We start from the raw sequence: 139,350 nt of genomic DNA, 5'->3' as shown, positions 1-139,350 counted from the left end.
AAATTGACTTTGTTCTGCGAGAGCGAAAGGCAAGGAGAGCATCAGTGTGCAGCTGCGAGGCACACAGCTCCCCGGGGCCTCCAGGCCTGGAAACCCTCCCCCTGCACTGCCAGGAGTGAGAGGGGAGCCCCCAGCCCTCCTGCCTGGCCCAGGCAGCCCCTTCCGATGCTGTGCCGGGGAGCGGGTCTGGGACCGGGCGCCTGTTGGCAACGGCACAGATGCAATTTGCGCATCAGGTCCAGCCTTCAGCCCTGCCAGGCGCTGGCTCACCTCTCTGGGCCCCGAGCTCCAGGCTGCGACTCAAATCTGCCTTTTTCTGTTTCACAGGAACCTCCCCAGGCAGGGACTGTCTCACACTTTGTGCTGGTGCTAAAAGCTGGACCATGGGGGACCTTGGCTGCTTCTCTAAGTGGCAAAGCACACGAGCAGCAAGCCTGCGAGGAGCCACCTGGCAAGGGAACACTCCTCAACCCAAGCCCTGTGGTAAGGGCTGAGCTGCCCCTGCTCCGGAGCGGACACGGGCGTTGCACGGGACTGCCAAGCCCAGCAAGGCACAGCACGAAGGATGTCAGGAGCACCTTTCGCAATTGGATTCCGCCCAACCACAACAGGTAAGCAATTCCAGAGCGAGGGTATCCCGTGTCTGAGCTCACCTGCAATAGCTGCTGTGTATTAAATAAAATAGGATGGACTGAAGGGCAGATAATCTCACAGGTATTCACCATAGAGGCAGGATGGAAGCACAGAACTTCACCAAGGGCAGAAGGGCAGCTTTTTCAGGAAGTTTAACACAGGGTGAAATAAGAACCATGATTTCTTTGTCATTATTAATTAAATGAAATTAAGTTCTTTCAGGAAAAGCCAGCTCTGATCTAAATTGGCTTTTATGCACACCGAACTAGTAGTTGTCCTTCCTCTTTTGTTGCAATCCTACGTGAATGCTTTCTACGTGGTGCCTCAATTAGCACTTCCAGCTTCTCCTTTGCAGAAGGGTGCTTTTCAGCTAATAGATGTCCCTGCTCAAATACCAATGCGGGCCAAAAAGGACACGTCCCAGGGCTGGCTGGCTTTCTCAAGGGGAGCATCTGTTCCGTGCCAGCTGACAAGCAGCCACCACTACCGATATCCCTGGAGATGGAGGTAAAGAGAGGCATGAGAGCTGCAGGGGCAGCATCAGAGGAGGGGGGAGAGGAGCAGGTACTCGTCATGCCCCGGCAGCAATGAGCCTGCTCACAGACGGTGCCAGCCGAGAAGCCCTGCTTATTTCTCCTGCAAGGGGATAAATCTGGGCACTGGACCTCCTTCACTCCTCCTGCTCTGCCAACAACCCTCTTCACACCGTTACAGACCAGAGATGTGACCTTCTCTGCTGCCACCTCCCCAGGAGCGCGTGGGCCAGGGAAGGCTGCTGCCCTGCCCGGCATGGCCTTGCTGCCAGTAGCGAACTGCCTGATGGGCTGAGGAGAAGGGAAACAGAGACGGGGCCTGCCCCAGCACACAGAAAGGCTCTGCAGGCAGAGGTGCCAGAGCATGGCACGGACAGCCAAGAGTCCTGGGTTGTCTTTCTAGCTCTGCAGAACAGGCTGATGCGTGTTGTTATTCAGAACGGGGGAAGGATGATTAATCAGAGAAGAAGTGTGAGACAGCAGGATAAGCAAGAGAGAGGACAGCACAAGACAGGGAAGCAGATGCCTGGAGCAGAGGGAGCTAGTGGAAGAGGTCAGCTCTGCTCTCCTCCCAGATGGAAGAGAAAGGGTAAAGCTAAAAGTGGGGGCCATGCACTGAGAAGTGTTGGAAAAGGCACCCCTGGAGCAGCAGAGGAGGGAGAGCCCATGGCAGGAGCTCAAGCAGAAGTCCTTGCAGGGAGCAGTGCAGCGAGCCGGGCTGCTCCACACAACTTGGGGCAGGGGACAACAGGCAGAGGAGAACTTGGCCACCCTGACACTCTCCTCCAGGGGAAGACTGAACAGCCTGTGAAACACCGCAGGCAGAAGGAAGCTTGGAGGCTGCCTTACACGCCAGCGTGAACAGGAGCGCTGGTGGGAGGCCGCAGGCACACCGAGAGCAGAGCCAGCACGAGTATGGGAGCAGCACTGCCCCACCACCACCGCCAGACCTTCCCGCAGACCTGCAGAGCCCTTGACTTGCCACAAACAGTGTCAGAACACAGCAGTGATTTAGTTTTAAGGGGATTTTCAGGAGGTGGCCAACGCTGGCTTAGCAAGCTGAACGGGCTCAGCCAAGGCTCCAACTGAGAGCTGTGCTGGATGGGGCAAGGCAGACCCCCCCTTCTTGGCAGCAGCAACCTGCTAATTCCACTTGGCCATCTCTCATAATTCATCCTTCAGGCCTGATTCCACTGGCTGTAACAGATGTTCCCTGCCTATGAAAGAGGCTGTTCGCTTGCTTAAAAGAGGGGGATAAGCAGAATCAGGGTGTCTCTGCTCTGAAGACACCCGTGTCTGTCAGGATGAACACCTAGCAATTAAAAAAATCCATAACCCCAAACCAGGATCATTCTCAACAGCTTCCCTCCCGAGCCAAACATCTCTGCGGTCCCCAGTCTGTGCAGCTGAGGCACAGGCATGGACACGCTCCTCGGCCCAGGCAGAAAAAGCCTTGTCTGTACGTCAAAATGGGACTGCAACTCCCTTTCCATCTGGTCCAGAAGAGCTGGAGGCATCCCCCAGAAGGAGGGCAGAGAAAGAGCAGCATTCACAGGAGCATCTTATGCCACTCAGGGAAAAAAATGGGGCCATCAAGAGCCGTGTTTGAGACTGGAACCCAATAGATTGAGCCAGATACTTCACAGTGGGAGGGGAGGGTGCTAGCGTGGCCTCCTGAGACCCTCACCTGGAGGCAGGGTGCAGCCAAACCTCAGCTGGCCTTCCCAAAACAGGGGTGAGCCATTTGCAGCCGCAGCTCTGCATTCACAAACACCAAAACCAAGAACGCCAAGGCCCAGCTCACGGTTCTTGAACACTTGCGGTTGCTGGCAACTCCTGCCAATCCCCTGAGCCTCTGCCTGCTGCATCCCCAGCTTTCCTGCACCCACACAGGCTGCAGCTGCTGCCCACAGACAGCGGTGCCACCAGCAAACCTGGACACACTCTTTCCCAGCCTTCCCCGCCCTTGGACAGGGAAGGAGCTGTACTGACCAGCTAAGAACGTCCCCTTCAACCCAGATGTTCTCTCTCACCGATTTAAAAGATCACTAGGTTTCAGAGTTAACACTCAGACTTCCCCTTGGACCAGAAGTGAACTGTATGGGTGGCCTTCACCCCAGAGATTATCTTGCACGGGCTTAAAATGTCACATTTCAGTGTTAACAACCAGCATCCAGCTGTTGCAGGTGAAGATCTTCTCTGGGACCCAAGATCCAGAAGGCAGCTTGCCTGTGCCAAGCTGTGCCCTGGGCCCACGGGGGAGGCAGGAAGGGGGCCCCCTCCAAGCAAAGCCAGGAGCAAGACTAGTTTAGCAAGCACTCACCTCCCGGCAGAAGGTCACGATGTTTTCCCACAGGGCTTTGGCCTCTCCCTCGTCCGTCTGCCGCCTCTTCTCCACGTGCATGCTCTCCCGCCTCTTCAGGGGCTTGAGGCCCTTGCGCTGGGCCACGTACTGCTGTGGGGTATGGCAGGCCACGCAGTGCTTGGCCTTCAGCTCGTTGAGCAAGGTGCAAGCGGGACAAGCCCACTGGCCTGGCCTCTCCTGCCCAGTGGGAAGCTGGGATGGGAAGAGGCGGGCAACCTTGCGGGCGGAGGGGGCCCTGCCGCTGCAGGAGGAGCAGCCGCCCTTGTCGCAAGCCCCGCAGTCGGGGCAGCGGGGGGACAGCTCGCCCTGCGTCCCGTGCTCCTGGAAGCCATGCAGCTTGGAGGAGCCACAGGCTTTGCACTTCTGGGCCAGGGTGGGATTCTTGAGGGTACACTTGGAACAGGACCAGGTGGTGAAGTCAGGGCTGGAGGGGCTGCACGGGGTGAATCTCACCGAGTCCCCCACCAGATTGATGGTGTCGCTGCCTTTCTGGGTGCTGCAAGCCTCGCATTTGCTGGCCCCAGCAGAGTTAAGCAGGGAGCAGGAGCTGCACTTCCAGTGGGACGGGCTGACCTCCATCTCCTCCTCCAGCACGCTCAGCCGCTTGTTGGACAGCAGCTCCTGGAAGCGGGCGGCTGGGGCAGCCCTGGCCTGACCCTGCGGAGAGCCCTTCTGCCCCGCTGCGCTCTGAGCCATGGGCTGGGAGGCTTCAGGGCCCGGCACCTGCAACTGGGGAGGCACCTCCCGACGGCTTCGGGGCACAGGGTTGTTTTGGAGTCCTGGAGAGAAGGGGCTGAAGGCTGGTATCTTCTGTGCCTCTTGTTCCATAGCCACTGGGCCCTGAGTGGCCACCGCGTCACCATCAGAGATCTCTGCAGAGACTAAAGGCTGCGGGGTAGAGGGGGCCATGTGAAATCCAGCAGGGGTGATGACTTCAGGGACGACCAGCGCCTCTGGCGGGATCTTGGGCAGGGAGAGCTTGCGTGGGCCACCACAGGCAGAGCAGGAGTTGGCCACCGGCGTGTTGTGCAGCGTGCAGCGCTGGCAAGCCCAGCCACTCTCCAGCTCCGCTTCATCGGGGCTCTTCCCCTCCGAGTCCTCGCTGCTGCTTTCTGCCTTGGTGGCCTCCTCCTTGGACGTGCCCTTGGGCTCCACAAGCACAGCCGGCTTGGGCAAGATGCCATTGATGACAGGCAAGGGGGAGCCGCTGGGCCCTGGCTCTGGGGTGAAGCCACATACCTCACAGGTTTCCTTGCCCAGAAAATTCCTGAAGGTGCAGCGGGCACAAGCCCATTTCTGTTCCTCCACGCTGAGCCGCAGGATGTGGTTGAGGTCAGGCTTCTGGCGAGGGGCTTCGCATATGGAGCACTGCCGCTGGCCAACGGGGTTCAGAAAGGTGCAGCGGGTGCAGGACCACTCGCGGACAGCAGCCATGGAGCCAGGAGAGTGGGAGTGGCTGGAAGAAAGAAGACAACAGTGTGAGGCTAAGGCCACCCGTATCACGCATTTCCTGGGCTGGCACAGTCAGGACCTTGCTTCCAGGAAGGGGACAACCATCAGTCCAGTCATTGCTCTCCAGTCACTTGTTCCTCTGGCACTGACAAAACATTTCTCCAAGTGCATGGCAATGCACTGGCTTCCACTCGAAATGCTTCAGGAAGGGCACAAGGAACAGCCCTGCAACCCTGCCGACCCCTCTCTCGTGGCAGGGATGAGCCCCAATGAGCAAGCACACCGTCTCTGCACCCAGCCTTAACAATTTTGTACATCTGCAGCTTGTTTGTAACTCTGGAGGAGCTGACACCCGGCTCTGCCTTCTGGCTGTTCCCGGGGTCAATTCTTTCCTCCCTCGCTGTCACTCCAGCTCACTTCTGTTTCACTTTCTGTTCCTGTCTCTCTCCTCTCCTTCTGGCTCACCACCATGGGCACACCACTTATCCACACTGGGATAACTGGGTTATCCCACACCAGACCCCACCAAGCATAGAAAAGCAGGTTGTGGTGTACAGTGGTGCTTTTACCTGGCTATAGCCTTCAGGGCCAGAAGCCCGGCCTGCCCAGCCTGCTAGCAGTAGCTCCGTGCCAGAGCCGAGGTGGGTTGTGGCGAGCTGGTGCTGGGACAGCTCACCAGCAGCTTCTGAGCTCAGCAGCAGCTCTTGACTCTCCCCAACCTCTGGCAGAGGCAAGGCATTTCTGATCAGCAGGCTTTGGGGGACACCGTGTGCCAGCTCCAGCTTCTGCCCCGCTTACCTGGGAAGTGGAGAGGCCACAGAGCTCTGCCGTCAGCACCAGCCCTCGGCCTCAACCTCCAGTGCTGCCTGGGACCACCCGAAACCCTGATGGGGGAATGGGTCCAACACACACCAGAGCTACCTCGTTCCAGGGCAGAAAGGCGTAGTAACGTTTTCTAGGCAGGTTCAATTTTCAGAAAGCGAAGCTCAGCAGCAGCACCACCTCTATGGGCCACGGCAACCTCTGGGCTTGCAGGGAGCAGCTTTCCCTCACCGCAGCCCTCCTGGTGCTTTCAGGAAGGCGATGCCACGCTTGCACGCATGCTGACAAACGGCAGAAGGAATCCCAGCCCTGCATGGTGGCCTTTGTCCCCTGCTTGGGGTCATTTCCTGGAGCTTCAAGCAAAGGTGGGGCCAAAACAGAGCTTTCTGCTTCCTCCTCCTCCTTCACACAAGGACAAACCAGTTCTCTTTCAGGTAAATGTGCAGAACGAGTCCAGAGCCCTGCCTCTGTGCACCCCTGCTCTCAGCTAATGTGGCCAAGTCTAAAGTCCCAACCTTGAACCAAGCTCCAGGTCAGCTGCACCTCTCTCCAGCTGAGCTGGTGCCCTTCCAACCCCTCCCACCCTGCCCTGCTTGCCTGAGACCCCAGGTAGGGCCAGCTCTGGTGGAGAAGCCTCTGAGTTCACCCCATGCCCTCAGCTCTTCCTGGGAACAGCAAATTCCAGGGAATGAGCAGCCTAAATCATGGAAGTTGCACCCCAGTGGGCTCACCACTGGCTCCCTCTCTAGTGTCCCTTCAGCAACCAAGTTCAACCACAACACTGTCTGGAATGAAGAGGGGAAATACGATGTTTTATGCCATAGAGGGCAGGCGCAGAAGCTATGAGATGCCAGGGCAGTCCACGGAGGGAATCAGGTCCTGGCTGGTCTCCAGCATCCCAAGCAGCAGCACCTGCACCACCAGCTTCCCAAGGTGGCTGAGCAGACTGCATTGCAGCAGCAGGGTCTTGAGGAGACAGAGAATGCAGCAAGAACCACCCTGGCGAGGAGAAGAGTGACCCTCCATTTGGCTGGTACATGAGAAACTCTCCTGGGAATACTCCAGCAGCAGCAATCCAACCACATTTACAGACCATGCTCCACAGCCATTGAAAGAGCAGCTCGCCCCTCACAAAGAGATCAGATACGTTCTTCAACTCCCTTCTTAAATCAAATGTTTCTCTAAATAAAGCCCAAACTCAAGAGAGCGCTTGAAAATTCATTTTGGTTCATATACCATGCCTTCACAGTTTGAACTTCACAAGGTATTTATTTACCAGAGTTATTTAAGGAGCATTTCTCAGCTAAGAGAAATATAAACATTGATTTTTTTCTGCCTGAAGTCCACAAGCTGCGAGCCACTGTCTAGTCCTCTCCCCCATGGCAGCACCATGCCCACAGCCGTCTGAAAGGGAGATCATTCCTCAAACAGAGAAAGGGAAGGACCATGTGCCTGGCTCCAGCAGAGGCAGGGAAGCAAACAGGGCCATGAAGGGCACCGTGATCCTGTCACATCCATTCCTCTTACTGGATGAGGTTCACCAAACCACAGGCATCGGCAACCTGTGCCATCCACGTGCATCCTCCTGCAGCATCCCATGCTGTCACCCACTGTACACCATGCTGGAGAGCACTGGCTCCAAAAAATCCACCTCTAAATGCAGATGCCACACTGCTTACTGCAGATCAGGACCCTCCAGCCACCAACCTTCCTGCTGCACACATCACTCTCGCACCCATGGTCCTACCCAGCAGGCAAAGGCTTTTAGCCATGCGACCACGGGACCAGGGAAAGAAACCACCTTGTCCCTTCCCATGCCAATCGAGAGAAGGGAAAAACCAGGACAACCTCCAAGACAAGTACCACACGAGGGGACAGTGGGATGAGCTGCATCACCAGACCTGCTTTGATGCAGCATCAGCAACAAGCTGTGGGCTCGGGGAATTAAGCATTGTTTCACTTGCCCAGGAGATCCAAGCTCCAGGCAGCAAGAAGGGAGGTGGAAGCCAGGACACTGCAGTGCTCTCCTCCAAGCTCCAATACTGGCTGGCCCTGGGGAGCTGTGATGCCCCCTGGCCACACTGTCCCCCTCCTGATCACCTTCTCTCCCGCATGCCACAGGAGTTGGGCCCCAAAACTGTCCGTTCCAGGGACACCACCCTGCTTTCTGCTGGGATTTCCACCTACTCGACTTCCTCCACTGACAGCACTCAGGAAAACCAAAGAGCCTCCCAGAAAGGCCATCAGCTCTTCCCTCAAAGGTCTGTGACTCCCCTTGCAGTGGCAGGGACACCAGTGTGGCAAGCTCTGGCAGGAGACTCCCCTGCCTGCTTCTCCCCACGACAGCTTGTGGTGCCCAGCAGCCACACAGCGTTCCCTGAAAGCTAGTGGGAGATGCACAGAAATAGGAGAGGACATGGGACACGGATCTTCAGCCGCTCCCCACAAGCCACCGGTTCCCCAGTCTTGACAACTGGCAGTGTGCTAGACTGCAGCCTGCTCCCACCAGACTCCTGCCAAGGACTGACGGACAATTCAAGTCCCTGCTTGGAGCACCAGCCTTAAATTAAGGGGCCAAAGATCACAGAGGGCACAAGGCTGGAAGGGCAGCACTGAACGCTGGTCCTTGGTCCATCCTTACACGGTACAAGCCCTATCAGGACATGGTGGGTCGTAGCAGCACCCTCTGTCCCACACCAACACCCACCTCTCCAAAATGAACTGGCTGAAGGAGAAACCCAACCACAGCCAGTCCAAGCTCTGCACTTCTCCCTACAAAGCCTGGCTGGCTCCTTTCCCAGCAGGCAACAAGCCTGCGTGAGGAAATACAGTTGTCTCCACCATCTATTCACCAGGCCCATCTGCTGCATGATAACACACATGCTCTACAGCCCCATAAAACGCAACTGAGATAAACATCGCCTGCCACCTTCCCAGGCGCCTGTGCAGGAGAGGAGCTCCTCTCAAAAGCAGCCGCTCCACAGCAACCTAGCAAAGTCATCCGCCCACAGAAGGGCTCTTCCTGGGAAGGGGCCACTTTGCAGGGAGCACGATGATGCAAGATCTCAGCAGCCCGTTGGGCTGGCAGCAGGGATCTGCTGGAGGCTCTTGTTGGGTGCACACAGCAAGGAGAGGGCAACAGCCACACAGCCCCGCACCTCCAGCAGCACCGACGGGGCTGGCCCCACATGGCCGTGCTTCCCACCACAGCAGTTATACCCAGCCAAGACAGGGTGCACGTCAGCTGGCAGGAGACATCACCATGTTGGCAGGACTGTACCTACCTTGGCAATCGCAGCGGTGTAATTAGATACTTAAAAAATAATATAGAAGGTCGTCAACCGGCTTTCAGCTGCTGGTCAGGTCCCAGGGAACCTCGATGCTCGCTCTGCCTTGCGGAGTTCGGAGTGCCAAAGACAGCCCACCGCCAAGGTGACAGCCTCTAGAGAGGGATGCTGGCTGGGATGCCTAGGCAGCCTTCGCAGGCAGGACCTGGCAGCAAAGCTGCCTGAAGGATGTGTGGCTGATTCCCTCTGGACACCGCTTCTGAGACCACAGAGCTGGTGGGGGAAGGCTGTCATCAGGAGGGAAGGAAGAGTCACTACAGGGACGTCACTTGCCCTTTGCTTCCCTCTGATGTGCACGAACTTCCCTCTCACTGAAGCTGGGCAGAATTGTCAGGACAAGACAGGGAAGGGATTAAGAAGGAACCAGCTGGTCACCTTCCAAACCCACCTTGAGATAGCGATGCCTCCCTCCTAGGGCTCTGCTGAGCCGTGAGTTTAGGAGTCTCTGCTGAGCTTGCGTGTCCTGTTGCTACAGAACCCTGGCTCCTACTCAGCCACCGAACAAGCCAGGGGTCTCCACCACCTTTGGCTGCCATCTGGGACCAAAGGCTTTTCTGGAGCATCCCCAGAGCAGGGCAAGAAAGGAAGGAACAGGGCAGGGTACGAGACCGGGAAGTGCCCAAAACCCTGCAATTTGTGTTTTTCCTGCCGGCAAGGAGCTGGTGGTGTGCCAAGCCTGTCTGATGTGCAGCTGAGCTCCAGGGCAAGAGATGGCAACCAGCCCTGGACAGAAGCACCTTGGACTGCCAGAGCAAATGGCTCGAGGTGACCTGGGCACTGGAGCGAGAGATCTCAGGGCTCCACTGCAGAGCCCACCCTGGCAACAGGATTATACAAGCTTGTACCAATTGCACACGGCAACAGAATCAGGCTGTTTCTCTAAATAAAACTCCTCTAGAACAACTAATGCCTTAAAACTTACTCTTCAGTTCTCTCCCACAGTAAATAAACAAATAAATAAAAATCAATTGTTCTAGTCAGTAACATACAAACCCCAAGTTCTCTGAAACAGAACACGCTGTAGCAAAAGCCTCTTGTTTGACAAACACAAGAAAAAGCACTAGAACTTTGTGGAAGAAAAATGACAAAAAACCCCCAAACAAAATCCTGCCTCAGTTTTCTGTGAGCTGCAAATCACTTCCCTTCCTCCCCATCCAGCTTTTTTCAATTTAACCTCTGCTTTCCACAGCACAGCGGGCTCTGACCTAAGAGAGGACACTGAGCCGTCTCCCGCGCAGACCTACCACATCTCCAGAGCCAGCCAGAGCAGGAGACACCTGTGCCTGGGCAAGGCGGCGGGGCAGGAGGTCAGGGACCATGCAGCATCGCTCTGGCAGTTCGAAGGGCACGTGGGTTGGGATCATGGCCCGCACGTCCTGAAGCCCAGGCAAGGAGATGCTGTTGTCTGAGCTGACTCACTCTTGCAGAGCCAGGTAGGCTGGACCAGGGGAAGGCTGCAGCAGATATACTGGCAGAGCAACACAGAAACACTACGAACCGGGACTTTCCATTTTTTACAAATTTCTGTAGGAGCATCAGTGGAGAAAAAGTCTCTGATTCACACTTCTAAACCCCCGAGGCCACAGAAGTAAGTGGCACCAGCTCTGTGCTAGCATCATACAAACAGGGCAGGTTGCATAAGTATTTTCAAATCCTGCCTCCCCCACTCCTCCTAAGTGAGACAAGAAAATGAAACAGGCTTCAATACCAGTGACCTTCACCCCATCTCCGAGAGGCACAGGCAAAAATAAAGCACCAGAACGGACCTGTCCCTTTGCCCTCTTCTCGCACTTTGCCCCAGCACAGTTATTCTACTGAGCAAGGGCAGAGACAGCTAAGAAAACCTCCCCTACACACACCCATGCTCTCTTGGAGGATCGCATCGAAGCCACCAAGTCAGGCAGTGCCAGGCAGGCCCACTGCCATGGCACAAATGTGCCCACAAAACAGGGGCCCTTGCCTTTTCTCTCTACGTGTGAGAGAAAGCAGCACCCCACTTGCACAAGAGCAAGCACAGAGGATCTCAGGATAACTCAGGTCAGAAGAGTTCTTGGGGGGTCTCCAGTCCAAACTCCTGCTCCAAGCTGTTGTTTCCTGTCCTCCCATCACACACTGCTGTGAAAAGCCCGGCTCTGTCTTCTGAGTGATGTCCCTGTAGGTATTGGTAGACCTCCTTGGAAGTCTCCTCTTCTCCAGCCTGAACAAGCTCAGCTCCCTCATCCCCTCCTTGCAGAACACACGCTCCAGCACCCTGGCCATCTCAGTGCACCTCCGCTGAACCAGTAGTAGCCATCTCACTACTACACCTTTCTGGGCTGCACTCCTGCTCCCCTCGCACAGTGCTGGGGAAGTGTTTGGTACTGCACGGGTCTGAGCAACCCTGCAGGACGGGGCTGGTGGCTTGCATCCTCCCCAGGGGAGCTGAGAAAGTGCTAAGGGAGCTCTGGTTGGAAAGCTGCTACAAAACACAGCTTCACCGTAGCAGCAACCTGCCAACTTCAGAAGCACCAACAGTTCAGCCTTCTGGTGACTACAAAGGGCCAAAACTGTATTTTTAAGAAACTCTTGCTAGAACACCTTGACTTTGCCACCACGTCTGACACCTCGTGTGGTCCCTGGCATCACCACCGCAAGCAGCTGTCCAGCCCAGGACAGAGGTTGGCCTCCCAGCAGACCTGGTCTGTAGCATCCAGGACCTGCAGCCCCTTGTATGAAGCAGCACTGGGATCTAATAAGCACACCAACACCAGAAGAGGAAAGAAAAAACAACTCCAAAAAGGACACCACCACCTTCATGCAGCCTCCATCTCATACCAGCTCCTTCAACCAGGACTTGGTCTTAGCTCCTGGCTGCACTTTTCCCTTTGTTCCTTCAGTCTGGTGGAAGGGAACCACAATGGCTACAACTACACAAATTCCTCCTTTCCTTGAAGCAGCTGATGAAATAAAGACTTCTTGATCCTGAAATATTAATTTGTCAGTGCTCCAGAGCTTTATCACATATTTATATCTGCTCTCCCTCTTTAGAGTCAATCCAGGACAAACTGTCAACTGGTTCCCAGAAAGACAGCTTAGATAGGGGAAGGAAAAACAGCTGAGGGACCAGCCTGTTCCACTCTCTTCTGGCCAGGACACCCCTTCTTTCTGGAGGTTACCTCCCCCCAGCCCAGCACAGTATCAGTGCTTCTGACCATTCACTGGGGCTGGACTACAGTTATGCAGAAAATGCCTAATTTGCCCCTCTACTCCACTCTCTGGAGTTGCATTTTCCACTGGTAATAACTTGCAATGAATTGAAGCAGGACAACTGCATTCGTTCTGTTTAATAAAGGAACAGTGGCAGAGCAGAATCATTCATCAAAGCAGAAGGGAGGGAAACAAATAAATCTAATTCTGCAGCAGGAGACCCTGCAAGGCTGAGCTCGAGGGTGAATGGGGCCATTAAAGACCCATCAACACCATGGACACACCCCAGAAGGTGCCAAGAAGCTTGATTAGACAGGAAGAGTTTTCCAAGCTGATGACACACTCCAGTTCCTGGGAATTTCTTGGTCCCGTTGCAGCAAACCTCAGGAGGGTTCTTGCACAGTTTCTATTTATCTCCTACTTTCCCACACTGGACGTAGCTCACAAAGTGCTCTGCCAGCTCAGATGTGCTCCGCCGGCCAGGGAGAAAAGAGGCTGTGAGCTTTAATGAGAAGTTCCCAGGGGAAAACTGAACTCTGCTAATGAGAAGTCTGAGAGAAAAAACACTGGCCCCATATGTATGGAGTTCATTCAGCAGTATATTTTTGTGGCAGCCAACAAAACCACAGAACATGTTCTCAAACTACAGCTTTCCCTGCAATTTACTTTGTTGTGACCTCCCCGAAAACAGGGCTTGCCTGACTTAAGAAAGACAGATGTCAAGGGTAAGAGGGGACATTTTGCTGTAGGGCAGGGAAGAAAGGACTTCCAAGGCAATGCCCTGTAAGTACAACTGCTTGCAAAGGATGCAAGTGGGACACAGAACATGCTCCTCTACCCTTTGCTGGCCATGAAGAGGCCCCAAGGAACCTGTCAAGAGTGGGGTGGGAAATGGGAGGAGGGCAGAGACATAGCTGGGACAGGAGCACCCTGAAAGCTCCTGTAACATGCATCAAAGTCTAGCTTTGATGAAAGAAGGAAGTTGAGGAGACCATCATCACTTGGAGAGTCCTCTTCATGGCTGAAATCCCTGGCTGGGTTTGGCCCAGGAAAGAGAGAAGGAGCAGAGTCTTCGAAGGGTTCTGCCCATCTGAATATGTGGTCACTGGAGATGCAGGCCCAATGCCACTGCAAGGATGCAAAGTGACAGACGTCTGGAAGGAGCAGGCCTCACACTAGCTTTTGTCCAAGGCTAAGGATATACAGGCAGCGTTATCCTAAACTGAGGGACTGAAGACAAGAGACTTTTATCATTCTCCATGTAGTCATCAAAGCAGAATCAGAATCTGGAAGGCTTGCCTTGGGAGAAAAAAAGGACGTGCATCGTTAGCCTTTAAGATACCTTAATTGCTTCGGTGTTGTAAGATACTAGTTTTCAGAAGAAAACCAGTTTGGCTGGCAGAGCGCTGTGCAGTATAGGCACGCTGAGACAAGACCGTTCTCAAGGGCTCCTTTGCTAATGAACAGGTTACCCAAATCTTTGCCAGGACAACAAGAATAATCCCTGGGGATACAAAAGGAAGAGGCAGACTTGAGTATTTTAACAAGCCCAGCAAAGTCCAAGTTCTAGCTTTGCTCATTTGCTCAAATGTCATGAGGTTTTGCAAGCTCTGGATTCCAGCTTTTGATGAGGGACCAGGTCTCACCCTACAGAAGCACCTCTGTGCCTGTCCAAGGTTGTTGGGATGCAGGGCCCAGATGAGATGGCCAACAGCAATGTGAACACTTCAACACTCAGGATGGAGGCACGGAGAATGTGCTACACTGGCCCTCAGTCACCCAGAATCATCACAGGACAGGCTTTGCTGCAGCAAGGCTGGTAGGAGAACAACCTGGGAAGGTCTCTCTGGAGCCCCAGCCCTGGGGACAGCCACCAGCACAGCCTCAGCTCCTCTCAAGATACCCTGTTTCTCATTAAGATCAATTCCAGCCTGTTGTTATAATTAATAACCTCATCTTGCCTCCCTGCATGCCAGCATGGGAAATTTCTGCAGTTGCAATCACAGTTCACTTCAAAGAAACCAATTTAGCACAGCGCTACTGCTGCCATCATTCCTGAACTCAACCACTCCATTTACCTTTTCTGTACCTAATTCCCCACGTCTTTTGGGTATCTGGGGAAATTAAGAGCAAACAGTATCAAGCTCCAATTGCACCCAAGTATTATACTAAGTGAGGAAAGTCTGTGTCATTAACTCAGGCCAGCACCATACTATGTATACACTGAAATAGGTTTGATAATGTCTTAATACATTGATTTGGCTCAAGGTGGTGATGAACTGAACAGCCTCAACCTATATCTTGCCTTACTTCGACTACACAACACTGACTTTGACTAAAATCCACACACAGTGGATATTTGAATACATTTAAGAACAAATACATGAAGGAGGTACGCCAGTTTTATAGGGTTTTGTCACAGTTGCATGAAATTGGTATAATTTGGGTGTTGAAAGTGCAAAGGATCGCTGCAGATATCGTGGTTCTGCTAAAACATTCGGGAGTGGCTCAGTGTGCCTGCAGCTTCCACAAAAGCTGCATTTTCAGGGGGAAAAGGCCCACTGTCCTCCAGCAAACACAACACAAAAATTCAAGAATTTAATTGGTTTTGTTAAAAAAACCAACAGACCAGAAAGGCCTGAACCCCTAGAAGACTCACAGACACAGGTTATTTTCGATACTCGTAGCTTAGGCTTCTTGCACACTTGGAGCAAGAAGGCATTTAGAGAACAGTGGATTTGTTCTTTAGAAAGCCTGGTAAAAATTGGTTCAGCTATCTTGCATGTTTTTTATTATTACATTCCACCTCTGTTTGAGCAGTGTCCCAGAAAGTTTCCCACGTAAAATAAAGTTGTCCAGCAAAATTCACGAGCACCTGAAATGGAGGAAGATTCAGATCCCATTGGAATCAATCCCACAGACCAGGATAATGCACCTTACAGACATGCCACTGAATAACACAATTACCTGTTTGCAAGGTGGCCTGTATAGAAAGGCTCAGAAAACCTCAGACTTTCACACCCGGCCATCAAACAGTGGCCTCCACGCTGAAAAACTGCAAGACTTGATCCACAACCCAAACAGGATGAGGGTCTTGCCAACGTTATGGGGACACAAGGATTATGAGAGCTACCGTAACTCAGCTTTTGGCCCTTCGGACTCATCTTTTAAGCAACACCAGGGAAAAGTTCTTCTGGAAGCAGCAAAAGGGAATTTGGGAATTACATTTTCCTGTGAAGTTTTCATGAGAACGACTTGCTGCAGATCCAAGTCCCAGAGCGATCTCCAGCCAGAATCCAGCAATGCCCATGAACACCAAACAAACCTCCTGGACCTTTGACTCTCCACACCGAGGTGATAAGACAAAAACTCAACATTAGCCACCGAGGAAGAGGGCTGATCCCACACCCCGGCAGTCAGGGACAAGACTCAAAATGCCGGTGCCAGGGGTGCTCCTTGCTGTGCACGCACATCGGCAGGAGCCCCGGAGCCCCACTCGTTCACTGATGTTGAGAACAGGTTTATACAACTGTGCATTGTGGTTTCACTTCAACGGCCCCAGCAGGAGGGATTTCACCATTACTCACATGTGGAGAAGCCTGAACGCTTCTGCAGAAAAGAACAAAAAAAATTCCAACCCTGAAATGATCCCCTTGGTTAGGAAGGAAGACTTTGAAGGAAGGGCAAGGGCTCCAAAAACTTACTTAATCATTCCCTGACTGCCCCATAAATCCTTCCCTGCCTTGAGGCAGCTTGGAAAACTTCTCAAGAGTCTATGAAGGGTCAATCCTGGCAGATATCTTCCCTGGTCAGTAAAACAGATGAACTGGAAAAAGGTGAATCAGGGTGAGGAGAGAGTAGTTCAACTGCCAGGCAGCAAGACAGGCCTCGGTCAAAGGCCAAAGAGGTTCAGATCTGGCAGAAGAGAAGTGATGCCTGCTGACCTAGCTGCAGCGTTCAGCCTCGACTCTCAGCCCAAAAAACACTGGCCCTTTGAACACGGCAGAGGAGATTATGAAAGAGCAAACACGGCCCTGGCGACATCAGGACATCGAGGACTGATGGAATACCAGCGATCCTATCACTCACCCAGCAGGGACCCATGAGACACCAAATCCTCTGGGGTGAGCTGCAGCACAATCCCTCCATGAAGCAATGTCCTTGAAACCCCAAGGTGTGCCAGGAAGAGGGTGGGCAGTACCAGGAGGACCCAATGGCTTCCTGTGCCCGCAAGAACCCGAGGACAAACACACCTAGAGCAATATGAAGCCAAATCACACCCCAGAGGCAGCCTCTCCTTTTGCAGTCAGGAGGGCTCCCTGCTGAGCTGGACAAACTGGTGAGCAGTTTAACACTGACATGTGAGCAGGACACATCACATAGGTGCCACTCCCACCAGGAGCACACACCTCCAAACCTCCGCTGAAGTTAGGCTAGCACAAGATGTATAGAAATCAGGGGCTATCAAGAACAACAGGGAGAGGATTTATGACCAATATGCCAGAGGACCTGGAAGATACTGGGGAGGAACAGATGGGAAGATGATGCTCTTTACTACTACTATTACACCAATTCATTTCAAATCATGGCAGGTTTTAATTTAAAAAGCCAACAGAAATTATGCCCTTTAAAAAGGACACAAAAGTAGGTAACAGCAACGAACAAGGAGAAGATCCCAGGGAAGAGCAGCATAGGATTATTGCTTCTCTCAGAACATTAACAGGAGCCAATAACTGGCATCCAGGAGGCCATGGAACACCCCCTTCACCATGGCTTTTGCCCAGAGAGGAAGAACTTTGTTGTCTTCAATGTATCACTGAGACCTAAATGAGGCTGACATACCAAACAGAGATGTCCTTTTTTTTTTTTTGCTCCATCAAGGATGTGTTCCACTCCCTCAGATCCAATGGTCGAGGGGTCTTCCTCTGAGCTCCCTCCTCTCTTACTGCCTCTTAACCGTCTCCATTGCAGAACTGCTGGGACAGCTCTGCCCCAGGCCCTGTCATCAACCCTCCTCACCAAGCCCAGGGGGTACATGTGCTAGCCCAGGGGGTACATGTGCTATCCACACACCTGTGGACTGACCACTGGAATGTCTGCCTGCCCGCGTAGTGCCTGCCCAGAGACAATGGGATGGGGACAGCTTCGTATCACTGATTACCTATGATGGTTGGGTCAGGAAAAGTGGGAGGGATGGCCAGAAGAGCTCAAAGTGGAAGGATTTCAGATGAAATGAGGTAGGGAATGGACTAGAGGACATCTCTTAGGATGTCTCCTGTCTGGACAGCATGGCACGGGACAGGATTGAGGAGCTGCAGGTGATGCTCCGTGAGCAACTCCACACCCCCACCTCACTCTCACAGCCAGCACCACCAGCTCAGTGCCAAAACACCACTCTGTACTTTCAGAGAGTAAATTAAATCCCTTCTTCCCAGGATGAAAAGGAAATTCAAAGCTATCTGCTGCCTTTGAGGCCTGAAAGGCAAAGTACTGCTGTGGGAGGATGCCACGCAAGCATAGAGAGGGCTGTGTGGCCCTGCGGGGGTTGCGGGGTGGCAGGGGCTATTGCAATGCAGGCACAACCACGGGGAAGAAGGTGGGAGGACTCTGCTGAGTCCCTCTCTGCTTTTGTTTCGCCAGTTCCCAGCCCTGCCTGTAATCATCTGCATGGGGCAGGCCGCTATTTGCTTGAAAGACAAGCCTCTTTTTCCCTAAATTCTCTCTGAAAAAATAAATTAAGGCATAGCTCCAAGGTGCAATTAAGAAAAAAACAAGGGTAATGAAGAGCTTGGTACTATTTGGGATGGAAGGAGAGAGAGACTCGTGTTTCCTGAGGTCTGAGACTAAGGAAAGCAGGGCTGTAGCCTGGCACAGGGGGGAAGCAGAGCCCCCAGCCACCTCCCCCTCTTCTGGGCCTTTAACTTGGCCACCATCCTACCTCCTGGCAGAACTGCTGCCGGGCGCTCTTCCTGCGAACGAGGAAACTTCTCAGGGCCCAAGCCCAGGCTGCCAAGCCCTGCAGCGGCACTGTCCCACGCCAGACCATGCAGAGCCCTTCCTGCAGCTGCCAGCCATGCTCAGGGAACCACAGCAGGACCTCCCACCTCCCGGCGAGGCAGAAGGCAGCAGGGCACTGTGGTCCATCGCCAGCGGCTGTCAGGCTCTCTTCAGGATGATTAACAGGCCTTAATAAAAAACTAAGCCAGTCCTGTGCCTCAGGAAAGCAGCTCACGCTTAATAACCCAGCCAACAAGCTTTGCACTGATCTGCAGAAAGAAAGAAAGATTGCCAAGGGATAGAGGAAGAGAGAGGAACTCTGGCAGCTCCCGACATCCCTGGGGTTCAGCCTATGGTCAGACCAGGGCACGCTAATCAAGCCACTGCAGCTACACTACAAATGTCATCTGGCAGCGAGGGGAAAGGCAAGGATGGAGGTTCCTCCCAGAGCCAACGCCACCAACTAGCAAGCCCTGCTGTCTCTCGACATGCTTGAGCAGCTCCGTTGGTGACAGGAGGTCAGAAGGCAGAGGGCAAACCTGAATGTCCTCTCTTCTACTTCAGGAACCTCATCTGCCACCCCCTCCAAAGAACACCGCTCCCAGAGGAGGATCTCAATGCACAGAGCAGAAACCCAGGGCAATGTCCTAGATGAACTGGGTATTGGAGTTTGCACACATGCACACACTCGCTCTTTCCACAGAGTCCTTGGCTCCACGCACAACTTTCAAGCGCATTCGTGTTCACTGCCAGGTGCTGGAAAAAACATGCACAAAGGCTTGGTGCAGCCTGCTGCACTGGAGCCACGTCCATCCACGCTTTACTGACCTGGAGCGAAGCAGGGCCGAGGGCTTGCTTGGTCAGCTTGGCTGGCTGGGCCAACGTGGAGAGCAGAGGCTTTGAAGAGCAGTAAACCCCACCACCCTCACAGATGGCTCCAGCCTTTCCTGCTCCTGGATCATCCGCACCTTCTCCAGCTCTGTTCCCCTTCCCAGGTTATGTCAGGTCAAGCAGATGAAGGCAAGACTGCACTACATGGGTTGCTGCATCAGCTGTGGTTTTGGGAGCCTGTTGCCATGCTGCAGCCAGCAGGCTCTGCTCTCCTTGCAGGCGCGGGGGGAGCAAGAACAAGGGGGGGAGAAGCCGCCTCAGGTGCTGCTCAGACTCAGGGCAAATGAACCAGCATCTCCTCCACGCAATAGGAGGAAGAAGCAATTTATTCTGACAAACGGTGAAAGCCTGCAGCAGGGTTGGCCTTTTCTGTCAAAGCTGGTGTACCACACAGAGGCTTACGTGCCGGAGCAGAGAGGGGAGGGTACCGGCAGTCAAGTGATATATGCATCACTCACGGAGGGAGATGATCAGCAACTCAGAAGAACCAGGCTGCAAAAGATATCTGCCGACCCACCTGGGATCCCGGTGGCAAGGCAAGCGCCATGTGTGCTAGCCAGCCATCGCTGCTTGTCCTCCACACCCAGGGCAGCCAGCCAGCAGCAGGGACTCAACACGGCACCTCACACACACCGCAGCACCTCTCAGCATACCCCTCTCTAGAGGGTTCATGTCTCAACCCTTCAGCCTCGAAAGGGGTTGAACGTTTGGGCACAAACGCCTGTGGGATGAGATGCAGTGTTAAGGAGCATCCCGCAATGTGGCACAGGTGGGATGTCCGTATCTGCATCTTGAGCTTGGAAGTGAAGTTCAAGTTGGCTGTAGAGTGTTAACAGTCCAGCAGGCCAGGAAATAAAAGCTCTTAACTTGTAGGAACAAGAAGGATCTGGGATGCTACATGTCTGGATTAGCCAAGAGAGAACAGGCAGCAGCACAGAAGCCCCCTCTTGAAGCAATGTAATTCTCATGTCCCTTCGGTCTCCAGTGAATGCACAGATAGGGCTGTGTCCTCCTTAGCTTGCAACGCCTGCCTGGCTGCCAGAGTCCCTCCTTCCACAAAGCAGCTGGAGAGGTTCTGGACAGAACTGGGAATGACTTTCCCACTACAGCCTACGAAACACCATCAGCACCTCAAAAAACTAAGACTTCACAGCTGTACACACTTCTACACATGTATCTGTGCAGCCCTGTGCCTGCAGCAGACAGCGGTGCTTTGGACAGCCTTGGATCTCCTTCCATGGGACCTGTTATCAAGACAGCAACCCAGGCACCAACAGACCACACGTCCTGCCCAACCACTAAGTCTACGAGTCCAGAAACCAAACATTAATTTCTCAAGTCTTGGCAATGCTCCTTCACCGTCCTCTGAATTATTCCTACTCACTAGCACAATGATTTCCAAACCCTTGGGTCAATCCAGACCTGCTCTGTGCAAGCAGTAATAACCAAGTGTGGGAGCACACACTTGCCTGCATCCCAGAATAGAAAGCAGCTGGAGTCACATCTGAATGCTGCCAATGGGAAGATGAAAGACTTTCAGACACTCCTCTTTTTCCGCTGACACTGTCTTTATGGGCTCTTCTCCCCACTCTCCACTACATACACAGCTCCTTTAACGGCCGATTTTCCACAGGTGGTGAAGTTCCAGATGCTCCTGGGAGGCTTTTCCAACTTTATTTATTCTATGTAAATAACAGGGGCATATGGTTTGTTACAGCTATTAAAGGGCTTGTGTGTGTATGTGGGGGGAATCTTAAGAGAAAAAAACATGCATTCGAGCCTGGGATTCAGAGAGCTACCAGGATCTCTGAGCACACAGACACCAGTGCCTGGCCACAGAGGAGCAGAGAACCACCTCTGTCTGCAAACATCAGACCAAGGGCTGCAAATGAGTATTTAGCTCCTCACCTACATCACACTAGGCCCTTCAGTGCTAGTGAGGATATTCTCACTAGCCTAGGAGATCACGGGAACTCCTGTTCCCTCTGCAGAACAGCTGCCATCCCCTGAAGAGGATGAAGGTCCAATCTCCAGGATGAGGCCAGAGCCAAAGATCAGGTTAAACAGGACCGAACCAGGAGCTGAAGCAGCTACGCACAGCCCTTTGAAGCGGCGTATTCGTGCTGAATCAAGCTGTCCCTACCCCTCTACAACCAGGGGTGCCCTGGCTAAGGACAGATTCAACATGCCTGGCACTGCCTGCATGCAAGGACAGAGGCAGGCAGGCAGCGAGCTCCATGCCCCCTGCTACCGGGCAAGCCCCTCAGGGGTATGTGCTACAGGGCTTACAGAGAGGGTCTCCATCACCCCAGTTTCCCTAACATGTCACAGCAGGCTCTGTGCACGAGTTGGGTTAGCCCAGCTGAAAAAAGATTGTCTGCAACACAGCAGCCCAGCTTCTCTTGGGGAAGGAAAGGATCCCAACAGCGAAAGCTGTCCCAGAAACCTGCCGATGTGTCCTTCATCCCAGCTGCAGAAGCAGCGGCCATGGTACCACTGGAGGAGCTGAGACACCTGGGCATGGCGATCCTTCGAATAAGCCTTGATCACCTCTCTCCAGGTCCCGTTTGAAACGGGCTCTGGAGAAGCAGAGCACGGGCTGCTCTTTGACAGAAGGTGTAAGTGCAGGGGCACAGAAAGATAAGGAGCCCTTCAGCGCAACAAATCTGAGAAAGTGGGAAGGGAAGCAAGCACCAACGGGGCTGATTTCTACAGTGACGTTTTACAATGAAGACTTACCTGCTCTCAGCAGGGAGGGGAGGAGGCAAGGAAAGGAGCAAGAAACTGAACTCATTAATCTGAGGAGCTGGGACAGCTTCAGCAAGGAGGAGGACTCTCGGGACCAGAGGACATTTGATTCCCCCATTTAGCTACCCACACCGGAGGTATGTTTGTACAGTCACTTCAAAAGCAACCCCTGCAGAGGAAAGCAAGCTGGATGAAGAGGAAGCTCTACCTGTTGTTTTCATTTCTCTGTCTTTAAGCCAATTAAGGAACTTCTTTGTAAGCGAGGGTCTGTGGTCTACCTCAAAAGAGCCTGCGGTCCCTGGAGAACAGAGCAGGCCAAGGGCGAGGTGGCCATCTGGAGTCAGAGCCCTGCACCTAGACACCGCAGGGACTGCTGGCCCTGTGCTTCTCCTCTACAAACATCCCAGCTACTCCAAACCCTCAGAATCTCACTGCTGCCTCACACACTTCTGCAGCAGATGCCTTCCCCTTTTGCACCTTGGTGTTCTCACGGTACAGCACAGAAAAAGCAAGTCCTGTTGACATCAGGCAGACCTATCCTTGCGCCTTTCAATGCTTGCCCTGTGTTTTAAAAACCCAACACGGAAAATGCCTTTGAAGCTTCACAGACAGCCAAGAGGCGGCTAAGACAAAGGCATGGTCTGTACTTTCATTCTTGTCTCATAATACCCAACCTCAAGGCCAGGTGGTCAAGCTCAAGCATGGTGGGGAGTAGGGTACAACCACAGGGGGAGCACACATCCAAGGAGACAGGACAGGCATCTGGTTAACATGTCTGCCAGGACAAAAGGCTCCTGGTGTGGGACTGTGTAGACAGATCCCTTGCATGAACTACATGGCCAAGGTTTTGCCCTTCGTGCACCACACAGTGCTATTTTCTGCCATTCTTCCCCGCACAGCCTGTGGAGGATACATGCATTTTGCATCAGAAAACAAAAGCACCTGCGTGTGCAGGGCAGTTTTGAAGCACAGGTCCACTTGCCCAGATGAAGACCACCTTCTACTATCTTTCAGAACAAGGAACAACTTCAGATGTCACACACCTGAACAACGGCATTTACAACTTATGCCAGCATCCCTCCCATCCCAGGTTTGAGGCCGATCCACACCACCTTCCACCACACGAGGTCTTAGCGCTGGAGGCTAGAGTGGAAGAAGAATTTTCCTGTTTCCTAGGACTAGAGAGATGTGGGACTAAGGCTAAACATGCTATGGGCCCGTCACAGGAAAGAACCAAGAAAACCTGATGGGACTGTAAACCAGGCACACTCAGGACTCAGCCCCTTACTCCCAGTGCAACTTCCTTCTCATATGGGGAGGCCGGAAGAGGAGATTTACTGGTGGCCACCAACCTGAATCGCTGCTCAGCTAAGATTTATGCTGCAATTTGTAGTGCTGTTAAAATAAAATTGGAAGAGTGGTAAGGGAAGAGAAAAAGAGAACGAAAGAGTGGGGAGGGGAAAATGGATCAGGAGCTGCAATGCAGCTCCAAAGCTGTCTGCTCCCATCTCTCATCTCCATCGAATAAATCACCCTGCATTTCCAGCTGCTGTGCTCCAGCCTTCAGTCCTTGCAATGCTAATACCTGGGCTCACTTCACAGTGGGGCACACACAGGGTATGGTTAATAGAAATCTGTCCATCCCCACAGCAGCTGAAGCGTCAGGTTCAATAAATACAGAAAGCAGAGGATGGCATGAACGGTCCAGGGCATCTGCAGGCTGGTGGCTGCTTGCAGGACTTGCACACTGCACCCACCAAGGCTCCAGAGGACTGGAGAAGGGACATCCCCACCCCAAATTTCACCCCTTGCCTTCTACCTTCTCACTCCAGCACTGGTTAATACCATTCCGACCTCAGCAGGTATGAGGCGAGCTAAATGACCCCCTACACCTCCAGGAGCTTGCCAGCTCTGCACACCAGACCTGCAGGAAAAAGGCTGAAGTCATGGATCAATATCCTTGCACGTGCAAAGAGCTTCATGATTCCCCCACTGAGACTCCCACTGACCCCTCCTCTGAGAAGAAGCCAAGGAAATGTCAGAGCGCCTTGCAGCGCTCAAGGAATCCTGGCTCTGCTCTGCAAGGCTGGATGCTGACACATGACCTTCAGAAAAACCAAACTGAAAACTTCTTCAGTGAACTTTAACAGAACAGTTTCCTCTCGACATCAGGGAAACTCACCCCGCCCTGAGCCAGATGCTCTGTTCCGTACTGCTGAAACCATGGAGGAAATTCACAATGACATCCAAGGAGACTTTGGCCTTTCACCACCTGAGCATCCCTGCTCTCTACAGAAAGAGCCAGGCCAGCCTCATGGATTCACACCTCATTACACCACAGGGCAATTTAACGAGAGGCCAAAATGTCAGTCCAACACTGATCATACAGGCTTCGGTGAGCCCTCAAGCTTTGCTGCACAAATACCTTCTTGTGGTGTTCCAGCCAGCAACCGAGTCCAGTTCCTTCTTGCAAGGGAGACGGGAGAAGATGGGATCCTGTGCACAGGCTGCCCACCAGCAGCAATGGATCTGTTTGTGCATTGGCAGCTGACCTATAAAGGTCACTTTCTCATGTGCCTGAACTTCAGAGAGGACAATTATCAACAGTTTCCAAGAAGCTCAGTGGGATAAAACACGCTGATCTTACTGTGGTTCAGCTGTGAATGCCTCCTCTTGCACAGTCTACTTGCTGTTATCATTTCCTTGCACTGATGACTTCTAGGAAAGCCCTGGGCCAGTCTTCAGTACCAGAGTGCTGAATCCCCCTGGACGTGCAGAGCAGACCTGGACCTGTGCCCTCTGTGGCACAGCATCCAGTGCAAACGGCAGGATGGGTTACTCCAGCATGTTGTGTTCCCCACCAGCCTAAAACCCTCCCCTGCACCTTCCTGCTCCACTGGCACCAAGTGAAATGTGGCAGTCAACAGTGCTTCAAGGCCACCCAGGGCGGCTGCCGTGTCACAGGAGACCACCCACCAGGACACCACTGGCAAACCAAGGAGCTCCAGGAGGACACAAGAGCATTGCACCACGTCAGAAGCCCACCACGTTCCCACCACGCCATCAAAGGTTCAACGCAGGAACCCACGCTTGGCTTCAGATTCAGTTTGGCATCGCTGTGCACTTAGGAAACAGTGGCTCTTGGGTTTCTCTGGCTTCTCGAAGACAGTGAGGAGGATTGGGTGGGTTATGTGGAGTTGGAAGGGCCAGGAGCAGAGCAGAACAACGCTGTGCTGGGGCAGGCTGAGCGACACGATCACCCAGCACCCCAGCCTGCTCTTTCCATTCATGCCCCATGGTCTAGAGCTACTGCCTGAGCCAGCAGATCTGGCCGACTCCTCGCACAGGTAGTAATTACCAGGGAAGCCCCTGCAAGTTATACTGTACCCTGGAGGCCTCTGGACTCGGTAATTCAGACCGTAGCACTCTTTACTGTCTCGTAAAGATGACATATACTTAAGTTAGTGCTTTGACAGCTGGAATCTAGAGGATACTCCTAGCCTGAACATGTATAATTAACCCTCACGTGTCCACGTGCCACAAAGAAGCACCCTGCCATCGCAGGAATCCAGCAAGGGCCATGCCGGGGCTCCTCTAACAGCTCAACATCCCTTCCCTGCAGCAGGGCACAGAGCTTCCTACCAAGGAGGGCAGCCCCTGCTCTCATTTCAAGCTCCTGAACCCCTTCAAGTCACACACACTCTCACAAACAGCTCTTGGGTAACCTCAGCACACACACTCCTCAAGGACAACCTGAAGGGCATCACTGTCAACCTACAGACATGGGACAGAGAGGAGAGGAAGAGCGTGCGTGCCCTGCCTGCAGCAGACTTAAACGCTGCCCAAGACAGATGGGCCTTGTCAGCAGCTGTGCCCTCCCCACCACGTCACCGCAGCCCTCCAACAGCCACTCACACGCACACCGAGCGAGGCAGGGGCTGCAGCGCCCACACCAGCATGCCCAGAAGACTCAAGATATCTAAATGCTTGCTGCAGGAAAACATAACCCAAGGAAAATAGGCCAGCATGCCAAGCTCTGCTAAGAGATTCTCCAGGGGGTGTGTAAAGCAATGACGTGCCCAACGCACGTCACTGCACGTGCCAGGGAGGCCGCTGGGCAAGACAGCAGCAGCACCCATGATCAGTCCGTTCTCTGCCACGGGCCACATCCTTGCAGCTCCTGCAAAAAAAGTCTTTTCCACATTTCAGAAGCATCGAGTGTTTCCACATTTGTCCCTCCCCGCAGATACACACACAGCTGTGGGGGAAGGCAGCAGGAGAAGCCTCAGCTCCTCAGTAGGGAAGGTTAAAGAGGATCCATTTGCTATAGCTGGTGGCACAGGTCTGATGGGAAGCCCCAGTGCTGCATGGGGCATGTGCCAGCCAACACCAGGGCTCTGAACAAAAGGTGTCTGTTCCTTGGTGTCCCAAGGAATCAGAAGGAAAAATACCTATACATACATGCACACACACATCTATCCACCTACCTATCTATAGTTTCACTTTTCCAAGGTCTGCAGGTTGAAATCAGGTTTTCAGAAAGACAGAAGGTCCTGCTGGTGTCCACCCTCTCCCCAGTCCACAGCTGGGGAATGCTGCTGAAGGCCAGGGGGTGCAGACACTCTGTCCTTTCCCCGATAAAAGGTGGCAAGAACCAGCCTCCCAACATTACCTTTCGCTCTAGTGAATCTGCCATGCTCTAAACGCCAGAGCCCAGCTCTAAGTAACTACGAGCCCCAGCACGCAATACCACTGAGCACTGGGAGCAGCAGGGCTTGAACCCGTGGGTCTGGAGACAAAGCTGAGCTCTGTACTGCTCCGGGCAAGGGCAGGCGAGGCCCCTCCAGCTCCCAGCAAGCTGCCGACTTGGCAGCCTTTAAGCACCTGCAGCCCAAATTCTGATCCTCACCCCATGCGCTACCCCGACTCTCCTGCTGATTGTCCCACCGCCATCCAGAAGGGCTGCGGGCTGCATTCACACTTCACTTCCAGTTTCCTTCTGGTCTGAATGTCCTGCTGCAGCCTTGTAAGTGCCATCTGTAACAGGAGCAGCTTCCTTCTCTTCAGATCAGTTCACACCTCCTCACGGTGACCTTCAGCACCTACCCCTCGCAGGGATTCAGTGATGCTTGTGGGCACGGATGCTGCGAGACGCACTGGCTGGCACGGGCTGCTGGCTGCAATACCAGTGCCTTGCCAGCACTAGGCAGAGCGGGAAGGCTGGCAGGCGCAGCAGGGTGAGGAGCACGGGAAGGTGCCCGATCCAAATAAAAACCCAGGGCAGTGTGTTGAGGAGAGCAGCTGATAAGGCACGGATCCCTGGGCGGGTTGTGGATCCCTGGGCGGGTACAGACAGATGCAGCCCCAGCTTGTCAAAAGCAAACGGCATCCAACCGCAGCTTATCTTTCCTCGCTGTGTCCCTCGAACAACTGCCCTTCTGTTCACGGTAGCCCTGCACCGGGGGGGGATGTTTCATCCGAGGGAACAAAGGCCTGCAGAGGGTTCGTTTCGTTCACGCTTCCCTCCATCTCCTCCCCGCACGGGCAGGAGGCTCCAGATGAGATGGGATCAACGCGGCCTTTCAGAGCCACGGCCAGCTCGAGGCCAGGCGCTTGCAGCAGGCGGTGGAGGCGGGCGAAGGGAGGCCGCAGCTCCGCGTGTCTTCCCCTCTCCATTTCTGAATTGGAGATCTGAGCCCAGAGCCACCAGTGTCAAACCAGACTAAGGCACCGGTCAGAGAAATCCAGCACATGCCTTTTGCAGCAACCGGTACCTGATAATTTCGGAGGAAAGCAACAAGCTCCAGAATGAACCCAGGAAACGGCTGGCCACTTGGCAGCGCTGAACAGCTCGGAGGGGAAGGGAGCTCCCTGCCTGACTCATGGGCAGAGAGCAGGAGGCTGTTCTTGCCTTCACCCCCCCTCACAAGCCCACAACAGCAGGAGCATGAGGTTCATGCAGGCCCATCTCTCTCCAGGACAGAGGCTGCACCGTGTTAGGTGGATGGGCTTGTGGTTTCCACCCTAGCTCTTTCGCATGACCCTGGGAGAAGAAATAACCCCCCACACACTTCCCTACATTTTTTCCTTCCTTACAGCAGCTCAGCCAGGCTCCTGAGCCTCCTGCTGTCATCACAGTCATCCATCAGCTCCTTCTGGACGACCGAGACCGCTGCACAGCTCCAGGCTACACGCGTGACACCTCTTAGCGGGGCAAGTGATTGCCAGTAAACACTAGACCAAGCTCCTGCCTCTGCAGCCAAAAAAATGAAGGGAGCAATGCAGAAGGGCTACTCTGGGGGAAAAAAACAAAATAAAACAAACCACACTCCACCCTACTCTGGTCCTCTTACTATTCCCTGCTCTTCAAAAATTAAAAAAAACAAAACAAAACCAAAAAAACCAAAACACACCTCAAAAAATTCACCATCTACCAATCCCTCTTCCACCCTGTCCCCAGCATACCTGCATCTCAAAACACGCCTGCTCCACACAGAGCACCGAGAGGCTCTGCCAGGCTCTCTGACCACATGTTGCTGCAGCACAGAATACAAGAGGCCGGCTTCCTTCACAGCAAAATCACATCTCCAGGATCTCTTCCCAAAAGAGATGAAGAGGACGAGACCATGGATCTACGTGGAGCCAAAGCCGGGCGCTAACCTCCTTCGTGCAGTGTGGCATCCCAAAGCAGAATTACCCAACACCTGCACTTGGAGAAGGACCTGAACCTCCTTCCCTGAAGCGAGAGTGCTCAGCTACCACAGTCAGGAACACCCCAAAACCAGGTAAAGGTGTTGCTTTCCCTTCCTAACATTGGCACGACTGAAGCGACAGGCCTGCTGTGCTCTCCACGCTGTGACAGTGACACTCCGGACAAAGGGTTCAGGCACTTCTGCTCAGATTTCAGCCAAGCCCGCTGCACAAGACACGGCCATGTGCTCCAGTTGACTCTCTGCCCTGGCTTCTGCCCTCTCTTTCCTCCAAAGCGGGCAGGAGAGCTCTCTTACGTGCACATGTGGGAAATGGAGATGGGGAAGGTTGGGGGGCAAACAGGGAGCAAAGGGAGAGTTTGTTCGGGTGCCTATTGAGAACTTCGGTCTCCGCTACTCTGCGCCATCCTCCGAGTTCTTCTCGGCTCCAGAGCTACAAATAGCCACAATTTAAACAACTATGAGGCTTTGTGAGCGAGGGGCTGGAGCAGCCAGCAGGGAAAGCGGATGGGCAGGACTGGAAGCCGATGAACCAGCACACCACGCCTGCCAGCTCCCTGGCACTGCACACTCCTGTGACACCATTCCAGCTGCCGCGTGCTTTGGTGAGAACTGGCAAGCAAACAGTTACGAGCCCAATGTTCCTGTCGAGTAGGTATCCACGACAACCTGCAGCATCATTACTCTATCAAATCCCAGCTGAACTTCGATGCCACAACATCTTCCAGAGGGAGCACAACCCGCACAGGGACTCATCCACCTCACTGCAGCACCTGGGGAACACAAGCTCCACTCCGGTGTGATGAACAGGCATGTCCTGAATATCAGAGCTGCTGTTAGTACCCTGGTGGTTTGGAAGAGTGGTTTCTTTTTCCCTCCTCATCCCTCCTCTGTGGATATAGAGTCAGAGCAGATTTTGGTTATCCCCAGCTTTTCCACAGCCACACATGTCTCTGTTCTTTGCATGGACACTTGGGAGGGGAGTCGGACCAGCTGGACCCCAGAGGTCCCTTCCAACCTCAACCAGTCTGTGATTCTCACAAGGTGCAAAACCAACTCTCTGAGCACACCCAAATCCAAGCAGGTTGCTGACAAAAACCAGGGAACCATGCCTGCCCCAACCCCAGCTCTATCAGGGTAACTGTACTCCAGAGAGCACAGATGCTGGACCCCCGAGGCTGCCAGACCTCCTGAGGCTGACAACAGAAAACAGAAGCAGGAAAACCCTGCAGAGTCACCTGGTGCTTTACCAGCAGCTTTTCTTCCCAGACACCTCACTTCTCCTCTGGGCCTTGGTTTCCCCAAGAAGAAACATATCCTCCAGACACCAGGAGGTGACGTGCCACAACACAAAAGTGTGGGAAGGAGCTGCACACAACCGCATTCCCCCTCCATAGGGCTCCCTACCACTTACTGGTATGCCAGTGTCCCGTTATTAACATCTCCACCAGCCTCAAGACGGCTCAGATCCCCTGAGATGGGACTGTGTGATGCCGCCCAGCAGTTTTGACTTGCTGCTTTTCATGCATTTAAGCCATGGGGTTCACAAACACCAAGGTCACGGATGCCTCGCTCTGAGTTTGTCTCCAGAAGTAAAGTGGTGCTTCTGGGGAGCAGGGGGGGGTGGTACAGCAAGTGCCCTCCCACCAGCCACCACCACCAAAAGCAAGTTTACTCATTTCCCTGTAAAAGCAGAGTGATTTATATATTTTTAGCACGCAAAAAAAAATAAAATAAAAGAGTCTGTTCCTCCCTCCACAGTCATTGAGGCCCAGAGGTATTTCATTCTGAAGAGGCTTTTATAGAAAAATACAAAGCCTTTGCAGAATGCTGCAGGAAAGCCCAGAAAATGCATATTCTCTGGAAAAGGAAGGAACTCGGAGCTTCAGCCAAACCGAGCGGTGGGCAGAGACACTTAGGTTCAGCTGCACAGATCTTGCCACACTTTCCTCAAAACGTCTCTCCTGAGCAGAGTGAACTTGAGCAGTTCTCAGTTCTCAACAGGACCCTGTTGTCCCTCTTTATGAATCCCAGGGACTGACAACTAGGTGAAGAGAAACACTCCCTTAAATCTCATCTGGGAGACAGTTCCGTGCCCTAATTCCCTCCTAACACCTCACAGATGTGGAAGGATGCACACTGGAGAGGTGCCGCCACCGCTCCCAGCAGCAGCAGGACGAAAAGCCACCACGAGCCCACGGCTCCCAGGCTGCAGGAGCTGCAGCAACGGAGCTGTATCCTACTGCCAGCACCCAGACTTGTGGCACTGCACCTTGCTGCTCTCAGCTTCAGGAAGGGTTTGGCACGTCAGGAAGCTCAGCCACGATGTGTCTGCAGGCTCAGCTGAACTCTCTCACCCAGGCCAAACACTTTTAAGGGTATGAACAAGAAGGAGCCCAAAGGGACTTGTAACTCAGCCAGAATTTGTCTGGCTACACACAGCTACCAGGGATGCATTTGAAAACATCTTTGCCCTAAGCAGAGATTTCACCAATAAGATTCCACTAACACGCATAGAACACTTGGTACCTCTAGTCTTTAAGTTGCTATGTCCTCCTGGACGCTGGGGAAGACAGGGACATGCTCCTGTTTAAAAGGTGCCGACACATAGAAAGAGAATGCAGCCTGGTCCAGAAGAGACCAAGGACTCAAATCCGGATGGCGTAAGTCTGCTGCTTCCACCATTAAGGCCCTTTTTCTTCCCCCTCCTGTCCACCCGTCTGGAACTCCAGACCACCAGCCTCACCCAGGTACCAGGGGACACTGCAGCCTCCTCCCACCTTCTAACATCTTGAAAGCCAAACAGCACTGACTTCTTCCCTTATTCCCACCCCGTCATGAGGGAAGCCTCCCCTAACTCCCCCACCAGAGTCACTCGGGAAGTACTTGTGTGCCTGGTTTCCTGCCAGGGAAGGTCTGGGTCATCCCCGAGACAGACCAGAGCAGGCTTGGCCCTGTGCCGCTCTACAGTGGCCAAAGCATTATCTGCTCTGAAGGCAGCTGCAGGCAGGGACAGGAAACCAGCAGGAAAGGCAAAGTGTATCCCAGAACTCCTGTCCAGCCTCAAATTGACTTCCCAATACTCTACTTCCTTCCTGCGCTACAGGACTCGAGGGACGAGGACGTCCAGAGGCAGGGCTACCTACCTTGACTTGTTCTATTGACTTACTTAATTTTTTAAAGGAGTATATTTATCTGTTCCTCTCTGGAAACCAATCATCTGCTGCTTCTTCACCCTGTTGTCTCACCCGCCTCACCACGGGAACCGCGGGTCCTTTGATGCCTGACAGCCTGGCTGATCTCAGCAGGTCTTTTGAACCCGCTTCCATAATCACCGCCTAAAGCGAGTTCTTCCCACGCAATTCACCGCTCGGTGAATCACGGCCAGTGATTTTCCTGTCTCCAGGAACCATGCAGCACTTAGCTGGGACGAGTTCTCTTCTCCCTTTAGCAGGGGAAATACATAATTATCAGAAAAAGCACTCCTGTCCTAACAGGACACTGGCTTTATCTGCACCGAGACCAGCAGTTCCTGTTCTTGCCCCAACATCCGCTCCACCACGAAGGCTGGTTGTTCAGGAAATTTATTTCCATGTGTCAAGATTTCACTTAGTTTCTCAAGCTCACCCAAGCGACAGACTTTGAATCACTGCAGTCTCAGCTGGCATACACAAGGCTGCAGAGACACCTTTTCAGTGTCCAGTGCCAGCTCTGCACTGGAAGCTCCTAAACCTCAGTACTGGCTGTGCACGGGCGTACCAGGGTATTCATCAGTGAGCTGCTGACACCTTCCCTAGCTCTTCAAGGTAACCGAGGGAAAAACAGGAGTCTGGAAGGAATAATCCTGCAGGAAGGACCCACCTCTGTTTGCAGGACCTCTCTAAACCGGAGGCGACAAACCTACGCAGCACAGATCACCGACCAGAACCACGGGCTAGACGCAGAGGTTGGTACACACAGCAATTGCTGTTGGGAACTGCACAAAATAGCCTTTTTAGAGGCCTCTTGGGCATTGCTGGGAGCTCAAGCCCATGACAGAGAGCAAAGACAACAGCTAATTGGTTTCACACCATTACCGGTTCAACAAGGAAACCCAAGACAGGGCTACAAAGGAGCAAAGCGTGACGTCGCTTGCCTCAGTCCCACGGAGTCATGCACCTGACCCCTTGAAGCACATTCCAGGACTCGCAGCAGCAGAAAGGCAAGAAAACGAGGACTACACGGCAGATACTACAAGACCATAACATCAAACGCCTCCAGTGGAAAGCCACAACAGCTCAGGGACACTCAGAAGCAAGCAGCTATTCCTAAAAAACTGGCAGCTCCAAACAGACTCAAGCAAGTACAAACACCCAACCAGGCTGGAATCTACACAAAGCAGGCATTAGGCAAAGGCTCAAATATTATTAGCACAAAACACGGCAGCCTCTGTAGCCAAGCCCCCGGGCAGAGGATTTTTAGATGCTTTTGACATACCTCTCAACCTGTCAGAGACTGAATGCAGGACACCAGCCCTCCAACATGAAGAAAAATTCCTCACTTCAAGTGGCTGATGGGGAAGGGGCAGAGGCAATGACTCACAGACACATCTGAGGTGCTGATTTCATCAAGGAAAGACAGAAATTGCGGGTTGGAAACACCGAGCTCTTTTTCAGAGTAATTCTGGTTTGGTGTGTTTCGTTCCCCTGGATCTGGTATTCAAAAGCATTTCACTGCTTTTGCATGAAAACAGCTTCTCCTGCTCTTTTGAGATCAGAAGCTCTTGCTACTTATCGCCACCCAATCTGGAGTCACAATCCTCCATCTGTGATGCCTACAGTGCAGTTGGGAGGTCAGAAAGAGGAGGAGCCACAAGAACATGGCAAACTCATGAAAGGAACTGAAATCCCATTCCCAGGCAGCCACCTTTACAATTTCGGTGAGTGAGGAAGAGCTGGGACGAGTCCTGCAGCCTATTCTGCAGGAGACATCAGCAGCCCTGTAAAAAGGTCATGGCTTGGCATCACTCAAACTGGTGAAAATTTGGCTCTAGCTATCACCAGGAATTGAACTAAGCCTCTCAGTGAAAGGACCCAGCACCCAACAGGATGCAAAGCAACTTCTGTCCAAACGCACAGCCCCGGACTCAAGCTGAGAGGTAAGCAGGTAAGCAGCTCCTTCCCCTCCTCCTTACCTTCGCACCCGGTGGTGTAAATGCTGATGCTGCCGTGTTATAAGGGCACTTTCCCAAACGGGGCCACTGTGACTACTCCTATACCAGCTCACGGCTGGGTGCCCTGGGTAGGGTGTGCTACTGAAGCCATGGTCCGACTCCGTCTCTGCGGCCAGCGATGAGGCAGAGCTCCCCATGGTTCCCCCCTACCCAGGCCACGCTGAGATTTAGCCTAGGTTAGGTCCAAGACAGTGGCACGGGCAGTTCGGGTGGAATAGGCGAGGCGCTGCGGCATGGGCTGCTGTAAAGATCCCAACACACTGGAGAAAGGAGGGTCGGTTCTGATCAGGAGTTGAAAAAAAAAAAAAAGAAACAAAACACAACAAAAGAGAAAGGGGAAAAAAAGGAAAGAAAAAGAGAGAAAGATAAGGTATGATTTAAGCAACAACCCTCCAGTCTTAGAAGCCTATTAATGCATGCTTTCACTGGGATCCCCATCCCAGCACTCACTGGGATGCGAAGGGCCATGTCACTGAATCCAGCTTTTGCTGCCTGGAGATGGGGACTATGGGGGCTCTCCCCAGGTAAGCACCAGGAGTTCCCAGGCACAGGCAAGCAGCCCGACTAGCAGAGGAAAGCACACCGGAGCCCAGCAGAAGGCCCTTGCCACCATGGCAAAGCAGCAGCAAAGGGGGGAAGCAAGCCTCACTGAGAGTCCAAACCAGCAGCCCTTGGGAATCACACGCACAAAAAGGTGATTCTGAAAGCTCTGGGCTCCAACTGGCACGTCAGGTTAGTAGTTACTTCGGCCACGAGCACAACTTGATGGCTTGTATGCAGTGAGGAGATTTTATTTTTCTTGTACATAAAATAAACCATCCCTTCTTTCTGGTTCCCCACTAACACACAGTAAGGCTGAAAACAGACAGACTGGGTAGCTGCACCAACATGTTTTCTGTGACTGACAAAGTGCAATGAAATACTTGCAGCTCAAGCCAATTTTTAGCCGATACTGAGCATGCCCCTGCCCATAGAAACAGGTTTCGGGCTTTGACTGTTCTTCCTTTTCTCCCTCTCTTTTTCCTACTTTTGAGAATTTATCCTTTGAGCATCCTCACAGTTAAACTACAGAAACATTTCACGTCCTCTAGTATTCAAAGAAGTTAAAACATACACATGTGTCTCCTTAAAGGAAAAAGGCACGGCAATCTGGATGCATGTCAGGAGGAATGGATCAAGGGAACATTTAACAGAGCAAAAAAGAAGAAACAAGGAAGGAGAAAAAATTAGCACAGCTGAGCTTATTCAATTACCCACCAGGATTTACAGAGATGAATGAACTACAGAAAGACCTTTGCGAAGAAACTACTTTGTACCATAGAAAAGCTGAAACGAAGACTCCTAAAATACAGTTTTTCAAATCCCAGGATTGATCTAAGGGATCAAGAAAGGCCTTGATAGATAACAGACTCTTGAATACAGCAGCTCAAGGAGCAGGTGCCGTTTCGGTACAAGCTTAATACTGGAATGCGCCTGCATTAGGCCATTAACTGGAGGATGTTAACTGCTCTGTCATGGTCTCTGTCACCTGCAAAGCCTGGACTAACAAAATAAAACTGAAAAAAAGCCCAAGATTACAATTTTCCCTACCTCGATTTCCTCCTTTTAATTGGTCTGCCTAACTGCTGTGCATCAGCCAACACATCTCCACACTTTGCTTCCCGCTACCTGCCCAACAGCAAGATTTCACTGATTTTTGCAGATCCAGCCAAGTGGAACCCTGGCGCTTCCCCTCTCATTTCCTGCTATTCAAGCAGTTAATTTGTAACAAATCTGATTTTCTGGCTAAATGAAAGCCATGTGATGTGAGGGGAAGAGCATTTCCAAGTATCATCAGCTCAAGTGTAACTGGAGGCACCAGTTGTCCTACACCTGCGGCGTCTCTGGCTTTCCTGCCGCAGCCCTCGACGGGTGCCCCATCCCCAGCGCTGCCCGTGCTCCAGCAGCCGTGCTGCATGGCAGGTGCCACTAAGAGACCTGCTAGAAGAACAAACTCAGTCTCTCGCCTCAAGACTCGGGTTCTACCACGATAAAGTACATAGATAAAGGCACGATGGGACGAAACACAGCCCCATACAGTTCCCTGCAGGCTGAGCGAAACAGAAGGCAGGATGCTCAGCCAGTTAATGGCCTTTCCCCCTCCTCAAGCAGAGCTAAACTGCTAAACACAGCAATTCCACCGCCTGGTTCGAGCCCACTTCCTCAGCTGCCTCTCCAAGCTGGAGAAGCAGAACCCTTTGCTTCCTCCTCCCCCACCCAGAAACGCCAGTTTTAGCTCACCACCACAGGCGAGAGACATGCCTGCTGCCTGCATGCCTGCTGGCCCCCAGCGTGTTGCTTGTGCCTCGGCCCGTCCTCCCCCGCCAGGGCTGCACCAGGGAGCTCGAGCAGGCAGCTCACCACAAGCGCTCTGCCGGGAGAGGAGAGGCTGGGAGTCCTGCTTTAAAGTGGTGCGGTAAAACTCCACGGTGGGTGGAGCTGGGGAGAGGAAGGGATCTATAAATAGGTGGAGGATAACCTAGCTAAGTCGTAGTGATCTTCAAGACTGTCTGGTCTAACTGGGCTGCTTGGCTGCGAGTGCTGGCTGAAATCGGATTTCTCCAGGCAAAGCGGCAAATCCTTTTCTTCAGGGTCACCCCTCGTGCCAAGTGAGAGCAGCCAATGATCAGGATTTAGGGGGGAACGCTGGCCCAAGGAGGGGAGAGGGTGAACCAGTTCGTAAACAGGAGGAGTGGCAGCATCATGCAAAGCGTGTGCACACTCGCCATGCTGAGCCCGAAAACGCCTTCGGCCAACACTAAGCAAATGAAGAGCCTGCGAGAAGTAAAGGTGAGAGTGAAAACAAAACTACACTCTGGCAAGGGAAGGGGTCAGTTAGGGAAGCCTACAAAGTAGAAAGCTTTCCTGGAAGCACTCAGCCGTATTTTGGGGGGAGCTTCTCCCACTGGGCAGGGAGATGCCCCAGCAGATGCCCTGCAAGCACATCGCCGCGCCAAACAGAGGAGGCTTCGGCCACGGAAGGGGAACAAACTGCCAAGAGCTCCTCTGCCTTGGTAGAAGGGAGCAGGATTTTCCTCCTAATTAATAAAGCACTGCTTCCACCTATCTAATCAGGAGAGGAAGCAACAATGTGAACAGATTGAAGTGCCTTGAGAAGGGTGGATCTCACTCATGGAAATTAACAGTTAAGCACCTTAGCAAGATGCTGAGTTTGGATTTTGGTTTTCTGCCCCTTGCAGCTGCAATAATTACCGGGTTTCAACTGACACTGTTTAACTGCTCCCAAAATAAAACCAGATTTGATCTTTCCGCCTTCAAACCACTCATACCCACTTACCCTGATCCGTTGTATGCGAGGCAGACCCTTCCTCAAACTGCCCCACCAGCACCCTGAGCAGCAGGCTCTTACAGCGAGTTCAGGACGGCAAAGCTTTCCCATGGAGGTTCCTCCTGCTGCCGGGACAGCAGAGCAGTTGCCTAGATGCTTCCAGAGAAACCCTGTTCCTCACACCAGCCAGCACGGCTGACCCTTTGGGCCCCAGCGTTTCTGTCACACCACCCTAAACGAAGCAGGCAGGAAGGGTGGGTCTGCCCAACCCCTTTTCCTTCCCTCAGGCTTCAAAGTAGGTTTTAGCTCTGAAGAGAGCAAAAAAAGAAAAAAGGGGAATAGCTCACATGTTTCAGCATACCTAGGAAGTTGCAGGTTCAACTTTTCCTAGGATCCTCCTAGGATCAGCCCCAAGCTCTTCCCTTTGGCACACAGCAGGAAGAGACAGAGGTCCCTGGAGCTGCTCCAGCCCACCGAGGAAACCAGTGAGGCAGACTCGCCCCAGCTGGTTCCATGTGCAGAAGCCCCCTCCTTGTGATGGGATGTCCCCCACACCACTTTCCTTATTAATTTACTTGTCCATGCAGCACAAGCCTGCATAGCTCCTGCCTGAGTTTTCCAGCCTCTCTCAGTTCTCAGCCTCCCAGACTCAGGGACAAGACTTTGCCGCTTCACTAATCCCTCCACTCCCCCAACCCATAAAGTCAGTCACCTCTGAGCTACTCCCTTGCTCCAGAGCAGATCCCGTAATGAAAACGCAGCCAACCCATGCACCAGACAGCTCTTGATCCAGATGCTGGGCCAGCAGCTGGCCCAGGAGAAGGCACACCATGTACCTGGGGAAAACACACCCCTCAAAGCTGTGCCCAGAGGAAGCCACATACAGGAGGCTTTCTTCTAGGACTGGAGCCGCAAGTACCAGCCCTTCTCTTCTCTCTGCTGTGTGAAGTTCCCTGCCTGGAGGCTGGCTAAGATGGGCTGGGACCTGGTACTACCCTCAACAGAAAAGGAGGAACTCTCTACTCTCACTCACATGCAGGGAGAAATAAAGGTTCCTGAAGAGCTTTGAACGTCCAGTCCCCACACACAGCCCTGGCAGGAGCAGCCTCCTCTCTGGGGACTGCAGGACGTAATCCACACCTCCTAAACACAAACTAGTTCAGGGGCAGATGAGGGCAGCTGGAAGAGCTGGGGTTGGCTTGGGGCATCAAGCTGGAGGAGACCACTTCATATATCATGAAGACATGGCCAATCCACACCTTCTACCAACCCTGACACCATGCACAGGGGAGATCTCCTCACCTACCGCCGGAGGCGGCACATGCTCACGGTATCTGGGGTAAGTAGGGAGCGGTGTGCCGGGATGGGTGAGGCACACAGCACGATGTGTCAGTGTCGGAAGGTTATACGGTCACAGAGGAGGTCAGGCATGGGATAACTGAAGAAGGATGCAGAGTGGAGGCCTGATGGCGTGTCATGCCAACCGAGCAAGAAAAAGCAGCTCAAGCGTTTGTGTCCACAGCAAGTGACACACAGTCAGGCTCCCAGCTCCACAAGGCAGGGTGGCAGAACCTGAGGACGTGCAAAGCCAGGTACTGGCACCAAGCAGAGCGCGACTTGTATTCACCAGGCCGAGGTGACCCTGATAAAAGAGGTAACCCCAGGGGAGGGAGGGTGAACAACCTCCCTTTTTCCACAAGGCAGGGGAGAAAGAGCAGATGAGCAGCAAGACATGCGCCTCGGACAGATGCAGGACAGACTGAAATCCAAGATGCTAAACACTGACCCAGTGAGAGCTCCACAGCTCAAGTGCAGCAAGAGCTCCTGTGATCGCCCATGGGACAAGCAAACTGCAATGCTCCAGGCTGAGCAGGTGTCTTGCACAAAGCTGGTGTCTTGGCGATGAGAAACAAAGTTTTGCTGCTCTTTCTTCCCGCCCTCACCCACCAAGCCAGCACTACAAGGCAGCCCGAGTGCTGCAGCCTTGGCAGGAAACGAAGGTGTCGGCAAGTTCCAGTCCCTTGCAAAACTTCTGGCAGGGAGGGGCGGGAAGGTACCTCCAAGGACAGACTGGAGGCATAAGTTTAACAGGAAGGAGTGGCCAGCAGTTGGCACACTCAGCTGGGACGTGGGAGGCTTTTTCAGCCCTCGTGCTGTACCACAGAACTTCCCGTGTGACTCGGGGCATAGTCCTGTGACTCAGGAGGTGCTGCCGTACCGCCCAGGGCCAAGAAGTCTTCAGGCTGGTGAGGCACAAAGATGACAGGCAGCGCGCAAGCACCGCAGATGGGAGGACAGGGAAAATGGAGAGCAGGGTAAGGCCTACCCACCCAGACGTTTGGAGTGGGGCAGCAGGGCTGAGAGAAGAGAGGCGAGTCAGATGTTCTGGCCTTTGAGGAGTCTAGGGGACTGGAAGCGGCCAAGGAGCTGTTTTCCAAATCATGGTGAGACACAAGACTGGTACGCTACTTGCAGAGATATCATTAGATGACATTAGCTGCCTGGAAACAGATTTCCAGATGGGCTATTAATGAGTTAACAAGATAATTTAACCTAGATTCCTGGACCAGCACAGAATGGGACCTCACGCTTCACGCTGCGCTTTAGCAAAGTCCAGAACAGCAGCACATCTTTCTAGCCACGGACATTAACATGCAAAGGCAAGCTTGAGGATCTTTACCTTCTTTCAGCTGCCTTGAAACTGGTTCTGGCCCAACTTTAACACAGAAGAAACTCATACACAGCAGCTGAGCTGGGCTGAGCTGCATTTAATGGCCAGCACTGACTCTTCATTATTATGCAGGCAGAAGAAGAGGTGTCCAAAGCCTGAAGCAAAAGATTGATAGGAAAAGTAGATTTATTGTAGAGCCAGCTTAGCCACAAAGCACCTGGCGTCAAAGTCTGAAAAAAGTTTCCTCTTCTCCCTTGCACAGGACACTGTAAACCAGTGACAGATTATCCAGTGAGCTACTGAAAATCTATCATGGTCACTTTGAGAGAGGGGATTATACAGATTCAAAAGAGCAATCAACATCTTAATTACAAGCTACAGAGAAAATAAAAGGAGAAGCAGTGGACAGAAAGGTTTCTTCAAAACAAGGGTTAACACCAAACCCCATCTCCATTCACAACCGAAGAGCAGAAAGGTCCTTTTCTGAATAAGCATGAAAATGGTGAAGGCACTGCTGAAGAAGGGTCTGAAAGTACACACATTAAAAAAAAAACAAACCCAAAACCTAAAAAAACCCTCACAACTAAATCTCTGAAACCCTAGTGCTCTATTAAGTCAATTAACACTGCTTCAATGAAGTGCAGCGAGCCGCTTGTATCCTCCAGTTTACTGGCCAATTGTGGCTGACTTTTGAGTGCAGTGTTAACAAAAGTGTGGGTGGGCTGGCACGGATCGTCTCATTAGCAACATCGCGGTAATGCCACAGAAAGACAGACAAGGGGAAGAAACAAAACAAGACAAGCCACAGCATCCAATCTCGGGAAGCTTTACCAGCAGATTAATTTCCAGATCTTTTCCTCTCCGTATTTATAATCCTTGTAGCAGAGTTCTGTCATCCTACTCAGCCCACGGACTGACCCAGCTACAAAACATGCCAGGCTGAAAAATCACCTCGACAGACTGCCTGCTGGGACCAGTTGCAGGATAAAAACAGGAAGCTTTTACTTGCCTGCTACCAATATGCTATAGGTTTAATGGGAAGTAGCATAAGCAGGGATGCTTTGCGAGAAGAACACACAGGAACTCTTGCCAGGAAAAATGCATCTCGAGTAACACATGTGCTCTTAGTTTCCTCTTTTTTTCAGAAAGGTTTAACTACACTCTGGGTTACCCAGCAGCAATAAAACATTTTTCCCCCCTTTCTCACTTACAGCAGAGTGTTGATTGGTAAACAGCAGATCTTCCTGTCTGAGGCTGTGCCAGCCTGTGCAGAACAGAACTGTTGTTATTGCACATTCGCAGCTAGAGATAAACATGAATAAGAGCCACGAGTAAGAGCCAGGCACTGGCTCTTCAATGCATTGCTTTATCACGTTCACCTTGGTTCAACTGTTTCTGACATCTCTCCCTCCTGAAGGGGCAAGGTGGCACAAGCAGCAAGGACAAACGTTAAAAAAAGAAGGCAGTAGTGACAGTAGCGCAAAAAGTGCTCTTCTGTACTCACTAACGTTCACAAACTGCGCAGCTCAGAACTCCACTGGCACTTAAAACTCAAAAGCACAACACGGAAATAAATGGGCCCAGCAAAACCAACTTCCCAAAAAGAAGCAATGGAAAAACAAAGCAGCTTTCAACACATTTCTCAGGACAAACCTGCATCGAGGGCCATGACTGGTGCAGGACATAAAGGTTACAGCGAACCAGGGAAGGAAAAAAATTTGCAAGTCATCTCTCATCTGCAAGATGACACTCTGCAATGGCACAAGTACAATCAGCCAGCCCAGGAAAACTGGATACTGGAAGTCAGAGGAGGGATTCTAACCTTTCAAAGAGCAGATCTCTGGACCAGCTGCTCCAGAAGCACTGGGGAAAAAAAGCACAGAGTTAGTTCCAACAGTTAGTTCCTGGACAAGTTCATGACCTGCACAAGATGACTGTCTTCAGCAGCAGGGAACCGGACTTGATCCGTGAAGTTCCTCCCAGTCACTCAGCAAGCTGAATTCATAGAGAGCCATAGGTGCCCAGGCACAGCACAAGCACGAGGACGTACCCAAAAGGACATCAGGGATTGTATCTTCAGATCATGCTAAGCTGACAGATAAGCAGATGAAGAGCTGGCCACTGCAGAAGGGAGGGGAAGAGAGTTGCAGCAAGAAGCAGTTTCACAGCCAGCGAAAACCCAGGGCATGGACTTGGAAAGCAAAGTCTCAGAGACAGGAGGTGGAGGAGCTGTGCCCTGAACACACTGTCCCCGGACATTCCACCCACAGCTTTAATTCTAACACAGATTAGACAGACGGTAAATATGTAATTTGTCCAAGCCACATCCAGCTGCATGCCTTACAGCTCCCAGTCCTCACTGCACTGCCCTGTCCAGAGCCACACTGGCTCTTCACACAGGGGCAGCAGTACCCAGATGTCTCCTTCTGCCATTTTTATGCTATTTGGCCTTTCCTGGCTTTAATCAGGCACCATGTCCCAGTTTCCAACCAACTGGCCTAGATTTAAACCACCATGTCTCTGGCTGTGCCTCAGGCAAGCGCAGAGTAGGATAAGCCTGACAGACAACAGTGGCATTTGGCATTCCCAGCACAAACAACCTGGAGATAAAAGCGTAAGAATCGCTGTAAACCACACGAGAGGCTGCTGCCCTCCCTGGGAGCACCAGGAACCAGGAGCACACAGGGGAGGTGGGACAGGGCGAGTGAAAACCAGGGGTGGCAAGAAGACAGCTCCTCTCCTCGTGCAGCTCAGTGCCATAACCTAATGGAGAAGCATCACATCACTGCCCGCCCCTCTCCACCTCCAGATTATACCCGTACTCTGTCCTGGGCCATCCTGAAAAACACACAAATCCTTCTGCACACTGATGTGGTAGCTGTGCCATCACTTCTGCGAGGAGCTGATATTGTAATCGAAACTGTGTGACTGGAGTAACACCTGGTACCACTGAAGTGATACAGCTAGAACAGTGCCTGGCACCACCGCGATGCTGCCCTTTCCTCACCAGGGTAGCTGTACTGGCTTACTGTCTCCGTCACAAGCGGCTCCTCTTCAGCTACACCAATACAGCTGAAACTGTAGGATGTGTTCAATTACACAATGCCTTAAGCAATATTTGCCCATGAGAGCACTTATTTGAACAAACACAATGATCACATGAGGAAAACGCTGTACTCTAAGATGAGAGGGCTGAAATAGAATGCAGATGCTTTGAGTATGAAGCTGCCTTTGCTACAGCAAAGCCAGCCCTAACAGGCCATCCGACCTACCTCCCCACACAGCGATGGAGCTGGCCTCGTAACCAAGACCAGCTGGCTGCATCCTGAACCCACGCTAACCCAACCAGGCAGACGGAGAGGAGATCACGTTACAGGAGTCACTCAAACGCCTTGCAAGACAGATCCAGCTGCCTTAGCCTCACATGGTGCTACAGACCCCCACCCTTCCCTCCACCAGGCTCTGCTTGTGAAACCACTCTGCATGGCAAGGTCAGGCAACGGGAACAACGGCTTTGCACACCTGCAGCAGCGTTCACAAGACACTCCAAGGCTGCAGCAAAACTGATCCGATAGCAGGAACATTACTTCATCCGTCCCACAGTGGAGAACCAGCCGTGGTGCAGATCTCAGCCGACACCTGCCTAGTGACAGTCATCACTCAAAGGCCAGAGTGCTCACGGCCTGGCTTCATTGACCCCGAGATTGTACGAGATTCCTGCAGACCTTCTGCTGAGGTTGGACACCAAAGTCACGCGGAGACTCCAGCCAGCCCATAAGCATTCAGGCAGACCAGATTGGCCAACACACAGCACACCAGTGTCCATTCAACTAATCCAGAGCCCTGGCCTGGAGAAGGCCACATCAGCCTGGCTCATTAGAACACAAGAACACCACCATCAGATGCTCTCCTGCAGCAGACACCGCAAGCGTATCCCGAAGGCACAAGCTCAGACAGGCTTCCCATCACCTCATCCTGCCTCTGCAGAGCAGGCTCTGAATTGCGAGGCTGAAAGCAGCCCGGCCACAGAAGGTACAGCAGAGTCAGCTCCCTGTCCCAGTCCTGGGCTGGGAACTGCCACAGCACTGTGGTTATCACAGGTAAAGCAACGCAGAGTTTGTTAGATCCATTTATTTCCCTGCCCTTGCACTGCCTCAAACACACCCTGGGACAGTCATGCAGTTTCCACAGCTTAAGATTGCGAGGTCCTGGAAGACCCCACATTTTCTCTCCCGCTCTTACAGTTTCTTCTTTGACATAAGAAAACCAGGGAACACCAGTATCCACACCCCTAAGAGCACGTGGCCTTCACACAGATAGCGAGGAGAGGGGAACACTCAAAGAAGGAATCAAAACAAGGAAGAAAGACAAGAACAAGAGGTGCAGGAGACAAGAAGCAAAGTAACCGTGTTTACAAAGCAGAGGAGAAAAGGTCTTTTTCGTTTCCGCCCCACCCAGCCCAGAGCCAGCTACAGCCAGAAAAGCCTCTCACCCGACACAGTTTCTGCTCTGCAGGTCCAACGCCCAGTGGGTGTGAGGTCAGCCTGGTGTCCCTGGAGTCGAACGGCTGCTGTTGGCACCAGCTGAGCGGCCCGGCTGGAGGAGCATGCTAGACGGTCTCTGCACAGCGCCGCCGGCACCACACCGAGCCTGCTAGAAGAAGCAGCTGCTGCACCGAGCTGGGGAACAGAGAGGAAAGAAAGGCACGTAAGGAAAAACAGCTGCCGAGGCTCCGGGCTGCCCGGCATGGCACCAGCACACGCCACCAACCTCACAGTTTAGGTCGCTCAATCACCATCCACGCAAACTACAGCTCTCGGAAGGCTCTGTGCTTCCCACGGCATCCGGCTGGCGACGGGCTGGAGCTCGGTCCCGCCTGGAGACAGGAGCGGGTCTGCTTCTGGGTCGACTCGGATTCTTCACTTGTGGCTTCAGAACCTTTGGTGGTGACTTTATAGCTCTGCTCCCGCCACTGGCCTTACTCCCTCTGATGGGAGCTGCTGCTTTGCATTCTGGTGAGCGCTGTCGTCGCACCAGGTAACGCAACACCTCACGAGCACAGCAGGATCCTAACGATAAGGATTCTGGACAGCTCTCGACAATTAGCAACAGGGCCGGATCTCCCAAGGGGTCTGGATGTAAACGCAGGGTTGTCTGGAGGGGCACGCTGCCTGAATGTTCAAATACAGAAACAGATGTTAATTACTCCGCATGGCCAGGACATCGTTAGCACTTACAGCTACTGGAAATTCAAAAGTACAAATTCCTCTGATGATGTCAAACGTGCCCATCCCACCCCCAGCCAGAAGGCACGATGTTTGAATATTTGCCTCAGCAAACCTCCCTCCCCCAAGACATTCCCCCTTCATATTCTCTGCTCTTGAAACAACCTGCTTTAATGAAATTCACATTTTGTGAAAGTGCTGTCTCCTTTGGGATGGGCTTTTATCAGATGGAGGCAACAAGGACCCTTGCCCATGACCGTTGGGCTCACCAGCACATTCTTACTTTCTCTATTTTAGTCTGGGGAGGAAGCAATAAAGCAAACAAGGATTCGGCCCGAACAATGTGACCACCGAGCCTCTTTGAGAGCATGGCAGGAGCACGCAAGAGCAACAGACCCGCTTCTGCCCCCACCACCTTGCCCACTCTCCCCACAGCCACACCACCACGTGCAGCATGATGCCCCTGGGGTACGTTATGGTGACTTCACGAGAAAGCTTTTCTCTTCCAGCACTCTGCACCACTGAGATTTCCAGGCAGTGAGGAAAAGATGACTTGTGGTGAAGACCTGGACATGTGCTGCTAGTGGACTCAAACAAGCAAATGGGGAATCGTAGAATCACTGAATGGTTTGGGTTGGAAGCAACCTTAAAGATCACCTGGTTCCAACCCCCCTGCCATGGCAGGGGCACCTCCCACTAGACCAGGTTGCTCAAGGCTCCACCCAACCTGGTCTTGAACACTTCCAGGGATGGAGCATCCACAGCGTCCTTAGGCAACCCGTTCCAGTGCCTCATCATCCTCAGGGTAAAGAACTTCTTCCATGTATCTAGTCTAAACCTGCCCTCTCCCAGCTCCCCACCATGACCCCTCATCCTGTCACTGCAGGACCTTGTAAAAAGTCCCTCCCAGCCTGCTTGTAGGCCCCTTCAGGTACTGGAATGTTATGGAGCATGCAAGAGACACCACTCAGGGACCAGTAAAGCGTAAATAAGGCTCAAAAGGACCACCCTGATCCTTCTAGCCCAAGGGTCTGTACAGAACTGGGAACTCCAGGTCTACAGCACCTCTGAGGCACTCGGTCAGTCGAGCTGTTCCTGCTCACTGTAAAGGCTTAAGACTTATGAGAGCTAAAGAGAGAGCGAGACAAACACCAGAGGACGGAGCATCCCACAAATGCTGACATCAGTCTACGTGGCACCACGTCATTTCATTTGCAGGAGACGTGTTTGCATACGCATGGGCTAGGAAGAGAAACCGCTTAACGCCCAGCGGCTTAAAACAAAGCCTTTTGGCTGTGCTGGAATTCCAAGGACTGGCCCAAGTCTTGCAGGCAGGTGACCGATACGGACAAGCTGGACAGCGAGACCTTGACCCCACCAGTGCTGCAGCCTCTCCGGAGAGCAGAGCTGCCAAGGCAGGGGAGGATACAGCCCAGCACACAAGGACCCTCGTGCCATGCTCCCACTTCCACTGACCAGCACAAATATCGGGGAGTTCACTTGTTACCCAGCAAAGCTGTCTGAGAGTTAGCTTCTCTGCAAACCTTTTCATTACAGGAGCAGAATGACCTTCTGCTGTCAGAGGAACACAATGCAGCGCAAGCTGGGCAGCTGCCTGCGATATCCTCAGCAAACCAAAATCATCTGGGCTAGCACTGGGAACAAGATGCCGAAGGGGAAACTTTGGTGCCGCAGGAAGCGCCATGTTAGAAATGCAGCTGGACAGTATCACCGGAGGGGGAGGAGAGCTTTTTGTCAGGTCTCGGTCTCTGTTTTAGTAAAGCGAATGCGCATGGACAACCCTGCAGCTCTGGCAGGGGCTGCTAATCCCAGCCCGGGGGTGAGACGCCAGCTCGGCCTCCCTGACACAGGGCAATCACCACCCGCCTCCATGCTGACGCTGTTCAGGCCCCCAGGTCCAGTGAGCGCCCTGGTTTGCCTCGAAAGGGGCTGCACTGCAGGAACGGAAAAGCTGGGGGGTTTTTTGTTTTTTGGTTTTTTGTTTTTTTTTTTTACCAAACACACATTAGAGTTTACACCACTGGCAAAGAGCAGAGGCATGCATTTGCAGAGGAACGGGGACATGGTTCCAATACCGCTTATAATGTGCGAGCCTAAAGACTCGGCTTCAGTTTTTAGAAATCCAACTTGATCATCTCAAGCTGGCAAAAATAGCCCTGTGTTCCCTCAAGTTATTTTCTTTTCAAGTAGGCAGGGTACAGCACAATAGGAAATATCAGCAGTTATGTACTCAACCTCCAGAAACCCAAAGGGCCAATTCTAGCAACCCACGGCAGCTTTCCAATCCTCCCTGATCTATTTGCTGGAGTTAGACTGAAAACCGTGCTGCCCCCAAGCCATTCAGCAAACTCCACGTCCCGCTAATTACATCAATATAAATGTATTATCTTGGCTGTCAAACATCGGCTGCCTGAACAGGACGGCACTCTGCAATGGAAATGCAGGAAAACAATTGCTCTTTCTGCTGGTGACACATTTCTTTGGATCTTATTTCCTTTCCAGGGCTCTCCCTTCTCCTTTCTGCCCAGGCACCAGGGCAGCAGCACTTTTTCCAGAACAAGAGGAAACGGCACACAAAAACCCTCCTCATCTTTTAAGCCACCGAACACAAGCAAACATCAGGAACACCACCGGCGTTCCCTATCAGCCAGCCTGAGAGCTGCCAACACACGGGGAAGGGAGCTGAGAAGGCAAGAGTTAAATGTTTCCCCTGTGCAGGCAACAGCCCTTCTGCCTCCCTTGGCCTCCTCAGATGCCACTGCTAAATACACGGGAAGCATCAACACTCCAAATAGCAACGAGAGCGTGACAGAAATTCAGTGGTAGCCTGCTCCTCCCGCCCTTTCCAGGCCACTGTCACCGAGCCTGGAAAGGGCGGCGTAGTCAGGCAAGGTCCAACAGCAACCAGCGAGGTGGAGGCAAATGCAGGCAGATCCAGGAGGCTTCCAGGGAGAAGGCAGACAGCACGTCTCACTCTGAAGAGCGGGATTATGACGGGAATCAAGGAGGAAGCCACTGATTCACCTGTCCCACCCGCATAAGCAGCTTTCCCAAGGCTGCACTGTGCATGACCTTTCTCAGAGCCCCAAGTTCCAGCACATTGGCTGTTCACAAGTGTCCTCCCAACACTGCGCACTAGGCGGGAGCCATCTCGGACACTGGCTCTCACACGCTTTCCAAATCAGCCTCCTCCCTCCCTGCCCCAGGTCTGATTGCAGGCAGCCCCAGCCCTTCGCTCTGGCCTCCTGCTTCCTAAAGCCCCTCACGTGGAGAAATGCCACAGGATCCGTACCTTCCCAGACCCCTCTGCTCACAGGAAGGCTCAGAAAGAACCCAGAAACAAACAAAAGCCTGGCTTCAAAGGGGGAAGATAGGAGGAAAAAAGCATTTCTCCTACTTGCATCTCACCTGAGAGGAGATGACGTCCCTGCCAGCGGAGATCAGCACAGCCGCGGCTGCACACGCCGGCCTGGAGACTGGCTGGGTCTCTCTCTAGCTCTCACGTGCAACTGCTGCAAACTTGGCAAGCTCCCACAAAACCTCCGGGACGGATGAAAGCAGTGTATTTTCCACAAGATAAAGCCAACCGCGCTCAGCTGGCTGAGGCAACGCCAGGGCCCTGGCCATTTCCCCCTGCAAAGCCAGCAGTATTCAGAGCAAAGATAAAGGGTGCCCAGAGCAAAGACAATGGGCGCCCCGTGGACAGCCCAGGAGAGCGGCAGGTCACCGGTGCATCTCACAAGGGCATCCAGGCCCCTCCACGGGGTCACCCAGCCCTTCCGCTACCGCGAGACAGCTCCGAGTCTGGACAGGATGCCCAACCTTTTTTATGGGCAGCTTTAGCAGTTTTGGTTTGTTTTTTGATATTTATTCCGATTCAAAAGACATTATGCCTGGCCTACGCCTCAGGGTCCCTTACGCACCAAGGCATCAGGCTCAAGGAGGCTGCTTTCCTTCCTGCCAAAGCAGTATGGCTTAGCAAACACAGCAAGTCACATCAAACCTTCAAAGGCCTCTCCAGCCCTCCGACCCCACCCGAGGAAGGGAGCACTGTTGGGTCTTGCCTTCTGCCTTCAACTGTTAAAGTCTTGGACACAAACAGAAGCTGACGCAACTTTAAACTAGTTAATATCCCCACGTACGTAAAATCATGGTAATTTGAATCATGCCTCTCTGACACAGGTTCTGCTACCACAGCTCGTTCCTCAGGCAGAGCTCAGTCCTGCTCTGCTACACTCACGGGCACAAGCCAGTCTGTTTGGTAGCGGGTCTCAAGAAATGGCCACACAAAAGCCACCAGCAGACTCGCAGTGTCGCAGGAGGCCGGTCTGCCACTGGGCCGCCCTCCCACCACAGGTCTGCTCCAGTTTAGGGAAGGCGGCAGCTCGCACAGAGTACAGCCCCGAAGCACAAGTCCCAGATGACAATGTGCAGAGTATGGCAAGATCTCAGTGTTCAGATCAACAAGGGCTACAGTCTGGGATCTGCAGCCTATCTCCATCAGCCAGCAGCTGTGATCTGCACCGCTCATCTCCACCTCGGCTCCCTCTAAATACATCTCCTGGTCTCCATTACCTCCCGACCGACCCGCAGCAGCGCACCACCGTCTGTGCATGAATGCCCCAGGCATGTACAGCAAGCACTTCTTAGATAACCTTCTGTCCGACCATGAAAAACCACCCATCCGCATCCTGGGCCTGAAGGCTTACGGAGCGCTGAGCACCAGCCGAGATTTCGATCTGAAAAAATGCTTGGAGGAAATAGTATGACATTTCAAACACGATGTGCACATTATTCACTCTCCCCCAGCAGTTCAACAGACCATCACCCCAAAACATTTGTTTCCTGATGCTTGGGAGGCAGAAGTAGGCACACCCCAGAAGCAGGCGCAGGGAGGCCAGGGATGTACCCCAGAAGCAGGCGCGAGGAGGGGAGAGGAGAGCTGCTCAGAAAATGGAGTGGCTAGCCAGCATACCGAGCCTTTTCCATCCACCGTAACAGACTTCTGCATCCAGAATCTGGAGGCTGACGTGCTGTACAATCCAGGGGTCTTAATGAGGTATCAGGGCCCAAACAGCCTTAGGATGCTTCAAAGACCCAAGCATAAGAGCCAGCCAACCGATTCTAAACGGCAAACTCGCAAATGCTTTGGAAACTCTGCACAAAGCCCCCCAGAGCCCCCAGCAGATGGGTTTCTAAGCTGGAGGTTAGATGGCAGGCCTGAAGGACAGGCATCCCTGGTTCTCTCGGGGGCTCTGCCGTGGCCCAGCCCCTGACCCACGCTCAGCAGCACCGTGCCCATAACTGCCGTAAGCGAGGCTCACTGGCCTGCCCGAGAGGAGAACTGGGGGGTTCGACCCCCCTGTACCGAGACCGGGGCGCACTGCAAGGGCTCGGCGCAGGCAGGTAAGGTGAGGGGATTCACCGAGCCTCCCCTGTCTTCCTACGACTCCCAAGTTCGCTAAAACCCCATCGCGGCGTGTGGCCCCGGGCTGAGGTACGAGGAGGGCGGCTGCAGCCCTCAGGCCACCTCACAAACCCCGGGTGAGGCACCCCGACAGCCGCAGACCCCCGCTGCGGGATTCCCGGCTCGCCCCAGCAGCAGGACCCCAACACCAGGTGTGTGTCCCCCGGCCTCCGGGGCCCGGCTCCCGCGGCCCGCCCCCCCCCTCCCGGCCAGCCGGGCTCGGGCCCACCGGCAACAGGTGGTGCAGGGCGGCCGGGGGGAGGCCGGGGCCCAGCCGGGGGCTCCGGCCGGGAGAGCGCCAAGCCGGTGGCGCTGCTGCGAGCCGCGGCCCGCGGAGCTGCAGCGGGAGGCCCCGGGCGGCCCGTTCCCCGCCTTCCCCGCGCTCCCGGAGGCCCCCACCGCCCCCCACCGCCGCTTACCTGGGGATGGAGGCGGCCGCGCTGCTGCTCGCGTCCCCCCCCGGCCTCGCACTTTCCCCCGGGCAGAGCAACTTCCACCCCCTCCCTCCTGCCCGCCCGCCCGCCGCGGCGCCCGGCCGCTCCGCCGGCGCCTTCCTCCCGCTCCGCCGCCGGCCCGGCCTGCCCCGGAGTCCCCGAGCCCGCCCTTACGCCGCCGCCGTGGCGTAGCGCCCCATCCCGGCCTCCGGGCGCTACGGCGCGGAAACAGCGCAGAGGCCGTCGTGAATAGCGCGGGGGAACTACAAGCCCCGAGGGGCGCCGCGCGGAGGAAGCGGAAGGCTGTGGCCGAGCGGGGCGTACCGGGAGCGGTGGTTCGGGGCCGGGGCGCGGCCGGCGGGGTCCCCGGGCGGGCGGGGGGCCGGTGGGGGCGTGGGAGGGAGGCGGCGAGGCGCGGCTGGTGGCGGGGGCCCTGCACGGAGGGTGAGGACTACAAGTCCCAGGGTGCTTTGCGGCTGCCGTGTTGGGGGGCGTCGGTACGAAGGCGGTGCTGCCCCCGGCGGGGTGCGTCGAGGCCAGGCCCGGCCTGAGGCCTCCATCGCTCGGGGCCTCGAGTACGGCAGGCGGGTGCCGGCCCCGCGCTCTCAAGCGGAGAACGCCGTTCCCGCCGAGCCCCGGAGCGCATCCCGACGCCGCGGGCCGAGCGGTCCCCGTGTGCCCCCCCGGGGCGGCAGGAGAGGGAGGATCAGGGCTCGGGCGTTCCTGGCGCGGAGATCAGAAGCCCGGGGCTGAGCAAAGCCAGGCTTCCCGGCCTTCCCACGGCACGGCACGGCCCGGCCAGCCCCGCCCTTGGAAGGAGCCGCTGCACCCTGGCTCATTACAGCTCTTAATGACCTGGCGGCACATGAAGGGAACCTGGAGCTGGCACGGAGTCGCCTCAGCCCTCCAGGCGACGTGCAGCCACGCTTCGGCTTCGGATGGCGAGGAGCCGTGCCATCAGGGAGGCAGTGGGAGCCTCGGTGCTCGCGTCCCCCCCCGGCCTCGCACTTTCCCCCGGAGCCTCCCAAAAGCTCACCCCCGCCAGCTGTGGCCCCTGGCAGGTAGGGACACGTGGGGCCTGCTCTTCCATCCAGCTTCAGGTCTGCATCCCCCCACCTGGAGCTCACGGACATCCCAACCTACACTCACCTGTTTAACGAGCACCTTCAAACCCTCCCACCCTGCTGAGATGAGAAGTGGGGGCAGCACCTGTGGAGCTCGGGGTGCAGGGGTGCTCCCCTCCCGGAGTCACACATGAAAACGGGGAGGGGGAACCCCCCATGTGAACAGGCCACACCGGTCTGGCACACACAGACGTGAAATAAACGGTGGTTGTTCCAGCAAAAGCAGCTTTGTTCATGCCACTGCACTTGGAGGGGGGATGAATGGTTGCTAAATGAGGATGGACAGCTGCTCGATGAGGGGAAATGTTATCTTGATGCTGCTGGACCCTTCCCAAAGGGGACCTGAAGCTTTCTGTGCAGGCAGTCGTGGGGAGCTGCGACAGCAACGCATTTGGGAGGGCTGTCTGTCTTCTGTGAAGACGATGCAGGGACCAAAAGCCGAGCGGATAGCTTTTGCTTCCGTCCATCTCTGTAAGACGTACCTGCTAGTCATAGCGATGCGTTTATCTGTAGGCAGACCTTTTCTAGAGGCTGCAGAAGCAGCTCGCCCTTTGCTCTTCAGGGGTGTGTAATAAAGAATGGCTAACTAGCTTTTAGAAAACTGGCTTTTAGAAAAGAACTGCTGAGTTCTTTAGAAAATAACACTGAGTTGTTATTGAGTTTTCTCGGCTTCAGGTGGACCAGGGGAAGAGCAGCCCCCCACAGCCCTCACTCACAGGCGGGTTTCCTGGACTGGCGAAATCGCTGGGTTTGGTGCTCGCCCAGCGCCTAAGGGAAGCACAAGGCAGGTATCCCGGCACACAGCCCTGCGTGGGGTCAGCACCCCAAAATGGCCGCTGGGGCTGCCCTGCCCACTGTAGGGCAACCCCTGTTGGGATTCCCTGGGGAAAGGGTGAAGTTGGGCTTAGAAAGAACCTGCTGGCTACCCCAAGGTGGCTATCTTGAATAAGACCCATCACCATCTCACTGAGCGTTAGCTGTAACGGGAGCTCACAGGGACACACGGGCATCTGGTGCCACGTGAGGCACCCTCGGGTGTCCGAGATGTGCGCGCAAGTCTGCCACACGTCACGTGAGACCTATCGGATGTCTTCATCCTGGATATCTTCAACCTTGCCGAGTAGCAGTTGGAGACAAGGAAGGATCCTCAAAGCACCCAAAATGTCTCTGCATGCTTACGTGTGGGCAACTGAATCGAGCCCCTTTTGTTATGCATAATGTTATTAATTGAGACACGAGCAGCACGACTGAATGCTACCGAGCGAAGGGAGGAGCGGCGGAGTCATCGCAGCCTCGGTGTGGGTTTCAACATCCCATCCACACAGCACGAAAAAAACAGCTGCTGACATCCAGCTCTTCTGGCGCAATGGGGGAGTTCCTGGCTGAAATGACGTCAGCAGCTTGGCCCTCTGCGTTTGGACAATAAACATCCAAAGCTAACTTTGGCCCAGTTAGAAAGCGATTTCAAGTAGCGGATGAATGCCAGTGTGTTCTGTCAGGAAGTCACATGAACTGGGACTCACATCACCTAATTTTAGATGTATAAAATGAGGCTTGTAAATTGTACCAGCCATCACACCTCCATCCGTGAGCAATGGAGAAAGGCAGAGGGTTCCAGTTACTCCAGGAAAGTTCCGATTTCTATCATTGATTATAGAGAGAATCAAACATTCGGCCAACGCAGCAGAGGCATCAATATTTCAGTGAAATGCATTCCTCCAAACAATCGCTGTAGTAGCACTGAAGGCCTCGCTGAAGGCAAAGTAAGTCACCCCCTGCTCTGCCCTGATCAAACCTCATCTTACCACAGACGGCAGTCACATTTTTCAGGCACTCTTAACTCCACGCTGCCTGTTCCCCACCTTCTCCTCCACCTGCCACGCCTTCCGAAAGGACTCATCCCACAGGTTTCTCCTGGGGACCAAGGCGAAGCTGGCTGGTCTGTAGCTGCCTGGGTCACCCTGAGCCCTTTTTGACGATGGCACAAAACTGGCTTTCCTCCAGCAGCCAGCTCCCCCAGTGCCCCGGGCTGCAGCCTGGCCGGCCCCGTGGGCTCGCGCAGGCGAGATCCAACAAGCGAACGCCGAACGGATCCTCAGGGGTTCCCCCATACGGCAGCGTAGACGCAGGTGCTGATGCGATGGCTCTGTACCCTGTGTCTCCTCCGGAGGCAGACGAGCTTGCCTGGCCCTGACATGCGAAGGGATACCCTGCGGGGTGGGAGAAACTGGGAGCTGAGCTGGAGCAGCCCCAGCTCGCCGAGCACAAAGGACGGCCCGCCCAGGGCTGTCAAGGACTGGAGGACGCCCAGGGAGGCTTCTTGGCCGAGTTGTTGCAGCCAGCGCTGGAACTTGAGGTCCCTCAGGTGAGAGGGAGGAAGGGCTAGTGTGTTCAGCCGCCTGAGGGTCCTCCAGTCCTCGTTTCCCAAGACACCAAGCTTTTAATGAGCGCTTTCCTCCATCCTTACCTCCTGCTCTGCCTCCAGTTTACCCCAGCTCGGACTGGCAAGGGGCTCTTTTCTGGTACCTGCCCTCAACCCTCTCATTTGCAGCCCGAGGAACAAGGAGGTCCTGACAGCTCTCCGGAGGGCTGGAATGGAAGTCATGGCCCAGAGCATGTGGTCCGTCACCTATTTGGGAGGAGGTCTTCCTCCCCGTGCCCTTGAGCTGTTGTAACGGCTTTTTGTAACAAGACAGGTGCAAAAAAAATGTAACTCTTGACTAAATATAGTATCTATCACTGATCTGATATTTTTTTAGCTAGTAGGGATCTCAAAAGAAAGTTCTGTAGAAGACGTACTGCTGGGTGTACGTATGTGGGTGGTATACGTGTGTGGGTAACACCGAGGAGGTTTAAGGGAACAATACTGCACAAACCCCGAAGAGTTTTGATTTCATTGTCAAGATCGTGCATCACCCACATTGAGCACGAGGGAACTCAGACAGCCCAGCGGTGTAACTGAGGCCCAGTTACGCTGTTTGTAGGGAGGCACGTTCACAGCCCAGGTCCAGCACGCTGCCGGCAGAACGGTGTCCTGCGGCGGGCGCAGTCCTCCTGCTCGCCCAGCACCATGTGCCATCTTCTTCAGCAAGACAGGAGCGGCAGCGGTGACGAACACTCCTGCCATAACTGTGCCGGGATATGTTCCGTGCCTCATGTTGTCTTTTTTCGTGGGGTTGTGACACTCAAAACTCTCCCCGTTTGAGGGAGAGGTATCCGTTCCCTCTACTCAGGGAGGGTTATCTGTTCCAAAATGCCAAGGTGATCCCCGGGGCCTCACACCAGACCTTGAGACTTGGGACTGAGTCTGTGGCCTAGAACAGCCACCTGGACCCCACATCGTGGGGGATCAGGGGTGGCTCTAGGGGTGCTAGAGCTGTGGAGCTGTCCATGGGACTCTGGGGGTTCTATGAATTCCCTGTAGTCCTGGGGGAGCTCTCACTAGGGGAGAGGTGTCAGGGCTTCCCCAGGGTGAATCTGGGAGCCCTGGGGGTAGCAGGCATCCCTATGGGCATGGGGTGTCCTCAGGAGATGTCACAGTCCCCCGTTCCTCACAAGCCTCACAGAAGCATACAGGGGGACCTTGGAGAAGTGGGGTGCCCCAACCAGTCTCTCCTTAGTGGGGTGGGGGTGGCAGGGGACCCCAGGGGTCACTCACCGGCAGGGCAGTGGGCTCGGTGTTATCCTCAGGGCACGGCATCTGCGGGCAGGGGCCAGGGGAGGCCTTCCCGTCCACGGCGTCACCAGGGTCGGCCAGGCTGAGCAGCAGCAAGTTGGTGCAGGAGAAGGTTCGCTTCAGGCTGCGGCGGTTTGGGGGTGACGCACTCCTGGGGAACTCCATGCTGGGGGCACTGACACACCATGGGGCAGAGGGAGTGACAGGGACTCCCACAGCCATGGGGCAGCGTCCTCCATGGCCATGGGAAGGAAGGACAGGGCTCAGCCCCCCTGCAGCCCCTCTGTTAACCCCATTGCCCCCCTATTACCACTAAGAGAACCCTTAATAGCCCCCCTCAACTCCCCAGTCTCCCCCTTGACTCTTAACCTTTCCCTGTGTGCCCCAACAGCCCCCGCTGACTCTCCAGCTCCCCCAGGGATCCCCTCTAGAGCCTCCCAGTGATGACCCACAGGATCCTTCTGCCCTCTCACAGCCCACAACTGCACCCCCTCCCCGTTATTCCTCACTTGCTCTCCCACCCCGAGATGCCTTTTACCCGAGGAAAGAGATGGCCACGGGCTTGGCGAGGGCCTGGGGGCTGCGGGCTGAGCACGGGTGCCTGACGCGGGGTCCACGGGTTCCCTGATCTCCTTTGACTGCAGGCGAGTTTTCAGCCCTGTGTTGGCCACGGCCCTGCTGTGGTGGGTTACGAGGGGTCTGTCTGCCCCCAGGCACTGCAGGGGGGCTCCAGCCTATCACCCTGACCTCTCAAACCCTGGCTATACTGGTCTCACATGGTTCCATAATGCCTCTGCCCCAGCCCCTCCCCTTATGTACCAAATGGTTTAACCATTTCTATCCCCAAAGTAGCCACCAAAATACTTAGAACCACAGAATATCTCAAGTTGGAAGGGATCCGTAAGGATCACCAGTGCCAGCTCCCTGCTCAGGTACGTGGGGCCAGTAAGGGCAGGAAAGCTCCAACTCAGAAAGGGCTGAAGACGGAGGAGAAAGTGTGAAAGGGTAAAGAACTTCTGGCAGCAGGGCTTACTAGGAGCTCACCGTGACACCCTTCCTTTGAGCAGACTACTCCACAACCCCCTACAGCGTCCCTCCTGTTCCTGTAAGACCCACATCATCCTGCTGCCAGATCCTGTCAGGTCGGGTAAAAAGTTGAGGAAGCGGGTGGGAGATCACCAGGACTTGGCAATAAAGCTCACCAAAGGCAAAAGGAACTCCCATACGAGCAGCAACTGGAATAATGTGGATAAGGAGAAAGTCAAGGACAGAAAAGCTGAGGCGATGCAGAATGAAGACTCTTTTATAGAAGAGACAAAACAGTTGCAGTTCCCGCCTTGTTTGCTGAAGGAGGAAATCAGCACTTGGCCATCAGTGGTGCTCGTCGGGATCTTCTTTCAGGGGTGGCATAATTTCTCCCGTCTCCAAAATTCTGTCCCCCTGATGGAATAAGAGAGTGTGGTGAGCATTTCCTCCCACACCCTGCACACAGCACAGTCTTTCTGTTAAGCTGTAACTGTCCTCACTTCCAGACAAAAAAAATAAATCTTACTACAGCTTACTCGGAACACTCTCACTCACCCAGCAGTTCCCAGGATGCTGAAATAACATCACAGCCAAATTACCCGAAATCTGTACTTGCTTTACGCTTCTTTTCAGCTATACAACAGCAGCCAAACATTTTGAGACTACCTGGTTTTAAAAACGTGTCTCGGACTTCGAGCGCTGCATAACCACCTTCGACACAGCACAACTGCAAGTGAGCCGCCAAACCCGCAGCCCACGAAGAGCCCCGTGATCCCTCACAAACCAGTCTGATGCCCAACGGCCGTTTGTTACCGCTTCAGGCACCGTCTCGGCCCACCGAGCTGCCCTAGCTTGAGGGAGTAACTAGGCTGAAGTCAGAGGCCTCCAGCTTGGCCTTCAGCACGTGGCTGTGTGGTTGTTAAGGATGGAACTTTTCACTATTTCGCTTTAGATAAAGCACAATTCAGTGGGTGTTATGCAAAACAAAGCGCAACTGAGCAGCAGAGCTAAACTTTATGACAATGTTTGCCCACTGACTCGCTACATCATGCAATGAGCAATGGCTCAGAGCAGCCTGAACACTGGTAAGGACCAACCAACCTGACACTCTCCATTTGGTAAACCTAAGCCCAAGCTCAGGTGACGCGGCTCTTGTCTCTCTGGGGACTCCTGAGCGTAGGGGACCTCCAGGGATGCCTGGGACCAAGCTCATGCGGCCAGAACTGACACACTTAGTGCCAAACCCCCCACGACTCCTGACAGCCGCCGCTCCCGTCACGAGGAGCAGCAGAGCCACTCCTGCACCACTCCATGCAGCAACAGTCAGGCTTTCACAGGGGCTTTACACACCCAACCCGCTTCGCAAAGATGCTGTTCCTGCACCGCAACCGACGCCTGCATTCCCGTCAGGGAATGTCCGTGCTTTCCGCCCAGGACGGGCAGTGCTGTCAGCCAGGTACTGCCGCTGCCGAGGGAGGTACCCCTGAGAAAGGGACTGGCTGCTCTGAGGACAAGATGAAAACTGCTCAGAAATACTGTAACTGCGCTGCTCCCGGGCAGCCTGCCCACAGAACCAAGCTCATCCTTCTAGAAATTCTCCCTTTTCTGCCTGTTTTACAAAGCTGGAAGATAAAACAAGTATTAACAGACTTACTGGGAATATCCGTGGATTAGACGTAATGACACCGTGCGGCAATTTCTGGAAGTAGGGGGGGGAGAAGAGAGGGGAGGGGTAAAGAAAAAGGAGTGTCACCCAGAGGAACTACAAAGGACTTCCAAAATGGGGAAAACAACCCCTTTAAAACACAAGCTCTATGGAGTACAAGCTGGGTTCTTTCCATTAGCTGAAGAAATATCTGAGGCTCATACAACTACACCTCCCGAGCAAGTTAAGACTGTAGAAGTGGAAGGTCTGTTCCATCGGCAGTGCATTGGCCATTGCCCTTCCCCACCCCAGCAGCCGCAGCCTGCTCATCCCCAGGGTCACCGTCCCTCCAGGAAAGCAACGATCCAGACACAGCTTTCTGGCTCACAGGAGGCAGCACGGTGAAAGGGAGCCGCTCTCATAAAAGATTACCCAAAAGTGTACTTGTGCCGCCCGAGGAAGGGAAAACGAGCCGTGAACAGACCGGGGGAAGTCACCCTAACCCGCAGCAGCACGTTCGTACAAGCCCTTCTGCGATGGCTTGCTGCATCGCCCCCCCCCCCCCCCCCCCCCCCCACGAGAGAGCTTCTTGCAGGGTGAACCTCCATTTCCCTCGCTTTCCCTTAACCTCGCGTTTCCTTCGGGGGCCGCACGCACCATGACGTGGTACTTCAGGTAGTAGAGGATGATCCAGGCGGGGACCAGGACCCGCGCCACGACGAAGCCGCCGGTCTGGCAGGCCTTGTACACCTGTGGGGCACAGGGACGCGCGTCAGGCCTGGGGCGGCAGGGCCGTGTGTGTGTCCGTCCGTCCGTCCGTCCGTGTCCCCCGCCCCGCTCACCTGGTGCCGCCAGAGCCCGCCGGGCTGCAGGAAGCGCTCCCAGAAGGCGGCCACCGGCCCCAGCCGCCGCGGCGGCAGGACGGGCTCCCGCTCGCTCAGCTCCTGGTCCCGCAGCCAGCGGCGCCGCAGGGCGCGGAGCTGCTGCAGCCGCAGCTTCTCGTCCTCGCTGTAGCCGCTCATGGCGCCGCCGGCCCCGGTGCGGCCTGGCCTGGCCTAGCCCGGCTCTGCGCGGCAGGCGGGCGCCGTGTCCTTCGCCGCGGCGCACGGCGATGACGTCCTCAGGGCGCGCCGGGGCGGGCACAGCGGGGTCAGCAGAGCCCCCTGCGTGGATAGCTCAGCCGAGAGAGCATCAGACTTTTAATCCGAACGACCCGAGTTCGAGCCCTTAATTAGGCGGGAGGGCGCCTCCTTTCCCACCGCCTCCCGCCGCGGGGCCGCCCTCCTGGGGGAGGTGGGCCTGTTCTTCGGGGCGGCCATGGTCGAGCCGGAGCTGGGGCTCCGCTTCCAGCAGAGCTTCCTGGCGGCCCGGCAGCTCGGCTCCTTCCCCTGGCCGGTAGGGCGGGGAGCGGGCGGGCGGCGGCCTCCGCGGGCAGGCGGCGGGGGGAGGCCTCAGCCCTGTCCCCTCCGTTTTAGGAACTTGAACGGCACCTGCGGACCGGGCCGGATCCCTCCTTGCTGGTGGATATTCTGCACAAGGTACGGCCCCGGGGATGGCGGGGGCACGGCGGGGCCCGGGCTGACGGGAGAGCGCAAATAAGGCGGGAAGCCGAAAAAGAGGGAAGGGGAGAGCCAGCCAGAGCTGACGGGGCTGCCATTCCGCTCGATGGTGCTGTTTACTCTGAGAAAATGAGAAACCCATGCGCTGCCGCGGACCCGTGCGCTACCGAGCCGGTCAGAAATCGCCAAACTTTGTTTTCCGGCTCAGCATCACTTTCACGTGGCGACTTCACGGCACAAAGAGCCCGTTCATGGCCCCCGCGTTCCTCCTCTGGCCCGTGCGGCCTTTCATAAAACCCTCACTTGGCCGTTGGTTTCAATCGCAGCTGTTGTTGTGTTGTTTTAGACCGTTCTCCACCCTCTGTGTGTCAAGTACCCTCCTTCCACCAAGTACAGGAGGAGCTTTCTAACCGAACTCATCAAAAAGGTAGTGCCAGCTTCTCATGTTGCTTGCAACTCTTTTTTTTTTTTTTTTTTTTTCCCCCCCATGAAAATATGCCAGTTTTATATTGTGGGCCAAGCTGAATTATTTGTATTAACAAAAAATAGCATTCAGTGTAAAATCTTATGGCCAACAATGTAGTAAAATGGGACTCGCTGCGTGTACATGTTCTGTTTTGTGACAATCTGACACCCGAACGTGCCCCGTTCTCTTCCGCGCAGCACGAGGCCACAGCAGCCGAACCCCTGGATGAACTGTACGACGCACTGGCAGATATTCTAAGTGAAGAAGAATCTACTCACTGTTACAAAAACTACTTACTGGTGAGAACTAACACTGTATTGTTATAAATAACTTTTAATTATCTCAACTAAACAATAATTGGTTTTAAAACTAACTCCCCGAAACCCAGAGTGCTTCCTGCCTTTTTCCAGGCGCTGACATTGACTCTAAACTGTCAAACTCCTTGTCTGTGCTGATCCCTCTTTGCCTTCCCGCGTGTCCTCTAGCCCACGGGAGAATGTGTTACCCTGTCCGAGAGCGTGGCCATTATCTCTGGAGGAACCACGGGGCTCGTCACGTGGGACGCTGCTCTTCACCTCGCGGAATGGGCAATAGGGAACGCTGCGGCTTTCAGTAACAGGTAACAGCACTGATGGAAAGGTGAGGAATGGTATTTTCATTATTCATATTGTGAGCTGCTGAACTGTAATGTAATAATATACAATATTTAACCCCAAAATAACAGAAATGACTACACCTTTTTGCTACTGGATGACTGCTGCTCTCGTCTGTTCTGCAACAGTCAAACTTTAATCCAGGAGAGGACCTTGGAGTTCTTTTAAGACTGGTCTTAAGATCAAAACCACAACCCCACGCAGCCTGACCTGCTCTGTAAAGCTGCTGCCGCGCTGTCTAGCCAGTAACTTGGTCTAGTGCGCCTTGCTCCATGGGGGGAGCACATCTGATCTCATCCTCTCGGCTTTGTTGCTAAGCAGTCAGGAGGAACAAGCACTTTGGAGGAATTCAGTGAAGTTAATTTAAGATACTGACCTCACAAGGAAAGGAACTGCGCTGCCGCAGTGTCTGTTTCTCCCCCCTGAGTACGAAAAGAGCTGGACAGCCGGTTTAGATGGAGACAGAAGTCTAAAACCAGGCGGGAACGTGTCTCCTCCCCATAGAGGAAATGCCTCGTACCGTATGCAAAAGCAGTATTTCAAGTAATTAATTTTTATGCTTACAGTTGCATCTTCAGCGTTTACCAACGCTCCCAGTTATTTGAGACAATGATTAGATTGTAGATGGTTTACTCAAAAACTGTTGAAATAACCTGTAACTGATTTTACCCTTCGATAGACTTGGCATGTTTTGACTCCCTTTAGAGTCCTGATAAGTACTTCTGTGACTCCATTACTCTTCAGGACAGTCTTGGAGCTGGGAAGTGGGATTGGCTTCACTGGAATTGCAATCTGCAAAACCTGCAATCCCCAGACGTACGTATTTAGTGACTGCCACCCCGGCGTCCTCCAACAGCTGGCAGAAAACATCCGTTTGAATGGCTTTGCCTTGGAGCCTGAAGGTCCTCGTCCTATCCAAGTGGAGTCCCCAAGCCAGAAGGCAGAAGCAGCAAATTGCCAAAAACCAAAAGTAATGGTTGCAGAACTCGACTGGGGCTCGGTTACAGAAAACCAACTGTGGGATCTTCACCCTGACGTCGTCGTTGCAGCAGGTACTTTACGCTTCTGATCACGCCTCCCTGTGTGCGGCAATAACCAGGTCAGAGAAACACGAAGGTGCTCGTGTGCGGGACTCGCTCAGCCCCGCTTCAGTTACCGAATCGGGCAGCGTGTGACGGAGCTTCTCCCAGTTCATCTCACCATTTTGTCCCTTTCAGGCGTTCAGCAGTTGTGTACGTAACGCCAAGCAGCAAGTTATTTTTCCCTTCTGGATTTTTTTAAATCCAGAAACAGATGATAAATCTGTCACTCGTAGGAGCCCCATCAATGATACCAGGCAATCTTGGCGTTCTCTGGAGGGATAACATATTAAAAAACTCAACAAAGGTAACACAAACCTTTTTTAGAACTTGCCTATGTCGAAATCTGGAGGGAGTTTATAGAAAATAGAATAATGGAAAATCTAGCAATAGTAACATTTCTTGGCTGTCGCTACAGGGTTTTGCTCCCTGATTTGGGGTTTTGCAAAGCAAAAGTCACATAAGAATTCAGGTGAAAAAAATGACAAAATATACTGCCTTTGTCATCAAAGGTATCACATGATGCATTAAATACATGAATTCTGTGAAATGAAGTCACCGCGTGTCACCCAACACCAACCATAGTGTTCAGAGAATGCACAAACCAGCCCAAGTCCGACTCATGAAGGCAACTCACGCCGGAAGGTGATTTATACGTAGGGGCTGTTTGCCGTCACGGGGTATTGCAGGACATTCCCTCGTTATTGCATCGAGAGCCAGCGGTGTGTGCCAGTGGTACGTGCCAGCAGCGCGTACACGCACCTCCCCATCCCTGTGCGATGAACCACCACAACCTCTGGAGTGTCAGTCCTGAACACGACAGACACGTTTTGGAATCCCCGTGGTCGTTAGCCAGACTGACATTTCGTACCCCCAAGTGATGGGTTTTACCTTTCATCACGATTTCTGCTCCCAAGGAAATGATTAAAACCAACTGCAGTTCAAATCCAGTCTCTTCCACTCAGGCTCTAAAATACGGATTTTGACCAACGTGGTTTCATTCCGCCAAGGACAGCCGTAGCAGAGCACCAACACTCAATGCTTTTGCTGTCTCCCTTTAGACAGGCTTAAGTACAGTGTCTGACACTCCCCTTACAAAAAGGAGCACTGGTTTTTAGCCATTTTGGACTGGTATCAGAGATGAGGGCAGCTTGACATAGCATGTCAAAGAGAGGCACTGTCTAAGCTCTCTTCTTGGGAAACTAACCGAGTACAAAAATTGTATTCTCCTGTGAGGTGAATATTTTATATTTTTGGTCTGTAGTTTTCATTCTCCTTTTTGCTGAATTCTCCATAAATATTGCATGTTTTCCTTCTCGTGCAGATGTGGTATATGATCCAGAGGTAACCGTAGCCCTTATTGGTATGCTACAAAAATTCTCCACTCCCAGAGCAGACAGAAAACCTCCCGAGGTCTACATTGCTTTCGCCATTCGGAATCCAGACACGTATCGCCTGTTCCAGGCTGAACTCGGTAGGTGCCTGTCTCACAAAGTGCATCATCACTTAATCCATGGTAGAGATGAATTTTGTGGCAATGGGTATTGTCCTGCAGGGAGATTCTTATCCCAGCGCTGGGTTTAAGAGCAGTCTGCCCAAGAGCAGAAACTTTTCCACGTGGATTTGATCAGGCCGTTGGATCGTAGCTTTTGGCTACATCGTGCCCATCACAGCTCACATCTGTTAGCAGCGACCCGAGAGGAATTGCAAGCGTGGTGCAACAGGCAGCTAAAAAAGGGTTAAGCTTAAGGGAGGAAAACCACCTGTGCTGCACTGCCCCAGTGATAACATTTGAGCTGCAGCCTAAAACCTTTCTCTTGCCTTCACTGTTCTTTCAGGGCTAAAAAACCCAGCTAGAGATTAAATGAAATGGGGAGGGATTTGGGATTTTTCTTCATACGCTCTTCACAAGCCTGTGTTTTGCAGTAGCTGTGCAGCTGCTCTACAGGTGGTTCATTCACAAAGTCCTGCTGAGTGCACAGCAGAGGCCTTGCTGTTAACTTTTAAAAGCCCCACTTGTGAGCGTTTGCCTGGAGCTTGCTGTAACAGCTTGGTAACGATCTGTTCGTACAAAACCCGACATGCAACTTTTGCTCTTCGTTTTATTAAGCAGAAATGTGATTCCCAGCGTTTCTCTTTGCAGATAGAGTTGGGATCAGATGGCAGATTATTCCAGCCCCCAGCAACAGTATTTTTCTCTATGACGTGCAGCCAAACATCACTATTGTACAGCTGTTTATATAGACTTGGCAAATAGGGTACAATCAGAATTTTCAGACCAAGAGGAGCACTCTCGTCCTTGCAACAAGATTATCTTGAATTCTAGAAATGTACAGGAGCGGCACCAAGGATACAACTACACACACACACTGTCATCACAGAGTTACGGTTCTTCCTGTAACTGCCGGCATGTCTGCACAGAGCTGCTGCCCCCGACAAGTGTCTGTGAACCTCAAGCAGCAGATAAAAAAAGCTCCAATCGTACTGCACTCTGCTTCTGTGGAAGACAACAGAATCGAAATGTGGGGTTTTTCCAACTGTGTTTTGATTTGTGAATTATGGAGGCACATCTGCGGGCTCACAGGATGAGTATGTCACACTGACAAGGGAGCAAAACAATGTTTCATGGTAATAAACTATTTTTTAACATTAAAACCAGCTGTAATTGCCTGCTCTTTTTTTATACTTGTCTGTATATACTTGCAGTGTGGCTTAGCTTAAAAATCACTAACAAGTAATGCCCGCAGTGAACCTAGCAGGTGGTGTCAGGACCTTACGTGATGCTGGAGGAGGAGGAGGAGGCCAGACTGCTCTAAGTGAGGTGCAGCCCTACTCCACAGCAACAACAAAACTCAGAACTGGACTTACAGTTCTCTCACAGAAGGCCTGCCACTTTTGCAGCTGGCTGTTGGGAAGCCAGGAAATAAAGAGACTCGTACTCTGTAGCGACGTGCTACGTACACCGCAAGGAGGAAGAACTGCACTCACCTTTGAAACTTTCCGTAATCCATTGATCACTCCTGTGGAACAGTATTGGGCCTGAAGCAGGAAGCCAAATATGCTGCTCTTTCTCCTCTTTTTGACTCCCTTTTCTGTACCTTGTTTTAAAAGCTCCAGAAAAGAAAATGAACACTTTAGCCACCTCCTTCTGTAGCACTGGAGAGAAAAGGGACAGTAGGTAACTTGAAGGGTCTTATTCTTCAAGCTGAAGGGGGCCACGACTGCTCGCGTTCAGTTAGCTATGCAGAAGCAACCCCAGCCCAGGTTTCCGCTACCTCTCCCTGAGAAGGAAGAATTTGGAGGTACTAGTTACAGAGTACATCGTGCTAGTAGCCCAAACAGGAGCTCCTTTACCTCCCCTCAGACAAAATTCTTCAGGTCACACAAAAGTTATGTACAGAGGGCTCATTTTGGATCTTGAAAAATATTATACAAAGATGAAACCTCTCTAAAGCTTCTGGCACTACAGCAGTACTAGAGAAGTGACTCGAAGAAACTGGAGAAGTGCCTCATCCACCTCCACGTGCGCATCACCGGCTACAAGGGAATGGCCAAACCATGGGACAGGGCTTTGTTCGGAAACAACAGAGAAAAAAGAAAATCTATAAAAATCAGCAAGTAAATCTTTATGGACCATACTTCAGTCGAGAACCCGCTGTAATCATCCACCACCTCTGAGCAGTGCCCACATGATAAAACCAAGCACATTTATTCCATAAGTGACCGACATCCATTTTAGACTCAAAAAGGTGATGCAAAAAGCATCAGGTCTGCCTGGGAACACTGACATGAGCAGGGAAAGGGGGAAGGGTGCACCTGAGTGAGCATCAGGAAGCGACATGCCCTTTTATTAGGTTAGACATACATTAATAATACCTTTTGGTTTTACTTTTAACTTTTGTCTTCACCTGTTCAAAAAGGGATCTATTGTTTGTTCTTTCCCAAGGTAAACGGGCACGTCGATGTCAGTGCACAAGGACACCGCTCGCTGAAGGGTCAGTTTTCCTCTAAGTGTTCCACAAAGCCATTGCACGCCGGCGGCTGCGCTTTCACATTCGTGCACACACTGTAAAACAACTCTGGCACGAAACGGCTCTGTCTCGGTAAAGTCATACAGGGCAGTATTCACGCTCGTCAGGGAAGACTGGCCAAGAGTATTGACTGGCTGAAAAGATAACACCCCCTGTATCCTCAGTGCAAATAAACCAATTCAAATAAAAGGCATCTCCCATTTGCAAGAAAACACACCCAAATCACCTACGAAAATGCTCACTGTGCGAGTGGTAATAGTTTACGTCTGCCTTCAAGGATCTTCACCAAAAATGACCCTTAAGCAGCACAGGCAACGGATTTTGCACATACGAGTTCCTAAAGCAACTAAACCTCCCTCCCACTTTCTCAAGGCTCCTCCCAAGTGCCAAGGAGGGCAAGGCAGCCCAGACAGCAAAGCTCCAGCTCTTTGGCACAGGAACCATATGCCCCCCCGACACCCAGGCGGCACACTACCCGCAGCCTCTGCCGCGCCTTCAGCACTACCGCTACTTGCACGAGAAGCTCCAATCGTAAAGGACGCGGTGTGTCCCAACACGTGCCCCAAGGGGAAGTAGTTAAAAACTGCACCCACAGACAACACAAAGGGTTTATTCGCTATTTATCAAATCTGTGCAGCTCCAGGAACGTATTTGCTTTTTTTGACACCCTCCTCCCCTGCAAAAAGTCATTCACTCTGCCCAAGCAAAGGAAGAACAATCTGGTCCCAACTCTCATCCCAGCGCAGCTGCTTGGATGCACGAAGGTTTTTTCTGAAGTTGTGAAGTTTGCCTTCCAGCGTAGGAAATCCCAAGAAAAGCATCTATAAGTTAAGAAGGAAAAAGACAGGCAAATACCATCATAGTACATTTTAGGGTCATTCTAGCCTCCCCAGTGTCAACCCTCAACCGCAATGCTGCAGTGAGAGTGCCCTCTTTGGTCTGGCCTCATAAATAGTGAACAATGACAATATTTAAAATGTTCTTTCCAGCTTCGGATTCGTATTTAAACAGAAGTGAAGCCAACAACATTCACCAGGCAAAGCAGTATCTTCTGAGAATGCAACACACAGAGATGACACCCTGACGTGGAATGCTGGCCCACACAGTGGCACCTCTGCAGTTACGGCCAGTGGGAAAGGAAAAACCCGCCAAGCCTTTACCTTTAGCTGTTCTGCAAGTTCATTCGAGTCCCTAAAGATCAGACCATTTTCATCGTGTTTCACAAGTTCGTGTAAACTGTGAACAAAAGTCATAAGAAAACGTGAGACAAAAAGCAGCGCAAGGGACAGAGACATTTACGAAGTTGCACACTGACACCCAGACAGACCACACCAGGTATCTGGAACATAACAACCCCGGAGGGCTTGATACCAGCTTCACACCTGACAAAACGGAATGAAGAGGCAGTTTTAAACATTTAAATTCAAAGATTGTTTCTCCCTTCTATGTCTGACTATTTAAATTTACCATTACAGCCCGAAACGGCCCTTGCTCTGTCTTTGTGCCGCTCACCTGGACACACGTTAAAAAACAGGGCAATAATCGACTTTAAAACCAACCCTCAAAGAAAATCTGTCCATGAGCCAGTTCATGAGACCTTCACAGAGAATGTACCTTTCTTTGTAAAAGCTACTATTTCCCCAAAGGACCATAAATTCCCAGACTGACTGTGCACTCACTCCCCCTTCACAGAACAGAGACCCATCTCTGCAGAAGGAAGCTTTTTTTAAAGCAGCACATTGAAATAAAGGATTTCAGGGTCATTATTTTTTAAGGCAAGTGGTTGCATTAAACACTCCTAGCTTTGTAGAAACTAGTGTTAATTTTTTTAACTTAAAATAAAACAACCTTGATTTCTAACTTATCTTATTGAATTTTAAAAAAGTTATTATGGCATCATACTGGACTCTCACTTGACACATGCAGTAGCTGCTGAACTCCTGCTGTGCAAGAATACTGCTTTACATGGTCCACTTAAACTGGGTCAGGATAAGTAAGCTCTTACCATTCAAAATGTATTGCACACACAGGTAAACAACAGCCAAACATGTCTACCACCTTCATGGGTAAATCCAACCCACTGGATGATTTATGAAGACACACCCCCAGGTCTGCTGAGCCTGAAAAGCAAAAGACAACAGGCTGACTTTGCTGAAAGCAGCTCTTCTGGTCTTACTGGGAAGCTTTCTGTTTCTGTACTGCTCTGGGTGATGCAAGCTAAACAGGAGCTACCTTCAACACCACGCAGACTGACTCCATTTCAAGCACTCAGGGGGGAAAAAAAGCACAATATATTTTATGACTAACATTAGCCAGGCTTTAGAAACATACCAGGCGAGTGCATATTAAATTAAAGGGAATTTCTAAATTTCATTTATCTTAAAACAGCCTTTCTGCCTCTTAATCTGCTGAGAATGGGTAAGTGCACAGGAAAGCTCCATCACAATCCACACCCAGGATAGGCTGCACGGCTCACTAGCGACCTCTTCCAGTGCAGGTGATTGCAAAATAGAGAAATTACAGTGTGATTTTACAGACATTATACTCCTGAGCTAAAAAGTACAAAATAAAGTGTTTTCCAGCCATACAAATGGGTAAACTCTAACCCTGCAGAATTGAGAATAATCAATCAAGTTGAGTATGTATTTCACTCCTTTGTTACACTTACTCACACTTTATGCTAATACAATGAACATGCTGAGGGAATACGGTTATTCCAAGGACACATTCATTTAGAATTTCAGCTACTTTCGGTTGCTCAGCCAACAATGTTATGATTTCATTTACTGAAGTGACCCTGAAAGTAAACCGGGACACACACACTGTATTTCAACACATTTAGAAGAAACAAAGAGTACAAAGAACAGGCTAAACCAGCAACACCAGTACCACACCTGCTCCTTGGGATAACAGCGAAAAACTGTAGAGAAAATCAGCAATTCAGCTTCTCTACAAAATCGGTATCAGCTCTCTGCAACTGTGCTAAGCTGTTCCTCACACATTCCCAAGCCCGTTTCACAATCCACTATTTACCAAGCAAAAGAGGGTAATCCTCAGCTTCAAGCCACGGTGTACAGATCTGGATATGTTTAAAGTGCAATTTATTTATCAGTCCATTGTAGTAGTCTTTTAGAGGTCCTTTACCTGTTTAAAGCAGAAAAAAAAAATCTAATTTTTTTTTTATCAAGATGACCGAAAACAGCATGGTCCGTGCATCTCACTGTACAGCTGACAAACTCCTGTTGTACCAGGTACATCAAAAACCCTACCACACACAATCCCCAGAAGGACACGTAAAAGACTACATCCCTTGAAAGCACCATGAACCTCGACTTCTCTCTTTCTCAGTATTTAGAAGAGCCTGCCAGCAGTACAGAATACCAAAACAGTTTAGGTTGGAAGAGACCTTTAAGATCCTCAAGTCCAACCGTTAGCCCAGCACTGCCAAGTCCACCGCTAAACCCTGTCCCTCAGCGCCGCGTCTGCAGGTCTTTTAAATACCTCTGGGGCTGGTGACTCCACCGCTCCCCTGGGCAGCCTGGTCCAGGGCTTGATGACCCTTTCAGTTAAGGCATTTTCCCTCATGTCCAATCTCAACCTCCCCGGCACACCCTGAGGCAGTTTCCTCTCGTCCCATCGCTTGTTACTTGGGAGCAGAGACCAATCCCCACCTCACTCCAGCCTCCTTTCAGGCGGTTGCAGAGAGCAGTAAGGTCTCCCCTCAGCCTCCTCTTCTCCAGTTCCCTCAGCCGCTCCTCACCAGACGTGCTCTCCAGACCCTTCACCAGCTCCGTTGCCCTTCTCTGGACACGCTCCAGCACCTCAATGTCCTCCTTGCAGTGAAGGGCCCAAAACTGCACCCAGCGTTCGAGGGGCGGCCTCACCAGGGCAGAGTCCAGGGGCATGATCACCCCCCTGCTCCTGCTGGCCACACCATGGCTGACACAGGCCAGGATGCTGTTGGCCTTCTTGTCCACCTGGGCACACTGCTGGCTCATGTCCAGCTGGATCTCGACCAGCACCCCCAGGGCCTTTCCCACTGGGCACTTTCCAGCCACTCCTCCCCAACCTGCAGCGCTGCGGGGGTTGGTGTGACCCCAGTGCAGGACCCGGCACTTGGCCTTGGTGACCCTCACACAACTGGCCTCCCGCAGTCCTGACCTGTGTTTTGCCTACAGCCATAAGATAACCAAATCACTAATGAGAAATTTCATCAGCACTGTTGGCCCTTAAAAGTCACACTAAGTTTTAGTTTGCTCTTAATGAGGACGTTAACTAAATTGCATTCATTCTGTCTATGTAACTTTTTGGCAAAACCTCATCTGACGGTCCTCTTTTCCAGCACTACATAAAAATCTTTCTGCTTAAGACTCCAAACATCAGATTTTATGTTTCTTTTGCAGCATCATCTCAACGTTGAGCTTAAATCCTTCTGGAGTAATGCATAGCTGTACTGTAGGGAGGTGGAGAGCTTCTCTTTAAAGCTGTGCCATGATGACACGGCCGTAACAGTCCAACTATAAATCATTACTCTTATAACCAAAGACAACAGTCCCTCCTCCCTCTTCACCAGCAACAGAAGAGTTTGCATAGAACAAAGCGAAAATGCAGCCTGCTGTATTAGCACCGAAAGGACTGTGACGTGAATAAACTATTACCTGTTATCACACACACTAAAGATGGAAGCTCGACTCCCTCATTGATATACTGCTCATAACCTGGACAGGATAAAAAACTGGTTTAGAGTTGACAAATATACGGATACTCAGTTTAAGAATGATCACAGCATATTAATTGTTTAGCTTCCTGCTTCAAGTACTTTGCTTACAAGCATATACCTAGGAAAATAGTAGCAAACCTTGCAGTGGTAAAACTGACAAACTTCTATCGAAATAAACGATGGGCTGTTTAAAATGCACTGCTCACCAAGCACTTCAACTACAGCATATCCGCTGTTTCAGCCTATCGATTTACAAACTGCAGCTGCAGAGCCTACAAACTGAGGCAGTGCGTGTTCCCGCTTCCCTGCTAGCAGATGCCCATGGGGAGCGTACGCCGCAGCTTAGCTTGCCATTTACAAGCCAGGCAGAAACAGAATTCTCCCTGACAACTACTTTAACTGAATCCAGATGTTGCACTTCCGTAGCTCAACTATTACTCTTAAACCGCTGCTAATTAATCAAACACACCGGCATTCTCCCTTGAATACGGAAGCACTGTTCTTTAGTGAAGCCTTCAGAACTCTCCAGAATACCACCCTTCCCTTTGAACAGGTGAGATGATGCACTCCTTACCTACCTTCTAAAGCTTTTAAAAGGACTGAGAAGTCTTCATCCTCTGGAAGAGAAGGCTTTATTAGTGACATTCATATTTCTACTGTCTTTAAGTGACAACAATCAAGATTTTCCTCACCTTCACCTACACAATTTAAGTACGGACCACGCTTTTCCAATTCAAAATCTGCTGTAACTATTTTCATAACTAAGTCTGTAATCACAGACAAGGCTTGTTTACTCCCCTTATTGGGAACACAGCAAAGAAACAAGGCACAAACACTGCACATCCTCGAAGCTATCAAGTTAAAAAAGTTAAAGTCCAGTTTCTAAAGCTAGAGCATTAAGTGTAGAAATTGCCCTGTTAATTCAAAGCTATAGACAATTCTGCCCATGGTTACTAGCAATGGATTTGTTTCCTCTGTTCCCTTTCTCACAGGGAGGGAAACAAAAACAAAACAAAAAAAAAAAAGAGAAAATTATGTAATAATATGAACCGAAATAAAGGAGTAAACATTTTAGTTTCTTAATCTATTTTACATGACCATGCAAGACAGTACACCTAGACTGAAAGTCAAAACAACTAAGTAGGAAATGTCTTTTAATCATTCTCGGAGCTGAGCCTCTAGACTGTAGCTCTGCAATTAAAACACAACTTAAAAAACCATTCATTTTTAGCCACCAAGGTACATTATATACAACTTGTCTTCAAATTCTTCCAGCCAAATGAAGGAAAAACATAACTTCACCACTGATCACGTAAACATGCCTGCACAGCATGTCAAGTGTGAGGAGGCATAAACAACCCTAGTTTTGACTTTTGTTAAACAGGGGTTAAATAGTAAAAATAAAACTATCCGTATCCAAACCTGTCCAGCTTGTGCTGCTGATGACAAGAGCTGGCCGCCCCCTGGTTTTCATCACCTGTCCGTGGTTTCCATCCGTTTCTGTAAAGGCCGACCTCTCCGCATCCCAACCAACAGACTCTGTACTACGGAAACAGAATTTTCTGAGTACAGACCACACAAACCCAGCAGCAACCACAGAAGGAAACACTATACTTAACCGGCATGAATTTCCAAACACTTGGTTCCAGATTTGCTGCTCAACTTCTCTAGAAACACGGTCACTACAGCACCGAGCTGCAGAGGCACCCGAGAGACCATTTTGGATCTTTCATATTCTTACGAAGAGCCTAACGACATCATTGCTACAGGCACCATTCCATCTTCTAACACAGTGTTTTCCTTAAAATAGTCAGCCTCCCTTTCCAGCTGTCTCAAACACATAGCAGAGCATGGGGGCCAACAGGACGTTTGTTCAGCTGCACTGAGACCTAAACATTCTGTGGTGGGCCTCCCCAAAAAGAAACCACTACATACTGTGGCTTTCGCTTCTTTTTCAAGCATTAGTTTGGTAAAGTAACTCCCTGTTACAGCTGCTCTAGGAGACAGCCTGCACATAGCCAGAGAGGAACATGTTAACGCTCAGACCACCACCTGGAAAGCTCTCCAGAGGAGGTGAAAGGAAGGGATGCTATCCACAAAGCATCCAGTCACTGTCATTAGTTCAGTGGGAACTAGACAACTGCTGAGTTCCATCCCAGAGATACTCTAGCACAGATTGCTGCTGCACTTGTGCCAACTTCTTTACAAATAAACCACTTTATTATCTCACCCACCAGGCACTGTGTTATCACATTCCATGATTTCGCTCACTCTGGCCTCTCGGAGCAACAATCGAGCTCACTTGCACAGCATCAGCTGCTGCTGGCTAAGAGCTCGCAGAGACCACTCTGCCTGCTGAGGCCCACGGACTCGTGACTCCACACCAAAGTACGTCTGGTAGCCAAGTGCAGTAACTTTGTCGTGTGGTTAAGGACAGTAACCGCATGCTTTACTTACACATACCGCGCTTTAAAAGGCTCGTAGTCTTTGGCAAGTTTCAAGTATAAACGATGTTGAAGTTCTAATGGTGTTTCCTTAAAATAAGAAGCTGGCTTGTCATACAGCGTTACTGCCCTAGAACAAAGTAAATTCACAAGTTAAATAAAAAACAGATGTAACAAATTGTATATGGCACAGTGCCAGGCTACAACAATGTAATGCAGAAAGTAAGTGAATCAATACAGCAGAATAATTAGTTTTTTGACTCTTACAACTCTCTATATTCCTGACGTTTGCTGGAATACACCAAATTGGACATATTAATCCTGGAACAAAGGATCCCTTTCTTGTGAGCGTATTCAAGCGGTGTAACGCAACCGTAACAACTGCAGACTTTCAAACTTACTTCATAACTGTTCCTGAGAAAAACTGATCTTAAAGCCCTCCGATGGCAAAAGAAAAACCTGCAGGGCACACTAACTTCAAAAACGCAGTGAGGTCTGCCTCATTCCCATTCTACGGGCAGGCTGGTGGCAAACTTAACAGGACTGCTGCCTTCTAGTCAATCGTGTGGCAATTATGAAGGGTAACGAGAAGAATCTTGAATGCCCACACTCCGCTAGCTCATTACAGAGCTGAGCTAACGTCTCAGTGGTGATGGATGGGCTCGGGAAAGCTGCTTTTCTAAGATTCCTCTGAATCCAGAGCCACCAGGGATACGTTCGTTCATTTTACTTTGCATACACACCTACTAGTTTGTTACAAGAGGTACGTGACTTACTTTATGTTGCATTTCACCCACAGATCTTCTTTCATGGCATTAGTGACACACAAGTTATAGTCAGACAAACGCCCAAAAAGCTTTTCATACCTGACAAAAGTTAAATCTCAGTTAGAAACCATAGGCAGGCAATTGCATTTGCCAAATAATAACTGCCCACCAGTGCCCATGCTAATTAAAAGCCAAATAAAACCAAAAGAAACCAAACTGACCCCAGTAATGGACACATAATTACCAATTATTGTTTGACTCCTTATACTGAAGCAGTACCAGTTTATGAGAACGGATAAAGCATGACTCCTTTATCTCCTAAGACCTCAGAACACCACTCTTGAAAGCCTTTAAAGCCTTTATCTACATGTAACCAATTAGATTCAGCAAGAAACAGACCTTTAAAGGTGAGCTGGAAGATAAAGCAGCATTAGAGAATAAAAAACCCCAGTACATAGAAAGTCATTCTAACAAGATCAAAGTTTGCATATGCACATAAGAGCAACCCGCCTACTTCATCAAATCGCCTTCCCACGTGTTTAACGAAGGCGTTTTACAGAAGATCCTTTCTGAAACAGAAAGCGGGCTTAACACAGCAAAACCCAGAAATCCTTCACAGAAACAGCCCTTCACTAATTATGTTCTCCCCACTGGTTTCCACTCTTCTGAATCCTGCAAAGCTACGTCATTTGTACAGAGGAGAAGAAATTACTGTACAAACCATTTTGCAATTTGTACGAGCGGGTGATTTCTTCCATGACTCAGACTCATCACAGTGTATCCATAGTTGTGCCAATCAATTATCAGTTTGCTTCTCCAGAAAAGACATGCTACCCAGGCAACAGCTATAGCAGGTAAGCCTGGAGGATTCTGTTTAATAAATAAAACGAGTTAAAATAGCTTAAAATTGTGGTCAAGTGACAAACACTGAGCAACTACCAGAAAAAGAGAATCAAATGACTGAAATTACATCGCTTTAAAGGATCTTAATGAACTGAGGCGATTTTGTATTCGCCAACTATAGAACTGCCAGCTTCTCCTATGACGACTGGTAGGCACTTCCACTTTTACTGTTGGATCAGGATCAAAATTCCCCTCCAATAAACACAAACATTTCTATTAAGATTTATCCTTCACTACCATCCAAGCCAATGAAGTTTGAAAGCTCAACAATTAACAGGAAGAACAAAAGTGGGTTGTTAACAGAAAAATCAAAGTTTAGAGCCAAAAAAATAGTTTGATACATGACTACACTATTGTTTAGGCCAGCTTTAGCTCCAAAATAATCAGAACAATGTCTGAGACTGCTAAAAAAGCCCTGCAATTTAGTACTATTTATTTTTATTAAAATTAGTCCCAACAGGAAACACACCTGAAGCAGAATATAGGATGGCTGATCTATCGTCAGCATTGCGTACAGTAACTGCACCGCCTGCACAATGACCTTTACAACATACTGGAAAAGCTTCGGGCCAACTGCAAAACAACAGAAAACCTGGTAAGGATATCACAGCTCTGTAGAAACGCGCACCTCAAACGGAACCAGCCACCTCTGCAGAGAAAAGATTTAAAACAACGGCACGGTGTAAAAATGGAAATCAGTTGTTAAAGATTTCACAGTCCCTACTAATTCCCATTTCGTACAGAAAGAAGGCAGGGTACGTATGGATAAACAAACACACAAGGTGGGGGGAGAAAAAAAGGAAAACGACAAGTATTTCACCGTTTCACGCTGCATGAATGTGCTGCAATACTGCACAGACAAGTGTTTTAAAGCCGGCGGGGAGGCCCCGAGGAGGAGCGGCCTCTGCCGACACACACCCGCCCCGGGCCAGCCCCCCGCCCCCTTCGGGCGGTTCCTTTTGGACGTTCATCTCGCTCCCCCCGAACACAAGCACCCCCCACCACGGCCACCCTCCAGCCCCCGGCCCCGTCGGCCGTCCTCGCTCCCCCGCAGCCCCTGGCCGAGGACGCCCGGCGGGGCCGGGGCCGGAGCCGGAGCCGTCCCGCACCCACCTCGCAGCCCCCGCAGCTCCGCCACCGGTACCAGCCGGATCTTCCCGCTCCGCACCACGTCGCCGTGCGGCCTGCTCTCTGCCGGACAGGAGAGCCCCGTCAGAGCAGCGACCCCACGCACCGCCCCGGCCCGACCCCAACCCAGCCGCCGCCTCAGCGCAGCTCACACCGGCGCCGTCCCCGGCGGGCGGGAGGACGGGAGGGGGGAAGGAGCCGCCCGCCCTCACTCACGGAGGTAGCCCAGCAGCGCGACGCCGCGGCCATGCCGGGCCAGCGAGAGCGCGTGGTACTGCATCCGCGGGCTGCGGCCCAGATCGCCCAGCACCGCCACGCACACCCGCCCGCCGCCGCCTGCTGCCGCCCGCCGCCGCCGCCACAGCAGCAGCAGCAGCGCCGCCGCCACCGCCGCGCCTGCCGCCAGCGCCGCGCCGCCCGCCGCCATCTTGTGGCGCCGGCGGCGGGAAAGCGCCCCCTGGCGGCGCCGCGCTCTGAGGGGAGCCGGGCTCGGCGGGGGGGGCGGGGGGCAGAGGAGCGATGGGCTCCGGGTGAAATCCCGGTTTAAAAAACGGTTGCAATGGGGGATAGCGGTCACTAGAGGAGGCTCCAAGCCTCCGTATTTTAAAATGAGCTTCTGGCGGTGTGCAAAATGAGTTTTCTCAGAGTTTTTCTTAGACTAACGCCTGAGTTAGGTTTGGAGCTGTGTTTTCGTACCAAAGCCCAGGACAGCTTAGCTTCTGAGATTTAGTCGGTGCAGTGTGGTCACAAGGTGGTTTGCCAGCACCTGCACATACTCTAGAACCTGTATTTTGGGGAGGTGACACACCAAAATTGAGACTGGTTATCTTTAACAGCAGGTGGTCATGTCCATTAACGGGGAAACCTTGTGTCACCTCAAACATTGGCATTCTGGCAATTCCCACCCTTCCTGCTTTGAGAAGCTCTAAAAAAAAGTTACTCACACTCCATACAGTCCTTAATATCCGTGCAGTGGAAGGGGCTGCTTCAGAGAGAAAAGTAAATTGCAGAGTAAACACACTATACAGAGAGGAAAAACTATTGTTTTCCAATACCGTTTTGTTTTGGTTTTCACTCTGGTTTGCAAGAGGATTCTATTCCCTACGGATTTCCAAAGGCAGCTTTTGGCCTGTGGATTCTACACCCTCCGTTGTGATCCTGACCCCTCTTGAAAGCTGTGGAACAGGCAGGGTGAATTTGGGGATTGGGTGGAAGCCTTCTGATGAAGCCCTTAGTACCGGATGTTCCCTGCGAGAAGTTTAAGGTGTTTGAGCAAAAGACAAAGCAGGATCCTGAATGAACTCCCGGAGTGCTCTGCTCACTGCTTTGTGCAGTTCAGACCATTAAACCCATTCTGTTAGTCCACCCTGGACTTTCAACTGGGCAGCTTTGTTTCCAGCTCGAAGCACAAGCAGGACACATGCAGCTCTCCATTGTGGAATAAAAGTGGAGGCCTAACAACCCATTTGCTAAGATCTTTTACGGCACTGGCTTGTGCTAAGGGAATTTTCCTGTTAATTTTTCCACCTGCAAGGGACGTGAGGCAGCAGCACACTCACCTATACCGGGCACACGTATCTGATGTACAGGAGGCAGTGGCATTTTTTTCTCCTTTTTCCTTTTCTTTCCCAAGCTCGGTCCTGTTTTTCACAAGACTCGGGCCCCCTTGGGGTCTATCAGCAATGCATACCTCACTAACGACTGTGCACTTGAATAAGAACTGAAAGGCCAAAAAAGGAGAAACATCCTACCCCCAATGCACCACAAGATGGTCCTGCTTGTTTGTGCTGATATATGGGATCTGGGCAAGGCCAACCTGTCAGTGAAAAACACTTTTGAGGAAAAACATCCTTGAAAATCTGTAGGCTAATTAATTTTGTTTATATTTTAGCTTTAGAGTAGCCAGCATAACAATAGGTACCCTCCAAGCATGTGTAGTAATCGAGTTATGTAACTGCATGTAATTCCCTAATTAATTGCATATTATTTGGGAGGAGTCAAAGGTGGGGGAACACTGCAGTAAAAGTGTATATAAACTGCAAAGCGAAGCGAGGAGGCGTGCTGGCTTTGTGGAGTTTCCCCCAAGTAGCCTTTTCTGCGCAGGACTGAAATAAATAAATCTCTTGGCTCTGGGTGTGCGGTTGGCTTGTTGCAGGCCAGGTACCGGACCCCGCTGTGGGACAACACACCCTGGGAGAGTGGAGGCATCACCCCCACCCTTAGCGCTGGCCGTGGAAACACCGGCTCCTGCCACCGGCAGTACAGCCTTGGGCATGGGGCTCCACAGCCCCGCTCTCCCCACCCGGGGGGCGACGCCTGCCCTGGTATCACACTGTGTACAGAACCAAACGCTTGAAAGCAAGGAGAAAACCGAGCGAGCTCCTCATCGGCCTCGTGCTGCACCGACACAAACGCACGTCAGGGAAATGTAATGAACCGTTCTCAGCGAGAACAGGGCTTTCCCAATGCTTCCTCCTTGAATTCCCCTCTCCCTCCCTCACCGAGTTGCTCAAGGAAATGGCATGGAGTACAGCTCAGTGGGCTTGATTTCTTTGTAATAAAAATATGAAACTTCTCTATCAAGCTTGTGCGGAGGGAAAAAAAGGAACGAGTTTAATTGCATCCCCCATCCTAAGATGACAGGGGCATCTGCTGCCAGACAGCGGTAGCAGGGCGGCCCTGTGCAATCACGGGCGTCAGGCCATGCCAGAGACATGCCTCAGGATCAGCCCCCCCCCCCCACTTGGGAGCAGACTGCACACCTAAAAGCTGTATTTTATTCCCAATACAAACATTTTGAAACTCCATTTCCAATGGAATGACATCCTGGCAGTATTCTCCTCAGTGACCGGTATGGCTCAGAACAGAGCAATGAAACACTGAAACAATGTCCTGAAGGTAGCATTTACACCCCCTAGCAACTAGCCCCTAAACAAAAAACCCCCCCATTAATTTCCTCTGCTCTTTAAACTGCTAGAACTTAGTAGAAAACCAGAGGGTGCCTGCTTTTACTGTGGCTCTTTGGGTGGCTACAGCTTTCCAAACAGTCTCTTTTTGTTCAGTCACTGCTAGAGCTGAAACCTGGCTGAAAATGCCAAAAGTTACCTACTGAGGTCAAGAGAAAGAACTATGAAAATGAATGTTTGGAGCAGTCGGTGCAGCTTGGGGAGGTGACAGGACTAAGTACTTGATAAAACACAGCAAATAAAGCAGGTGCCCCCACCACCGTTAACAAAATAGTTCTTTGATTCAAAGTGGAAACTATGGAGATTAGAAAGAGAAATATTTTTACTGAAAATTAGGGGTCTGGTGCATGGTTTCCAGTTAGAAAAAATCATTACCTTATAGGCAGATACGGGAATGGAGGATTTGCTTTTTTTAAAATCATGTATTTGACTTGGCTATTTCTTGAAAATTCCCAGATTTGTAAACTAAGGCTCTCCCAGAGTTCTCGTCCCAACTCAGTCAGCCAAAGGTACCACCGAACCCAAGCTGCCGGTCACCGTTAGGGGAACCCAGAGCTGACTGAACCTATCGCCATCCCCCCTTGCGGCAAATGGACAAAACCCCCGTCCTCCCAGGGAGGGTGGCGAAGCTGCACCGGCTCCAAAAGCCGTATTTCCTTGGCTGTCGTGTGAGAATCCCCCAGAGGCGGCGAGGAGAACACTGGCGCCAGACCCCGAGGGCGGGGGCGCCAGACCCCGAGGGCGGGCTCGTCCGGAGGCGCCCGCACGACCGTGCCCAGCCGGCGAACCGACAGCCTTGGCACCGGTTCCCTCCCGTCCCTCCCGTCGGAAAGGCCCGCCCGGCTGCCGGTGCCGAGCACAGGCCGTGCCCCCAGCACAGGCCGTGCCCCCAGCACAGGCCGTGCCCCCAGCACAGGCCGTGCCCCCAGCACACGCAGCTCCGCCAGCCGCCCCTCACGGCGGGGAACGGCCGCGGGGGCTGCGCCGCCGCCGGGCAGCAGGGGGCGCTCCCCGCGCCCGCCCCGCTGAGCGCCCGCCAAGATGGCGGCGGGGGCGGCGGGCCGGGGCCGCGGGCGGCGGCCGGCGGGGCGGGCGGTGGTGGCCGCCGCGCTGGCGGCGCTCGGGTGGCTGCAGGCGGCGGGCGGCGCCGGGTGAGTGTCGGCGCGGGTGCCCGGGGCGGTGCCAGCGCTGCCGTCCCGCTGCGGGCGGCACGGGAGGGCCTCGGGGGTCCCTGCCCGGCCGGTAGCGCCGCTCCTCGCCGGGAGCTCGGACCAGGCGCCGCCGAGCCGGTGCCCCGAGGTCGGCTTGGTGGTGCGGGTTCAGAGCGGGGCAGCCCCCCTTAAGCCGGGGTGAGTTACAGCGGGGCCGGGGACTCCCCGGGGGTGGGGGAGAAGCGGGACCCGGGATGGCGGTGAGGCCTTCCCTGCCCGCTGCCCCGAGCCGAGCAGCTCTCGCCGCGCTCCACCAGGGCAGCCTTGAGGCAACGGGATCTTCTCATTGCAGGGGCCCCCCCAGCGACCCTCTGCTGCAGCCCTATTTCCCCTCCCGGCACGGCCCTCGGCACCACCACAGGCACGTCAGAGACTGTCAGCCCCTCAAGTACGGCAACGTGACACACGAGGCTTGGCCCAGCGACAACAGGACGGGCGGCCCAGTGGCTACCACCAGAACGTTTGTTTCTTACATCCCTTCGGTGGGCAAGGACCGCAAGGTGGTCTATGGCCACTTCACTTTTGTGAGGGACCCCCTGAGGACCTTCTCTGTGCTAGAGCCGGGTGGCGCGGGAGGCTGCCAGGCTCACCGCAGAGCCCCGGTGGAAGAGACTGCAAAGCTCGGGAAGTGTCTGGTGGCCCAGAATGGCGGGTACTTTGACATGGAAACCGGAGAGTGTTTTGGGAACGTGGTGAGTGATGGAAAGCTGGTGAGAAACTCTGGCGGCCTGCAAAACGCTCAGTTTGGCATCCGGAAGGATGGCACCATGGTGTTTGGGTAAGAACTTGGGGGCTCTTGGAGTGAGCTCTCTCCTCCCTGAAGGCTGGTGGGCATCACCGAGGCAGGAAGCACTCACTGCCCAGGCACTGCCTTCTTGGCCTCTCCCAGTCAGAGCAGAAGCATGCTTTGAATGCTGAAATTATGGATGTCCTGCCTGTACCCTGTTGAGCTATTTCTCTGGCCATTGGCTTTTTTCCCCTAGGATGAGGAGAAGCTGGATAAGTTACTCCACTGATCTGTAGCTGCTTAGGTTCCTGTGTCTCCTCTCCCAACATTCAACAGGTAGCTGAAGGGGGAAGAGGTCTCTGTCCTCCCAACGGAGGAGAGGCAGAGTGGACTATGTAACTGCTCTGGCTGCAGTACAGAAGTGCTGAGGCTGGAAGGGACCCTGGAGGTACCTCCTCCAACACCCTGCTCAGCACAGGGTTAGCTGGGGCAGGTTGCTGAGGACTATGTCCAGTCAGGTTTTAAACATCTCTGAGGATGGAGATCCCACAACCTCTCTGGGCAAACCTGTTTCTGGGATGACCACCCTTTATACTTTAAAAAAAAAAAAAAAAAAAAAAGTGTTAAGTTACTTCTGTTAAGTAGAAATCCAGGCATGTCCTGGACGGCCTGTGCTCTGCTGTGTTGCCCTGTCAGCAGATACCAGGATGGTTAAAGTCCCCCATAAGGGCCGGGGCCTGTGAACATGAGGCTTTTTCCAGTTTCCTGAAGACGGTCTTATCTACTGTTTCTCAACCAGGCAGTCTGTGGCAGACACCCACCATGACATCACCCACGCTGATCTGCCAGAGCTCTAATCCTAACCTGTAAGTCCTCAAGTAGCTTGTGGCCAGTGTCTAGGCAGAGCTCCAGGTGTTCCTGCTGCTCTCTCGTGTGAAGGGCAGCTGCTCTCCACTTCTCCCGCTGCATTCCCACAGTACAGGCTCTTCCTAGAGAGCCTGTCTCCATCGCAGCACTCCAGTCACACACAGCGTCCTGCATGATCCCAGCGAGGTTGTAGCCCTGCAGCTGCACAGACCTCTGATTCCTCCTCTTTGTGCTTACGCTGCTTGTGGTACTGTACAACTTCACATAGGCACCCGCTCTGGTTTTCCAGGAGGAGGAAGAGAGCTTCCCCTTAAGCCCTCTCACCACTTTCTTATTAGTGTGCATATGGCTGAGCTTGCTTTTTGTTTCTATTTTGTTGTTTCAAGTTCTCTTGTCCATGTCACCCTTCAACCTTCACTTACCAGCTGGGTCTACCACTTCCTCACTTGACTGTGGGTGATTATCTCCCTCCCATGTCACTCCTGGTTTATAGCTTTCCTCATCAGATTGCGTCTTTACAGAAGTTCCTTGTGCCTCACTTGGCCACGTGGATGCCGTCTCTGCTAGCCAGCCCTCAGAGAGGGCTCTAGCCCTTGTAAAAACCACATTCCTATTGTCAACGTGACCTGTGCTACTGCACAATGACCCACGGAATCCATCCACTGCTTCTCAAGCCCTTCCTCCTCCCCAGCAGGATTGAGAGGAGCACCTAGGCCACCCTTGGCTGTCACCCCCAGAGCCATGCAGTTACTCTTCATACACTCCTGGTTTCCCTTGGCAGTGCTGTTGGTGCCCACATAGGAGAGGGGCAGGGGATAGCAGTCTGGCAGCTAGGGAAGCCTCAGCCCTCTCCCCACACCATCCCAGATCTGGGCCCCCAGCAAACCTCACAGCAGACAGGCTCCAGCCTCAGTGAGAGGCACAGGTATCCCTGCAGCCAGAGAGCTGGGGCGCTGCCTTCTCCCCGCACAGCTCGAGCTGAACTGAGGTGCCTGCTGCGCCGCAGGTGGTTGCAGAAGCCAGTGCTGGAAGCTGTACCCTGTGGTGGGTCACCATGGCTGGCCACAGACATCGCTCTCTGCAGAATTGCCAGCTTCCCACCACATGAGCTGCAGCATCTCTTGGCTGCTGGGAGCTGTGGGCTCAGCCTGGCGGTTATATAGGCCTCGTCTTGTCACCAGCTGAAAGGGGGTGTGACACTCCCTGATCAGGAGTCAGCTGGAGACAAAAGCTCGAGGTACCCTTTGATGAGGAATAGCTGAAGAGGGACCGTTAATGCTCGCTGGAAGTAAAGGCCCCCAGTAACTACACTTCCCCAGCGGCAGCAGGCACCCTAAAGGTCCTAGAAGGGTTCCCAGAGGTCCTCCTGATGGTCTCAGAAGATTGAGAAGCAGCCTGGAAGCTGCTGCATCTGTTGTCTGCCTTCTCCACCCTTCTGTTAGCTCACTGCCCTCAGACCTCAGCAAGGATCCCTGCAAAGCCAAACTGACTGTACCAAGCTGGGGCTTTAAAGTGCAGCCGTTCCCTGACAGCCCCGGGAACCATGGCCGTAACGTGCATGGTGGAGGGGCCGGCAGAGCGGGTGACGTGTCCCCTTTAGCGAGGGGGCTTCTGCCGAGGGGACCAGCAGCAGCTGCAGGGTCGCTGTTGAGCCCTCGCTCTCAGCTCTGCCCTGCTTCTCTCCTGCTCCGGCGGGATTTCCCATGTTCAATGGCTGTGGCACTGAGCTGTCTGCTCCGTGTCTTTGCTGCCTCTGAAACGTGACACTAGAAATAGTTCTGGTGTAAATCATTGGGTCTCTCAGGGCAGCGGGGAAAGTAACTCACACTTGACCCTTCGCACATCGTCACCCCCTGCCTGACAAAGCTGCTGCCCTGCCACCGAGGCTGGCGATGGGTGACTGCAGGCTTTGGAGGCTGACAGCTGCTTAGTCCATGCTCGAGCTGTTGTGCTGTTTGTTAGCTGTGTTCGTTTGGCCTTTGTGTTCCCTTCCCACGGGTAAAGGGATTTCTTTTTGCGTGTTTTCCATTCAGGTACTTTCAGTTATGCTTTTCTACAAAGCATGAAGCTTTGTTCATTCGTGGATACTGAAACCCTAGAAGTCGAGCAGCCAGATCCCACAAGACATGTCTGGACTGCGCAGAGCAATCGGTTTTAAACCAAGAACCACTGGCAGAGCTTCCAGCGAAAGCACAGCTGCTCGTCCCCAGCCTTTGCTGCTGTCCTCTCCTGGCAGTTGCAGACATCACCTACCGTCTGGTTCTGATTCAGGCAGATGTTACTCAGCGCCCTAATTTTTGAGAGGAATGTCCCCTCGGGGAGCACCCCACTGTGACACACAGCACCCAGTCGTGTGTCGCTGAATAGTCCCTTTACCGTCTGGCTGTTCAGTGAAGGGTTTTGCAGTCTGGGAGAGCAGAGGAGGCCCTTTCCCAGGCGGAGGGGAGCGGCAGTGTCTTCCCCTCAGTGCACCTGTAGGCAGACTGGATGCTGTTGCTGAAAAGCCTCTCAAAAGCCGTTTGGGGGTCACTGTTTGCAGGCCGGCAGCTGACGGACAGCAAGCTGTTACAGCTGCTGCCGCAGATCCCTGGTACTTGGCAATGGCTCTGCCCTCACGTTCTGCCAGATGCTTTCTGCCCTTTTTATCCTGGCTCAGTTCCACTGGTCACGTTGTTGGCAGGGGTTGTTTCGTGCACAGTGGCCTGGGACCATCATTAGCAGTGTGTTTGTGCGGAATAGCTGATAACAGGGTCCGCCCTGGCTGCTAAAGTGATGTTTCGCACTGCTTGGCCTCTAGTTTCGGATGCAGCTAGCCTTCATTCCACCGCCTCCTGCCTGCTTCTGGAGCCTGCTGGCAGCAAAGAGGCTGTTACGTGACACTGCTGTGGCTGTGGGTAACCCCTCCTGCTCTCTTCTTTCCTAGTTACCTGTCTGAGGAAGATGTCTTGGATCAAGCAAACCCTTTTGTACAGCTTGTGAGTGGGGTGGTTTGGCTCCTAAGAGATGGAGAAGTGTACGTCAGTCAGAGTCAAATGGCTGAGTGTGGTGAAATTCAAACCACAGGTAAATACTGTAAAGCTTAGCTTCAGCCTGGGTATAGATGGTCCTTCTGATGGGGATATTGGAAGGAGGAGGTAGCAGTGGAAACTGTGTGGTCTGGTTGCAGTTTGCTGCTCGCGTGAGAGGCCCAGATTTCTTCTGTGCTGCTTGACCCCGAGTCTGCAGCGAGTGCAGTGCAAGAAGTAGCTGCCTGCAAGATGAGGCTGCTCTCGCCTGTGCAGGGTTGTCAAACAGAATTTGCTGTGGGCTGTAAATAGTGACTGGTGTTAATACTGGTCCAGAGAAACCCAAAGCAGATGCCTCTGATGAGTTTAAAACAGAGGGCTTGTGAATTGCCTTCTTCGTCCCTGTGCCAGATGGAAACTGAACAAGAGTGCTTCTGGAAATATTATTCCTAGATGGGCTTGGATGGACAAGAGGAACCTGGGCTCTGTACTTGGGTTTCAGTTTAGATGAGCTGCTTGCTGGGAGCTGTTTTGCAGACAGGTGTGTCTAGTTCTGTCACCCAGCTGGTGTGTGAATTTTTCCCTCTCCTGCACAGGAACCTTCGACAGGTTCATCAACGTGGTATCAGCCAGGACTGCCGTTGGACACGACACACAGGGGCGGCTGGTCTTGGTTCACGTGGATGGACAGACGGAATCCAGAGGGTAAGGCCAGGGTTGTGGTCTTGGGGCAGGTGCAAAATGGGTCTTCAGATTCTGTCACTGGAGCTGGAGGGACTCTGCAGCTGCCAGCGACACGTTTTAAGGCAGAGACATGCAGAGCTCGAGAGGTCAGTTGAAGACGCCGCTGTTTGGTGTCTTTCTGGCAGAGCCACAGGCTAAGGCAGCCTCCAGGCAGCACGTCAGCATATCTGGGATGGCAGAGCTGCCCCTTCTGCTGAGGAGAGGGACCAAGCCTCCAGCATAGCCCTTTCACTGAAGTCAAGTAGCACGAATGAGCCACGAACAACCGTTTGCTTTTGTAGGGTCAACCTCTGGGAAATGGCTGAATTTCTGAAGCAGCAGGGAATCGTCAATGCTATCAACCTGGATGGTGGAGGGTCTGCAACGCTGGTCTTAAATGGGACCCTCGCAAGCTACCCATCTGAGCACTGGTAGGTGCTGGTGGCACATGCCCAGGGCTGCCTGAGTAACCCCCCGGCTCCCATTGGTGTGTAGAGCTCAGTCCTGCCCTCTGCTCTGCCGGGACTTGGTCTGTGCTGCTGGGGGGTCACTACGTAAAGTTTTGAGAGAGAGAGAGAATGACTCTAAAACTTAAAGTGATTTAGTACCTACGTATCTTTCCCACTTAGTCCTCCGGGGTTAAAGTGTGGCTGTTCTCAGACACAAAGCAAAGCTGCTGACATGGCTGAGTGGCCTGATGTGGGAATCGGATAAGGCAGCAGCTCTTAGACTGGGAGACTGAGCTGCACGTTCACAGGGACCAGCAGAGATCTGTCAACAGCTTTTTATTATGGAGAGCAACACTGAGGTGGAGACCCTGCCCTGCCTCATGTGAGGGAACCTAAAAAATATTTTACTTTGAATTCAGCTTGTTAGTCATTTCTGACTGTAAACATGAAGGGATTTAAAATCCAGTTTGCAGTCTGACGGTTGAAAGCCAAGCGCTGCTGTGGCTGCAATGACATCATATCAAAGCAAATAATATTCTAGAAAAGGCGTGTTGAGCCCCAAAGCTAGGGAAGCTGGGGCTTATTAATGTTCTTGTTTGCCAGTGTGAATAGAGATGAAAATTTGTGGCTTATATCAACTGGTTCTAAGTCAGGCCAGGAGCGGTGCAGCACTCGCACACCTCACGGGGCCCGTTTTCTGTCCGCAGCTCCTTTGACAACATGTGGCGTTGCCCTCGGAGCATCTCGACCATCCTGTGTATCCACGAGCCTGCCTGCGAGCCTGCAGACTGCAGCGGTCACGGGGACTGCGTGGAAGGGAAGTGCCGCTGCGCTGGGGACTTCTGGAGAGGTCCAGCCTGTGACATCCTGGACTGTGGCCCTTCCAACTGCAGCCGGCGTGGCGTCTGCACCGACGGTGAGTCACTGTGGGGCGCGAAGGCTCCCGACACGGGGGGTGCCCATGGGCAGCTCCAGGGGAAGCACGGCCCTGGGCAGGACGTACGTGGGGAACACCGCTCACCCGCCTGCCAGGCACCGCGGCAGGGCCTCAGCGCGTTGCTCTGGGCAGTCCTGACAGGTTCAGGGGCTCCTCTCCCATGCCAGTGTGAAGGGGTGTAGCTCACATGAACTGGCACAAGCAGGAACTGCTTCCTTTGCTGTGGAGAGGCTTTGGAGAGGCTTCCCAGCCCTGGGAGCCCAGCCTTTTAGGGCTGTGAGTGCTGATCATCTGGCCAGCCCGTGCCCTGATGCGGGAAGCCGGCTGGTGCTGTGCGCCGCAGCCCTGTCTCACCTTCTGGGTGTGCGGAGCTGCTCTCGCCCTGCCCTCCAGCGCCTGAAGCAGCAGGTGGTCAGAACACGCGTTGCCTTTCGGAGACAGCAGCAGGCGAGGCTGGGACTCAGGGCTGGAAACTGGACCTGTAACAGGGCTTGACTTCAAGCTCTATTATGTCTCAGTTTCCCTTTCTGCCCTTGGGGTTGTGCTCCTGGTTGGTTGGTAACCCTGCTGACGGGAAGGGCAGTGTGTTACGCTGTGGGACAGAGCGGCTGAGTTCTGCCCCCGCTCCTTATTGTCCCTTCTTCACTTGGCTCTCCTGCTTCATGATTTTCCCAAGTGTGTGGTTGCTACTGTTCCATAAACTCGTTTTGGTGTAGGGACTGCTGTAGCGTACACCCCCCAGCTCCTCTTCTGTGCCTGCCCAGTCCTGTTTCCCTGTTCCTGTGCTGCCTCCCCGATTCATCTCCCAGTCCAGTTTGCACCAGTGGAGTCACTGGGCAGAGCTCGGCAGGTGCAGGTGTTGCTAACAGTTGGCCCGGAGTTAATCTCTGGAAATCCAGTCAGAGGAGGTTCTGTGGTGTTGGACAGCTGTAGGGGGCGTGGGTTTGAACCTGACCTGGGTGTGAGTTCAGGGTTCCTCCTCTGCGGGTTCCCTGGCATGGAGAGTTGTGAGGGCATCTCGAGAAGCAGAGGCTCCACGTTTTGAGCTCCTGCTCTTTCTAAGTCTTTCTCTATTGTTGTTAATGCCCGTTTGTGTGTGTTTGCACAGCTGGATGCCTGTGTGATGCTGGCTGGACCGGCAGCAACTGCAGTGAAGGTAATGCTGACTTCCACTCCACTCCTCCACAGCCAGCGAGAGGGTCGTGCCAACCACTTCCTCCCAGCTGGCTGCCTGCAGCGGTGGGTGGCGCTCCAAGAGGGCACAGTGAAGGGCAAGGCTGCACAGGGGGCTGTGCTTTTCGTCAGGGTGGGTTTAATTGCAGCTTGAGCAGCTTAAGATGGGCCTGGTGCGAAGCGCTTTGAGCCCTTGCTCCTTGTTCAAGGTGCAGACTCAGCTCCTGCTCGCTGAGCAGCCAGCAGCAGCCTGTGCCAGCGGGTGTGAGCGTGGGGTGGGATTGCTTGCCTTGGTAGTGCGGGCCCTGAGGAGAGCTCTGCTTGTCTCCTGCAGCTTGTGCTAGCGGTTTCTACGGGGATGCTTGCACCCAGAAATGCCAGTGCCAGAACGGTGGCTCCTGTGACCCCGTGCACGGAGCCTGTTCCTGCCCGGCTGGGTACTATGGCACCTGCTGCGAGCAAGGTAAGGGCTGGTCTGAGTAACGGGTTTGTGTCACCTCTGAGCCACCTCTTGCAGGCAAAGCAAGCGTGAGGTCTGCCAGGTGGGCTCAGGCCTGAACTTCGCTGCTGGAGCGTAACCCGGGCTTGCCTGCCTGAGCCGAATTAGCTAAAAAGGAGGGAGCAGAGAGGAAAGAGGGTTTTCGTCATTGTTAGAAAATTGTGGATTCCAGCTCAGTCTCTGCCCCAAAGAGCTGCCTTGCTTTCCCAAAGCTCCTGAGTGCAGAACGTGAATACTGGATCATCCTTCGCATGAGGGTGCTGCACCAGGCCCTGCCTGGAGCCCTGTGATCCAAGTCAGTGAGTGTGAAATGCTCCAAAGGGCCATGCTGGCTTATGACCTTCGTCCTCCAGCTGCCCAGGCGCTAGCGCTCACCCAGCTAGTGAGGTCCCAGTTGGGTGAGCACTCTGCTTTCCTGAAGTACTTGAGGCCTCCGGCTGTCTGATGGAACAGCCTGCTCTGGTGACGGGACAAGTTAATTACGGTGTGGGTGTAAATGGCTGGTGGGCACAGTTACGTCAGCGCTGCTTTGTTCCCGGCCTAGGAATGCTCAGCCAGCCTGATCCCCGCTTTACAAATCTTCTCCTTGACATAAATCGAGTCCCAGCAGTTAACGCGCAGGCTGCTGCTGTCGGGCCGCTGGAGGAAGCAGGGTGGGCAGGAGGAACAGCGGGAAACCTGGAGCCCTGCCTGCTCTGACAACGACTGATTCTTCTTTGTAACTCCCCAGAGTGTCCCCTGGGCTGGTACGGGCCAAACTGCCAGGAGCAGTGTGCATGTGAACACACGTGTCCCTGCGACCGGGAGACGGGCAGCTGCAATGTCACCTATGAACCGGCAACACAGGACCAGTTAAACAAAGGTACCTCTGGTTACAGCGGTTGCGTTTAAAACAAAAAGGAGGTGGAAGAGCAGCTTTAGCACAGCATGTTGCGGTTGCTTAGTTATCAGCTCTGGCTGGTGTCACCTTACCTAAGTTTGCCCTTTTTTAGTCGAATTTTACACCCTCCTCCCCCTACTGCCTTTCTTCCCTCTCTCTGTTCTTTGTTTTCCAGCTTGGCAGTGTTTGGCTTTCCAGAATAAGAGAAAGAGCAAAGAAAAATTCTCTCTGTCAGAGTAAGTGTATGATACATCGTCTACGTGTATCCGTACACACCGAGTCTGTGCCATCAGCTGCTCGCTGCGAGAGGGAGATGTTCACAGCCCCTGCGGGGTGCCAGGGCAGCATGTCAGTGACGCTGAGACCTGCTGCTTCACTGCCCGCAGCAGCTGGTTCTGACTTCACTCCAGCACCGGCCACACTCGTGCTGGGAGAGATGAGGACAGGCACGGCAAGGCGCTACCACCTCCCTGGCAAGACAAGCGCTGAGCTGAGGCCCCCCATCACTGACAGTCCGTGCTCTGAGCCTGGCGCTCCGCTGCCGACAGTTAAACAAGAGCCACCTTTCCTCTCCCACGGGGGCACTGCACGTGCAACAGCCAGCCAAGGGCAGTTCTGACACCAGAGTGTGCTTCGGCAGTGTCGGTGAAGCCACGGCCGCTCTGCAGGCACAGCTGGGCACGGGGCAGGAAGCCAAAACCATCCGCTTGGCCACCAGGACAGCCTTTCAGAGGCTTCCACAGACTGTGCTGGTGGTTCTGCTCTCAGGCGTGTGAATGACAGAGGAGGGAGCACAGACCTTGAGAAACCATTTGCACACTGGGAACAGGTGAAGGCAGGTCAAGAGATGATGCTTACGGGGATTTTTCTCCTGACAGAAAAACCTGGATCTCTGTGACCTTGGTCTTGGCTCTGCTTCTGGTGCTGAGCGCCATGGGAAACGTGGGCCTGTTCTTGAAGGGCAGGTCGGAGAGGCACTGTGAGAGCGGCGACTATCGCTACCACCCCCTGAGGGAGATGAACGGGGAGGCCAGCCACCCCTCCACCTCTGCTGCCTGTGAGACAGACGATACTCAGGACCCAAGCCAGGCGCTCCTCTAGCCCCGGAGGAGGCGTGAGGAGGTAACTTGCTCTGCACCTTGTCCCGCCCTCAGCCCTGGCTGGTACAGAGGCTGGTCAGACCTAGAGACTGAAGCCGCTGCATAACCCATGAGCGGCAACAAGGTCCCGCAGTCCAAGAAGCTCCTTTGCCTCAGGCCCAGCCCTGCTGAGAACATGGCTGGGCTTCCCCGCCTTCCTCTGCTGCTCCAGCGGGAGCAAACTGGGCTGTGCAACCAGCTGCCAGGAGGGGATGCAGGGCATGGGCCGTGGGGCCAGCTCCACCCACGCGGGTGGATTAGGGAGTTCCCCATCTGCAGCAGGAAAGGAAAGGGGCTGGTTCCCTCCCTACTTGAGGGAAAGAGGGGAGAAGTGGAAGCCAGAGGCACTGCAGAAAGGTCCCTTCTCACCTGAGCAGCGCTAAGGCTTTTTAAGATGCAAGGTAAATTGCCTGTAGCATAAAGCTAGGCTTAAGGGAGCTGGCTTAAGTGTGGTGCAGTCTCTAACTGTCTGCCCTGCACTGGCAAGCTGAGGCTTTTATCATAAGACTGAAAAAAAAGTTGTTTTAAAGTGTTGAAGGAGGTGCAGCACAGAATAAAGCTAGAGGAATCCTCCTGGCCACTGGGGTAGGCTCAGAGGCTGACACAGGGTGAGGGCTTTCCTGCACCTGACTCTCTTCCCCAGGGAGTGTTTTCTTACCAAATCCTTAGTTCTACAAGTCGGCTCAGGGGTGGGTGATGAGTGATGTGTTCGGGGTAGGTTCTTGCAGCCTCTTCAGGTCGAAAAGGTCACGCTGCTTTCTCTCGTAGCTCCCAGGAGCCGGCGTGCTCTGCCCGGCCGCGTGGGTGCCCTGCCAGGGAGGGACGGCAGCCTGGAGCTCTCCAGGCTCGCTCTCAGCAGCCTGGTGTGGGCAGCATGAGGTGACTGAGCCCTGGGACTGACCCCAGCCTGACCAGCACGGACTGTCCCAGGGCCCCTGCCGCTGCTGGAGCCGCCCTGCCGTGTCAGCGAGGACTGCCCGTGACCCAACATCCTGACACTGCGGCTGCACCTCGGACACTTCACTAGAGTACAGCCTTGCACGGTTCATTTAAAAAAAAAGTATTTGAGTTTGCTTCCATGAGGGAAAACGAGCCTCTAACGTGCTGCTGTAACGCCGCAGGGGGGGCTGAAGCCTAGCAGAGCCTGACTATTAATGTTTTATGACCTCTGTTTTTATCTGCCCCAGGGAAGGGGATGGAGTGTTTGTGCCGCTGTTGGCATCAGATCAACCTGTAAAGATTGTAGAAGATTCTATTTTTCTATTATTTACAGAAAACTACTTGAAACTTGAATAAAGTCTGTTAGCGGCACTGCCTGGAACTCACATTCGTAACACCCAGTCGCAGCAGGAAGGCTCGATCCCGCCCCGGGTCAGTCTCAGCTGGCTATTTGAACCCTGGGGGCCCTTTGAATTTTAAATAACCAACTCCATTGCAGGACGAGGGGTGGTACCAGCCTGCGAGATGAGAACAAACAATGCTGGTTCTACAGGGAAAAAAAAAAAAACAGTTTAGTTAACAAGCAGGAGTAACTGAATACAAGAAAGACCTACCTCTGCTTGTGGGGGTAAAGCACCCGGGCTTAAATTTTCAGAGTTTACCACAATTTGATCAGTTGCATCAAACAATCAGACATGTTCTTTAGAGATGCTTTTTTATTTCCAACATACAGAAGCGTGCAGCTCCTACCAGAACCTACAAGTACCGTAACCAAGTACATTTGTTGTCAGGTAACGCGTTACAAAGCGCTCTGCCTTCTGCTAGTGTGCTCTGACAGAGCGTTGGGGGTTTTTGGCTGAGAAAAATCAGGACTTCAATATATAAAAATGAAGACAGCTGCAAGGGAAAGTAAGAAAAAGAAAATAATGCCCATTTAACTTATGTATGTAACTAATAGCTTAGAAGTAGATGTTGATGTCATTAAAAGCCCATGTGTGTCACACGATTCCCATTTACCCTTCCAAGAGAGAAATACGGAGGTGTAAGAACCATCACAAACATGTTGGAAGAATATTAAAGCTAACAGCATGCGGGAAGCTTTGACAAATACTCATCAATTTTAGTCTAATTTAGAGTCCAAGAGCTCTTATTTTTTGAATAAAGCAAATTGGGATTATAAATTCTTACTCAAGGTTGGGGTTTTTCCCCATTACTGAAAGAGTTGACACAACCAAACTGGCCCACCGCAAGACTGAGGTGGACAGGCCGTGTCAAACCCTGCAGCAAACACATCTGTGCAGCCGAAGCAACTGCAGTCGCTCCGAATTCCCTCGCTAAGGAGGAGTGGGATCGCTCTTCCCCCAGCAGGGAGCACGCAGGAACCGGAGGAGCCGCCGAGGAGCCACCGGGACGTGCTCTCGGTGCCTCCCTGCCGACTGCGAGCGCATTAGTCCCGGTTTACACGTAACCCTTGGCACGTGGAAACGGCACCGCAGCCAGCCCGGCTGCTTTCGCACCACCCTGGGCTAGAGCCTCCCTCTGGCCCCGCCACCCCGAGGCTCAGCTGTTCGGTCCACGACAGGTAGGAAAAAAAAAAAAAGCCCTTTTCAAACCTGAACCAGCGAAATGTTTCACCGCGTGTCTCAGCTCCTGCATTCCAGCTCTGCCCCGCGTCTAGTCCGACATCCCTTTCAGTGCGTGCCCGCACGCACCGTGTTTGCCCTTCCCAGCCCCACGGGGACAGGAGCCAGTGAAGGGCGGGATGGGGCAGACCTGCAGGAACGGCTCAGGACGGAGGTTTCCCCAACGGCCGTATTGACCCATAACCCACGGCGTGCAGCTCTGTGCCCCCCGCGCAGCGCCCTTCCGCTGGAGATCTAAACATGGCAACGGCTCCTTGAGGTAGGCGTTGTGTTTTGCATATGGAATATCTGAAACGGGGGAGAAAGCCCTGATTTACAGAGGAGCCATTTTTACATACCCAGCTGAACACAGCCCCGGCTCACCGACGAGCAGCTGGCGGGACACAGGGGAGCAGGGGGGGCCTCGCCACATCACTAGCGCAGCGCCCAGAACTGGAGCCTGCTTGTCATGGTTCTGGCTTACGCGGTTTTTGAGAGATGGGTGGCTCCCAGGGAGCCAGAACCCTGAACCCCTCCCAGTCTCAACTCACTAGAGGTTGCTGTGAAGAAAACAGGCTGTTTTCTGAAGCACACTGATGTCATTTTAGGGGGGAAAAGGTGTTTTAGAAGAATTCTGCTTCTCTTGTATCTGCAGTTCACAAAGCCAGGTTTACAAAGCACAGGGCAGCAGCAGCCACAACATCCAGGCTGTTGCCCCCTTTCTCCCATTACATTAACATCCAGGAAAAAAAAGGGGAAAAAAAAAAATTGGATAATTAAAACTGGTAGGTGGAATAACCCAGGCAGTTTTACTTTAAACTGACAAGGGAGAGATCGCAAGGTGCTTCCCAAATGGACAAGTGCAGCAAGCTCTCACGGGGCAGGAGCACGGCGCTACCGAGGAACAAGAGGAAGAACCCCGGTCGTGACCTTTCCGGGGCCAGCGGGAGGGACCAGCCCTTCATCTCTTCCCGGCTCCTTCAGAGACGTGCCAGGGGGTGCCAAGTGCCAGGTGCCTCACTGACAGGAATTAAACACCCAAAACTTTACTGCTGGGAGGAGAACAGGACGTGCCACACTTTAAAATAAATAAATAAAATTTAAAAAAATCCAGTGCAATGGAGGAGATTCTTAACCAGAGCAAACCAAGGGAAACACAGGAGTGTCACCACCACAGGATGCGACCAACCATGCAAGAGTCAAGCCACAAGAAGCTGGAACCCTGAAACAACACGGGGAGGATGAGGCTGGGTTCGCTTCTGATGCTTCGGGAGTCAGTCTGAAACTGTTTCCAGCATCAGAATTAATGATGGGTAACAGATTTCACACGAGGGATACACACCTGCACTTTAATTCCAGAACTCTGGATTTCCCAGAGCAAAGGGAGCACTCTTCCCTCTCTATCAGCCTCCAATTGTGCTGAAATGCTGGAGACAGAAGTTTCATTCACCTGGGAGAAGTGGTGAAGTCCACAGAACAACGGGGGAATTCTCTGAAACCAGAACCTTCCCGGGCCCTGGTTAACCTCCGCTCTTACAGCCAGAGGTGCGAAGCGGGGGAGTGATTTCCTGGGCTCCAATCCTTTAAAAAACCCCAGCAACTCCTCAGGTTCTTCACCTCCCTTTGTTCCAGATGTTGGGACTGCCAGCTGCAAATCCTGCCCAAGGGCAACTGGGTATTTGACGCCTGCGCTTGTTTTGTTGCCCCTGGACGAGAACATGCACCACGTTGCCACCCACCCCGGTGAACGGATCACCAGCACCTCTGCACAGAGCCATGCTCTGGGATAGTGGAGCTCACGGACGAACGTGGTATCTCTGGTGTGCCATGAAGATGCACCATTTTCTTACAACTCCTGAATTCAAGCCTTGCTTCTTAATTCTAAGGAACATCCCTCCAGACTCCAGAAAGCATTGCACTACCCTCACCTTGCAGGAGAAGCTGACACACAGCCCTTACCCCAAGCGCGATGTCGATACAGCCCTTTATGCAAGAACATTCAGTGACCACAAAGATTAGAACCTAAGTAGAAAGATTTCTTGGGATTGGAGACAATCAGTTATTCCTTTCTAAGTAAAGTTTTTCCCCATTAAAAAAGGTGACTGGATTTAATAAATAGTCATTTCTGAAATTATAAATAAGTTAAAAATTAATTTAAAATAAGCTAGTATTGGAATAAATACGTTTCAGTAAGTGCTTAAATGCATACATGCTTTTTTTTAAGCTTTCTCTTGAAGTTAGCTCATGTTTTAAAGAAGCAAGTTCTACAATACTGCCATAAAATTATGTGCCTTCAGGAAATAAAATATTGCTTTTCTTAGCCCTTTATCATTTGATTCAGTTCCCATCCACTTTGACGAGATGGGTCAGATCTACTCATTATTGCTTGTAAACCTGAGGAAAAAGGAACAATAATCTCTCTTGAAGAAAGATGCTGCTTACTGGAGGCAGGTTCTCTACCTGTACTTTCTAGAAAACCATTTTGTGTCTCAGTGGGTTAAAAAAATCCAACACATTTCCTAAGAGCATCCTGCCAGATCGGATGGAAGAGGTTTTAGGTTTGACCTGGAACCGATTTCAGAAACACCCTCTCTGTATAAAGGTATTTACAGTTTGCTCCAAGTCCCTGCCCCCACAACGCCCACTTTGCTTTCCGACGTGGAATCGGTACCCTGGGCACCCAGAAAAAAGGAGCAGCTTTGCTACGCACGACCCTTCTAGTCCCACAGACCAAAGGGATAAGGCAACAGCAGCCTCCTCTGCCGCACGTAGGAAGGGGACCGACTGGACAGAGCCCTTTGCAGTCGAGTCACACGGGGGGGATTCACGCAAACCGACATTCATCCAAGAAACACAGGTTGTGAGAAGTAGGCATCTGATGTCCAATTTCTAAGTCTGCCATTTGAATTCTAAGTTTCGATGTTCAAAGTAGCTCCCGGAAGCCTCTCTGGGTCTCAATGGCTGTTACCTGGGGTCACACGAACAACCACCCCAAGGCTCAGCCCCGGGAGGCTCTTTGGTTTGGTGCGCAGAGCAGCTCGGGGGGCGCCAGGGCACTCCGGGTGATTCTTCCTCGCTGCTGTAGCCTCGGTGCCGCTATCTAGAGAGATGGGAGCTGCTCTGGGACTGGCTGGAAGATGTCGTGGCTCCACTCAGCTGGGAAAAGCCGCTGTTGCAAGATTCCAGGCTCGACATGGATCCCCTGGGACGGGACAAGACAGATGTCTTTGTAAGGGAGGCAGCTGTCCGCGGATGACTCCACGCCTGACAGATCACCTTACACTCTATAACGCTTGCAAAACTATTTTGTTTTTTGTCCCACCATTATCAGCTTGGTCTCTGAGAATCTGTGTCATGATGAAAAATTCACGTGTCAGAGACATTTTTTTTTCCTAACTACAGACGTGACGCCTTGTCTCCCGCGGTTGCGCCGGGAGTGGGACGCAGCCGGAGCCTCTGTGGGGCTGCATTTGCTGCCCCGAGCAGAAAGGGGGCACTCCAATCGCAGCACAGCTCTGATGTACAGCAAGGAATGAAATTCCACCCCCTCTTTTTTAGTAGTGGAGTTTTTCCTTCCTTTTCTTTCCCAAGCCTGGGCCTGTTTTTCAGCTTCTGTTTTCAACCTCGTTTTTCACAGTATCTCCTAAGATTTGCAAACCTTGTTTTTCACAAGATCCGGGGCCTACTGTTTTGTCTGGTGGACCAGACGGTCTATCAGCAATGCACACCGTACTAATGACTGTTCCTTTGAATAAGAAAACCACCAGACTGATAAAAGGGAAATATCCTGCCCCAGGAAAGTACCACCAGACAGTCTTGCTTGTTTGGACTAACATCTGTGATCTAGGCAAGGACAAATCAATCAGTAAAAAACATATTTTTGAGGAAAATATCCCTGAAGATCTGTAAGCTAACTAGTTTATATTTTTCATTCCAGAGTAGAAAGCATAATAATAAATACCTTCTGAGCATGCACAGTAATTCAGTAATGCAGCTGTAAAGCATATACAAACTGTATCACAAAACAAGGAGGCGTGCTGGCTTTGGGGAGTTCCCCCCAGCACCCTTGTCCGTGCAGCACTGAAATAAATAAATCTCTGGGCCCTGGGTGTGCAGTTGGCTCGTTACACAATGGGTACTGGACCCTGCTTGAGGGACAACAGCTCGGTGAACGCAGCTGCCACCCCTGACCCGAGAACTCCAGCCTCCTCAGCATGAGAGTCCCAGCTTCAGCACGTCCAGCCATGGTCTGCAGCTCCTTCAGCCCGAAGCAGCCCGAGCTCACCGCAGCTGTGCCTGCCTACTGACTGTTCCCGACACCTTCCGTGCGGGTAGAGCCACAAGGAATGGGTCTGAATGACTGGGGTGAGGAATTTCCTGCTGCTCTGACTCCACAGGATCTGGCCAGGTCACACCTGTTCTACCTAACCCTTCCTCCAGCTCCCAGTGAAAGGTCAAGTACTTGCAAATAATTCAAGTTACTGGCTGATTTGAAAGAGTACCTTTAGCATCTAAAGGAGGCTCAGAAAATCCTGCCAAGGTTGCTGCATTCACTTATTCAGAACGCCCTCTCTGAGTCACCACTGACATCCTTCTCAAGCACCAAACAAACATGCAGGAAATAGCCCAGCTCGTATTTAAGTTACTCCAAAAGTAACTTCCCAAAACATTCCCAACCAAGATCAGAAAACTCCTCAGTCAAAAACCTCCCCCTCCTCAGGTAGCTGTAAGCAAGAACTGAGGCACAAACTCCTCTGGTGGACATATAAACCAAAGGGTCCCTTATTACCTACAGCCCTAAAGGAGATTCTTTGGGCAAAACGCCACCAGCTTTGTGTCCACCTAACTTAGCGTCAACGAAACACACATGCTGGGGGGGTCATTGGAATCTGGAGGTTTGACTCAAGCCAAATGGGAGGATTGAGTGTATCTACTGCAAGTCGTACAGTAAATCCTCCCCAGCAGATCTCCTACCTGAAGTCCTTGGATGCCAGCACCTCATAGTAGTATATAAGCTTGCACTTGTGACTGGAAACTTGCAGAGAGGCAAGAACATCATCCACCCGAGGGAGGCTCGTGCCAGAGCAGGGCAGAGGGCCATGCATTTTCCACTGGAGAATGTAAAAGCCAGGCCAGCGAGTCACATGAGATCCCTGGAAGAGAAAGAGTGTGCCATCAAGTGACTACCCGGCGTCTGACAAAACAGGTGAATGACTTGGCAACGTCAAAAGAAACTACTGAGCCGACCGCTTTGGGGAGCATACACCATACACTTATTTCACATGCCTGAGCCACACCTCTGTAATGCTAGTAAAAAAATAATGGTTATTTTCAATTAGCTTTTTACCATGGATTATTGAAACTCTTTTCAACGGCTCAGCCTCAATTAGGACTGCAATAGCTGCCACTTTCACAGGGAATCCAGACAATGATTACCACAGCAACTGTTTCCTTCCCCTCTCCACTGCCAGACCATTTTGGAGTTTGCCAGGACCCAGAGCCATGCCAGGACCCAAACACATCTGACCTGGATGCTCTCTCCTTCCCGGCAAACCAGCGGAGATTCCATACGGCTGTAATCCACCCCAAGGACCCACGTCTTATCAATGAGCTGCGTATTGTCCCCAGCAGCAGAGGTACTGGGTAACGTGGCTTCCTTATGACTTGTTTCAGGAGCTCGTTTGGAGTGAAAGAGGCTGAACACCACATCTCCCTTCAGGATGTCGAAGTCCCAGGTGATGACGGACTCCCCTTCCAGAATCTCCACAACTATCTAAGGGAGCAGAACAAGCACATTGTAAAGAGTCAGGTCTTCAGGTGGCAGCCAGCACATTCCTCCCCGCTCTGCAAACATGCTTTTCTCTACAATCCTTCAGTTAATCGAGACCTATTGGTCTCAGTTCCTGAGGAGGATACAGACCATTGCTGGTCTTCTGCCACAGTACCTCTGCTCAGGCATTTTTACCCCGTCTCTTCCCTGTATCAGAGTTGCTTGAAATCATTTACTTGCTCTAGGAAAACCTCAAGGGAACTGAAGCAAAGCACGCAGGACACAGCAAAGAGCACCTTGCGAGCAGCTACACCCTCCGAAAGGCCCTGCTGCCTTTTAAGGAACGTAAGCAGGCCATGTCAGAGTTACTCATCATTGGTGAAGTCAGTCAGCTGTTCTGACACTCAAGTGCTCATTTTTGGACATTCTGTTTTCTGATGACCCCCATCAGGGTGTTCTCAGGATGTACCTTCTTTATCACCACCGTTACTGTCCTAGCTACACCACTGAGGGTGGCAGCTGTACTAGCAGAAAGGAAACGGAGGGAGCTTTATTTCCCTGAGGAGGAGGAAGAAGAGTGTAGCTTACAGCAGATCAGACACTGCTTCTCAAAGGGCTGTTCTTCACTTCCACACTTGTAGCTGTTAGCTAGCATTAGCCTTCCCAAGAAAGGCACGCTGCTTCTGAACCACCCCATGCTCTGTGCTCACGCTTCGGGAGCCCTTCATTGTTCTAGTCAGCCTTAAAAGAAACACACCACTGACACCAGCTCAGCGCTCAGTACTGAGTTCTGGTCTGTACCTCGTGAGGAGCTCCTTTGAGGACACTTGCAGAATGATAGATCGTTTCTGTCCACAGCCGGATGTGATCCGAGGTCTCTGGCTCTTCTTCTGTTTGGTAAAGTGACTTGGGAACAAGCCCACCTTCCGGGACAGTGCACTGGAAGAGGCAAAGAGAATGGTTCACATTAATCTAGCGGTAAAGCGCCAAGTCATCTGTACCATGAGCACTTGCCAGCTGTCAGACACAGAGGATGACGCCTGCAGCTGGTACAAGATTTCATGGCAGAACTCAGTTTACTTGAGCCATAATGGTTTATCTAAGCTCCATTAGAGAGCTGACCTCTAGCCTCTTCTCCAGGGCAGCATCACCACTTCAGGGTGAAGTCTCCCTTGCACAGAGTAGGGGTATCCCAGCCAGAACAGAGGTTGAACAGAGGTTTTCAGAAGGCAGCAGAAGGCCACTGTGTCGAGGAGGAGGGAATCGAGGGAGCTTGCACATTGCAGATTCCACCCGCACGACAGGAAGGAAAACTCACCATGCAGTCTCCTCCCAGGAAGTCTGGGATCACACCTTTGTCCACGTAGTCCACCAGCCCTCCTGGACCCTGGTAGTTATTCCCACTGTAAATGAGGAATTTCTGCCTTGTGTTCTCATTGATAAAGGGACTGACCTGAAATAAGTGGACAGAAGACATCACTGTCACTGAGTGAAGTTAGAGACACTGTTTACACCATCTTACATGGGTGCTTTAGGCTCTAGACCAGAAGGTCTCATCAGCAGGAATGCAGACCAGCAGTATTGTAAAGCTTCACAACTCCGACCCACTTCCCCAAAGGAAGGGGTAACAAATGGGAAGCCTGCTGTATCGTCTCACAACTTTCTACTTCATGTAAAACAAGTTTGCAGTCACTGCACCACATATAAACCTCACAAGAAATTTAACACGCATGTTCTTACATCGCCAGAACAGTCAACAGGCACGAGGCAGAACCATATTCATTACTCTGCCCTTCAGTGTCCTCCAGCATGACATTAAAAAATACTTGTCTTTTCCCATCAACATGAAAACCCACCGAGTTCGGGCTGCCAGCGCTGCACGAGGATTTGCAGTGCAGGTCTGACGTCCTGCCCTGCCCTGGTGGGCGACAGCCACTAGAGTCAGACGAGCTACAGCCATGCTATGGCTTGCTCCGAGGCAATGCTGTGGCCTCTTCAGGAGTTCAGCCACAAGATACTGGGAAGCTTTTCCCTCCCTAACTCTTTAAATAAGCAGGACTGATGCCGACTGGGTGATTTAGCTGTTTGTACATGCACAAGTGCTTATGATCCTGCAGTCCAAATTTCACCCACCAGAGTCCAGAGCACAGGAAAAACCCTGGGTGCTCGCACTATCAACAGTCTCCCCAGAGTTTCAGGGTAGTTGTCCTCTACAACCTCAATTATCCGAAGCAGGGCCTTAACTCCAGGCCGCCAGAGATGCCTCATATTTAGCCCTTCCAAGTCCACCAGGCACGTCCAGGATCTAAAATAAACACAGAAAGAGACCTGTCAGAAACTTCACTGCACAGTGGCTGCTCTGTTGACGATCCACAAACTATGTCAGCAACACCACAGCCTGTACAGGATCTAGGGAAGCCCACAAGGGAGACAGCCCAAATCCAGTGAGCTTCCAGGTAAACCAGGCACCCAGCCCCAAAGGCAAGACCATAAGCTGTCAGTGTGGAAGAGGGTGAAGGTACACAGGCCTATTGCTAAAAATAATTAAAAAAACACATTTTAAATGAAAGTGGAATCTGGCAGACAGTTTCCTGTATAAATATTAAAAAATAGTTTCATGGATCTGGATTAAAATCACCAAGATAGCAAAATTAAATTTACCCAAAGAGGGACAGAGAAAGATATAAAGACAGACCAATACTTGCTCTCATATGAAGCTGCAGATTTTATCTGCATTCATGTCCACTCACTATATCCTCTAGGCATGGGTACCCCAAAGCCAGGAACAGCGCGTAACAGAGACACGCTGCTGTCTGCAGTTTAACGCTAAAGGATATTGTCCGAAACAGAAGCATTCTTCTCATCTGCAAGGATACAAGAAAGCTAACTATACTAACGTGATGGGGCGGCCAAAGGCGTTGGTATTTTCCTCACATCTCTTTTGTCCTTCCTCATTAATTGACAGAACCTGAAATCAAAGACAGCACAGACCAGGATTAGTCTGAGTATGGCTGAGAAGCCAGGACAGCCCAGAGATCTTATTTTAAAAAATACAGAAAACACAGAAATACACCAGCTGGAGAACCTGAAGCGTGCAAAACAGTATGAGTCTACATAAAAGAGAACAGCTTTTCTACTGAAAGGTTGTGCTGATCATACAAGGTGCAGATATTGAAAATTCAAGATGAAATGTAAGTATCAAGATCAAATGTTATTAGTGGAGCTGCACGAAAAGGCCATGGAACCTTTACAGCTAAACTGCAAATATCAGAAAACATCTTCTGCTCCGTTCATACCATTACAAAAGTTTCACTTCTGCCTCCGCAGGAAGACAGAGAAGCTGTGCCGCGCCAAAGGCGCTAAGTCAGCTTTCACACAGCACAGGAATTATTTGTGTCGGGCAGGCAGATTCCAGCCACGCTGTACCAAGGCTTCTAAACAGCCCAAAGGAAACAGAGCTCCTCAGGTGAAAAATGAAAGTACAACTTACATGTCGCAGCAGTGACTCCTCTCCCAGAGCTTTCACCAAACCTTTTGTGTCCATCTGGCCAAGACGCAGGATGTAGAGTGGTCGCCCATCTTCAAACAAACAGAAGGGTTTAAAGAGGGAAGTACTCTAGTCTCCCAGACTATCACTCTAGTACCTTTTATAAAAGCCACATTAAATATTCAAAGAGGATAACAGTTACATCCAAAGGCAACCTTATCAAAGAGATGCTGCTTTGCACTTGCTCCAGCCTGCCTGATCTGTGCAGAGAAAATAACAAAACCACAGCAAACCAGAATGGCTGTTCACAGGTGCTGAACTACTTTGTCAGCTTTTCAAGTGTCAATACAGCTTCCTCCAAAAATCCCAGGTTACTTTTGAGGCCCTGTCACGCAAACCATGCTGCAGTGTCAATGTAAGGGGCAGTTTCTAACCTTTGTCTTGATAATGCCATCCCCCAGTGTAGTATTCGTCTAAGAGGGCTGGGGGCCTCCAGGACTGCAGGATGTAATCCACCTGGTACTGCTTTCGCCAAGACAGAGACTGACAGAGCATTTCTCGAGCTTTGTCAATATTGAAGTCACGAGCCCGCAGAAACCGAAGGATATGTTCATCTTTGGGGATCTGAAAGAAGAGAAAGCCCAAGGATCAAGACTGATACGTCACTGTTCCATAAAGCCTGCAGAGCACGCACCATTTTTTAACCTCTTAAAACGAAGGTAATAAATATCAAGCCTACATGCCTTCTCTCTCCCTCCCTAACTAATCCAGCTGAATGCAGCAGATGGTGCTAGGAGCACAGAAGTGACCAACTTGCAGCCTGTGAGAAGCCTCTCGCTGATCCGACCGCCAGAAGCCCCAGCAGACTCTGGGCTGGCTGGAGTTTCCCTGAGCCAGCTCTCCACAGGGACACACAGGTATGAAAGCCCCGAGCTGCGAGCGTTCCTCCCCACAGGGCAAGTCAGCAAAGGACAGAAAGCACCCACAGGTAACACAAGAAGCCAGTTAAGCACATGCTGTTTGGAGGGGGATCACGACTGCACAGCCTCTGAATGATTACCCACTAGCACCAGTGCCAGCTCGTGGGCAGGCCCCTCTTCTGCTTTGCTGTTGACCGTGCATCCCCGGTGGTGTCTGAACAGGAAAGTTCTTCCACAGGCTTCCCTGCCCTGCCACATCACACCATCTCTCACCAAAACAAACAAGTTGAATGAAACTACAATATACCCTCCCTCTATCACTCATCCCAACACTTTCTATCGGTAATTCTAGCATCACAGCCACAAAAGCTTTCCCAAACCCAGTCTGTAGAACAGCTTAGTTCAACCTCCTTTCAAGTCTCCTGTGTTCCTTTAGCTGAAAAAACAAACCCAAAAGGAAGTTTGCCAGCACACAGCAGGAATTGACAATAAACCCGACAGATCCCACAGAAGTGCCAAATTTGACTAAAAGCCTGTCAGCAGCAAAACCAACCGGATTACAGCTGCATGAGCTGCTGATTTCTCTTCTCAGTCCCTTCACCTAAACTCTCCCAAAAGCATTTGGCCTCATTCACTACATCAAGTCTCCATTAAACATTCAAGTTCTGTCAAGCAGGGACAGTCTCCTCCAGAGCATCCGCACTGTGCTTAGCACAAGGCAAGCGATTGGAGCCCTGCTGTAACACAAAAAAGCGCGTGTTCAGGAGTCAAAGCGCTTTTGTTTGTTCACTGACACGCTCAGGAAAACAGAAGGCAGGGAAGAAAGTGAAGCCAGCAGCAGCCTCAGGCTGCGAGCAATCTCAGTTTCACAGGCTGGTATAAAGCTGCAAGAGATATTAAAAATTGATTCCTCCTAAAGAAAGAGGTAGAGTTCAGGCAGCCTAAAACCAAGCCTAGAAGCACCTGCAGAGGAGACGGGAGATTAACACTGCTCAGCATATCCCAACACTGCCTGTGTGTGTCACGGAAAGGAAAAGGGCAGCCTTCCCAAGCAGGATCTCGGAGGTATTCAGAACGCCACCAAGATTTGCTGCATTGTAGCAAGGTTAAAGGCAGCAGAATTTCCATCAGATGATTTACATTTGCATTTCTGCTGCATTTCTTGCTGTTATTCACAAGACAACAGACAAAACCCACAAACATCTACGACAGCCCCTGGATCTCCCAAACCTGGCAGAAGGGATGGCTGCAGGAACGTTTTGTTACTTTTCCCCGCTTCAAACCTCTGTTGCACATCGCTTCAGGTAAGAGGCAAATTCAGCGCTTCTGCTTGGACCCAAGGCAGGGAGCTCTGAGGGGACTTATTCCATAGTGGAATCAGTGTCTTCTCTGTGTCCAACCAGAGCAGTAACTCCCACATGGAAGAAAATAAAGTTTCAATTTCAGCTTGGTTTTCTATTTACTAGTGAAGCTACGTGTAGTCTTTGATACAGTGCAAGGCCATCGATTCCTGGCTTTAAGTATCTGCCATCTCAAAACCATTTGAAGTTTGGCTTTTCAACCACTCAGATTTTTAAAGCAACGATAAGTCTGATTCTAAAGGATAATGTCCGCTTTCGAAGGAACAAGGAACGGATAGTGAAATAGGATGAAGAGCACAAAAATAAGAGACATTTTCCAAAAGGTCTACAAATATTTTTTGACAGAGGAATAAGGACATTCCCGCTCCCAACTAAAAGAAGAGACTGTCACAGCAAGGTAACAGCCTCTCCAGAGAAAACTCAAGTAACACACAGCAAGTTCCTGTTTTATACTGTTCTGCCAGGCCTTCAAGGGAAGCCAACAGCTCCTGCAGCAGTAAGGGGGTTCAGGATAAAGTTTCAACAGCCAGCACCAGCCTTCCTACTTGTTCAAGACCCTGTGGGGAAAAGCCGACACAAAGGGCACAGGGCAGCTCCCAGCCGTCACTGGGAGCGCTCGGCAGTCGGCTGTCCCTTGCCAAGGTACCCAACGCAGCAAGCGGCTATCAGGAAGAACCAGGGCTTGCACACGCTCACAGAGCTCCAAGAATCCCAAGAGGTGGTGGTTTCACTTTTTGCTCAAGTCCTGTTACTTTTACCCTCTCCAGCTTCCATTCCCCGGCCTCTGACTAGAAGAGGGGGAAAAAACCACCCACAGAACAAAGCAGGCGAACATTTAGATCGTGCTTCTTCCACCTGAAACCAAGATCCCTGCAGATCACGTGCATGGATAAAGTCTCACTGTCATACTCTCCTTTAGGGCTTGTTTTCAACTGGATACCCAATAGCTGAGGTATCTCCTACCACACAAGTCCACACTGTTTTACTAGACAGGTCACTGTAGACCTGAAAAGCCTCACGTCCTGTATTTCAGAGCATAACCATACCTGAGGATTGATCCCTGCCCTTTGCTTTGTGTCTGCTTGTTGTCAGGCACCTTTTATCTGACAGGACATTGAATCAGAGGATTTAGCAGAGCCCGTTTCATTAGTTAAGCTGCTGTTATTAGCAGGGAACTATTCACACAGTTCACTCACACACACTCACAACTACCTGGGCAGCTGGGAGGCCAGCCCCTGCTGTTTACTCAGAGGCACAGCATCACAGTGACAAGACAGCAGCTTGCAGGTGTTCAGACAGTCTTTCAAGGGGTACTTTGCTCCCTCAGTTGTGTATATATTCCTGTAGCCTCTACCTGAACCTAGCAGCCACCATGCTCTTGGTCAGGGTCCAAGTTATACAACCTGGTGTCGATGCTACTGTACACCAGTGGCATTGGGCAGACGCTTAGTGTTCTGGATTTATCAGCTCTTACAGATTCAGCAGTGGTGTTAGCCTCTGGAGCTTATCAGCTGCTGTGAGACTCTCACACACTACCTTTACACATACCCTTCTTCAAAACCTTCAGCCTGCGGTTTTCTAACAACTGTTCCTCCATCTGCATTCACAGGTACCAACAAAACCCACACGCACAGGAGGGGACTTCTTCACAAGTTCAATAACAGAACTATAGCACTAAATCCTTGTTACATTTTACTTCTACATGGGTGATACACATTAGTTTTGCCAAGAACAAACAGGGCTTTACAAATCATGTTTAAACTCCTTATACTTGATGAGACATGCTCGTTCTCAGCTGTGACAAAGACACAGCAAGGCATGTAGAAAGTACTGGCAAAGCTCTTTGCAAACAGCCTCTTCTGGAAAGGCCAGTTAAAAGAAAAAAAAAATTAAAATCTTCCAAAGCCCACAAGCACAGAGAACCTCCTAACCCATTCTCTATGGCTGACTGAGCAGTTGCCTTCTAGGCCAGGAAGCTGTTACCACTGAAACCTCACCTACCTGTACACTGGTTTCAAGGGGATCGCTTGCCCCAACCATCTTTTTCCTGTTCTCCCCTCTTCCTCAGCACTGTTTAGCTACTCAGCCCACCCCGTTAGTCTGCCTGTTGCTATCCTTGGTCCTTCCTTCCTTCCCACCCAGTCATCTTCATCAGGAAATCTCGAGTTAGATCCCTTTTAAGGCATTCAAGCTCCCCTAGATCTTTTCTTTTCTCAGCCACATACCACTTACCTTCTTGGCCTGATATAGAGACTCCCCCTCAACCAGGGGGAACCCAAGCAGCTGCTGAACATTACAGCAGAGGTACGTCTAGCCCACAGCACCCATGCTGCTTTTCAGGGACAAAAATGTTTCTGTCTATACTAGCTGGCCAACTCCAGCTGTGCTTGCCCCAATCTAGCACCCTCAGCTCCTCTATTTTAGGGGCTTACACAATGCACCTCACGCCATAAGGTGCAACTGTCTTTACTTCCCAAATCCTGTGTGGTTTTGAAATAGCATGTTTTGATAAAAGAGATTAAAACAAGACCAGAATGAATTCTCCCCAGAAGAATTCAGCCCTTGGCTGTACAAGCTTACACCACCCGCGTGACGTGACGTGACGTGCACAGCACACTGCTGACGCACAGCGTCTGAGAGCTCGGTGCTACCAGCTGCCCCTCTGCTGAGCGGCCTTGCCCAGGGACAGGGGATGCACCACCAGTGCAGCAAACCGTTTCTCCCACCCCACCCTGCAGCTCTTGGGAAACAACCCATCCAGACAGAGCAGTCTGGGTAACCAAGACCCAGACAATGCCTGCTCCGAACACCAGCAAAAGCTCTGTGCTTGGAACCACCGAGTGGCCTTTCCAGCACTGAACTGGGCACTGCAGGCGCCGGCTGTGGTACTGTTGGATCCTGCTGCGAGGTCACACAGGCCTTTTACCCAACCTTGCCACAGCCATTGGGTCTCAACACATGAATCATCCGTGACCCTGAGTTTGACTGGAGGGCCAAAGGCACACCAGCTGTGAGAACAGCCGCGGGCAAGTTCGCAGAGGGGCGCTCTCCGGCTCACCCACCCACCTTGCCTTTGTGCGTTTCCTGAAGCCACTGGCGAAGGCGGATCAAACAACTCTCCTGCATCGGAGTCAGCTGGCCCAGATACCGCTCAATGTAATCAGCATCCAATTTGTCAGCTGGAAAGAGGGAAATAAAAAAAAAACCAATTCAGAGGAGACTCGGCATAGCCAGAAAGGAGATGTGCAGTCATTTCTACACCTCAGGTTACTTGTGATTTACACCGGAACAGTGCAGAAGCCCTCATTTTAGCTGCCTGAGGGAAGCGAGTGAGTGATATTTTCACCGTGATTAGGGCATGAGGAGACAGACAGCACATAAGGTCTCAAAGCTACATCACTCCACCTGTCTCTTAGAACACTAATATTCAACCCTGAACTGCTCCAGCAGGAGCTTTAAAAGAAATACCCTGAGCTCTGGCACTCATCTCATTAACCACTCCAAGATCTGGGCACTTAAATCCCCTGTTGTCCTAAAGATCTCACACACAATTCCAAGGACAAGAGCCTACAAAGCAGCTAGCTGGAAACTATAATGTTATTCTGCTTACAGACACCAGAGAGAAAGGGAGAACAACACTACAGTTTCAGACTGCAAGGGAGATTTTTGGCACGAGGAGAAGCCCTGAGCATACCAGCAGCTCAAGGTCCCTCCCGAGCAGAGACAAAGGACAAGGGGCTGGGACTGCCAGCATTCAGAGATAGGAGCAGATGTGCCAGCCGAGGCCTTCACGGGCAGATGCCAACAAGGACAACGTGCTACCCAGAGGGGAGCAGCACAGGCCAGTAGGCATGTGAGGAGGAGGGCTGGGAGGCCCACTTCTGAGCTAGCTCTTCATCAGGCAGGAGCTGTTTTTTTTGAGCTACAGAATAAGGCCTGGACACCCACAGGATACGCTGCTGCTGACTGATAATACAGAAATTACCTTTGATAAGTGCTATGCCCCGACCGAACCCACAGAGCTAGCAAGCTGGGGAGCAGTCCCAGGGAAGCTAATCACTTCCTAAACATGAATATAAGCAGAATAATAAGAGCTACTCTCCTTTTCTGCTAGATGGGATCTGCCACTCTCAGATTAATTTTAATTTCAAAGCACATGAACATTTCTTAAGTCAGCTCCTCTGTGGATTTCAATCCTTCTTCCAGACAGATTCCAACACAGAGAAGCTATCGGAGAAGGTCTGGTGAGACCAGAATCACTGATAGTTCCAAATTTCAAGTTTTTCCCTAGTCACACTCAGCAAAACAAGTGCTGTCTCTCTTTCTGAGGAATGACAACTACTACCTCTAATACCACAGCTCTAAATTAAAAAGGCCCCTCCTATTTCTTTTTATCAGAAAAGAATTTTATTTAGTCTAGAAGATATCATGAGATCAACAAGGCAAATTCAATCATTTTGTGAGAAAAATGCATTAGGCACTCTGCAAGTTTGTCTTGGCCTGATATATGGGCAAAACACATCCAAACCAATCCCCAAGAACATTAATTTTGAAAGCGCTGAAATACCTCATTATAATTCATTTATAGTGTACTCAAGATATCTCAGAGTTTCTCCAATTTAGGGTATAAAATACCTTAAAGGTCAGCTCAAAACCAAAGTTATTTTTTTCTAAGCTCAAACAAAAACATACTCCTGCACAGCTTTTCTTGGCTTCTCAGTTTTGGGGAAAGTTCTGTTATTTGTGTTTTTCTTGAAGAAAGAAAATAACTTTCCCTCCTCCCCACCCACAGCCCAGAAGAAAAACCTGATGCCAAGCAAACAAAAATAAACTCATTAGTCAGTGATACTCAGGGCATTCAGACTGCCAGCAGCTGCTGCTGCCTGGACACTGCATACCATCAGGGCTGACAGCTTCTGCTGGAGGGCAGGAGCTGCCACTTTGCTCTTTGGCGACTCCACGAGCCCCAGACTCAAGCGGCAGGTCAACAGCATCGCGCCCAACGGCCGGGGTTCGCTCAGCCTTCTGTCCGCACACTGGGGGAGGCGTCCAGCGGGGGATGAACGTGATCCCTTGGGAGATCAACTCCTTCAGGTAGTGTTCAATCACTTCCTTGCCCTGACGGGAAAACACTCGTTAGGAAAAACAATCCCATCTCCCCAGGACCAGCAAGGTGCAGAAGACTTTTCCTCAGGACGGATGACTAACGCTGTTAGAGATAAAGGAAGGGAAATAGTTGTCTCCTTCCATCTGCATGATCCTGCTGGAAAAAATTCCATATGAAGGCACCATATAAACAGTGAGTTACAGCACTGGCCAGGCGAATTCCGGTGCTATGGATGCAGCTACCTTTCAAACACTTGTATTCCACTCTCCTGCTCCCAAACCATCGATTAGCTGCCGTGTTCCTCTGCAGCCCAGGGGAAAAGGCCACTGAAAGGAAGTGCTTCTGCCTGAGCTACTGGAGAGACAGGGTGCTGATTTTCACCCAGAACTTTCTCTTCCTGCATGAGAACAGTGTTCTCAGTGTCCGAGGAGCCTGGCACCCACAACATCCACTGCGATCCCCCTCTGGCACAGCCTGCTCCCTTCCCTGCAGACACATTCCAGCAAGCAGATGTTTTTTTTGCTCATTGCACACTGGCTTTTTTCTTCGTTTGCCCTACTGAGTGATTTCAGAGACACAAGCAAGGGTATAAAACTATACTGGGTCTATTCTACAGAAAAGAAAATAGAGGCACACTGAGAGCATGCGTTTGATATTTGGTTTTTAGGGCACAAAGGGAAGGAAGCCCATCTTACCCGCTTGATGTTTGAAGTGTACTGCTTCATGGCAATTTTTTCCACTGTGCTTTCAAAGCCAAAGAATGACTTGATGTCGAGAGATGCAGACTGTTCAAAGCAAGTCCACTCTTCGTTCTCAGGATGAACCTAAGCCCAAAGATACACAGGGTTGGGTGGTAGCAGATAGCTCACAGTATGGCAGGGCCCTTGCCCCTGGGACCGAACTGGCTGTTTAATCTCCAGAGCTAGAATGAGGGGGAAGAAAAGGCTTCCTATGAGGCACATTTAACAGTCAGATTAATTCTCCCAGAGTAATAGAAACACATCCTGAACTGGACATATGGATTTTGTGGTTAACCCAGCATCTCCACGCGCACGAGGAAATAAAGATTAAAACACATCTCTGCCCCAGCAAACCTGAACAGTAATATTTGTAGCAAAACTTGCGCTAAAATAGTAAGTCACAAGATTGCCCACTTGAAACCATCAGGCCAAGATCTCCTTATGGAAAGACAGGGATGGCCTCTCAGAACATGCAATTAAAATCCCCTACATCTGCAAAGGAATAAAAATGCAAACCAGGTTTTTTCTAGTTTTGGATAGGAAGCCTAGCCACTCATGTCAGTCTTCCCCCAAAAACACAGGGGAATGGCAGAGCGGGGAGTTTTCCCACCATCAGTTCCATAGACACTTTTCCTTTCTGGCCATTTCCCCTCTGTTACTCCACATATGGTAAAAACCTACAGAATCTTTTCCTCTTAAACTTAACTCTTTTCTGAGAGGGCTCTGCCTTTTCTCTGTAGGTGCTGCTGTTCAGAGACTGATAGGAAAGAAAAAAATTCCAGCCCCTACACAAAGATAGGAGCTCTGTAAAGGACAGAAATTCCCCCAGGGGAGATATTAAGTAACTGCAAGAGCAGGATCGCATTTCTCCAAGTTGCTTCAGAGAACACGGCAGAAAAGGAAAGATGAGAATAAACCTGTTTCCGGGGCACTCTGGCAGGGAAAAGGGAACTGGCAAAAATAGAGCAGGGAACCATTTTGAGGATGCAGACAGCTAGCTCCTGCCCTGTTCCAGGAAAACCCTTCCCCCCAAAGCCCAGCTGCTGTTGTTTCCTTCCAAAGGAACCAGAGGTAACACAGCCAAAAATCAGCAAGTGCAACACTGCCTGAGCAGCTCCAGAGTTGACCTGGGAGCATTTCAGAACTGTCAGGGATTTCACAATGATGGAAGTTTGATTTACTGTAGTCTTTAGGAAGACCCACATAGCCACCAAGTGATGTCTGACTCAGGAAACCTCCTCACCATCCAAAACGTTAACAGCTTTTCAGTGCTTTGTCTTGCTTGAAGCAGAAGCTACTTACAGTTTGCTTACTTCCAAGAAGCTGAGCTGTTGTCCAGTTGCCAAAAGGGCAGGTACGTAACAGGATCTGGACTTTTGTTCAGGGAACAAAAAGCAGTATCTGATTGCTTCCAGAAAGATGAAGCTATTTAATGGTGACTGAGCCCTAATAGCACAATTACAATGAAATGGTACACTGTTACTGAAGATACAGCCACAAAGTGAGACACCCCAGGCCACAGATAGGGCTCGAGACCTTTCTCCAGATATTCAGAGCATGAAGATCACTCACAAGGTGCTAAAACTTTCACTTATTTGTGGGCAAAATTAATTGCCAGACTACCCTCTGGCCCTCATCATAATAAACATTAAGGGTTTCCTTCTAAATATCCAGATCTAAATACATGCCCAAGCTCTAGATGCTTTTATTAACTTGAATTTCAACCAAAAAGAAACTCTGAAAACACCGGCAGCTCTGGAGCACCACCTCTGTGTTCTGCTCTCACCCTAGGGCCTAACACTCCAGTTGGAGAATCACAATCAACCTAACAATGTTTCAAGCCCTGCAAAAGCACTGGAAAAAGCCTGCACCCTAAGACCCAACAGCCCTTCCAGCATGCTACAGTCCAGCGTTCATATTCACTCAGGGAACCTCACCCTACATATTAGTGCATGACTTTCCACGCTTCCTTCACAGCCAAACAGAAACAAGCACTTACTGAGTAGCTACACGTCTCAAGGACGACAACACGGTTGGCAAAAGTCTCATTGTGGGCTTCAATGCGGAGAGTTCGCTCTTTCCAGTTCACTGTGTTCTTCTGGATGAAGAAAACATACTCTACCCCTGCAATCTGGGAAGGGTGAAGAACCAAAAGGGAGGGTGGGGAGGAGAGAGAGAGAAAGAGCAACTTTAAGAGCCTTTATCTATCTGAGCCAGCCAACAAAACCCAGGGCTTTGTCCCCGACGTTCCCCTTGCCTTCTTTAGCAGCCTAGGAGCATCCACATTCAGTTTGCAGCTCCGTTCGATGACATGTATAGCTCCGTCGTCACTCCTGGATTCATGCAGGATTTCACTCCCCAGGAAGACTGGGATCTCTGGACACGTAGGAAAGCGCTTCTCATAGGCCTGGAAGTGCAAACAAAGCCAGTTTCAGCTTCTGGCTAGATCAACTTTACCCCTTTCTGAATTAATTAATTCCCTTACAGTAAAAGTCCAAGAAAACAGAGGCCCTTCACCTCTGAGAAAAGGGGAGCCAACGCTGGGGTTGAAGTTAAAGCAAAATAGTTATGAACAGAGCCAGCCTCCGCTCACGTCAGCTGTCAAGGTAAGCGCATCTTGTCTTTCACACGTGAAGTAGAAACAAAAGCCCGCTGTTACAGGGTACTAGGAAGGGACTCGCAATAACTTAGACATCAGGAACCTGATCTTTAGCTAGCAAAAGCAAGCACAGCTCTGCTGATTTCTGCTAGCTAAAGGCTTGACCCAGAGATAATAAAATTCAAGTCAGACATATCACCTGTATGAAGAAGCTAATTAAAAATATTTAATACTCCTGTGCCTTAAAATGGGATGTGTCAAATAGTTCTAGTTGCCCTAGACTATCAAGGGTAAGACCAGCAACTATTGGCTCATCCTTTTTCCTTGATTTAGCCACTTCTAAATCAATTCTGTTCTGATTCTGAAGTCTTCCTTGTTTTAATTAACCCACATCCCTCTGAAAAGCCTTTTATCCAAAGCTACTTTATCAGCTCTAGAAAAAAATCCAGCTTTCCACAGCACTTGCAGCAAACAAAGTTAACTTGCATAAATAGTACCTGCTGTTACTCCTCTTTCCCTAATGTCTCCATCTCTCATTATACTTATTGCAAGATCTTTGCAGGATGGAACGTTTTCCTTGGATTTATTAAGTGTCTCACGTGTTGTGATGCTATTGTAAATATAGAATTGAAGCAACACTAGCACATGCTGCGCAAGAAGCCCAGGATTCAACTACAGCCATGACAGGAGGAGAACCCATGCTCTCTTTCACTGCACTCTCTCAGAAAGCTACACCATTTCGGTCATGGGGTGGGTTTTTTGGCTACCATTCCACAGCCAAGCCTAACCTCTACGAGCTGCTGCCATCGTCCAGTCTTCATAAGACACAACCATTTTATACAGCACACAATTCTCTCAAAAGTATTTACACTTTTATATATAAAAAACATTTTTACCTACCACAAAAGAAAATATTAATGTGATAATGATCAAGATCAGCTCAGTTGTCGGCACACACTCAGCACCATGGGCACGCTCAGGGTGGCTGCACTCTCCATTAGCAAGCAGTTTGCAGGCTGGTCGGCCCTGTACGTATTCATGTACCCTGGTGCTGTGAATAATACCTGCTCTTAAAATAGCTCAGGCACTTAAGGACACATTCCATATCTCCTGCTTCTAGACCTCTGGATGGAACAGAAGTTATTTCAGATTATCTTATTGCTCTAGCATCAGGAGGAAAGCGCAAGTGGAATACCAGCTGGAGTTCCGGCCATAAACAAAGTGCACAAGTCTTTACATCATCCTCTGCAAGTCACCGAGTAATGTTCTGCTTGCTTTGCCACATTTCGTGAAGAACTTTCCCCAGATCTGTGAGGTCTCTCCCTGCGCTTTTCACTCCTGATCACAAGAAAAACTATAACCGTTTAGATAAATATAAAACTTCCCAGCCAAGTGACTGTTTCCAGCCCCAATCCACCTGGCTCCGTATAACAAAACCTCACTCGCTGCTTTAAGAAGCTGAATGTGTTATGATGGGAATTCACGGATGTACGTCAGGCACTGCCACAGGACGCTCCCAGCTACCCACTCCTGGTGTCCTGCACCTTCCTCAAGGGTCACAGAGCGTAAGGGCTGCATCCCTTATTACCTGCTCTCCGGTATCTGCGCTTGCCAGCACATTAATCTTCTCAGGCAAAGTTAATGCTTCCTACTTGTGCTTCCACCTGCCCTCTCCCAATCCTCCAGGCTCCAAACCACCGCCTAGTGCTACCTTGAGGTCAAAGCCTTTACCTTGCTAACCTTTCTTATGCAAGCACACACAAGCAAGAGTCTCTCCAGGCTACCCGTTCTTAGTTAGGAGAGTCTCAGCACTCAGACAGGGAAAGCTGTCAACACCTTTGTAGGCCACTGGAATACCAGAATATTTAGCAACTATTTTTCAACTGTTTGTCCTATGCCACTCCTTACATGTGCCCTTAACACACTTATAGATACTCTATCCTAAACACAGGGTTAATCCAATTGCTTTTGGAAAACAGCAGCTAGCGCAGAGGCTAGACAACACCTTGAGTGCCAGAAGATCCCATGAGAACAGTACGAGGTTTGTCCATACGCTTGACAGCGAACCACAAGTCCACCCAAATACCCATAAAATCCCACCCCTCCATTCCTGCAAAGGGTGCCAGGCCTTCCTGGCCTGCGCAGCACCCTGCCCCTTGCTGCCTGAACTCTCCACGCTCTCCACCACCTCAGCTCACAGCTCCAGGCAAGCAGGTGACATGGTATGTTCCAGGGCTCCCCATTCAAATGAGCAAGGACTAACCGTAGGAAGCAAAGGCTGAGCCAACACCATCTATTTCTCTAGGTCAGATTTACAGCTGACCAAGGATTTCTTGCCCAAACTACTCACCATTTCCCACAAATTTAAGAGGTGCAAAGCAGCTGGACTGGAAGAAAGTCCCAAGCAGGGTGATCTCAGCTTCTCATCCTCTACTCTTTCAGGGGTGCAGCTGCACCAGGAATATTTGAAGGAGTTTGCAGAGAAATAAGAGCTGTTCTACCAGGACAGCGATTAATCAAAGGACAGACACCCGCTGAAGGCCTCACTTCAACAGCTTCACCAGGAATACTGAGCTGTAAGTGCCTCCTCAGCACTGAGAGCACACAATGGCCAACCTGAAGCCCCATACACCACCACTGATTCCAGGTACCTCTGGCTCTGATCTGAAGATAAAGCCACTGGATCTCAACACACAGGCATTTCTTTCTCCACTAAGGAGGCACTTGACCCAGCTGGAGACAAACTTCCCAATAAACTGTCATTAAACCCAGTGAAACCAAGACCAGGACAACCACTAACAGTGTGCAGTCACTGTTTTGGACAGCTAAACAACATCTGGAGAATGAAGAAAGGTCAGGGCAGAGGCGCACATGTCTATGCACAGCCCTGGTGATATAACTAAGGTAATGGCCCTAACCCATCAGCTAAATAGGTGGAACATTTCCATATTTGAGAAAGAATCCCTTTCACACATTGATATTAAGTCCTTTGCTAATCTTCTTTGCACAACAACTCTAAAAATACAGCAGCCGAAGATCATATGAAGGACAGCTGAAGCACCACGCCGCAGTCACAACGAAGTCATCCTGTTAACACGCCTGATCTCTCATCACTGAGGAGACTGAGCTAGCAGGAGAGCAACCCATCCTTTGCACTCGGCATTCTCTTAACACCACCGGAGTCTATGTGCAACAGCACGTTTCTGCTCCAACACAGAAACTGAGGGAGGTTATAAAGACAGAGAAATACTTAATTTTTTTATCCAAGTCATTGTCAGAACTAGCTGTTATTTTCTCCTCCTTTATGATTCTGCAGAGTGCAAGGTGAACAACAGAATATCCTGGTCAACTGGAAGTCGCAGAGTAATTAATATGAGCAGCTTTGGCTGCTAATCTGCCGGCATTTGCTCTCCCACCTCCTTGCTGCAGCAATGCTGCGCTGACTAGTATATAGGAACTAAGACTTGTCTCTCCCTTCTCTGCCTCTCCTTCCCCAGAAGCAATAACTGCATCTTCTCTTGAGTGCATACCCACAATACCGCTTTAAGACAACCACCTTGATGACCAAAGGCTTGAACAGGATCAAATATGTATATAAAATGAACAGCTCCATGAAGCCACTCCCTCCCTCCCAAACCCCACCGGGATTAGAATCGACAGGCAGAGCCAGCTAGCACTTCGTGCACCTCCTGCCAATCCTCCAGCCCAAGCAAGCCAGCACGTCGCACCCAATCCCAGTTTGGGCTCCTTTTCTAGTGCAATCGGTCTCTAGCATTGACTTCGCACCAGATCCGACTGAAGAAAATCCCCAAGCAGTTGTACAGCTGCAGGAGCCATCTAGGCAAGCCAGAGCACTGTACCCACCTGATTTACCAAGCAAACTATTTCAACAATCCAGTTTACAAGAATCATTTTCTTAAAGGTTCAGATTAACATGCTCTCTTCATACCCAAACCAACCATTTCACAAGAGATGCTGGCTCAGGCCCCCTAACAACATCCTCCCCTAAACCAAGCTGATTTTCCTGGCATTTCTTGCAAAAGAATTGTTGTCAAAAAAAGTGCAATGTTGGGGTTTTGTAGTGGACTGGATACATAATGTGACCAACACACAAACGTCATTTATATCTTTGCAGTCATCTCCCTCAGACTGAAATTACACGTTACATTTCACAAGAGTGCTGGGTGAAGACAGAGGGATTTGGGTTATGGGAACATAACCAACCGGTTTTGGGTGCATCTAAGTTAAAAGAAAAAAATCATTTAGATACAGCTGACACCCTGTTGGAACAAAAAATTTAAAAAAATAGAAAATAAATTTAAAAAGTTACAAGTGAAAATTTCTAGCTAAAAACGTTAAAACATGCAGGAAAATCATAAGAGATATTCAAGGTTTCAGTAGTGTCAGATCTTCCTTTCACACTGAAAGGAAGACGAGGGCAATTTGTGCAAGGCTGCAGCGCCTGTGTTTGCGTGAACATGCCACTGGCCTCTATCCCAAAGCGCCTGTGCTGTAGGAACATGTGTGTGCACAGGGGGTCTGCCAGGGCACGGGGTGCTGGAGAGAGGGATCCTCCCCACATAAAGCCAGACTAGCAGTAGCATGGACAAGACTATTTCAAACTGTTGACAGTGACATCTGCACCCCAGCCCAAGATCCTTTAGTGCCACAGAAGCTGACAAGTGATTAGTCACACCCACAAACGATCCATGAACAGTGATGTGGCTGACATTGAACTCAGAGTGCTTTGACCAAGTTTTTGCCCTGCAATCTCCTGGGAGATGCATCTGAATGCTTTTACCTATCACCAACTGGGACAGACAGAAGTACCTTGTGAGAAGGGAGCCTTTGAGGACAAAGCAAGGAAGCCACACTTGAGTGTCCTAGACTGTTGGTCAAATACACAATAAGCAGTACAAAGAAATGCATCTGTGAGAAGAGATTGCCCTGAAGGTCAGCCAGATGCCAAACAAAAACAAGTTATACAAGAGTACAAGTGTCAAAAAAAGTAACACTCTAAAGCCTCACAACCACAGACAAAATGGGAAATTACCCTCTTCTACAAGCCCTCTATTTCACCTGCTGAACCCCTTCCTCTCCAGAGCACAGAGGTCCTCTCCAAGTCCTTCACCAAGGTGTTATAGATACTGACAGTGCAAGTGTGTTCCTGCTCCCCCCTCCAGTTTCATCTCTTGTAGACTGACAATAGCTGTATCGCTGCTGCTTTCTATAGGATCCAGAGAACATGGCTGGAGGGCAGGATCCTTGATAACAGCTACTCCTGTTTCTCCTCTCTGGGTTTCAACAGCCTTTTCTAGCAAGCAACCTTGAAATCAATTACACAACAGAGGCCTTAGGAATCCAAAACAACAGGGACTTCCAAACACTGAATTACCACATGAAACAAAACACCTCAAAACCCAAACTCTCCTGCACACATGGAAGCTCCTGGCAGTTTCTCCCAGCCCAATGTCTGCTGGGTCCCAAGTGGTTCCAGTGTGCTCCAACAAGAGGCAGCTTTTATTAGATGATCTAGTTTCCTACCTGAATATCCTAGACAGAATGTTATCTTCTCAGTCTTGGAGCTACAAACTGACTCCCAGGGCAGCAGTTCTGACTTTCTCCCCACAGCAGTCACCTAAGAGAGGTGATTCTTCATCCTTCTCACTAATACACAGCAAAGGGGCAAACTGGTTTGGAGTCTCCCTATCAGCATGCCGACCCTTTAGCAAAGTAAATAACACAGAGCCTGCGTGCTAAATGCTGCTGTTCATGAAATCATGCAGAAACACACCGAGCTATTTTGGAACAGCAGCTGGCAGGAAAACATTCATCTTCTGCTTGATAAGTGATGCTCTGAAGTGGCTGCACAGCCACCATGTCTTTAGGGTTTGGTTGGTTGGGTTTGTTTTGTTTGTCTCCCACACTGGTAGGGCTTCCGTAGTGACAGCATCATGGAGATCTGCTGTGTCAGATACAAGCGAGAGCACAGGAATGGAAAAGCCACAGACTGACTCCTGTATGATGCCAAGAGGTACTTCAGGGGGATCTTCAAGAGTGTAAAAGCTCAGCTATTGGGGAAAATTATATCCTGTAGAACACGAAGGAACTAAACAGTTATTCACCTGACGTAGACAGAAACCGTTACAGTCAGTATTATAAGAATGTTACAGGATAAGACTTCATCCTTGTGCTAAGAGCTAAAACACTCCAAACTTTCATGATCCACCACAGAGTTTAAATCTGTATTAATGAGATTCCACAAGGTCACGTTACAGCCATGTGCAGTTTGCCATGATGAAGAAAATGTTCTTCCTTTATCATGGCATCCTATGTTCTTCATCCCATGTTCAGATGAATGGGAAATGAGGAGGAGATAAGATAGCAAGTTTTGAGCTAAAGATGTCCAGATCATCATCCCTCTGGAAACAGATGAGAAGCAAGACTCCTCTCCACTTTTAAGTAGGAAGTGGATGCATTTGGAGTAGCTTTTGAGCAGCTCTAACAATAAATACCTCTGTCCAGATTCAGTGTTTTCATATTACGGCCTTCTAGGAAAAAGTAATAATTTCAACTTGCGGTTCCTCCTACCGCTCAGTCTAACTGCTGCCACAGGGTCAGCATCGTATTCACCAGGCACAATAGTCCATTTGCTTTGTCATCATTAGAAAAGACACCTGCTTCTAGCTGGCCATAGTGCAAGATAAAATACAAATGGAACAACTGGGAGTGGGGAGGGATCAAACGGATATTTGGGGTGCAGAAATGCACTGAGGTCTGGGAAAAGGGAACCTCATTTTAAGGAGCTGCAGAGCATCTGCAGAGTTGCAGAAAGTCTTTAGGGCCTGAGAAAAAATGCTTTTGCTGGAAAGAAGGACAAGATTTGCCAGCAAAAAGTCCACTGGACCACAGCACCCAGTCCACAAACATTGACCCAGTGTTCTCTCTCCCTGGACTACAGCCAATAATTTGCCTCATTTCTTCAAATTTTGGTGAAAGAAACAATTCAAGGAGCAGCAGCTGTCTATTACAATACAGGCACAACCGAGTGACACAGAAACCTACTAAAATCAGGACATGCACTGCAGCTGTCCAAAGCTAACTCAGGAAACTGCCAACGTGCTTGACCTCCTGTCTGAGAAGCAGCAATACCGCATTCAAGCTTTTCTGCTGTAGCCCTCTCTTCTGCTTACCAGAGAGAAGAAACTTGGTCATCAGTTCAAGTCCCAAACAGCACCACGCGCTGGCCTTTACAAACAGCTGGGGAAGCGACGCCTTATCCAGGAGCCACTGCTGGCTGGACACACCTGCCATGGCCCCTTGTGGAAAGAGACAGGTACAACAAAATAGGAAGGCAAGGGAGCAGACATCTCAGGTGGCTGGCACCTTAAAGAGCAAGCCACAGCAGTCACGTGTTACAGCACACACTTACTGCTCAGTGAGTCACCCCAAAATCAAAAAGGCTGGCTTACGAAGTAATGCCTAGTTGGAAGGACAATCTGTCATCACCAGAAGCTGCTGTGAGAATTTATCCAAAGTGGCAATAATTCAGGGTCAAATTTGGGCAGGTCGCTGTGCTTCGTAGTTTAAAAAAAAAAAATCCATTCTGGTTGAGATGTAACAATTGATGATTATTCCAAATTTTCTCACCTCTTTTAGTCCCTGCTCAAGAGCTTATTACTTGTCTTCTGCACCTACACCTTCAGTAGAAGAGAGAAGGCTCTTTTAGTCACTACTGGAATGCAAGGTAACAGTGATCCCTCCAGCTATGTTGTGTCTCCTCATGCTGTGCTGCTGAACTATAGCATGCTTTAGAGCTCATCCATTCCAGCACTAGACTGCACTGATCACATCAAGATTGAGACACACCTCACCCTTCAAGGCAGTAAGCCTCCATGTAGCAGCTGGAGAAGGCGATTAAAGAAAACAGGGACTATCCTGTGCAGGCTCTTTGAATTAGTGTAAATCTTCTCTCCCATCCACACATGGTGCCAGCACCACGCGCTCCTAAACCGTTCTTGCCCAGCAAATGGAGTCTTAGTGGTGGCAATGCAAAGCTGTCAGAGACACCCCTATGGTCCCCACAAGATGCACTAAGCAGGCCAGGTGTGCAGATGTTGCCAGCAGTTCTCCAGAACTCTGAATCGATCAGCAGTTCTTCCATCCACTTCCAGCAGCTGTGGCAAACAGCACTCACCAAACATTTTCTACTTGCCTGAGGGGAACTGTCCCCCACCATAATCTGAAGAGAAATGTCAGCTCTTTGTTTAGCCTGACTATTGCTCACTCTCAACCCGCTTAATACCAGGAGGAGGTGGTGGCAGGGCACAGGGACCAAATGCAAGAATACAACTGTGAAGAATCATCCCAGCTGACACAGAGATCATTACTTTCAGACTTCTGCTGCCAAATCCTTCTCAGCAGTAAGATGATGGGATATTTATAGTGTATCTTGACAGCATGGTTTCAAACCATCAAGTCACACTGAAGCATCATGTCTTGAGTCAACACCAGATCCTCCATAAGAGCATAAAACGTTAACCCAGTAGCTTCTGACAGTCACAACAAGCTTACTTCAAAACATGACAAAGAGGAGAGAGAAGGGAAGCCACCTTCTTTAAAACACTTGGCACAGACCATGACTGCAGACAGACCATCCACATCCAAAGCTGATTTGCCTGCACCCGAGAGGCAAGTTCTATAGACCTAACAATCCTGCCAGAGAGAGCAGATTCGGTTTTGTAGGGAGCATCCAGTTCTTAACTACTGCTCAGATTGCTATCGGGACGTTTCATGTTATACGTGACATGGATTGAACACCAAAGAATAACTGTTTTGAAACATTTTCCCCTTTGCATGTTGATTCTCTCTCAATCTCTAGTCTATTGCTAACCAGAAATACTATTTTAGACAGTATCTGAAAACTGTCATTATCTACATCACAGCCGCTCCAAAGGAGCTTTTGAGCACTGGGCACACAGGTTACACACTGCAAAGCACTACCCAGCGTCATCTGCAGCTATCCAAGGACACAGTGGGTAGCAGGCCACTGCTGGAACCTTCTCTGGTGCTCCTACAGGTGCTGTGCTTAGAGCTCCACTCCAGTTACTCTGCAAAGACCTCTGATCAGCTGCACCATCGCTACTGCTTCAGAGGGATTCCAGCTGCCAGAAACAGCCTTGCTCGTCCTGCAGTAAGTGCTCTTCTGGTTCCAGAGCTCACACTGGAAAGCGAAGGCTATGAACTGGCATCAAATATTTTAGTTAAGATTCTACTTTTCTTTATTTAAAACCAGCCTGCGCTGATACTAGAGTAATGACAACCACTTGGAGTTCCAGATGGAGATATTCCAGTCTGTTATTACAATTAAGTATATAGGAACCTCTAAAAATACATTCTGTGGTACATCTGTGCTGTAGGCACTGTAAGATATGGCACTGTAGTTGACCCAGACAGCCAGTCTGCCCATCTTATGTAGCAAGACAGCAGCAGTCTTTCTGAGACCTGGATGGGCTGTGAACACGCACACTGAACTTGTCACTCTAAACAAACCCACAGAACTAACGTGATCCGTGCTAGACCTCAGTCTGCTTGTACATCATACTGCTTTCACACACCATTTCATCTCTTACCACACACATACACCATTTTATCTGCTACCAACATGTACTGCAAGCTGTTTGGGCCACACTGTGGTGCCTACCTAGCAAGAGAGGGCTCATAAGTTCTGTTGCAAAAGCATCACCGCATCTGTCAGTGAAATATTGAATCCTTAAAGGCAGCACAGCATTAGAGAGGATAGCACACATGATGTATCAGGATTTAAGCAGTCTCTTTATACACTCAATGTACTAAATGCAACAGGAAACAGTCACGAAATAAAGCTACTTAAAGATCTAAGATCCTTAACACAAAGCATGTTGGCGCTGAAAAGGCACAAATAAAAATAATTTCGAAAAGGTGTTCGGAAAGCAATTCTAGCTGTCAGGTCTTGAACCTCAGTATTGAGTTTCTCCTCCTGACAGCTCAACCTGACAGCTAAAATAGCAAGGAGCTGCTTTCAATCAGACTGCATATACAAGCCTCCCAACACTGTTGGCACAAAAGAATGTCGCGAAGATTGTGAAATAAATGATGCATTTTGATTTTAGTCATACTGGATGTTTGACTCGTGTGCGGTACTGGTGGCCGGATCCTCAACTGCTGTAAATGAGCAAAAAACTTCAGTGACTGCAAAGCGGTTTTCCCAGTGTAGTCAAGGCTGATCTGCTGGGTTACTCAGCGGCAAGAGTGAGGACCCCTGTCCAATCCAGTGACTATCAGCAAGACTGCTTCAGTAACATCAGGCCTGCGAGAAAGACTTCTCACACAGGGGCCACAGATCATTGCTTTTGATGGGCTACAACGCCGTGTTACAGCATCAGAGAGTAAAGACAACGGAGAAGGAATACTTTCTGCTACTTACTCCACATGAAGTAATTTCTGACTCTAAATAAACCTGCAACAGTTGCAGCCTGAATCAAATCTGCCACCCAGCTTGTTAGCACCCCTGACACACAAACCATACTGAGAAGAAACAGAAGTACATGCCATTAATTTCCTACTTTATCTTGCCTGAAAAATAAACAAATCCAGATCAACTAAACACAAAGAACACTTAATTGCTGCTAAAACTAGCAAAGAGAGTCAGAGAGCTGCTCGGAAGTACAGGTGGCAGGCCAGGACCTCAGATGACCAAGCTTTCACTTGCAGACACAGGCAGGGGAACCATGAGCTGCCACCTAACAGATCTATTGGGGATTCCAAGAGATGCTCGAGAAAAGAAACGCCTGTACATGACACATGCACCCACAACAACAGCCCCCCATCCCTACGTTGCACATAGCAGAAGCACCCTAGACTGAAGAGTTCCACTCAAGCAGTGCACAGAAACACACACCACCGCTGTCCATACATGCATTTCCAAGAGACTAGGAGCTCAGCTGCTCACGTACGTGTCAACACACGCCCTGGGCAGCACCAAGAAATGAGGTCAAGCAGAAAGAGGCACTGACTCACATTGTGCACATGTGGGGCTCAACAGCAGTTTTGTCTTAAGCACAGAGTGCAGTTGGTGCACGCGATGAGAGCTGATGCTGCTGCAAACTTCCACATGCCTGATCTTTGTTCTGTCTATTCCAAACCATCATGTCTTTTTAGATAACAGTAGTACACCTCTCAAAGGCTGCAATCATAAAGCTGATATCCTGTATGCAGTAAGCTTAAGTGTCAAGTTACACACATATATATATATGTATATCTCACATATAGCTTTTTATAAGCCCAGCTTTTATCCTACTTGTGTTTTACAGAGCTTTTGTTTGAGGGAAAAGATAAAAATTTCAGATAGTAAAGTGGTAAAGGTTTGATTTGGTTCAAGGCATAAAACCTGCAAGCAGAACATTCCCCTTTTCAGGATCCTTTACCCCTCCCTCGGTACCAGGCCATGCAGGAGGACCCCTCACTCGCAGCAGAAACCATAAATTGCCATTAGCAGCAATAGGAGCTGAATGTGAAGCGCATTGTAAGGGTGGCAAGAGGATCAAACAACTGACAGCAGTGCTGTCATGAGGTTTCTCATTTACCCCACTACTGCAGCAGCTCAAATATACATCAAGTACTGAAGACCATGTAAGAGTCTCTGGGGGGTTATTTCAGGTCTGCAGCTTTAGGAGCCATCCTAAGCCCCATTGGTGTGTGCTATAGGGTACGTGAGAAGGGTAGGTGTCAATTGCTGAGTGCGCTACCAAAATTAATGGGAACACAACTCCCTACTACTATCAAAGCTAAAACTCTCTCATCTAACCTAACAATCCATCAGCAACAAATAATACTAAGTATACATCTCTCTTTGCTCCATTTCCTGTACAACTGCACATTTTGGACTTGCTTACCCAAATCAGATTCTCATCTCCGTACATCCAAGGCAGCTCACAACGATTTACATCAGAGTAAGTTATCACTCATTAAGCTATGGGGCAGAATTACCTCTTCTTCTGGATTTTTTCCTTGTTATAACATTTTAGGAAAAAAAAAAAACACAACAAGAAACTTTTAGCTTTGAAACTACAACTACTACACAAAGAAAACAAAAGGTGTGCCTATAAGTGGGGATTTTCTTGGCTGTGAAATAGAATCAGGAATCATATGCAATCTCAAGCCTGCTGATCTAACTGAAGAGACGACAAGATCAGGCCCAGAGAGGCCCCATTTGAGGGAACAGCTCCATTTAAAAGGAGACAAAAAAAAAAAAAAAAAAAGAGAAAAAAGAGATAAATGGAAAAGAAAATATGACAAGCTAACAAAGCATAACAAATGTCAAGGTTCTTTTCAAGTATAAGGGATAAAGATGTCAGGCACTGGTTATAATTTGAAAAGCATAACATTTTTGATCCTTTAATGCAAGTGCAGATTAGGAACAAAGCAGGTGAAAATAACTACTGTGAATTTGGATGGGTGTGGAAAGATCATCCTTTGTTTAAATCCTTTTAGAAGGGAGGCCTCTTAACAAGAAAAAGAAAAAAATTCAAGCTCCTGAATGACCAGAGGAGACTTGGTAAGCTGATGCCTTTTTACTTCCTCAGGTGCACAGGACTGGCAAAGAGAGCAAGAAGGGGAATGTGGTGGTCCTTCCGAGGACTTGGAAGATATGTCAAATCTACTGCCTGCAAATGCCAGACCGCAAGCTGCAGAAGTATTAGTAAGTAGCAGACTGTAAATCCACAGACAATTATCCAGAGACACACAACAACAAAGGTATTAACAGTAAAAGCAGCAGCTCATCTGTCAAGCACAGCCCCGCGCTGTCTGGAGGATGAGCTGCCCACAGATGCACTCTGTACAAGTCCAAGGAAGATAAACTGTGTTCCTGACGGCGGGGCTCAACAAAAGGCATGGGAAACGCTGTGTGTTTGAACAAGGCCAGGAAGCAATTAATCGTTTGCCTCATTTGACTATGACAACCCTAGCTCTGAGGCCCTCATATCCGAGCAAAGCACATGCGCCATTTTCTCTAGTGGGGTCCAAGAATCTGAGGTTCTGGGCAAAAAATACATTTCCTAGCAAACACTACTTGCCTCGTGACCTAGCCTGAACAGACCACAGGTAGCATGACCCTCCCCGTGACACAGATGAGGAATCAAGCACAAGTGCATCAGGCTGAAGGGTGCACAGAGATCTGTAAAATAAGGAGGTGTCCTGAGGTCACCCATAGGACCTCTGCTTTCCTACCGTTAGCCACAGTACGAGACCTCGCCACTCCAAAGGTTCACACAAAGCATTTGAGGGGAAAACATGAAAGCAGCTGAATCTCAGGCTCCTGGTGCTGAGGAAGCTGCTGTCAGATTTATGCTGAAGCAGATTAACAGCAATGCCATGTGCCGAGGAGCAAAGCGGCTTCACTGCACACCCACTCTCCCCGCAAAACTTCAAGCGACTGACAGCTCGCGCCCGCCAGCTCCATGAAAGCTGCACTGCCCCCACACAAGTGGAAGACTCCATCTGAACACACCAAAGGCAATAACAAAGCCCGCATCCAGCTCGGCCCGCACGGACTCCCACTGGACTGAAACACTGCTTTTAATGCCAGTCTTCATCACAAAGCAGATCTTGCTGGGAACACACGCTTTTCACACAACATTACACTGGGACTAAGGGGTCCATATTCAGCTCCCTACTCCACTGCACAGTCCTTTGGGTGACCCTACACAAGTAACTCCATAAGAAAGAGGACTAATAACTTTGCTAAGGCAATGGGAATTTGAGTTTGCTGAACAACTAGAGGATGACATTACAGTCCCAGCCCTGAAATCCCAGGGAATTTTAAGTCCCGTTATGCTGAAAAACTGAAAGCAAATAAAACTAAACCACTTGAAAAATAAACCCATCAAACACTGGCCTTTAGGCATTCTGCTAACGAGCTTACAAAGGATTTGTCTAGAGGCAGCCTTCCTATATTAGCAGCCAATCTATTGACAGGCATCTGGTGTTAGGTTTATCCTACTAATACAGACAACAGGAATGTGGAGAGGTATGCACAGAGCAAAGCCTACCAGTATCTTCATAACAACTCCTGGTGTCTTATTGGAATACATGATGCACTGAGAGAGGAAAGACAACAGCCAGAAAAGTTTCGCTACCACAATCATCAGCCCCAGACTGGTTGGGGCACTTCTAGAGCACGTTGCTGGCTTTGCTGCTAACGGACATGGCAAGCGGAGGAATTTGGGAGGGAACCCAATTGTCAAAAAAAAAAACAAAAAAGTGTTTATTCTGATGATCGGAGACCAAAGTGAATGGCAACCACTCTCAACTGAGGAACTGCTGCTACCTTTGGGGTCCATTATTCACACTCAGGACCAAACAAAGAATCTCTCCCCCAGTTTTCACTACAGACATAGAAGACTGGAGGCTGTCTTGGATGAAACAGAATCTAGAAGAGGCAACATTGTCAAGAGGAACGCAAGGTATTACATCAGGCCCTCCCTTTCATTCATGGGAATGATGTCAGCTGCCCAAAATGGCTATAGCTTTCCATCTTCATTCTTGATCTCTACTAGACTAAAGAAAACCGGTGTCCTTGTTCAGCAGGGAAGAGACAGTGAAGAAAGCAGTGCATTAAAAGCTGCAAACACTGTCTCAGGGATCCCTACGGTAGACCGAAATGCCCAACAGATTACAAAGCAAAGCCTTGCAAGAGTCTCTAAGCAAGCACCTCAGACAAATGCCCAAGTGCTCAGTGCTGCCCTTGAAACGCAAACAGCGAACTTTCAGAAGGATATTTGACTTCTTTGCACCTTGAAGGACAGTGACAAAGTCCAGAACATCACAAACACCTTTAAACCCTACCTAAGGAAGCTGCGATGGCCACATCAGCTTTCTGCATTACCAGCAAAAGGACTTCAATTACAGTGCTCAAGTCCCTTGTGAAAAATCACAAAATCTGGAGAGATCTCTCGCAACATTTCAATCACAATGAACAGGGAAGAACAACACAATTTTTCCAAAGATTTCTAGCTTTTAACCAAATCAAAAAAGCTCAGTATGACTTCAAATCAAGTTCTTGATACATACATACATCCTACAATACTGATCTGGATCATATCTAGAGGGATTCTAACCTGAATGGCACTTGGTGATATGGCAAAGACAGTGTCTGGCCACAAACTGACCCTGCTTACCTGAATGTCACAGTTTTTTCCTTCTTGTGAAAGTAATTACAGAAGGCTGGGTTTTGTTGGGGTTTTGTCCCCCTTTAATGACTAAAACCACCTCTTAAAATACTGAGATGTTGATCCTTATTTTTCCACAGAAAACTAAAGTAAGGACAAAAAGACAACGAGAGCTAAACCTCTGTTCCCGCAGTGTGCCCATAAGGTTGCCATAAAAACATGCTAGCCAAAACCACAGTCCTCCACCTCCCACTGGCCTGAGGTTGCAGCCCTTAGCAGCTGGGGAAGTAAAAGTGCTGAGTATTACTCACTGCCATGACGAGCTCGAAAGGATATTTGTAGACTCGAACTGGGGACTGGTATTTCTGCACCATTTTTACTGCACACCTGTAAGAGAGAAATTGGGACATTTGAGATGCTCTACACCAAACATCACAACACATTCTAGTGATTTTCACAAAGAGACCTTACTAGAAGCCTTAACTCTCTCACAAATAGAGAGGAGACGAAATTTAGGTAGAATATCTTGCCCAGCATCGCTTGGCAAGTCAGTGGCAGAGACAGAACAAAAGGCAGGTCTCTGCAGCCCCAGTCCAGTGCTGTGTCCAGCGCGTGGTAGCATCCTTTGCTGCTTCCCAACACCACTGCAGTAAATTCAACCTAGAGCTCCAACAAAACTCACAATAATTAAAGCACAAAACAAAGATGTAAAGCCAGAATCAACTGTAGCCTGTAGAAGGAGCCTGTCTTAGCAGCCATGCAAAGCCCAAAGGGCAATCCTTCCCCCATCCTCTTTTCTGCATTACACTTGCAGTCATCATAATGCAAAATCCCCCCTGTTGAAAAGCTTCCACGGCTTCCCATGTCTCGGCATTTTAAATGCTTTTGTGCGCAAAGTAGCATTCAGTTGTTTTAACCCTAAAAGAAAGACACTACAAGAAAGGAAAAGGAAACAGCATGCTTAAAGAACATGCCTGACGCTAAGCTAGCAATCACATCCCACTGCCTGGATGCCCACTGCTTCCAGCTGAACTAAGGCAATAACCGCACGCAATGGAAACAATTCAGTCCTCAGCATTTCAATCCTCCTAGCCACCTCTCACTGTTCTCATCAGGATTCCTCCCTCAGACTCCCTTGCTAGGGTTTTAACCCTCAAATATGCATCAAACACCAGCATGTCAAGGAAGTACACAAACCATTAAAAAAAGGCTATTAGGCTGCTTTCTGCAATTCCTTTAGGTTCCTTTATATCGCTCCTATTAATACTGACTAGGAACATCAGAAACACACAAGACTGGATGGCTGGTTTGAGACACTGCTGATTCCACCCCACTCAAATTCCACTGCTAAGCAGACATAGCCCTCAGCAACATGGCGCAGTGTAGCCCTGAACTCAACAGTCAGGGCATTAAGACAACTTATCCCTGATATTTTAAGCCCAAAAATGGAGGTGAAATGTGAACTAAAAGGCAAACGGCAACAGATTGTCCCTCAGAAAGACTCTTGCAAAATGCCATTAGACAGTAAAATTAAGTAAGGGAGCGGGGAAAAAGACTTTAAAAAGTTTGAGTACCTGAGAACTGGGGATGTTTGTAGAAGATGGGTCTCGCAATCGGACAATCACTCTGCAGAGGATCACGTTACCCAAGGAGCAACGTTCAGGACTTGCTGGATCTCTAGGAGCCTTACTGGTACTAAAAGCCAGTCCACACAGAGCAAGCAAATGCAGGGAGAATGCATCAGCAGAGCATCCGACTCAAACTGAAGCGAGCGGAGCAGGGACAAGCAAACACCCAGGAAGCCTGGGCTGCTATTACATGTCAGACACCCGAGCCAAGAGGCACAGGGCACCTTGTAACGCCACGCTGTAATATGATTATGCAAGCGCGATACCTAGGCTGCGCGGGAACCTTCCGAGGAAGCGCAAATATAGCAAGAGAAGCCTCGTCAAACGTATTTAGCTGTGATCGTGCTCCCCGTTCTGACCTCGCCTGCTAAACCAGGAATTCCTGCACCTCTGTAGGAGGGGGTTGGGGACCTCCACAGGAGGAAGTCTCAGGACAGACCAGTCAGTCTAGAATCACCCACAGGCCAGAAACGAAGTCACCAGCAACTAAAGAACAGGATGGCACAAGCTGTAGTTCTACAGCCTCAGCCACGCTGCTTGGACAGATCTGTTGCTCCCTGGAAGCTGCAATACCCAATGGCTACAGGTTTATTGCCTTGTACTGAGGAAAGTTTGAGAAAAAGAGCCAGTGACTATTATATCCATGGGAAGCTGTGGAAGACAGACAGCTGATAACTCACACCTGCCCTAGAAACCCTTCATACCTCAGGGAAAGTGCAGGGATCTTCTATGCCCTCTCCTCAACACAGAGGTATGAGACAGTCATTCTGCTTCTCAAAGCAAGACGGACTCCCACTATAACTCCTGAAAAAAAAAAAAAAAAAAAAGGAAATCAGAAAAGGCAGTGAAAGATGGCACACAGATACACAGATACACCTGGATGACTAGCACTGATAATAACACAAGATTTTCAGCTGTTACCTGTGGGCAGCTGGGCCACATTAGCTAAAGACATGCATCCTCGTGGGGCTTTAGAGCCAAAAAGACAGACATGTTTTTAAAGCTGTCTCATACTCCACTGAAATTATAAACAGGTATGTTCAAGCACCTTGTAAAGAAAACCAGATTGCAGCTACACAACTACAGAACACACCTGCTCCTTAAACATCCACCATAGCACTCCAGCCTCTACACAGTGGCCCAGGCTATCTGCTCTACTTCCTATTTGCATCTGCCTGAAAGCACATACTGGGAAACTCAGCTGAGCTGAAGAGCATTGACTCACTTAACTGCAGCTTGATCACTTAGAAACCCCAGCCCAGCAGCCAGAGGCAGACCTGTAGCCATTCACCGGGTAACACAGGGAAGAGCACGATTTCAGCTGGCCAAGCCCAGGGCAGTTTGTAAAAACTCTGAGAGGCTGGAGCTGCCAATGCATTGAAGTAACATATCGAGCTAATAATCACTTTAAACATCCGAATCAGATATTAACAGTGCTTCAGTTATTGCACACCTGAACACAAAACCGCAGCAGCTCCCACGTTTCACAAAGCATCCCGTGACACACTGACAGCAGCGCCAACAGCACGGAGACTCAACAGCCTGCAGCTCCCTGCAGTGTCCAGCTGGCCTGAGTACCCCCTTCCGCCACAACCCGGACAGCAACTCACAGATGAACCAAACCCTCGAAGGCAGAGTGTTAATTATAAGCTTGAGACACACCAGCTGGCACCGCACCAGGGGAAGGAGGGCATGGAAGGGGGCATGAAATGGAAGGATACGAACCCCCGCTGGCACATGCATTTCCCTGCTGTAACTTTGGTAGCATTTCAGAGAAACGGTGAATTCTTAACAAGAAGTGGCATACCCACAGCAGGCAAAGCTACCGCTACGGATTAGCCAAGCCTGAAGACTGTGAGGGCTCCCGTGGGGAACGCAGACACAGCAAAGGGAAGAGAGGCAGTGATATCAACTATACGTTTCCATCTTATTTAGAATCATCCACTATGTACCTGAGGGATTTTCCATATGCTTAACTTTTATTCTACTATTTCTAGGATAGGTTTCCTTGACAGAATACAGCCAGGCAGTTGGAAATCAGAAACTGAGTTTATATATTAAATATATCTATAAAGCCCTGAATCAAAGTCCCTAACCCCTGATTCTCATCCAGGCTACCATGAACTCATTCAGCTTTTTCCACATTAAAGCTGCCTGTTGGAGGGTGAAACTCAGCAGCAAGTGACTTTATTAACTTCTCCTACCTGGGGTGGCTGCTTTTCTGCTGGAAGAGAACAACTGAGCAATTTTTTTTGTTTGTTTCATTTTTGACAAAGAACTGCTTAAAATAGCAGAATTCCAGACTTCCTCAAATGCTCTTACAGCATGTGAAAGCCAGCTGCAACACCCAGCCAAATTGTTTTTTCCAGTTAGAAAAAGGGGAACTCTGCAGGGCTGTAGTCTTTCCTCCCCTCTTCTATAGCAAGGTGGAGAGAAAGGTGTGTGACATTTCCTCTGCCTGAAATGCCTTTCACTTAGACAGAGGCTGACACAGTAGCTGATGCTTTACACACATAATAAGATAGCACCAAGCTGTAGGATATTTATTAGAGCTCTTTCATGTAAGAACTTGAGAACAAGTCTTTTGTAGCTTGATATAAGGAAGCATCAAAGTGGAATGGTGCCAGCATAAGCCTTTACTACCTCTTAGAAGCCTATCTCTTCTCAGGCAGGACTTCATCTTACCCCTCAGAAACACCTATGGTGCAGGGGTGAAGCAGCAGGGAGGATTGCAAGCCAGCACACTGCTGCGGCACCTGGCCACCACTCTGTACACCTTGCAGATTATGACCCAAAGACAAGCAACTCAAGCATTCAAACAACAGCATTCACACTTTCTTTACAATAAGGAACAGTCTCTTTGGCTGAGAGGGGAAGAAGAAAAAGGAACGGCATACGGCATTCTGCTCTCAAAGCCTTGTAAAGCTAGCAGTTTCTTCCACGGATGTATCAAAATAAGCTTCGTGCCTAATACTTCCACACCGTCACCTCCTAAGTTAATTTTCTCAGCAAAGAACCACCTTTTACGCACAGCCACGTACTAAATCACTGGTATTTACCAACCTGCAGCAGCAGATAAGCTTTCTGGAAGGAAAGCCCCTCATTCCCCACCTTGCTACTCCACAGGAAGTCATACTAGGCCATTTTATCCATCAACACTATAGTCAGTAGTTCAACACCCGAGTTCAGTTTAAAAATGGAGACATGTTTCAGCTTAACACATAAAATAAGAGTAGGTCCAGTCAGCAGGTCACTTGACAGCACCACAAAGCACCAGCACAAAGTTGTTCCAGCCTGCCCCGAGTTAAGTTCGCAGCCGTATCTTCTCCGAGTGCAGGTATGCTGTTCACGGGGGTGAAGCCCAACCAGACAAGTGGTGCCACCAGCACAACCCCCTTCTCGCTGCCCGCAACCCGATTTTACTCCTTGGAGAAGTTAAGCCAAGTGATCCAGAGAACAGCACATGCTTGGTTTAACCCTGCCCTAAAGCCAGTGTGGGGTTTTATATAGAAGCTGACCCAAATACATCAATACCTTTAGTAGCAACTTACCAGGGTCAGCCTTAGAGTTTACAAATACCTCAGGGCCAGTTTTTTGGGGGTGGGTTTTTTGAGCTTTCAGACCCAGCGAGAGCTCAGCAGCGGGAGCGCCGCGCTCCCGGGAGGGACGCCCGCAGCCGGGCTGCGCTCCCGCACAAAAGGAGCCGGGTCCCGCTCGCCACTCCCTCCACGCCGCGGGCGAGAAGCAAACCACCTTCGGCCAGAAGCGTTCCCAGTTTATCCAACTTCCTCTAAGAAGGACAGAAACCAGCAAACTTTAAAACCGCTTCCCCCCCCTCCTCTCAAGTCAACCTGAAGCGCTCCTCAGCCAGCCCGCCCGCTCACACCCTGATCCCCGCAGGATCATGGCTAAAATTTCCCTCTCAGCTCCCCACGGCTGCACGGATAACGGCTCCCGGCACCCCCACACAGCCGTCGTCCCCACCCCCCCGCCCCGGCTCCGCCGCACGAAGGGCCCGGGCACACGGTGAGGCAGGCGCTCTCCCCTCAGCCCCCGGCGCTCTCCCCTCAGCCCCCCGCGCCCCCTCCCACGGCCACCCCCCGAGGGACGCCCAGCGCGGCCGCCTCCCTCCTCACCGCGGGCACGGCGGAGCCCGGCCGGGCCCATACCGAGCGCGGCGGCCCCGGTCCCCGCCCGGCCCCGGCTGCGCTGCGCCGCCGCCACCGGCTCCACACGCCGCTTCAACCGCCGCGCGCCCCGGCCCCGCCCTGCCGCCGGCCCCGCCCCTCACGCGCGCGGCGCCGCAGAGCGCTGTCCATTGTGCTGCGGAGGCGGCGGGGGGAGGGAAGGGGGCGGTGGCCCCGCCCCCGCGCACGTGCGCCGCCCGCCGCCATGTCGCGGCGCGGGGCTGAGGCGCGGCCCGGCCCTCGGTGGTCCCGGCGAAGCGGGGCGGGAGCCGCGGGGGGCTGCGGGGGCCACCGTGGGGCTTTTTACCACAGGTTTTACCTCAGGGTTTCCTGCTCCCTGCCCGTTAGGCGGCTGCCGCGGGCCTGGCGCAGCAGGCTGAACAGGGGGAGCCCCTAATCTGTAGGCGGCTTTAATTTACCGCTGTTACCGGCCTTAAAAGAGGGGCTGTGCATGGAGATGAGCTCATCCCGGCCTACAGACCAAGCCTGCCAGCCTGGCACCTGCCCCTGAGGAGAAGGAACCTGCTCAGGGTCTGGGTGGAGGAGGCAGAGCCACAGCTCTCAAGCAAGACCCAGCCCTGCTCGTCCCGGGGCAGATCAGGCTTTTGTGGGCTGAGGTACCTGCTCACCTCAGTCCTTAAACACTACCGTTGCATTGTGTGGAGTATGTTCAGTTTATTATGTGATTCATTACACAGCTATGAACTCACACTTTGAGCAGACAGTCCCGTAACTGAATTCTCCTGACAAGGTAAAAGGCGATCATCCAGCTAAGTGGCGTTGAGGAGGGCGCTGGGGTGCGTTCTCACCTCTCAGCCTCTTTTCCTGCCACTGTTTCTGAAAACCTGTATGTCGTTTCACAAACCTTGGGGAGACTGCACTTGCCCCGTGCTTTGGAGCGCATGGTGAGAGCGGACCCCGTTCGTCAAACCGTGGGGCTGTAGCAGATAGTTGTGACCATCTGGTGAGGGTCCTTGAGAATATGGCTCTACTGGAGGAAGAAACGCCCACGCAGCAGCCACTTCGAGGTGGCAGAGATGGCTGCTGAGCAGGTGTGTGGTCCTGGGGCAGGAGGAGCATGTGGCACTGAGAACTGGTGGAGGAGAGGGATGTGGGAGACCAGCCTGGGAATGTTTTGTACCTTCAAAATCTCCTTTCAAGATCTCCCTAGGGACCAGCTGCCACTTTGCGTGATGTTATTGAAAAACATTGCACTCATTTTCTGCTGCTTTTTCTTTTCCTGTCTCCTTATCACTTCTAGCTGTAGAGCATCCCCTTAATCTGGGCAGGCATTTCAGGAAGCTGCAGTCCTATTTCTGATGAGCAATATTTCCTGAAATGTTCTGCTATCTCAGACCAAGGAGACCAGCCTCACACTGCTGTGTAGACAATGAACCCACAGAGCCATCAAACATCAAAGCACACAAGGCTGCAGCCTGCAGAGTCAGAGCAGGCAGCTTTTCCTGGAGGCCTTCACAGAAGAGCCAGGCGTTGAAAACCACAAAGTTATCCAAGGCCTACATCTTTGCTCGCTTTATAAGTGCTGTCTTTTCCCATTCAGAATGCAACCTTTTTTTTTTTTGTTTCAGAGAAACGCTATTTCTCTCCTGTTCCTCCATCACTGTTAAATTTCCTCAGAGAAATCAGAATAATAAAAAAAAAATACTGTTTCCACCCTCTTGCTACAAAACTTACACCAGCCCGTTACTGCTTTGTGACCTAGTAGTAGCAGTTTTCCTTTTGTTCTAGTCATAAAAGCTGGTCAAGCTTTTGGCGAGTAACATCCTATCCTTCCCTCTGCTAGGCAGCCCTGACTCTAATTCCGGTTTTCCAACATATATTCTCCTGCTACCAAGAGGTCACCTTGACATGTTCCAGTGTCAGCGGGCTGCCTTCTCCCCTGACACAGAGCCAACCCTCCCCAAGCATTCCCAAGGCCTGTGAAGTCTCTTGCTGTCCTTTTGCCTCCAGGGCCTGGGTGCTTGCCTCCAGGGCTGGCCCTCAGCCCTCAGTATTTCTCGTGGGAGCTGCTCTGAAAGAAGTTCTCACCCCACAGCAGCCCAGCCCAGGAACTTCTGCCAGTCTCTGCAGAGAGAAAGGAGAACGTCTGCCAGGAAGGGCATCTGGTCTGGAGATGCCATCCAGCCTCCACTTCCCCCATTACCAAGGGCTTTTCACTGCAAACTCTCTCTTCCTCTCAACTTTCATGCCTCATCTTTGGGCATAAATTTGAAAAACTCAACAGAAATTCAAGTGAGATGGTGCATCACGTGCAGAAAAAAACTTGTAGGGATTGTTCATGGTATTGTTATTCCTGTTTACCTTATTATGAAGGCAGCTGACCTCTGAAGAAACTGCAAAGGGTGTTTGTGGCAACGCTGTAGTTAGTGAGGCCAGAAAATCCTGTGGTCTGTCTTGGAGGTGCTGGGGTAGACTCAGCGCTGCGCAGGAGAAAGATCATGGTGTAGCAGAAAGGCAGCATCACGCAGCCAGCCCAGCCCTCTCTGCCTCATCACACTAAGGTGCTTTCCAGCCCTCTTTCACACGTGTCCAACCACCCTTAGAAAATCAGCATTGTTTAAACATTAAAGAGTCTCTTTAAAAATTCAGCAGCAAAGTTCACCTGCTTTTTAGAGCCATATTTAAAGCGGGATGGAAGTGTATTTCCATTCTCTAGAACTGGGCTTCAGTCCAGCCCGTGTCACTGAGTGGAGCTGGGACAAAGAGGAGGCCCTGCAGCCTCCAGCACTGGGAACGGACGTGCCAGTCTACTCCACAGCAGTGTTCAGGGATAGCTTTCACTTCTGCTGCCTCTGCATCTCTGTAGAGAAACCTTTTAGCACTTAACCCAGCTCTGTTTCATGAAAGCTGAGCACAAGTTGGGTCTGTTGTTTCGAGAGCCAGCAAAAGTTAAAATATTGACGCGTTCTTCACTGAAAAAAATGCAGATCAGCAGTACCTCATACCACACCATTCACCAGATTCTTTTGTGCCAGGAGGTTGCACCCCATATCCTGTGGGTCCTGAGGGCTTTGCCTTCCCCAGGCAAGCTGACACTGTCAGTCCCGTTTTTTCTGGTGCAAAACTGAGATGAAACGTGCTGCCCAAGGTCACACAGTGAGATGGCAGAGATCACTGGCAGAGACGAAACTGGAGATCTAATGAGCTCTAGTCCAGCCTATTTACAGCAGATTCGGTTACCTTACCCGTCAGACTGCAGCTAAACAGCGTGCTAATGGCTCTGCTACATTCACCTTGCAAGATAATGCCTAGGTGGCCACCTGCCCAACCTTCCCTTTTTCTGCAGCTGTTGAAATAGTTAAATAGTCACATCTTGTTTTGTTTATTTTGTTAGGGAAAGAAGTCTCCCAAACTCTGACTCACCAACAGTTAAGAACTGAATTTCTGCTTTGCATAAGAAAAAAAAAAACAAAATAAAACCATCACATCGGTGATATTTAACCCCCAAAGCTTCCAGGTCAAGAGCTGACCACGCTGATGCTCTTTAAGTGCATCTTTATGAGTTTATACACATGCAATGTGTTGAACACAGTCCATTATGTCCATTTACGGGGACCGTTTGCATTTTCTCCAGTGGCTCATAAAACACTCGCCATTTTCTGTCTTAACCGCTCTGGAAGATCTGCTACCGTGCTCTTTTTTATTAGAAATACTCTTCCTTCTCCTCCTCCTCCTCCTCATTTCTCTTCAGTTGTACTGGGACCCTCTTAGACAGATATAGCACACTTGCAACAGCAGCACGTCTCCACAACCTACAAGCAAGCTGTGATACTGCAAGTGAAGGCAGAATTCAGCTCTCTGCAAGAGCGCTAGACAGGCCCTGCGTACATAAAATGCATCCTGTTGAAATGACATATTCTGTGACTTCTCTTTCTGTGCTGTTTTTTCCTTTATGCATTTCCCTTTTTGCCTCTTGGTAGCTCTGTGAGGAGACGTCACCCCGTGACTTGCTGAGTTCTGCCTAATTCCACTTGCCTGCGAGTAAAGCATGACACAGGTTTGTTATTCTGGGTCACTGAAATCAACATCACCTCCAGGAGCACAACTCTCGTCATAGCTTAGCTTTCAACATTGCTCTGAAAAGGTAGCAGTTAGTAACAATGCTATTAATAGAGAACGGAAAGTTTTCTGTGCTTGAAGCAAAGGCAAGAGGAACACAATAAATTCAAAGAAAATAATGGAAACCAGCTAAGAAATGTGGCTGCTTTGGAAAGCACACAGTGCTTGATCCTTGCTCGATGGAAGGATCTCTGGTGGCTGACAGGAACCTGAAGGATTTCTTTTCCAAAGAGGTTGCCAGTAAGCTGAAAACACAGGACTGTCTGGGCTTTTTAAAAGGTTAATATCTTCACTGCTCTTTCACTAGCAGGCAGCTCAGGATACACAAAATACAGCAGCCCTGGGACAGCTTCTCGCTGTTTCCACCCTTTGCCATGTGTTAGCATCAGCCGCACAAATTTGTGCTCTGCCAGGCTTGTCTCATCCAAGCCCTCACCCACTATCATGCTTTTATGCAAAATCTTCTTTCTTGGGACATTAAAATAGAAATCACTTGACTGTGGAAGCAGCATCAAGTATATTCTCTTTCAGACCACGTCGCTGATCCCTGCTGGGACAGGACTGGGCTGGGCACTTCGAGAACTCAGGGAGGTGGAGTCCAATACTTGTATTTTGAGAAAATTCTGTGATTCTCAAGAGTTGGTAGCAAAACTCCTGTTGACTTCCACAAGATTAAAGTTTGGCCTAAATAGTTCTATATTCCCCATAACTTGTCCCTTTCCTACTAGGTTTCTCAAGTGCCATTGGGTGTATGCAATGACACAGTACAGCTGGAGATCGGCTGCTTCCCAAGATCTTGTTTGTACTGTTCTCTGGCGAGTGTGGTGAGCAGCGACTGGAGCTGTCTCCCTAGGGTGCAACC

The 139,350-nt window shown here is 51.0% G+C and overlaps 6 protein-coding genes across 12 annotated transcripts in view; 2 read left to right on the top strand and 4 right to left on the bottom strand.

Annotated features, from left to right (window-relative positions):
- CAPN15 (calpain 15) overlaps nt 1–34,048 on the bottom strand; it is a 41,973-nt gene extending 7,925 nt beyond the window's left edge. Inside the window, exons 1-3 of the mRNA XM_086472994.1 lie at nt 33,858–34,048; nt 3,490–4,987; nt 1–14 (exon numbers count right to left, since the gene is read on the bottom strand). The exon at nt 1–14 is cut by the window's left edge and continues 195 nt beyond it. Coding sequence (XP_086329120.1) covers nt 1–14; nt 3,490–4,987; nt 33,858–34,033 — 1,688 coding nt within the window. The 5' untranslated portion in view covers nt 34,034–34,048. The remainder of the gene's footprint in view (nt 15–3,489; nt 4,988–33,857) is intronic.
- Nucleotides 34,049–57,129: 23,081 nt separating this feature from the next.
- Nucleotides 57,130–59,535, bottom strand: NDUFB6 (NADH:ubiquinone oxidoreductase subunit B6). 4 transcript variants are annotated; one of them, XM_086473182.1, is made up of 4 exons: nt 59,347–59,535; nt 59,171–59,263; nt 58,523–58,567; nt 57,130–57,282 (listed from the first exon to the last, which is right to left on the bottom strand). In XM_086473182.1, exons 1-4 carry the CDS (start codon nt 59,533–59,535, stop codon nt 57,214–57,216), a joined length of 396 nt encoding a protein of 131 aa, XP_086329308.1. In that variant the 3' UTR covers nt 57,130–57,213. The 4 variants fall into 4 exon arrangements, with proteins under 4 accessions (XP_086329308.1, XP_086329307.1, XP_086329309.1 ...); XM_086473181.1 differs by having other exon boundaries at nt 59,356–59,535; XM_086473183.1 differs by lacking the exon at nt 58,523–58,567.
- Nucleotides 59,536–59,830: 295 nt separating this feature from the next.
- On the top strand, nt 59,831–64,928 carry EEF2KMT (eukaryotic elongation factor 2 lysine methyltransferase). 2 transcript variants are annotated; one of them, XM_086472933.1, is made up of 8 exons: nt 59,831–59,908; nt 59,989–60,051; nt 60,419–60,499; nt 60,736–60,837; nt 61,024–61,157; nt 61,936–62,243; nt 63,595–63,744; nt 64,414–64,928. In XM_086472933.1, exons 1-8 carry the CDS (start codon nt 59,831–59,833, stop codon nt 64,512–64,514), a joined length of 1,017 nt encoding a protein of 338 aa, XP_086329059.1. In that variant the 3' UTR covers nt 64,515–64,928. The 2 variants fall into 2 exon arrangements, with proteins under 2 accessions (XP_086329059.1, XP_086329060.1); XM_086472934.1 differs by having other exon boundaries at nt 63,595–63,748; nt 64,418–64,928.
- A 1,976-nt stretch (nt 64,929–66,904) lies between these two features.
- Nucleotides 66,905–76,690, bottom strand: ALG1 (ALG1 chitobiosyldiphosphodolichol beta-mannosyltransferase). 2 transcript variants are annotated; one of them, XM_086472888.1, is made up of 13 exons: nt 76,480–76,690; nt 76,249–76,326; nt 75,605–75,708; nt 74,954–75,102; nt 74,242–74,331; nt 73,485–73,595; nt 72,444–72,565; nt 71,600–71,638; nt 70,960–71,019; nt 69,335–69,445; nt 68,307–68,421; nt 67,462–67,537; nt 66,905–67,122 (listed from the first exon to the last, which is right to left on the bottom strand). In XM_086472888.1, exons 1-13 carry the CDS (start codon nt 76,688–76,690, stop codon nt 66,988–66,990), a joined length of 1,401 nt encoding a protein of 466 aa, XP_086329014.1. In that variant the 3' UTR covers nt 66,905–66,987. The 2 variants fall into 2 exon arrangements, with proteins under 2 accessions (XP_086329014.1, XP_086329015.1); XM_086472889.1 differs by lacking the exons at nt 76,249–76,326; nt 76,480–76,690 and having other exon boundaries at nt 73,479–73,595; nt 75,605–75,679.
- A 3,580-nt stretch (nt 76,691–80,270) lies between these two features.
- NAGPA (N-acetylglucosamine-1-phosphodiester alpha-N-acetylglucosaminidase) lies at nt 80,271–91,639 on the top strand. Its single transcript, XM_086472846.1, has 12 exons — nt 80,271–80,380; nt 80,733–81,218; nt 84,958–85,097; nt 85,636–85,744; nt 86,065–86,193; nt 86,919–87,127; nt 88,257–88,304; nt 88,656–88,784; nt 89,551–89,682; nt 89,876–89,936; nt 90,579–90,822; nt 91,608–91,639. Exons 1-11 carry the CDS (start codon nt 80,271–80,273, stop codon nt 90,799–90,801), a joined length of 1,776 nt encoding a protein of 591 aa, XP_086328972.1. The 3' UTR covers nt 90,802–90,822; nt 91,608–91,639.
- A 4,782-nt stretch (nt 91,640–96,421) lies between these two features.
- Nucleotides 96,422–128,967, bottom strand: SEC14L5 (SEC14 like lipid binding 5). Of its 2 annotated transcripts, none has more exons than XM_009961846.2 (15): nt 128,905–128,967; nt 113,043–113,192; nt 112,785–112,916; nt 110,741–110,869; nt 109,828–110,056; nt 108,005–108,117; nt 103,092–103,281; nt 102,661–102,749; nt 102,068–102,138; nt 101,304–101,475; nt 100,489–100,623; nt 99,972–100,109; nt 98,928–99,173; nt 98,375–98,553; nt 96,422–96,602 (listed from the first exon to the last, which is right to left on the bottom strand). In XM_009961846.2, the coding sequence occupies exons 1-15, from the start codon at nt 128,965–128,967 to the stop codon at nt 96,497–96,499; spliced, it is 2,142 nt and encodes a 713-aa protein (XP_009960148.1). In that variant the 3' UTR covers nt 96,422–96,496. The 2 variants fall into 2 exon arrangements, with proteins under 2 accessions (XP_009960148.1, XP_009960149.1); XM_009961847.2 differs by having other exon boundaries at nt 109,837–110,056.
- Nucleotides 128,968–139,350: the final 10,383 nt, after the last annotated feature.

The sequence above is a fragment of the Leptosomus discolor genome, chromosome 14 (assembly GCF_034619465.1).
Source record: "Leptosomus discolor isolate bLepDis1 chromosome 14, bLepDis1.hap2, whole genome shotgun sequence".
Taxonomy (NCBI): domain Eukaryota; kingdom Metazoa; phylum Chordata; class Aves; order Leptosomiformes; family Leptosomidae; genus Leptosomus; species Leptosomus discolor.
Note: the sequence above shows the minus strand (reverse complement) of the source record. Positions and strands in the feature narration are given on the sequence as shown.

What these genes read in the sequence shown, in the direction of transcription:
- NDUFB6 (XM_086473182.1), bottom strand. Translation starts at nt 59,535, where the DNA reads ATGAGCGGCTACAGCGAGGACGAGAAGCTGCGGCTGCAGCAGCTCCGC. An exon ending in GGCGGCACCAGGTGAGCGGG is followed by an intron (nt 59,264 to 59,346) that starts GCGGGGGACACG and finishes TGTGCCCCACAG; the next exon opens with GTGTACAAGGCCTGCCAGAC. An exon ending in ACCTGAAGTACCACGTCATG is followed by an intron (nt 58,568 to 59,170) that starts GTGCGTGCGGCC and finishes CCCTACTTCCAG; the next exon opens with AAATTGCCGCACGGTGTCAT.
- EEF2KMT (XM_086472933.1), top strand. Translation starts at nt 59,831, where the DNA reads ATGGTCGAGCCGGAGCTGGGGCTCCGCTTCCAGCAGAGCTTCCTGGCG. An exon ending in TGGTGGATATTCTGCACAAG is followed by an intron (nt 60,052 to 60,418) that starts GTACGGCCCCGG and finishes GTGTTGTTTTAG; the next exon opens with ACCGTTCTCCACCCTCTGTG. An exon ending in TGACGTCGTCGTTGCAGCAG is followed by an intron (nt 62,244 to 63,594) that starts GTACTTTACGCT and finishes CTTCTCGTGCAG; the next exon opens with ATGTGGTATATGATCCAGAG.
- ALG1 (XM_086472888.1), bottom strand. Translation starts at nt 76,690, where the DNA reads ATGGCGGCGGGCGGCGCGGCGCTGGCGGCAGGCGCGGCGGTGGCGGCG. An exon ending in GGAGCTGCGGGGGCTGCGAG is followed by an intron (nt 75,709 to 76,248) that starts GTGGGTGCGGGA and finishes GTTGTTTTGCAG; the next exon opens with TTGGCCCGAAGCTTTTCCAG. An exon ending in CTCGTACAAATTGCAAAATG is followed by an intron (nt 74,332 to 74,953) that starts GTTTGTACAGTA and finishes AACTTTTGTCAG; the next exon opens with GTATGAAAAGCTTTTTGGGC.
- NAGPA (XM_086472846.1), top strand. Translation starts at nt 80,271, where the DNA reads ATGGCGGCGGGGGCGGCGGGCCGGGGCCGCGGGCGGCGGCCGGCGGGG. An exon ending in AGCTACCCATCTGAGCACTG is followed by an intron (nt 86,194 to 86,918) that starts GTAGGTGCTGGT and finishes TTCTGTCCGCAG; the next exon opens with CTCCTTTGACAACATGTGGC. An exon ending in CGGCAGCAACTGCAGTGAAG is followed by an intron (nt 88,305 to 88,655) that starts GTAATGCTGACT and finishes TGTCTCCTGCAG; the next exon opens with CTTGTGCTAGCGGTTTCTAC.
- SEC14L5 (XM_009961846.2), bottom strand. Translation starts at nt 128,967, where the DNA reads ATGGTGCAGAAATACCAGTCCCCAGTTCGAGTCTACAAATATCCTTTC. An exon ending in AGGAAACGCACAAAGGCAAG is followed by an intron (nt 103,282 to 108,004) that starts GTGGGTGGGTGA and finishes CTCTTCTTTCAG; the next exon opens with ATCCCCAAAGATGAACATAT. An exon ending in TCAAAGGAGCTCCTCACGAG is followed by an intron (nt 99,174 to 99,971) that starts GTACAGACCAGA and finishes CTGCTCCCTTAG; the next exon opens with ATAGTTGTGGAGATTCTGGA.